The 144,179-nt window shown below is 44.4% G+C and overlaps 1 protein-coding gene across 1 annotated transcript; it reads right to left on the bottom strand.

Moving 5' to 3' along the window:
• Positions 1-47,997: 47,997 nt before the first annotated feature.
• LOC144693250 (cysteine-rich protein 2-like) lies at positions 47,998-124,155 on the bottom strand. Its single transcript, XM_078562919.1, has 8 exons — positions 123,800-124,155; positions 98,195-98,289; positions 74,041-74,098; positions 72,899-73,042; positions 69,513-69,581; positions 69,067-69,161; positions 50,405-50,462; positions 47,998-48,744 (listed from the first exon to the last, which is right to left on the bottom strand). The coding sequence occupies exons 1-8, from the start codon at positions 123,840-123,842 to the stop codon at positions 48,680-48,682; spliced, it is 627 nt and encodes a 208-aa protein (XP_078419045.1). The 5' UTR covers positions 123,843-124,155; the 3' UTR covers positions 47,998-48,679.
• Between the last annotated feature and the right edge of the window lie 20,024 nt (positions 124,156-144,179).

Below are 144,179 nucleotides of genomic sequence, written 5' to 3'. Positions count from 1 at the left end.
TAAACTTTCCATGGTTCTTTGGAATATGGCGCAAGCTGAAGATATGCCAAAAAGTAGACCGGTGTATTTGTACAACCCTTTGTGTATATTAATGGTGTCAAACTTCCGGGGGGCCTTCTCTAATTCCAATTGTTGATAAGCATGACTCATATCAAGCTTCGTGTAGGCAATTCCACCTGCCAGTTTAGCGTCAAGTCTTCAATTTTTGGTATGGGGTGTCTGTCCAGCTTAGCTACTTTATTGACTTAATTTGTAGTCCCCACAAATTCAAATGCTTTGGTCAGGTTTGTGAACAGGAACAATTGGTGCTGCCCATTCTGAAAGCTGCACTGGTTGTATCACACCCAGTTTCTCTAACCTGTCCAGTTCAGCATCTACCTTTTCCCGCATTGCATAAGGTACTGGTCTTGCCTTCATGAATCTTGGTGTTGCCTCTGGATCTACATGAATTTTTGCTTGTAGCCCCTCAATCTTACCAAGATTGTCCTTGAAAACTGAGGCATATTTTTGTAGTAGCTCTGATAGCCCATTAGTTCTCAGTTGGAAGATTTCGGTCCATTCCAATTCAACTTCTTTCAGCCAGTTTTGTCCGAGGAGACTAGGTCCCTCACCTGCTACTACTTTCAAGTGTAATTTCACTGTTTGAACTCCATAGTGTACTGTGACTTTACATATGCCCTTGACTTGTATATCTTCTCCAGTATAAGTTTTCATTTTAGCATCAGTTCCTTCCAAATTTGGTTTACGTTCCCCATGATTCAGCTATTTAAAAGTATGCTCACCTATCACTATAGTGGCTGCTCCAGTATCCACCTCCATTCTGATAAGCCTCTCATGGTTACATAGGCTCTGTTCTTCCTACCTTTAAATTACATAACAAATAAATATCTGAATCTATTCCTTAAGGCTTTTCAATGCTGTTAATCTCATTGGGTTTTTGCTGTTGTCTGAAAGTCTGCCTGATTCTATCTTTACGATGCCTCATGAGGTGTCCATTTTGATGACAGAAAAAACATTTGATCTTTTTGAACTGTGATTCATTACAAGGTTGTCTGCTTCCACCTCTGCTACCATTATGACATGTTTTTGTTGCTAAGTTATCGCTTTTAATTTGCCTGCTAGCAGTGGCTGCTTCCTGCTTCTGCGTAAAGCTTTGCACTTTCACGCTCTTTTCGGTTGAGGCTCCCCACCCAACACCGAGAACACCGTCATTTTGCACTCCCCGTATGGCTTTCAAGTCTCATGCTGCACCTTCCATTACCAGAGCGATTTCCAGTGCCTTCTGAAAATCTAAATTTTTTTCAGACACTAATCTCTTCTGAATTGCATTTTTGTTTATACCACACACCAAACGATCTCTAAGCATATCATTGATAGTTGTACCAAACTCGCAATATTCAATTAATTGTTTCAGGCTTGCCATAACAAGCAACTGTCTCCCCCCATGGCTCTATCCCCTGAGTTAAATTTGAACCTTTGCATCGTCACTGATGGCTTAGGCTGGTAATGATTCTTTACGAGGTTCACTAAGTCATCAAAACTTTTCGAATCGGGGGCATTGGGTGTCAACAAATTTCAAATTAATCCATATGTGTTACTCCCACACGTGGATAAGAGGATTGTGCACTTTTTCTCCTCCCCTGCGATGTCATTCGCCTGGAAGAACATGAGGTGCTCAACATAATGAGACCAGTCGTTCGAGGTTGGATCGAATGGCTCCACCCTTCCAAATTGCGGCATGCTCTGCGGGGATTGCTTTGATGATGAGGAAGGAAATTTTTCTTTACTTACAACTACTGTGCAAGGTACTTCTGATTCCCTTTGTTCTTTCTTGCTTTTTTCCTCGCCCTTTCGTGTCTTTTCTTGCTTTTTACTCTTGTCACCAATTTGTTGGATCTAGTGCCCTGGTTTGTTGGGGCTAAAGAATCCGGGTTGCACACTTGTTTCAGGTGACCGAGTTGGTACCGAGACAGAGAAGATCTGTCGACCGTTCCTAGAAGAAACACAATCTGTTTATTTACGAATGGAACTTAGCAGCTATGCTTGTGTACTTACAACTCAAGACTCTGTCTTTACTCTTCAGACTCAAACTCAAGAATATTGACTAAAGAGGTAGCCCGCACTACTCTGCTATTGGGTATCAAGATCATGTGATCTTACATTACAACATTTGTCTTAAAGGTATATTACACATCAGATAACTACCACAGGCCAATTAATGGCCAAGGGATGCCCTCATCATCAAATTAAGGACAGCGGATGGGCTTTCAAAGCTAGAGGGCCAATAGGAGGCCCTCCTGCATGGAAGAGGCTGCTCACTTGCTGTTGCAGGTATGGGAGAGAGAGGGCTCATCCATCTTGAGGTGCCCTCTCAATTCTTTTAAGATAGAAATTAATAATGGCCATAGCTGCCAGATCACCATTGTGGAAGGGAAATTCCTCAAATGGGCAGCCTGCAGCCACAGCTGTAGCCATGTAGAATAAAAACAGAATTACCTGGAAAAACTCAGCAAGTCTGGCAGCATCGGTGGAGAAGAAATCAGTCAACGTTTCGAGCCCTCATGGCCCTTTTTGTTTGTAGCCATGTAGATACCGTTTCTGCAGGGGAAGAGCCTCAAAGTCATCCTGGAGTGCTGGGTTGCAGTGTCTCAGTTCTGGTATCATTCTTGTAAATTTTTTTTGTGCTTTCTCCGGTACCTCTATATCCTTCTGAAATATGGAAATCAGAGCTGTGCACAGTACACCGCGTGATCTAACATTACCATTCAATAGATTTGCTTGGCAGGGAAAGCCTAAGCACCAGCCTGTTGAAATTAGTGTTACCAACCGTCCAGAATAGTCTGGGAATCTCCAGGAATTGAAGGTTAATTTCCTGGACATTGCAGCAAGCAACTTGGCTGAAACATCACAGAGGCATTGAAAGAAATTGAGTCTTTTAAAAAATTTTCTTCCCACACTTTTGTTTATTCTAAGAATATTGGAGATAGAGAATAAGAACAGCTGTTTGACTGGATGGGGAGGTTGCTTGGAGGTAGGTGTGCTGAAGCCTCCATAAAAACATTCCAACCAGAGTTGACAAATTTAGTCAAAGCGTTATTTTGCCACATTCTAAAGTTAAGGAAATCATGGCTCTGTAATAAAACCTAATTTAATTTGTGTAAATTATGGTGAATAGGGCTCCTGTTTCACCACTGAGCACATTACAAATTTACCTAAATTTCTGGAAGTTTTGGGGACACTGGGAGTGAGGACTCACCTACAGAAGTAGCCTGAGAGACTAAGTCCAAGGGAAAAACAAAAGCTAGGATCAAAAAGAGCAACACTTTCTACTCCATGTAGAGGCAAATCTTGGTCACTGAAAAATTGAAAATCTTCTAATTACAATGCCTTATAGACAGCCTCAGGCACGATTATCCATCTGTGGGTCTAGCCATCAGAACAATCCCAGCATGAACTAAGAAAGCCAGTTTTGTACATTAGAGTACCTCAAGTAATTAGGCCTTACCTGTTGAGTGCCCTGGATGTGTATTTTCTTTTTGTCTATATCGAAATGGTGAACAGTTGACTTTTGACTCACAAGGAGCGCACTCTAGCTGCCCACCATATTGGAAGCTTAGTGTCTAAAATCCAGGTGCAGCATCATCAAATGTCTAGGCACTGTGTTCTGGAGCTGTTATTCATGTTGCTTTAGTGATTGGAGAAGATTAACGAAACAAACATACACACAGGCATACACAGTGCTTTATCATTCCTGTATATTGATGCTGTATTCTACCCTGTTCATTTAATTATATATTAAAATATAATTTTAAGACATTAGTAGGGTTGGGGGCATAGTAATGCATCAAACTTAAAAACTTCATCTGTTTTCTAATCTTTCCTTGGCCTCGCCCATCTCTACCTCCGTATCTTTATCCAAGATACCTGAGCTCATTTAATTCTAGCCTCTTGAGTGCACCTGATTTTAATCAGTTCGCCATTGGTAGCCACACCTTCAGTTGCCTAGGCCTTAAGCTTTGGAATATCCTCCCTACACCTTCCACTTTTCTACCTCACTTTCCTCCTTTAAGATGCTCCTTCAAAACCTACCCCTCTGACCAAGCTTCTGGCCATAGAAGAATGAGAGGGGATCTGATTGAAACATATAAAATTCTAACAGGGCTAGACAGACTAGATGCAGGGAGGATGTTTCCCTTGGTTGGGGAGTCTAGAACCAGGGGCTACAGTCTCAGGATACAGGGCAGGCCATTTAGGACTGAGATGAGGAAACGTTTCTTCACTCAGAGGGTGGTTAGCCTGTGGAATTCTTTACAGGCTGTGGAGGCTGGGTCACTGAGTATATTCAAGAAATAAATTGATAATTTTCTGGATATTAGGGGCATCAAGGGGTATGGAGAGAAAGCGGGAATATGGCGTTGAAATAGAGGATCAGCCATGATCATATTGAATGGCGGAACAGGCTCGAAGGGCCGAATGGCCCACTCCTCCTATATATCCTAATATCCCCTTGTGGCTCGGTATCAATTTTTGTTTGATCCCTGTCTGGGCGCTGCTTACTAGAACTAGAGAATACAGTTTAAAAACAAGGGGTCTCCCATTCAAGATGGAGATGAGAAGAAATTTTTTCTGAGGGTTGTGAATCTTTGGAACTCTTCCCCAGAAATCTATGGATGCAGGGTCAATGAACATTTTTAAAAGCAGAGGTAGATAGGTTCTTAACTAACAAGGGATTCAAAGGTTATTGGGTGTTGGCAGAATGTGGAGTTGATGCCACAACCAGATCAGCAATGATCTTATTGAATGATGGAGCAGGCTCGAGGGGCCAAATGGCCTACTCCTGCTATAACACTCCTGTGAAGTGTCTTGGTACTTTAAAAGCACTATATAAATGCAAATTTTTGCTGTCTCTGTTGTTCAGCTGGATCAGACAAGCATCAAACATTCTGCTGAGGCAGCGTGAAGCATCTACCAAGGTTAGGCCATTGTCAAGTAAAATATTTAGAAAGAAGTAACTTTATAAATATATTTCTGATGAGAAGTGCAGCCTATCCTACAGACCTGACCATACGCACAACAATAAATAGAAGATCAACTGTTCAACCCCTGGAACAGGCTGTGGGCTCAAGTGGTGGACACTGATATATTGAACCCCTTCAAGTGAGAGCTGGATCTTTGTCTTGGACGGAGATCGCCTCTTACTCAAGATAACTGGTAACGCTGATCGGAGCCAGAGTGATCTCCTGGACTAATCTAAGGGGTTCAGAGGGAAATTTCCCAGCACCAATGTTTTCTTTATTTGGTTTTTCAGCTTTCCCAGAAGTTTACCTGGTTTTGGATGGGCCGGAGAGTGTACATACATAAGGATTCACAATTGCATGAGACAGGCTGAATGGAGCAGAGGGTCTTTACCTGTCCATCATTGTTCATACATTCAGATATGAGAAATATTTCCACATATCAGGCTAATTATAACCCACCCAGGGTTTTATTTTGTTGTATGCCAGGGCTCTATTGGGCAACTCCCATCATAAATTTTAATTAAAGACTTTTTCTTCCTTATATGAACATGCAGAGTGCTTAAATTGAAAACAGCCACTCTTCATTATCCACAGAAAGATCAGTGAGGAATGTTCCTTCTTGGCACAGAGACTGAAATCAACTCATCAAAATGGTGTCTAGTCAGTTACAACAATAAGGTTACTTATAAGGAAAGGAAAACTCAGCAGGCAATTTACTTACCACCCAATTTACTCATATTTTCTTTCAGGTGCTCCTGCATTATCAACAAGTCTGCCTTCCTCTTTATTCTATCAGCCATGGTTCAGTGAGTGACTATGGTTGTGGGTTCAATTTCCATTCCAGAGACATGAGCACATAAGCTAGGCTCACACTCCAGTGCAGTTCTGACAGAGACCTGTGCTGGAAAAGGCGCAGCCTTTTGGTTGAGACATTAAACCGACTCCCTCCCTGCCTTCTCTGGTGGCACTATTTTGGACAAAGATCATGAGAGTTTTCCCTGGTTTCCTGGCCAATATTTATATCTCAACCAATATTACTAAAACTGATGATCTGGTCATTATCACATTGCTGTATGTGGGAGCTTGCAGTGCACAAATTGGTTGCCATGTTTCCTACATTACAAAAGTAACCCCACTTCCAAAGAACTTAATTGGCTGTAAAGCACCTTGGAAGGCCCTGAGGGTGTGAGAGGTGCTATAGAATTACAAGTCCTTTCTACTTAACAGTAAGGAGACAGTAAAGACTTAGCTAAAAATGACCCCCACTGTCATTTACCCAAAGGCACCTCATTATCTTACATCTTCAGTCATCTTTCTCCCAGGTTTGGTACCCTTTGAAACAAGTTCTCATGATGACACGATTCAATGCTTAAGCAACAAAATGGAACCTTAAGAGATACATTAGAAGGGTTAAATTGGTTAGCACCTGAAAAGAGGTGCGAGGATCATGATGCACAATTAATGGCTGCCCATTGAGGGAAGTGCAGGCAGCATGCTGTTGCTCAATTCACTACATCCTCATTACTCACCGACCACCAATCTCTATCAATTACAACTCATACTTCATATTCTTATGCTTCACCTCATCCTCATCCATTTAGTGCCTTTGCAAGTCAAAAACCCACATATCAACTGGCATTCAATGGCAGCTAGTTAACCATGACAGCCACATCACTCAAACAGATTGCACAACACTCACTGACACACTTCCCTCTCTCTTGCAGGAGAAGGTGGCCCACAACCAGAGACAACAGGTACTAAAGGGAGGGGGAGTGGTGAACCTTTCGGTTCTAATCGCCTTGGAGAAGGGGTGCCGCACATAATGGGAAAGACCATCAGGGCTGAAGCCAGCAACAAGACTGAGGCCACCGAAGTTGAGGATATCCTCACACGTAATCCACCTTCTCAAATTGCACAACCCCTCATCCCATAATCTCTTCTGATTTACAAGCTGTACATGGCATAAAAATATACTTCTAACCTTCTTCTCTCCCCTTAGCACAACTTTATCTTTGTCCCTTTCTCCTTTCAGGTGTCCAGGCAGTGAAGGAAGAAGAGAAGACAATGAAGATGAAGACACACCATCAATAGACTTCACTGTTGCAACCACCAGCTCAGGTACTGATAATGCATATAATAGTCATAAGGTCATTACAGCATAGAAGGAGGCCATTTGGCCCGTTGAATCCATGCCAGCTCTCTGTAGAGCAATCCAGTCAGTCTCATACACCTGCTTTATCCCTGAAAGTTTATTTTTCTTAAGTGCCTGCCTATTCAATTTCTTTTTGAAATCATTGATTATCTCTGCATCCATCACCTGCATAGGCAGCGAGTTCCAGGTCATTACCACTCACTGTGTAAAAAAGTTCTTCCTCACATTCCCCATGCACCTCTTGCCCAAAACCTTAAATCTGTGTTCCCTTGTCCTTACACCATCAGCTAATGGAAACAGCTTACCTTTGTCTACCTTATCTAAACCTGTCATAATCTTGTACACCTCTATCAAGTCTCCCCTCAACTTCTTTTGCTCCAAAGAGAAAACCCCAGCCTCTCCAACCTGACCTTGTCCCTCATCCCTGGAACCATTCTGGTAAATTTCCTTTGTGCCCTTTCAAGGGCCTTCACAACCTTTCTAAGGTATGTTGACCAGAACTGGACTCAATACTCCACTTAGCCTCACCAGAGCTTTATAAAGGTTTATACTGCTTTTGTACTCAATATCTCTATTTATGAAGCCCAAGATCCTATATGCTTTACTATCTCTTCTCTCTCGATGTCCTACCACCTTCAGAGATCTCCCGCTGTCCCTGTACATTCTGCCATTAAGTTTATATTGCCTCTCCCTATCCCTTCTGCCAAAATGTGTCACCTCACATTTCTCTGTATTGAGTTTCATCTGCCTTTTGTCTGCCCATTCTACTAGCCTATGTTCTGTTGCAGTCAATTGGTATCATCCTCACTGTTTGCCATACCTCCAAGTTTGATATCATTGGCAAATTTTGAAATTCCATTTGTACTTCAATACCTGTATCCAAGTTATTTATACACATATCAAAAAAGACAATGGTCCTAGCACTACGGAACACCACTGTCTACCATCCTCCAGTCTGAGAAACAATTATTTACCACGACTCACTGTTTTCTGTCCTTAAGCCAATTTTTTTCCAAGCTGACGCTGACCTTCCTATTCCATGAGCCTCAATTTTGTTAACCAGCCTTTAAGGTGGCACTTTGTCAAATGCTTTCTTAAAATCCATATAGACAACATCTACCGCATTCCCTTCATCAACTTTCTGTACTACTTCATCAAAATTTCTATTAGATTTGTTAAGTACGATCTTTCTTTTGCAAATTCATTCTGACTCTCCTTATTTAACTCAAACCTCTCCAAGTGCCTGCTGATGGTTCCCCTTATTATTGTTTCTAACACCATATCCACTATTGAGGTTAAACTGATCGGTCTGTACTGCAGTTGATTGGAATGTCCATACATCCTTTCTTGAATAAGGGTGTCTAATTTGTCACTCTCCAATCCCCTGGCACTTCTCCCATATCTAAGGAAGATTGGAAGATTATAGCAAGCTCTTCCGCTATCTCCAATCCCACTTCCTTTAACAACCTGGGAGGTAAGCCATCTGGACCAGGCAATTTAACCACTAAGCCTAGCTAGCCTTTCATATCTCCTGCCTCTCAATTTTCACCCCATCCATTAGGTACCTCTGCCACCTCCCTTTCTACCAATACTTTGTCAGCATCCTTTTCCTTAAACACCGATACAAAGTACTTATGAAGTATTCTAGCCATACCCTGCTCCTCCAAGTATACATCTCCCTCTTTGTCCATAGTAGGCTCCACCCTGTGTCTTACTATTTACTATTTACACACCAGTAGAAGGTTTTTATGTTAACTGCCATTCTTTTCTCATATTCTCTCTTTGCCAGTCTTATTTCCTCTTCATTTCCCCCTTTCAACTTATTATATTTGGCCTGGGTCTTGCTTGAAGAATTCACCATACTCTCTATCACCCTCATCATCCTGATCAAGTTCTGGCTTTGGTTCCCTTACCTTTCCCCTTGTTGGAAAGTACTTAGCATCTCCTTAAAGACCACCCATTGTTCCGATACCATTTTTCCTGCCAGTCTTTGATTCCATATTATCCTGGCTAGATCTCTTATCCCATGTATTTTAGAGACAAGGGTTGTGGTCGGATTGGTACATGGTGTACTCTACTGGGCACAAGTGCGCAGAAGCCAAGGCAGGGGGAAAGGATAGCACAGGTACCAGCTTGCCAGAGGGCAATGTCAGACCCTATTTCTGCTGGGGAGGAGTTAATGACTTCAAAGGCTAGGCTATAAAAGAAAGCTGATGGGTCTACATGCCTGGTGTATTGAAAAGCCTGCCAGAAAGCCTGCACACAATATCAAGGAACATGGAGAAGCCAACTCCGATTTAGCACAAAGCTTTGTGCAGAGGTGGTATTCCATCCTTTCCAACATAGAACCAGTGGTTACCTCCATCACTAAGGTTATGGAATCCAACATCATGCAGTGTCTGATGGCCAATGTCACCGTTTCCATTGCAGCAGTGACAGCTTCACCAAATCTCAAAGTGCAACAGTAGAAGCTCAGGCTGCTGCCATCATGATTCTGGAAACCACAGATAAAGGAGCTTCCAAGGGGTCACAGCAGTTCATCAATCAGTTCTCCAATAAATCAGTAGGATTGCTAAGGCGCCACCTCAGGAGAGTGGAAGTGGCTCCTTGGAGCATGGTCTACAAGTGACACTATTAGTGATCCCACCACTGCCATTCTGCCAGTGCCTTTGCTGCTATGTGTCAGCCAGTCAGCCAACTCAGGCTATTGTGACCCAGGCTAAGATGGTGCAGCCTGAAGCTAGGCTGTCTAGACCCAGAGCTGCGTTCAAGGTTGCCCTCCAAGGCCATCTGTAGTCTCCTCAGTTAAGGTCAGCAGCCTTCCACCATCATGCAGCAGCTGCTGGACAAGCACCTTTAGGACAGGCAAAGGCACACGAAGCAGAAGCTAAGAAAATACATAAGGCTGATCAGTTTATTTTTGTATGCAATATGAAATGATTTAATTCATAAGTTTGGCTTGGAACTTATATTTTGTGCTGGCTTTTATTTTTGCATTGTGGCCAAGAGGACAATGTGATGGTCAATGATGGTGGGAAGTAAAGGAGTGTGGGGCTGTAGGTGAATGGGGAATTGAGGTTGAGGATATTGAATTAGGTCTTCACGTGAAGCCTGATCAGAAAGGGGCTGTGCTCCTTGCACTTCTCTTCATTTGCTTCTTCTTCCTGGTCTTGCTCCTACTCCTCAGCTTTTCGCCTGATTGGTGGTGGAAAGGGCCATTCCTTCGTGATGCAGCATGCAGCAGACCACCACAAATTCTGAGATTCACTCAGCTGCGTCCTGCAAGGCTCTTCCAGAAGGGTCCACACAAACACAAATTGTCTGCTCTATCAGATTTCTTGTGGAAGTGTGGCTCCATTGTATCCCTGTTCTGCATGTGTGCGTGGGTTGTGAACCAGAGTCATGTTGTCAGCGAATAGCCCTTCTCATTGAATAGCCACCCTATGGCTTGCCGTGGTGGTTGAAATACAGAGTACAGATGCAGAATTAACACATGGCCAGGATCCTGAGCAGTGAACTGCATAATGCACTGCCTATGACACACACCAGCTGTAAGAACATAAGAACATAAGGAATAGGAGCAGGAGTAGGTTATTCGAACCTGCTCTGCCATTCAAAATGTTCATGGGTGGTCTGATTGTGGTCTTAGCTCCGCTTTTCTGCTTGCACTCCATAACCCTTGACTCCTTTGACAATCAAAAATCTCTCTAACTCAGCCTTGAATATATTCAATGACCCAGCCTACACTGCTCGCTGGAGAAGTAAATTCCAAACAATAAAGATCTTCAGAGAGAAGAAATTCCTTCTCACCTCTGTCTTAAATGGGAGGCCCCTTATTTTGAAATTCTGCCCCTCGTTCTAGATGTGCCTAGTTCTAGATTCCCCCGAGTGGAAACATCCTATCTGCATCTACCCTGTCAAGCCCCCTCAGAATCTTCAATAAGATCAGCTTTCATTTTTCTAAACTCCAATGAGTATAGGCCCAATCTGTTCAACCTTTCCTCATATGACAAACCCCTTATCTCATGAATCATCCTTGTGAACCTTCCCTGAACTACATCCAAGGGAAGTATGTCCCTGCTTAAGTAAGGTGACCAAAACTGTACATCTAGAGTACTGACTAAAGAAAAGCTGAGGTTACAGGTTGAAAGAGAAGCTAATAGTATTCGGTGTGGTGTTACAATCCCCCAGACTTTTGTTGTAAAGTGACAAAATACGAAATCCCAGTTACCTACTAAGAATAAAATCACAAAATTCCATGGTTTTAAACAAATAGGAGAAATTTTACTATACACGAGTTAACAAAGCAAACAGTCAACACCCTTTTATAATCTAACATCCAGAATTAACATAAGATAAATATGAATTAACAGGCAAACTGTGGTCAATTGTGTTTTCCCCACAAAAATACTCTGCAAGATAAGAGTCCATATGTTCTTTGGCCACTCTTGTTTTATAGCCAATTTTTGAAACGAGATAAAATATTTCTCAACTTGGTCTTCAGTAAATTTAGCACTAGGAAAAGACTCCTTGTTATATCAAAGCTCAGTGTGGGAGTTGACTCATCACCTGAACTATTAGCCTCTTTTTCGCCCTGTAATGTAAGCTTTCCTTTAGCCAGTTCATGCTGCCGGATTTCTTTCTCTCTCTCAAACTCTGTCATTATTTCTTTCCCCCCTTCCTATCTTCTCCATTTGGAATTCAAGTTCAAGCCTTTGCATTTCTCTTTTTTTTTTGCCTCCTTTTCAAGTTCAAGCTTTTTCATTTCTTTTTCGAGTTCAAGTTTTGTTTTTCTCTAACTCTATATCAAGATACTTCATCTGCGGTTGAATTCTAGCCAACTCAAGCTGTGTTCTACCTGGGTCAGGTTTTCCATCTTCCAATTCCAGATGCTGTACTATTACCTCAATTATGTTTGATTTTTTTAGTCCCTGCTTTTAACTCTAACTCCAATTTTCTTCTAATACTATTAACTCAGCCTTGGTTAATTGTTGCAAATCACTCAGGAATAAATCTTCCCTCTCCAGAAAAGTTGTAGCAACTCACAAAGCCATTACACTTTTCAATAAGTATAGTAAAATTCACTGAGAGACCATTTTAGCCTCAACTTTAGCAAGTCCCAGCACCCGCATCCATGTCTAGATTCAAAATCCCACAAATGCCCTAATTTATTACAATTCCTGACCAGAACCCCAAATTTTGTTACGGTCCGGTTAAGGATCAGTAACTTTTGTTGCAATGTAGACAAGATTTGAAACCCTAGTTATCTGCTAAGAGAATAAAGCCACAAAATTCCACGGCTTTAAACAAACAGAAGAAATTTTACCATACACCAGTTAACAAAGCAAACAGTCAACACTATCTACCTTATACTCTAATATCCAGAATTAACAAACATAAATTAACAGGCAAACTGTGGTTGAACATAACACAAACTGCACATTAAATGGCAGACATTACCAAGACAGATCCCATGAATTTTTCAGCAACACACCCAGACAACAGCGACCTCTGAAAGTCACAAAATCCTTTAAAAACACTTGTCTTCCACACAAGGGATTTCAGCTCTTCTCTTTCAAGGGTACAGCTTCTGATTTCCCTCAATACCCACTCCAACTCAGACTGCTCCAGCAAGTGTTCTCTTTCCAGTTGCCCAATCTCTTGTCCTGAGACTGTGTCCTGCTGGATTTCCAAAATTGCATCCCAGCATCTGATTATCGGTATGATTCCAGATCTCTAAACACTTTGAGCAGAACATCACTGCTCTTGTGTTTCCCTTCGCCTCCACAGCCAGATTCACAGGGCTGGCACTGCCCTAGGGTTTATTGATCTCTAATCTCCCTAGCTGCACTGAGCAGATACTGCTCCTGGGCTCTCCTGAGCCACAACGCTCAGCTGCACTAAGCCATCAATGGGTCCCAGGGTTTCTCTGAACCCCACCCCCCTCAGCAGCACAGAGCTAACGGAAGCACTTCAGCTGCATGGAGCCAATTTTCCTCTTGTCTACTCCCTGACTCGCTGTCATGTGGGCTAACTTTCACACTGAACCCCGGTCACGTAGACGTTGTTTTGTGCCACACCAACATGCAGGCGTTCTGCCCGATCCCTGCAGCTGCAGAGGAACACCAGAAGCCTAGCATGCGCAGCCTGTCTAGCATGCCAGGAATTGTAGTCCTCAGCCTCCAACTGAAAATCCACCAAAGCAACATAGGAATACAAATTCCCTCATAGTGGTCTCACCAATGTCCTGTAACTTCCCTACTTTTATACTCCAACCCCCTTGTAATAGAGGCCAACATTCTATTTGCCTTCCTAATTACTTGCTGAATCGGCATCTGATTTATTATGATTCATGTATAAGGACACCCAGAACCCTTTGTATTGCAGAATTCTGCAGTTTCTCTCCATTTAAATAATATTCTGCTTTTTTATTCTTCCTGCCAAAGTGGACAATTTCACATTTTCCCACTTTATATTCCATCTGCCAAATTTTTGCCCACTCACTTATTTATATCCCTTTGTGGACTCTTTCTGTCCTCAGAACTTGCTTTTATATTATCTTTGTATCGTCAGCAAACTTGGCTACAACTTGGTCCTTTCATCGAAGTCATTGAAGAACCAAAGAAGAGTCATATTGGACTTGAAAAGTTAGCTCTATTTCTCTCTCCATAGATGCTGCCAGACCTTCTGAGCATATTCTGATTTTACTTCAAATCTCCAGCATCCTCAATATTTTGCCTTTATTACCATAGAGTGGTGTATCTGTCGGTCAGAGGTCTCTCAGCCATGATTCCTTATTTGAGAGGACCGTAACTCTGGCTCCCATGTCCAATTTGAAGTTGGTGAGGTGAATGTTTACTGAGATGTCCGCATTCAAAAAAGAGCATTTGGTGTGGTACCTCAATCTCGTAGATTGTCTCGGGATCCTCCGCCCACCTAAGTGTCTTAGCTTTGCATAGCTTTCTGAAGGGTCCCAGGCAGTTGCAGTTGAAACACTGCACTGAGATTGCTGGACATTGTGCTCACCTGTGAGGTCATTTGGCTCCACAGCACTGACATGGTCACCCATGCTCTTGTGGTCTGTTTGGGTATTGCCTTCCTTGGCCTGGGGTCCCTCTCTGCCCCTTTGTTGTTTCACTAGTTGGACAGTTGCTGTTGCTCTGTACCATGACTTGCTTTCGCCATGTAAAATGGATCAGCACTGTTGGTGGATTTCAGACTGTCTGACTATTTGGATGACCTTTTCTAAAGACAGATCTTCCTCGGCCTGTATTATGTCAGAAAGGGCATCGTCAGCCCTCCAACAATAATTCTGTCCCTTATAAGTTCTAACTTAAGGTCACTGTAGTCACAGCCTCCTGCAAATCTGTATAATTTGTTGATAAAAGGGTCAACTCAACTGGTTCGCCAGGCTGTCGGACATGTTTGTTGAAGTTAATTCTCTCTAAAATTTTGTTGCTTCTTAAGTTAAAATATGTATCAAATGATTTTAGAACTTCATCAAATTTATCTGAGAATTTGTTTATTCTTTGCCTTGCAATAATATCTGACATGGTATGTCACAGTCTGCTGCCTATTGAGGATCTCGATATAGACCTCGGGGGATCTGTCTCTATGCTATCTGTGCTAAGCAATGTATTGAGACTGATGAGGGTTCTGGTCAAACACAAGTATCTGAAGTTTATTATCGGCAGCTCTACAGCTAGTTCAGCTCTGCCAGGCCTTGATCTGGTCTGGGTCCTAACTGTAACATGGGCTGATTGCTTGACTATGCCTGACTAATAAGATGTACGTAGAGTCTTGCTGATACAGGATCACAGGCAATAGTGAGGATCTGCAATAGAGAACAAAGGCAATAGTGAGCATCTAACATGGAGGCTGTACTTTTATATTCCAGCCTCATACACACATGTCACAGTGATGTCACTATGCAGCTTCTTAAAGGCACCTGTCATTGTCTGCATTGGCATGCATACAATACCATAACAATGTCATCGGCTATTGGACCTACTGAATAAATTAGTGTATTCAACATCTTTCTTTTTATCCAATTCTGAAACTATTATGTATCTTTAGAATCTTTCCCCCCCAAGGTCCCCAATTTTGTGTTTGGCCTGGACCTTGGATCAGTCCAAATTGGTAGTTCAAGTGAGTACAATTTTAAATGCTTTGTAGGTTTTAAAGGTGGCACCGCAGTAAATGCTTGTTGCATTTTGGCGGGCTCCCACAGTGATGGCGGTTCTGACCTCTGTCTTTAGTTTTTGCAGCGATTTACTCAATCAGCTATTCTGGGCCTTCCCTGCAATATCTAAGGATTTTTGGACATTTTATAATTGATTCCCGGCTTTGGCTGAGGTTTTTAAACCTTACAATTCATTTTCGATTTTTTATCTTACAACAAGTTTGGCCACAATGTGGTATTCTGAACCCGGCTGACCATGGTGCTTTCAGAAACGGGCTGCTCTGACTTTTTTTTTTTTAACTGAAGCTTTTTAGATTAGTTTTGGCTTAGAACTGAATTTTATGCTCACCCCTGCTAGGCCCTTGACTCTGCACTCTGTGGACATTCACAATGGACCTCCATGAGATCTTGTGGAGTCCTCAACTGCACGGTGGAGTTTTCTCTTCTGCCTCAATGGAGCTTCTTTCATAGGAGCATAAGAACATAGGAACAGGAGGAGGCCATTCGGCCTGTCGAGCTTGCTCCGCCATTCAATTAGATCATGGCTGATCAGCTACCTCAACACCACTTTCCCACGCTATCTCCATGTCCCTTGATGTCATTACTGTCCAGAAATCCATCAATTTCTGTTTTGAACATGCTCAATGATGAGCTTCCACAGCCCTCCGGGGTAGAGAATTCCAAAGATTCACCATTCTCTAAGTGAAGGAATCCCTCCTCATCTCAGTCTTAAATGGCCTACACCTAATTCTGAGATTATGTCCCCTGGTTTTAGAATCACCAGCAAGGGGAAACACCTTATCTACATCTACCCTGTCACCCTGTAAGAATTTTGTAAGTTTCAATGAGGTCACCGCTCATTCTTCGAAACTCAAGGGAATACAGACCCAGTCTCACTCTCTCCTCATAAGACAATCCTGCCATCCCAGGGATTATTCTGGTGAACCTCCATTGCACCCCCTCTATGGCAAATATACCCTTCCTTAGATAAGAGGATCAAACCTGTACACAATACTCCAGGTGAGTTCTCACCAAGGCAGCACACAACTGCAGCAAGACATCTTTATTCCTGTACTCAAGTCCCCTTGCAATGAAAGCCAACATACCATTCACCTTCCTAATCACTTGCCGCACCTGCAGGCTAACTTTTAGTGACTCATGAACAAGGACACCCTGGTCCCTTTGGACACCTGCACTTCAGAGCCTCTCACCATTTAAGAAATATTCTGCCTTTCCGTTTTCCCTACCAAAGTGAATAACTTCACACTTATTCACATCATATTCCATCTGTCATGTTCTAGCCCATTCACTTAGCCTGTCCAAGTCCTGTTGAACTTCCTTGCATCCTCCTCTCAACTGACATTTGGTGTCATCAGCAAATTTGGAAATATTACAATTGGTCCCCACACCCAAATTTATATAGATTGTGAATAGCTATGGACCGAGCACTGATCCTTGCAGTATCCCACTAGTGGCAGCCTGCCATCCTGAGAATGATCTATTTATTCTTACTCTGTTTTCTGTCTGTTAACCCATTCTCAATCCATAATAGTATATTTCCCCAATCCCATGCATTCTAATTTTATTTACTAACCCCCTGTGTGGGACCTTATCAAAGCCTTCTGAAAATCCAAATACACCAGATCCACTGGTTTTCTTTTATCAGTACTACATGTACTACATCCTCAAAAACAACTCCAACAAGTTTGTCAAACATGATTTCCTTTCATAAATCCATGTTGACTCGATCCAATTTTACCTTTCTTTTCTAAATGTCCAGTTATCACATCCTTTATAATAGATTCTAACATTTCCCCTACTACTGATGTTAAACTAACAGGTCTGTAGTTCTCCATTCTCCCCCTTCCTCCCTTCTTAAATAGTGGGGTTACATTTGCTACTTTCCAGTCCACAGGAACCTTTCCAGAATCTATTGAATTTTGAAAGATAACCACCAATGCATCCGCTGTCTCTCTAGCCACCTCCTTCAACACTCTGGGATAAAGTTCATCTGGTCCAGGAGATTTATCTACCTTCAATCCGGTTTACTTTTCAAGTACTACCTCTTTACTAATATTAATTTATTTTAGCTCATCAGTTTCACAAGTCCATTGGTCACCCTCTATATCTGAGAGATTTTCTGTATCTGCTTCTGTGAAGACGGATGCAAAATAACTGTTTAGTTTCTCTGCCATTTCCCTGTTCTCCACTATAAATTCTCCTATACCCACCTGTAATGGACTCACATTTGTCCTAGCTAATCTTTTTTTCTTTTCACATACCTAAAGAAGCTTTTACAATCTGCCTTTATGTTTCTTACTAGTTTGCATTCAGATTCTCTTTTCCCTATCTTAATTAGGGGAGGTGGTGGCATGGTGGGATTGACACTGTCGTAAAAACCCATCTGGTTCATTAATGTCCTTTAGGGAAGGAAATCTGCTGTCCTTACCTGGTCCGGCCTACATGTGACTCCAGACCCACAGCAATGTGGTTGGCTCTTAAATGCCCTCTGAACAAGGACAGTTAGGAATGGGTAACAAATGATGGCCTAGCCAGCAATGCCCACATCCCGTGAACAAATAAAATAAAAGTTTTTTGGTCTTCCTTTGCTGGGTTCTAAATTACTCCCAAACCTCATGTTTATCACTTTTTCTGGCATTCTTATAAGTCACTTCCTTTGATCTAATGCAATCTTTAACTTCTTTCATTAACCACAGTTGATTTACCTTTCCCTTTGGGTGTTTGTGCCTTAGAGGAATGTATATCCGTTGTAGACTGTGTAGTATTTCTTTAAATACTAGCCATTGCCTGTCTACTGTCAAATCTTTTAGTGCATTTTCTTAATCCACCATAGCCAATTTGTCTCTCATACTTCATAATTTCCTTTCTTCAGATTTAAGACCTTAGTTTCAGAATGAATTATATCATATTCAAACTTAATGCAAAAATTCTGTCACATTATGGTCACTATTTCCCAAAGTTTCCTTTAAGGCAAGGTTATTAATTAGCCCTTTGTCATTACACAACACTAAATCCAAAATAGCCCAATCCTTAGTTTGGTCCTCAATGTACTGCTCCAGAACCCCATATTGTACACACTCCAGGAATTCCTCCACCAGAGCATTAGTGCTGATTTGGTTAATCAGGTCTATGTGTAAATTGAAGTCGCCCATTATTACTGTATTACCCTCATTACATGCATCTCTATTTATCACATGCCCAACATTGCAATTACAGTTTGATGGCCTATAAACAACTCCCACCAACGTTTGCTGCCCCTTGTTGTTTCTTAGCTCCACCCAAACTGACTCTATATCCTGATCCTTCAATCTAAGATCCTCTCTTACTAATGTACTGATCTCATCCCTTATTAAGAGTGCTACCCCACCACCTTTTCATTTTTGCCTAACCCTTCTAAATTCCAAATATCCTTGGATATTCAGTTCCCAACATTCATCACCCTGTAGCCATATCTTCGTTGTGGCAATTAAATCATTCCCATTTACCTCAATTAGTGCATTCAAATCATCAACTTTTTTTGCAAATTCTATGTGCATTCAAATAGAGTGCCTTTAATTCTGCTTTTTTAACATTATTCCCTATTCTGACCCTATTTAATGCTTGCCTGTGCTTCGTCTTTCTTCTACTTTTCTACTTCCTTTTACCAGTTTTGCTTCCCTCAAATCTGAGCTCCCTCCCAGGTTTCCATTCCCCTGCCAATGTAATTTAAACCCTCCCCAACAGCACTAGTGAATCTCCCTGCCAGGAAATCAGTCCTGGTCCTGCTGAGATGCAGCCTGTCCATCTTGTAAAGGTCCCACCTGTCCCAGAACCGTCCCAATGCCTCAGAAATCTGATGCCCTCCCTCCTATACCAGTTCTCCCGCTCAATTGTCTATTTCTACACTTACTAGCATATGGAACTGGAAGTAATCCTGAGATTACTGCTTTAGAGGTTCTAGTTTTCCATCTCCCAGCTCCCTGAAATCTGTTTTCAGGACCTCATCCCCCTTCCTACCTAAATCATTGGTACCGACATGGATCATGGCCTCTGGCTGACCACCACCACCACCACCACCACCACCACCACCACCGCCGCCGCCGCCGCCGCCGCCGCCGCCACCGCCACCACCGCCACCACCGCCACCACCGCCACCACCGCCACCACCACCACCACCACCACCACCACCACCACCACCACCACCACGACGCCCTGCAGCTGCTCAGTGACATCCTCGATCCTGGTACCAGGGAGGCAACTTACCATCCTGGGGTCACGTCTACGGCCACAGAAACACCTGTCTGTTCTTCTAACTAATGAATCTCCTTTCACTATTGCTGTTCCCCTCTTCTTCCTCCCCTACTGTACAGCTGAGCCACTCGTAGTGTCACGAACTTGGCTCTGACTGCACTCCGAGGAACAAACGCCCTCACCAGTATCCAAAATGGAAAACCAGTTAGCGAGCAGGACCTCAGGGGACTCTTGTATTACCTGCCTGGTTCTCTTGAACTGCCTGGCGGTCATCCATTCCCTTTCTCCAAGCTCCTAACCTGCGATGTGACCACCTCTCTGAACATGCTATACACGTAGTTCTCAGCCTCGCAGATGAGCAGTGCCTCGAGTCACTGTGGCGTGAGCTCCAAAACCCGAAGCTCAAGTTTCTGCAGCTGATGACACTTTGCACATGTGTTCCTCTAGGTCACCAATAGCATCCACAACTGCCCACATATTACAGGACATGCATTCCGCGTGACCAAGATGCCCTGCCATGTTTTAACTTTACTTCACTTAACGTTAATTTTATCTTATTTTGGTTTACTTATATTAATTGTATTTGGCTTTAACTTAATAAACCTTACAACTATTGACAAACCTTACTAGTACTGATGAATCTGACCAATCCTTAACACATTTTACGAGGAGCAATAAACTTTACTTAAAGCACCTCATTCCCCCATGCACCAACTTACCACGTGAACCTAATTCGTTACTCACTTGATCTCCATCTCACTCCAGAGTAGTTTCCTTGTACACCCCTTACTAACATGCGGTTTGAAATGCCTGCCTTTATGTAGCCCCTCTGATGAATCACTAGTTTAGCTCCCTGCTACTGTAATTAACATCACTTGAACCAACTACTTTCAGCTGATTGACAGATAACTGCCACTACCATTCAGTTCCCTGATTAACAAGATAGTCCAACTTACTTGAAGATTGTTAGTTCTATGTCAGAGCTTGACTCTTAATCTATCTATAAGCCTGAAAAAAATTTACCAGAACTTACCATGTGAACATAATTCACTACTCACTCGACCTCTGTCTCAATCAGATGTAGTATCCTGTCTCCTCAGGCACCTCTTACTACAGGCAATCTCCCTCTGTGTCTTCACTTCAGGTGCTTTCAGTCAGGTCAGAATGCTGTTCTTTTAATTTTCCTGCTTTTGAATTTTTGCTTGAGCTTCTCTGAAGTTATGGGTTGTTCCGTTTGCTGCTACCATGTTGTTTGATGTGTTCAGTAAGTCTCATGGAGATCTTCTGAGTCTTTTATGGCTGAACATTAAGTGTTTATTGATAACACATAACTAAGTACATATGTACAGGGTATAGCCAGGAGCTATGAGTTAACTCCAGTTTCCCACTTTGTCTCCCTCCTTTCTTGAACAGAGGTGTTACATCTGTGAAATTCCAGTCCACTGGTCTTCCCAGAATCTAGGGAATTTTGGAAGATTACAACCAATACATCCACTATCCCTGCTGTCACTTCTTTTAAGGCCCTATGATGGAGGCCATCAGGTCCAGGTGACTTGTCAGCCTTAAATTCCATTAGTTTTCCCAGTACTTTTTCTCTACTGATGGTGATTGTTTTGAGTTTCTCCCTCCCTTTTGCCTCTTGATGAGGTAAACTAAAGGAGAAGTATCCCTTTTGGTTTGGGTACATGGCAGAGTTGGCAAGAGGCGTGCAGAAAGCAATATGTGTGCAGTCAATGGCATCCTGGACAATGGGAAAGCCTGCAAAGCAAAGCCTTGTGCTCATTCCACCTGCTTCTCTCCATCAAGAGGAAATGAGATGAAGTTGTCTCTTTCTGAATGGAAACCCTTAGTGAACTCTCTTATGTAGCAGCACACTGCAAACTGTGAGGTGTTGCTAATGTCGCCAGCAACAGACTGGAAAGAGCTAGATGAATAGAAGTTCTGAGTCATAGGGCTGAATCTTTAGCTCAGCAAGCGGGGGCGGGGCCCACTTGCCAAGGCATAAAATGATGCGAGGTGACGTCAGGCGTGCGCCCTGACCTCACTGCGCGTTGTTTAGATTTTCAGTTCGGTGGGCTCGGCTGCATGCCCGCTGAGCTGTCAAAGGCCTGTTAAGGCCATTAATTACCTAATTAAGCCTATTAAGAAAGCTGCCCATCGAACCTTAAGGTTGGCGGGCAGGCGAAGAGCCCAGGCGGCCTTCGCATTTTTCATGGGACCTCTTCCACGGGCGGGATGAAGTTTTATGAAGGGTTTATAAATTAAATAAAATTTTTCATTAAAGTTCATTGACATGTCCCAGCTGTCACATGAGGGGACATGTTTTAAATTTCCTTTTCTTTATTAAAATTTTTAAAACCTTATACTTATCTCCCTGAGGCTTCCGGGTGTATGTAACGCTGGGCAGGCCTTAATTGACCCGCCCACATGAAATGGCAGCACGGAGCAGATCGGGGGCACCGATCGGGTTTCTTGCCCAACTGTGCCTGCCCCTGCACAACCACCACCCCCCTCCCCGACAGGGGGAAAATTCTCTCCATAGTTACATTCACAGCCACTGGCAATGAAGATTGTTCTCTGCTCTGAGGATGGAGTTGTGGTTGCAGCAGGTGGCAGATTTCATCCAAAACCTTGGTAAAATGCTGACGTTCATGTATTGGTTGTGGCTGAGGTAAGAAAATTGCTCTCTAAACACCCTCTGCAGATACGGCCTCCTGCTGAGAGCTCTTCCCCCAAAACCGCTACCCCCCTGCAAAACACTGGCCTATTCTAGCTGCTTGTCCTGCTCTGCGTGGCCCCTGCTCACTCTCCCAGTCATGCTCAATACTAAAAAGAAGGCCGACTGGAAAACCCGTGTGTGAAAGCAAATTGTTTGCGCAGAAGTATTAAAGTCAGCAGAAAAGCTCCTTCAATCCCCGCCAGACCATGTAGATTAGTGAAACTTTAAACAATTGTTGCTCTCAAAGCACACAGAATTGCTACAATAGCCAGAAGAAATAAACCAGCAACTAATCTTTAGGTAGCTGATGATCACACTAAATGGAGCTGGTGGCAGGGTGGTCCTTCATGCTGCTTAACATCATGCTCAGCTGTGTGAGGTTAAGAAAGAACGTAGGCTGGCAGCACTGATGTCAAATCAATGGCTCAGTTTGTGGCTCAGCTGGTAGCGTCTTGCGTTGAATCACAAGGTTCCGTGTTCAAATCCCACTCCAGGGCTTGAGGTTTTCCTGTGCTATTTTATTCTATCCCTTTACTGGCATCTGTAGATTTGCCAATGGGAACCTTCTTGGGCTGACATGTTTAGAGGAAAAGGTATCAATCCTATCAAATCATTTAATTATTTTAAACACCTCAATCAGATCATCCCACAACCTTCTAAACTCAAGGATATACAAGTTTAGTCTATGCAGCCTGTCCTCATAGTTTAACCCTTTTATCCAGGTATAATTCTGGTGAATCTGTGCTGCACCCCCTCCAAGGCCAATGAACCCTTCTTGAGCTGCAGTGCCCAGACTGAAAGTAGTTACTCCACATGAGATCTAACCAGAGCATAACATGCATCACTTTGTACACCAGCTCCCTTGGCATAAAGGTTAGCATATCATAAGACTTTCTGAATATGTTTTGTACCAGCGCACTAGCTTTTTCTGATGTGTGTCGTCGACTGTCCCTTGATTTGAGGATGACATCTATTCAGGGCCGTGAGTTTCTGCCATGGATCTTTGTGTGACTGAACAGGATGATTCTCGACCCGCAGATCTTTGAGCACATGGGGCAGGATGAGGTAGTGGGATCCGGAGTGCAAGATTTGCTTCTTTTCCTTTCCTTCTCTGCTGCCACTCTTCCTCATCATTAAGAGTTACCACTCAAAGTGTGATGCATTTTGATGGACAAGTTGTTGCCATTTTGCATGATTAATAGCAAGCTCCTCCCAGTCATTAATGTTAATGCTGCTATACTTCAAGAAGAACTTCAGATTGGACTCAAAAGAGTTAAGAACTTCAGAGTGTTTTGAAGCATTTTCTTTGTCCTCCCCGGAACATTGGCTATTTGAGAATTGAGAAAATGGGACCTGGCGGGGGAGATGCTTTTTGGCCATCTGGACAAAATGTCCTGTCCATCAAAGTTGATTTTGGTGCTGTTTTGCCTGAATGCTTGTGGAGCTGGCTTCAAGAAAGACACTAGCATTTGTTCGACAGTCCTCCCATCAAATCTGGAGGGTGCGGTGGAGGCATTACTGTTGTGTGCACTTGGACAACTATTTCCTTTTGCTCCTCTACAATTCCTAGTCACCAGCCATTGAGAAAATATCCCAATTTGTCTATCTCAGATTGAGAGTGGATGACCTAACATTTCCCTCCATTGAACTCTGTTGGTTTTTTCTCCCTCACTTGATCTGTTTATGTCAATTAATGACTTCCTGCTTTCAATTGCTGGGTCTGAACAAGGTTGATGCCTTTAGAAGATAAAAAAAATTGGAGGAAATTCCGCTCTGTTAGAGGGGCCTTTACTTCAGATATGGTTAGGGCATTGTTAAACAATCTTTGCTCACTCCTGCCACGGTGCGAGGCTGCCTTTATGGAACTTTGTATGCCACATTAGTAAATAAAGCAGAAACAAGATGCCTGAAGGCCCTACTGAAGCTTTAACAACATCTGATCTCCCTGGAAGCACATTACATAATCATATTCAAGAAAAGGGATTTATTATCTATTATTCCAATGCATAACATCAACTCATGCCAATCATGTCAAGCCATTTTCAAACAGACAACCAGCACTTTTCTAGCTGGCGCAGTGTTTGACTTTTCCAACTGTGTGAAGTCTGCACCTTAGCAGGGAAAGGCAGAGATTATATTTAACCAGGCCTCATGCAGACCTTGAATGGACAGTCAACCTTTTTTCAAGGAAACTAGGGTCCATTTTCACCTCCTCCCCTGGCCTGAGGTCAACGGGTTGATCACCTTACCCTCCGCCCTTTTGAAGGCAATAGGCCCTGTTGCCATGGAAACAAGATGTCTGCGTGGTAAATTGGGCCTGAACAGACATGCTGTTTGTGGGTCTTGTGGGAAATAACATCAGATATTTGATAAGGGAGCAAATTGTTTCCTATAAAATGAAGGCCCAATATTCAGTTTCAATTTCTGAACACAAAGGATGTTATTTTGACCATTACTTTCTACCTCATTCCCTTTGGGAAAACAGTTTCCTTTATGCGTATAGAGATTTCTATCTGTAGCTAAAGATTAACAAGCCTGCTGCGTGGCTCAGTTACAAGAGATTGGTTTGTTGATGTGATCAGTAGTGTTGATTTAGAAGCTGACCTTCCTTTCCACATATGCTTTCCAATAGAGGTCTTTCCAATGGAGGAGTGTTTGCCTGGATGAGTCCAGCTGCAGCAATATTCAAGAAACTCAACACCATACAGGACAAAGCAGATTGCTTGATTGGCATAAAAACAGAAAATGCTGCAAAAACTCAGGAGGTCTGACAGCACCTGTGGAGAGAGAAACAGAGTTAACGTTTCGAGTCCGTATGACCTTTCTTCAGTGAAGAAGTTTTTCCAGCATTTTTTGTTTTTATTTCAGATTTCCAGCATCTGCAGTATTTTGCTGTTATTTCAGGGTATGAAGAAAGGATAGCTAAAGTGCGCATTCATCCCTTAGAGGGTGAGACTGAGGAATTAATAATGGGAAACAAAGGAAAGACAGAGACTTTGAACAAACATTTTGTATCTGTCTTCACAGCAAAAGACACATAAAGCATTCCAAGAATAGTAGAAAAGCAGGGGGCACAAGGGAGGGAGGAACTTCAAACAATCATAATCACGAGAGAAAAAGTACTAGGAAAAACAATGGGACTAAAGGCTGGCAAATACCTTGAACCTGATGGCCTCCATCCTCGGGTCTTAAAATAAGTGGCTCCATTATCTTAAAAAGTAGTGGATGCATTGGTTGTAATCTTCCAAAATCCCCCAGATTCTGGAAAGATCCCAGTAAATTGGAAAACTGCAAATGTAACACCACTATTCAAGAAAAGAGGGAGACAGAAAACAGGAAACAATAGGTCAGTTAGTCTAACATCTGTCTTTGGGAAAATTTTCACATCTATTATTATGGAGATAGTAACAGGACATTTGGAAAATCATAATACAATGAGGCAGAGTCAACATGGTTTTGTGAAAGGGAAATTGTGTTTGACAAATTTATTCGGGTTCTTTGAGGATATAACAAGCAGGGTGGATAAAGGAGAATCAGTAGATGTAGTGTGTTTGGATTTCCAAAAACCATTTGATAAGGTGTCACATAAAAAGTTACTGCAGAAGATAAGAACTTATGGTGTTGGGGTGTTATATTAGCATGGATAGAAGATTGGTTAACTAACAGGAAAGAGAGAGTTCCAATAAATGGGCCATTTTCAGGATGGAAAATTGTAACTAGTGGAGTGCCACAGGGATCAGTATTGGGGCCTCATTTTTTTATGATCTATATCAATGACTTGGATGAATGGATTGACTGTGGCCAAATTTGATGACAACATGAAGTTAGGTAGGAAAACAAGTTGTGAGGAGGATACAAAGGGCCATAGGTAGGTTAAGTGAGTGGGGAAAAATTTGGCAGATAGAGTAATGTGGGAAAATGTGAGATTGCCCACTTTGGCAGGAGGAATAAAAAAGCAGAATATTATTTATTTGGAGAGAGGCTGCAGAGTGCTGCGGTACAGAGGGATCTGGGTGTCCTTGTACATGAATCACCAAAAAGTCAGCATGCACGTACAGAAAGTAATTAGGAAAGCAAATGGAATGGTGGCCTTTATTGCAAGGGAAATGGAGTATAAAAGTAGGGAAAGCTTTGCTAGAACTGTACAGAGCATTGGTGAGGCTGCACTTGGAGCACTGTGTACAGTTTTGGCCTCCTTGCTTAAGGAAGGATATACTTTCATTGGAAGCAATTCAGAAAAAGTTCACTAGGCTGATTCCTGGGATGTAGAGGTTGTCTTATGAGGAAAGATTGAGCAGTTTAGGCCTTTACTCATTAGAGTTTAGAAGAATGAGAGGTGATCTTATTGAAACACATAAGATCCTGAGGGGGCTTGACAGGGTGGATGCGGAGACTGCAGCGGTTCAGGAGGGCAGCTCACCACCTCCTTCTCAAGGGCAATTAGGGATGGGCAACAACAATGCTGGCCTAGCCAGCGACACCCGTGTCCCATGAATAAATAAATAAAAGATTCTCATGGGGGAGTCTAAAACCAGGGACATAGTTTCAAAATAAGGGGCCTCCCATTTAAGGTAGAGATGAGGGGGAATTACTTCTCTCAGAGGGTTGTTAGTATTTGGAATTCTCTTCCGCAGAGACCAGTGGAGGCTGGGTCATTGAATGTATTTAAGGCTGAACTGGTTAGATTTTTGCTTGACAAGAGAATCAAGGGTTGGGGGTGGGGGGAGCAGGCAGGAAAGTGGAGTGAAGGCCATAACCAGATCAGGCCTGATCCTATTGAATGGCAGAGCAGGATCGATGGGCTGAATAGCCTACTTCTGTTGCTAGTTTTTATGATCTTCAGATTTTGTGTTGAAATAGTTAAGTCGAGGCATAACAAAGGCATGGATGGAGGCTTCAGCAAAAGATGAACCAAGGCAGAGGTAGAGTCAGTCAGTGTTATGGAGGCACGAATAGATGGTCTTAAAATTGTCTAATTATGGTGGAGCAGCAATCAGCAAAGCAAATAGAATACTGAACCATCGAGCTAAAAAAACAGAATATAAGTCAGAGGAGATCCTGACCAAAGTGTGCAGGCCCCTTCCAGATCATATCTTGAAGTGTGTTTTCAGTATTGGGCACTGAGTCACACGGCAGTTTCCAACATTGGAGACAGTTCAGAGATGGGTAACCAGGCTAATGTCAGAGGACTGGGTTATGAGGAAAGAATGGAGGAAAACTGACTTTTCAGCCTTGAAGAGAGACATCTGGCAACCTTCCCCTATTGAATTAGATGTTGTGTGTGTTGTCCTCTAACCTGAACCAGGTGGTCCGGAGCCTGGTCACAGAGGGCTCGCTGCTGCAGATGGGCATCAGGGTCTCGAGCTCCATGAATATCATCCAGCAACACCTGGTGGGTCAGAGCCCCCCACCTGCTGCCCTGACCCCCAAACCCCGGGGCCGGCCAGGGTGAGAAAGAAGAAGCCGGGTGGGCGGAGGAAGGGAGGTGCTGGCCGGAGGAAAGCCACCAAGGGAAGCAGCTTCCAGAGGCTGGGCAGGGAGCCGCGGAAAGCAGCTAAGGAACTGGCACCTGGCGCTGATCCGGCCGCCAGGCAGGAAGGTGAACAAGAGGTGGGAGCTTGAGAGCATCCCCTAGGGAACCAGGCAAGGAACAAAACGGTGAAAGAGGAAAAAGACAAAAAAAACCCTGAATCTCAGGCCCATTAACATCCCTGGAACATTGTGATAGTGTCTTCCAAGTCTTGTACTCATATGTGCAGAGAGAGAAATTTCACTACCAAGGCAATTTCCACTCAGGTTCCATTCAAAGCTGCTGAGTAAAGATTAGATACTTCATCAGAAGAAGAAAGAAATGGGAGAGGCTCACTGAAGGCTCACAATCCTTCCGGATTGTCCAAAAATCTCCTGAAATTAAAGGTTAATCCCCAGGCACTCCTGCGAGTGAACGCAGAAACATTTCTTTCTCCTGTTTGGACTTGCAAGCATCAGCAGGGCCATGATATACCCAAGACATAGTGAGGCACTGCCTCAAGCTCACTCCAGTAAAACCACTCAACAGGGAGGCTTCTGGAACTGAGAAAATTATGGATATTGGAGTGCCATTGCTGACTGATTGCAGTGTGGGGCAGCCAATGGTAGAAGCATGGTGGTTAGAAATGGGAGATTATGAAATTGTCATGATCAGAAGAAAGGAAGGGAAATATGGCTGCAGCTTACCGCATGATGGTGGTTCTGGAAGTTTCTGAGTAGTTTAAACATGGACAAAGGCTAACTCATCAAACTCCTGGAATGCATCATATAAACATTCCAGCCAAGCCAACACAAAAGGCTAGTGGACGAGGCGTCTGCACCTGCCAGTACAGGAAAAAGGTAGAGCTATTGGGATCCTCATCTCCAACATTGTGCTAATGGTTCTACAGTTATCTGCTCAAAACACAATAGGTTTTAACAAGGGTGCCTCGGTAGCGGAATAGCTTGACCTGAAACTGTCCTGTCACATGACCAAGACTTGAGATGTTTAAATTTTTTTAATTATACAGTTTTCGGATTGTATCTTCAGTTGCGGTTTAACTTCAGAAGAAACCGGACTCCAGCCTAGCAGCCTGCCTCTCTGACCTCCATCTTTCTCAAAGTCCGATCTCCAGAAAGAATCTGGTATTTTGCGCACAGAGTGAAATAATTCCCAGGATACAAAAACACTTTGCTGCATTTTCAATGGACTCAACCTACAACCGAGTTCCTAGGACCAAGATCAGGAATTCTGCCAAACAAAGCCAAGTGAAAGAACCTTTATTGGGCATTGACTTACTGGACTCTGGGCTCACGTGAAGCCATAATTCTTACTTTTATCATGGTCTTTGCCTTGAACCCCTCTCTTTCCCTTATCCCTCTTATTATATGAATACAAAAAGGGGCAGACGTTGTGAAACCCCCTCCCGTGTTTTGTGTGTATGTGTAAAATAAGTTAACCATCTTATTTTACTCCATCTCAAGTTTGTTGTGGGGTTATTAAGAGAGGATTGGATAACTCCAGAACTTAAGGGTTGGGGAAAATACACCACCACTTATAAAGTGGGAAATCAAAAATCAATAACACCTTTCTGTTTATGGACAGGTGGTGAGAGGAGAAATCAGGGCTGTTTAAATCAATCCCCCTTCTGTCCATAACAAAATGATACCTCCCAGAATATGTAATTAACCATAGTCCACAAGGGACCATGGCATCTCTCTCTGTTAGAGAGAGAAACAAGCTTGAGATGCATTATGCATGTGGCAAAGCAAGGAGGCAGGTCTGCATGATCTACCACAGGTGGCATGATGTTTGAGCCCATGCTGTTTCTGACATCCTTCACCACACACTAGCCACCTAACCAACTGAGCTAACAGATCCCCACACTTCCCAGAATACAAACCAAGTAAGAGTTGGCAACCCTCATCCCACTTTCCACTGAAACTGCTCCCATCCCCCAATTCCTTGCTGGGAGCGATGTGTTGGCTGTTGTTACACAGCTAAGGGATAAGGAGAGGAAATAGGCAAGAACCTTCTGGAAATAATCTACTGCCACAGAGTTAAACTTTAGATCCAACAATTAACAAAAACATTTCCAGCTCTCAGGCAAGAGACATTTCTTTTATGTTGTCAAATTTTTAAGGAAACAATTTTGCTACCAGGTGCCAATCTGAAAGCTCATTTCTGCCAAAAGTAATTATACACGATACTCCATCTACTAAAGCAATCTGTGTGTACATTGTAACCTAGGCAACACAGACAAATAAAACTTACTGCTGATTTCCCACAGATTCTATACACTGTGTAACACACACTGTTCAGTACACACAGCTTTCCCTGTGTATCACAATGTTCAGTACACACAGCTCACACTGTATAACACAGTTTGGTACATACAGCTCTTTCTATGTGACACATTGTTTGGTATACACGGTTCTCCCTACATGACATGTAGTTCAGTGCACACAGCTCTTTCTGTACAACGCACCTTAGGGTACATTTAGCTCATCCTGTGTAATGCATTGCTTGGTACACACAGCGCTTCCTGTGTAACACCTTGTTTGGTACACAACTCTCCCTGTGTTCCACACTGTGGAGATGGCGGCACAGTAGTAGTGACACTGGACTAATAATCCAGAGGCCCAGGCTCATGGTCTGGGATCACAGGTTCAAATCCCACCATGGCAATGTGGTTTACTCTTGACTGCCCTCTGAAAAGGCCTAGAAGCTACTCAGTTGTCCCAAGTCATGACAGAAAAGTCAAAAAAGAATAAAACTGAATGGGCCACCTGGCATCGACATAGGCACTGGAAACATCAATGCCACACCCAGCACTATCTACTCTCATAGCCCTCCTTATTAACATCTGAGGACTTGTGCCAAAATTGGGAGAGCAGGACAGACCTACCAGAGGCAATGGCACAGTTGAGAGAGAGTTGCCCAGCAAATACTCAACATTGACTCTGGACCCCCATGAAGTTTCATGGCATTAAGTCAAACATAGGCAAGGAAACCTCCTATTGATTACCACTACCATTCCTCCCTCCCCCAACTGATGAATCATCGCTCCTCCATGTTGAACACCACTTAGAAGAAGCACTAAGGGTAGTGTCACGACTCACTGGGGATGGTACGCTATAATATCAAGCCCCATTGTTCCCTGAGCTGTGCCAAATGTGAAAAGTTTGACCAATCCACCAGATTGCCCCAATTCTACCTAACTGTTTAATTTAGGTCAACAGAATACAAGCACCAGGTTTGTAAACTTAATAAGTAAATAACTGTTTATTGAACAAACTGCTGTTAACTAGTGACAAAAGAAAGAAATATGAACTGCTAATTTCTAACTCTATAACCTAAACTCTACCCCTTCTTAAATCCCTGCACACACACACACACACACACACACACACATATATAAGACACATAAGACACACAAAAACATGGATTTTAAGGGTGAGATAAAACAGTTCAATAGCACCAATTCCAGAGTATAGGATTTGATGGGTTGATTTTGATGTCTTCCAAATTCCTTTCAGTTTTTGTTGATGACATGAGGTGGTCTTCCAGCACTTTCAGTATTTAGTTCATTGGTTGAGCACTTGCCTTGCAATGCCCCTAATGGTGATTCTCCCCTTTTGCCTCTTGACTGGAGTTTTCAGAGAGAGAGAGAGAGAGCAGGTTTTGGTTTTATGAGCAGAAAAAAAACAGCTGGCTATTATTGTGGAATTATTGGAACCTTCCATACACAAGAGAAAGAGGTTTTAGGTCTTGTTCCTTTCAGGCTAGAAGCTATTCAGCTGCACTGCTCTTCACACTAACCCTGGTCACCTGGTCAGGAGCCAATTAAAATGATGTTGTCAGGCCTTGGTCCAGGACTTTTTTCCGGCACCATCCTGTCTTTCATGGCACACTCTGTTCCAGGACTGCAATATTGTGTACATCTCTCATCCTGTTCCAGTGGACATGTCTTTCAACCTACAGCCATTGTAATCTTAATCCACAGTCCGACAGAAAATAAAAAGATATGTTCCTTACATGCTTCCACTCTTAAAAGAGATGAAATGTCATTTCAAAAATACATTTCATCACAAAGTATGTGACACATGGACAACAAAACACGAGACTTACTTTCATTCATCCTTCCTCTAAATATGAGAATACAGTGTCTAACTGTCCCAGTATTTTCGTATTGGTTAGTCGAATGGTAGGAGGTTCGCTTTGGGCACTGGCTACTTCTCCTTCTACCTTGCCCTTACTGTCTCTGTCATCCTCCACTACTCCTACCACCTGGCACACTTGCTCTGTCTTATCATCTTCTCGGCGGTGATATAGCTTCAACATGTTTATGTGACATAACCGTTTTTTCTTCCTGCGCTCAGGAGTGTCTATCAGATAATTCACTTTTACTAACTCTCCTAATAATCTTGTAGGGACCACTGAATTTCACTTTCAGGGGTTCACCCTGCAAAGGTAATAATGCCAACACTTCATCTCCTGCTTGGGATGTTCTAGTTGTAGCATGTTTGTCTGCCCCTTCTTTCATTTTGGTTTGGGAAATTGTTAAGTGCTCTCATGCCACTTGACAGCTCCTGTGAGTCTTTCTAGAAACATGGACACGTAATCCAACATGGAGGATTCATCTTTCTGCTTTAGAACCTTTTCCTTAATCACTTTTAATGGGCCTCTTATTTCATGACCATTGATCAATTCAAATGGACTAAATCTAGTAGATTCATTCAGAGAATCTCTGGGAGCAAATAGTAAGAAATCTAATCCTTTGTTCCAATCCTTTGGGTTTTCATGGCAATAGGTCTTTAACATGGTTTTGAGAGTCTGACGGTATCTCTCTAAAGCTCCCTGTGTCAGTGGGTGATAGGTGGTAGACTTTAGTTATTTGATACCCAAATTGCTGATTATGTCCTGGAAAATCTTAGACATGAAGTTAGAGCCTAGGTAAGATTGTATTTCAACTGGTAGGCCATAACGAGTGAAAAACTGAGTTAACTTTTCCCCTACCTTAGCTGTAATTGTCCTTGAAGGAATAGCTTCTGGAAATCGGGTTGTCATATCCATGATTATAAGGATATACTGAAGTCCTGCTTTCATTTAAGGTAATAGTCCCACACAATCTACTAACACCCGCCAGAATGGTTCTTCAAAACTGGTATGGGTATTAAAAGTGCTGGTTTGAATACATGCAGAGGTTTACCTACTACTTGACATGTATGACACTTTTTACAAAATTGCACTACGTCCTTATGAAGCCTTGGCCAGGTAAAATGCCTGTTTATTGATGCTTGGGTTTTCCATATTCCTACATGTCCTGCCATAGGGAGTCCATGTGCTACTCGCAATATCTCCTTAAGATATTTGGGCAGTACCACTATCTGATGAACAACCATCCATTCCTCATCTGCAGGTCTATGAGGGTGTCTCCACGTCCTCATCAGAACTCCGTTTTTAATGTAATAGCATTCTGGAACTCCTTCCACCTCAGCTTCAGTGTGAGCTGACTGTGCTAACTTGTTTAACTCTGGATCTGCTTTCTGAGCCTCAGTTAATGAAGACATACCAAACACTTCCTTTGAATTATCTTCAGACTTAAAGAAAGCTTTGGCTACTCTAACATCTGCTCGTGGTACTCCTTTGCCCTCTGGTGATGGACTTTGTTTAGCCATTGCTATGGTCACTACACACAATGAAAAAAATACCAGGAACTTGTTCTTGTATCTGCTCCGTCTCATTAGTCTCTCTCCAACTTTCTGTAATTATGGGTGAAGCTATAACCTTCACTCCTGTCAAATCATTCCCGAGGAGTAAATCAACTCCATCCACAGGTAATTTCTGAACCACTCCTACAACCACCGATCCAGATAACAAATCACACTCCAATTGCACTTTGTACAATGGAACCGGGATATACTCTCCACTTATCCCGTTTATCAATACATCAGTTTTCATTCAACTCTCTGGAGGGAAAACTAGGTCCTTCTCCAGCAAAAGAGTTTGAATAGCTCTTGTGTACCTTAATATAGTTATGGGTTTAGTTGCATCATTTGATGAAAAAGGGATTATCTTTCCTTTAGACAAGAATCCTTTATATCTCTCATCTACTTTATTCACTTCACCTGCATTCACAGCAGTGTTTACCTCCAGACCCTTATTTGTAGTTAAAGCTACAATTTGATCTGTGGCATTTTCTTTTTGAGTTCCCTTTTTGGACTCACTCTTACGAACTCCAATAAGTCCCATGGGCTTCCCTCGGAACTCCCAGCATTCTGAATGAATGTGTCCCACTTCATTACAATGGAAACACTTAGGCCTTCGAGTTTCACCTCCACCCTCAGTATCTTTTTGCCTGATCTGGGGAGGAGATCTCAAGGTATTCCCAGCTACCCATTCTTTACCCTGACACACCTCTTGAGGTCCCCTGCATCACAGATGTTAGTCTTGAGCCAATTCAATTTACTCCGTGTGATATCTAGAAACAATTGAAAGCACTGGATACAGCAAAGGCTATGGGCCCTAAAAATATTCCTGCAGTAGTATAGAAGGCCCACTCTAGAATAAGCTGTGCCCCAGCCAAGCTGCTCCAGTACAGCTACAACATTGGCAGCTACCCGACTGATTACTGCCCCATCAGTCTACTCTCAGTCATCAGCAAGGTGATGGAAGTGTCATCGACAGTGCTATCAAGTGGCACTTACTCAGCAATAACCTGCTCACTGGTGTGCAGCTTAGGTTCCATCAGGGCTTCTCAGCTCCTGACTTCATTTCATCCTGGGCCCATACATGGACAACAGAGCCGAACTAAGCCGAACTTAAGAGGGAAGTGAAAGTGACTGCCCTTGACACCAAAGTTGCATTTGACCGAATGTGGCATCAAGGAGCCCTAACAAAACTGGAGTCAATAGGAGTCAGGGAGAAAACTCTCCACTGTTTGGAGTCATACCTAGCACAAAGGAAGATGGTTGTGGTTGTTGGAGGTCAATCATCTCAGCCTCAGGACAATTCTGTGGGAGTTTCTCAGGGTAGTGTCCTAGGCCCAACCATCTTCAGCTGCTTCATCCATGACCTTCTCCCCATCAGAAGGTCAGAAATGGAGATGTTCACTGATGATCACACAATGTTCAGCACCGTTTGTGACTCCTCGGATACTGAACCAGTTTATGTCCATATGTAGAATGACCTGGACAATATTCAAGCTTGAACTGATAAGTCACACTACACAAGCTCCAGGCAATGACCATCTCCACCAAGAGAGAATTTAACCGTCTCCTCTTGACATTCAATGACGTTACCATCACTGAATTGCAACATCAACATCCTGGGAGGTACCATAGGTCAGAGGCTGGGAATTCTGTGGGGAGTAACTCCCCTTCTGACTCCCCAAAGCCTGTCCATTGTTTACAAAGCACAGATCAGGAGTGTGATGGAATACTCTCCACTTACTTGGATGAATGTGGCTCCAACAACACACAAGAAGCACAATACCATCCAAGAAAAAGCAGCCCTCTTGATTGGCACCCCATCTACCACCAGTGCATATTGGCAGCAGTATGTACCATTAACAAGATGCACTACAGCAATTCACCAAGCCTCCTTTGAAAGAACCTTCCAATCCTGCAATCTCTACCACCTAGAAGGACAAAGGCAGCAGATGCATGGGAACACTGCAAGCTGCAAGTTCCCCTCCAAGCCACACGCCCTGCTGTCTTGTAACTATTTTGCCATTCCTCTGCTGTTGCTGGTCAAAGACCTGGAATTCCCTTCACACCAGCTACACACCATGTTCCTACACACATGGACTACAGCAGTCCAAGAAGGCAGCTCATCACCACCTTCTCAAGGGCAATTAGAGATAGGCAACAAATACTGGCCTTATCAGCAACATTCACATTCCATGAAAGATTTAAAAAAAATACACTGCTCTGTGATACAGCCTTCGCTGTTCTCCCATAGCTGGCAAATCATTTTTGTTCAATTCATCATATGGTTGTGAGAATCACTGGCACGTCTTGAGTTCATTTTCCGTCTTTAGTTACCCTGAAATGTTTTTCGTGGCTTTTCTTCTTATTCCTTCAAGTATTTATCCAATTTCTGATTGAAAGTTACTGTTGATCATGCTGACACCAGCATTTCAGTCAGTACATTCAAGATCACTACAACTGGTGAGGTAAACAAATAAAGAACAAAGAGAAAGACATGCATTCACATGGCACTTCTCATGATTACTAGACATCACAAATGCTTTACAACCAATTGAATACTTTTGAAGTGTAGTCACTGTTGTAATTTAGAAACACGACAGCCAATTTGCACACAGCAAGCTCCCACAAACAGCAATATGATTATGACAGGATACTTTGTTTTTGTGATTTGATTGAGGGATAAATATTGACCAGGACATCCAGGAAAGCGCCCCCTGCCCTTCTTCAAATAGTGCCATGGGATCTTTTACATCCTTCTGAGAAGGAAAATGGGACCTCAGTTTAACATCTTATCAAAAAACAGCACCTGCGACAGTGCAGCACACCCTAGGCACTGCACTGCAGTGTCAGCATTGATGTTTGTGTTCAAGTACTGGAGCGGAACTTGAACCTGGAACTTTGACTTAGAGGTGAAAGTGCTACTAGTTGAGTCATGGCTGACTCACCTCCTGACAAATTTCTTGCTCTTTTGTCAATTATCTTTAATCTGGGACCTCTGCTGACCATCCAGTCATTGGAAACAGTTCCTCCTTTTCTACTTTAGCAAAACCCTGTAAAATTTTGAACACCTCTATCAAAATTATGGCTTCTTTAATCTCTCCACATAGCAGAGATTCCACATCACTGATGCCATTTTAGTAAGATCATTGGATAATGTCTTTTCATTGCAATCAACTCAGTTTGTACCTGTACATACTTGCATGCAACAGATAAGTGTCGTGACCAACAGTCTCTGCTGGTTAATGTGGGAGCGTGGCTTGACCCACACTGCCGAAGACCTCAGTGGGATCAGTCCCATAAAATTATAATCGGTCCTCAATGAGTTAAACAGATTTCCGTTTATAAGCTATGAATTGCCTAAGGGATAACAGGAACAGGCATCAACGCAGATGAAGAGAATAATGCAATGTCTGAAAATAAGTGCTCAGAAATGTCTAATGATCTGGAATATGCCTATCATATCACTGGTGCTTATGAGAAATTTTGCTGAGCTAATTAAGGAAACGTAACCATGGTAATGGGATAATTGGAAGGTATTGAGAAGGATAAAATGTACTAGCTGTGAGCATGGATCTTTGTTTCACTTCAATTACTTTGTTGAATTGTCATCTTTGCTTCACCGTGATTTATTGCTAATATGTGTGAAATGCGATGATCTCAAGGAAAAATGGTATTTACATGTCAGGAAATCACCATAGCGGCATTCATACCAGAATCGTGAAGGCTGATGTCTCAATAAATGGGACCAGCTGATTTGCTCTTGTAGACAGCTGGCATAGATACAGTGGGCTGAATGGCCTCCTTCTATGCAGTAATCATTCTATGATTATATGAAGATCTGATTCTGCTTTGTTATAGCTACATGTATGTGTAATCTTGTGTTTACAGTTACAAGAAGGAATAGAAAATGAAGGCAGTCCAACAGTAAACTGTGTGGCTTTAGCAGTAACTGCACACATTTTGTGGTTCTCAAACCCTTGTCACCACCAACTTGTACGTAGTTTCTCGAGTTGGGTATGTGTGCCATGTCTGTGTTGTGGCTGAGTCAGAGTCCATGTTGGACAAATAAATTTCTACGTATAGATGTGGATTTTTCAGGAGCTTAACTTGGTGATGGTTAAACAGAAAGAAGGACTTGCATTTATATAGGGCCTTTCACAACCTCAGGATGTCCCAAAGCGTTTCACAGCCAATGAAGTTTACTCTCGCTTATAATGCAGGAAACAGAGCAGCCAATTTTCACACAGTAAAGTCCGACAAACAGCAATGCAATAATGGTGTCTGAGAAATGTTGTCACTTATTGGGAATGTCAGTTATTTTGGAGTATTGAACTATCAGGAATTTGATTATTTAGCAGTACTTACCAATTGGAACTCTTGTCTACCTGTATTCTGGAATTCATAGTGGTTGGGAGTATTGACTATCCAGGAATACTCACTATTATTTCATGGGGTTAGGAATTCCCCAGCTCACAGGATTAAATCTCAAGAGATAGTAAGAGCATAAATCCAAGATTGGCTAAGGTTCAGAAAACAGGAAGCAGTGGTGAGTGGCCACTTTTCATAAGAACATAGGAGCAGGAGTAGGCCATTTGGCTCTTCAAGCCTGCTCCACCATTCAATTAGATCATGGCTGATCATCTACCTCAATGCCACTTTCTTGCGTTATCCACATATCCCTTGATGTCATTCATAACCAGAAATCTATTGATTTCTGTCTTGAACGTGCTCAACAATTGAGCTTCCCAGGGGGCTGTGTAGTGATGCCTCCAAAAGCCAGTGTTGGGACCATTGCTCTTTCTGACATAACCTGGATTTGGGTATACATGACATAATTTCAAAGTTCGATGGCACGAAACTCAGGAACGTAGTAAAAATGAAGCAAATAGTCACAATCTTCAGGAAGAGATACAGACAGTGAAATGGGTTGACACCTAAGAAGTGAAATGTAACACAAAGGAGTGTGAATTGATACAATTTAGTTCGATGAATGAAAAGAGGAAAAATGAACCAAATGGTACAATTTTAATAGAAGCACAGGAATAGAGGAACTTGCAGGTGTATGTACATAAATCATTGAATGTGGCAGGACGAGTTGAAAAACTCTTGTGAGGGGACTAAGACCTCACCTGTATATATTTTTTAGAAAATAGATATGGATATCCTTATGGCTATTTCTAAAATTTTTAAAACTGGACAAAGACCATTTAACATGGCTGAAGCTATGTCTGTCTGTGACCCTCGAACAAAAGGAGTTTTCATGGCAGTATCAAGAAACTTGCACCTCCTTATCTTTGAATAGACACTAACAACCCTTTTGTGGGCTGCAAAGACCAAATTCAAAGAGAGCTGTACAAAGGCCAACTGCGTTTCTTAGCCCAGCTTGGTCAACCAGAGTCTACTCTTCTAGGACAAAGGACCCCCCAACCTCCCTTTCAATTCTTAATGGTTGGGGCATTTAACAATCTCAGGGATCCAGACAAGGAATACACATCCCTTGTCAAAGACATTGTGGAGAGGTGGGAGTCATGTGACATGGACATCTAACTTGTATAACCAGTAGTATTGCCTTGCTGTGCTGTAATATTTCAGTCTGCCGTTTACCATCCTTCAAGCAACCTCACAGAAAAGAGATGGGGGTGCTACCAGGTAGAGAGAGATTTTCCCTCGCAGCTTCCAGCTGTCTGGTCTCTCTCGCCCTTTGAGTTGCTAATTCCATTTCCAATTTTTGGAGCTGGAATTCTCTTTCCTTTTCCTCTTCCCTTCAACTCTTGGGCACCAGGCCCCCATCTACACTGCTACTGGGAATTCTGTACCATCGCCTACAAGACTGATTCATCTCTGCATGCCTATCTCATCATGTGAAGTCAACATCACCAGAAAATGAATTATACAGCGTAGGTTTTCAACCAGCTGGCCTCCATGAAGGAATACCTCATTGGACTTTGATTCTGAACTCTGGAACCCACATGAAACACTATTTCTTTCCTCTGTGGTCTCTGCACTGTAAATCTTTCTTTTCTCTATGCCTCTTTTACTGTATGACTACAAAGGGGGCAATGTTGCAAACCTCTCCCACTTTTTAATTGTGTGCAAATAAACTAACCCTTTGAGTTCATCCTATCTCGAGTTTGCTGTGGGGTTATCTATAGAAATTGGATCACACCAAAACCGAGGGGTTGGGAAATATGCTACTGCCTGTAAAGGAGAAACAAGACAAAACACCATTCTGTTTATGGACAGGTAGTGAAAGGAGAAATTAGTGCTGTTTAAATTAACCCCTTCCTGTCCGTAACAGAAAATGGGTGCTGAAATTTGGGATCGCCCATTTGAATTTGACCAGAGTCCAAGTAGACAGGAGCCAAATCTGAGATAAAAGAGTCAATTGGCAGCTAACTGGGTTGCTAGAATTAATTTTAAAACACAAGTAACTTACCAGAGCAAATTTCTTTTCTCTAAAGCTAAGAAAAGGGCAACATTTGATGCCAAGATATGGGTCCAGCAAGGAAAGTTGAATGGTGAAACTTCAGCAACCCTTAGCACAGAGTAACTGAAAGCCTTGGCTAGCGAGGTGCAGTTAAAATTGCTCAGTACATTGAAGAGAAGTGAACTGATCCAGTTGTTGGTTGAACATTTAGAACAGATACATGTAAAGCTCAACCATGATTCCAAATCCCCTCCCCTTGCCAAAACCAAGCTGGAAAAGTTCGGATTGCAGCTAGAATTTCAGGAGAGAGAAAGCGAACAAGAGGGGGAGAGAGAGAGTTGAAGGGAAGAGGAAAGGGAAAGAGAATTCCAGCTCTAAAAATTGGAAATGGAATTAGCAGCTCAAAGGGAGAAAGAGACCAGACAGCTGGAAGCTGTGAGGGAAAATCTCTCTCTACCCAGTAGCACCCCCATCTCCCTAAACCAGAACCACCCTCCGAGGCCCTCAAGTATGCCAGATTTATTCCTAAATTCTAAGAGAGTTATGTAGAGTCATTTTTTGCCATTTTTGAGAAAGTAGCCAGACAGCTAAAATGGCCATTTTAAATTCAAGGATAGCTGTCAGAGAAAGCCCGAGAGGTCAACTCCATGCTGACTGTCTATAAACTATGAGCAGACCAAGGCTGCCATCCTAAGTGCCTACGAGTTAGTCCCAGAGGCATATTGTGAACAATTCCAGAAAGTTCGTAAGAAGCCCACACAAACCTACATAGAGTTTGAATGGCTACAGCAAATCGCGTTAGACCGATGGGTAAGGTCCCTAAGAATCTCACACACCTATGAGGGGTTGCATGAGTTAGTATTGTTAGAGGAATTTAAAAATTGCTTACCCTCCAACCTGCAGATGCACTTAGACGAGCAGAGAACCCTGACAGTCAGGGATGCAGCAGTCACAGCAGACAGCTACGATCTCATCCGTAGGCCTGGAAACTCAGGCAGACCCTTTGCAAACCATCCCCATGACCATTGGAAAGATAAGCAGCATGATCTAGATAGTAAAGGCCCCCTACCCAGAAAAGATAACACAAAGGAATGTGCAAGAAGCTCCCCTGCACCCCGAAAGGAGAACCCTCAGAGACTGGCATGTTCTCATTGTAATAAGATAGGCCATTCCAGACCTGAGCACTGCTATTGGTCTAATAGGGCTCCATATGAGTAGCGTCCAAAGGATGCTCCTACGGATAGCATAGCAGAGCAGGCAGAGACTCTCGCTACCGAAAGTTACCCTTGGAAGACATGGCACTAAGTGTGTCTGAGTAGGACAAACTCTAAGAGAGCTTTGTCCTTTCAGGAATAGTGTCCCCATACCCATCCCAGGATGTGAGGAAGTCCGCTTCACTGCTCCAGGACACAGGATCCACTCAGTCCTTGATGTCGGAGGGAAACCTAAACCTACCCCAACCTCTGAGTTCTCCCTGAAGGCCAAAGTGCTGATCAGTGGAGTGGGAGGAGGATCTGTGTTTGCACCCCTCCATAAGGTCCACCTAGAGTGTGACCTTGTTTCAGGTCCTGTCATGGTAGGAACTGTGCCTGAACTGCCAGTAGCATAAAACAACTTTCTCCTTGGGAACGATTTAGCTGGCAGCAAGGTGTTAGGCAGCAAAATAAAAGAGGCCAACGTCAACCAGCAGAAACCTGCAGGAGAGCAGAAAGCTGGGTAAGGTCCAGATGCCCAAAGCGGTGAGATAGCACCCATAAACGTTGAGCGAGGGCTGCTCAAATGTAGAAAGGCCGAAGCTCGGCTGGTAAAGTTACAACAGGTCCAGGAAGGGCCAACAGAATTTAAAATAGACTCTCAGAATATCCCAGAATTAAACAGAGACCAGAGAAGTCCCAGAGCAGGGAAAGAGATAGTGAGGGAGATGCCCCACACAGTCAAAGAGCCTGAAGGAGGCAAGCTTTTAAACCAGGAAAGGAAAAGGTTAAGGAATTGCCTGAAGTAGAGAATTTAGATAAAAATAGATAGAAAGGAGCTGCTAAATAGGTTGGCATCACGCAAAGTTATCAAGCAGCCATTCCAGGTGGGATGTTGAGGGAAGCTAGAGTGGAGATAGCAGAAACTCTGACCACAATCTTTCAATTCCACTTAGATAGTGGAGTGGTGCCAGAGGACTGGAGAGTTGCAAACCTTACATTCCTATTCAAAAAAGGGAAGAGGGATAAACCTGGTAACTATCAAATCAGTCTACTGTTAGTGGTGGGAAGGCTACTAGTGACCATTGTCGAGGACAACATTAATTCTCACATAGAGAAGCACGAGTATAAAGGGGCAGGCAGCATAAATTTAAGGTAAATTGTGTCTGATTAACCTGATTGAGTTCTTTGATAGAACCGAGAGGGTTGTTGAAGGTAGCTATAGATGTTCTATATAGGGACTTGCAAAAGCTATTTGTCAAAGTACCTAATAGATCTGGTCAGAAAATAGAAGCAAATAAAATTATATAACCAGTGGTTGGTACTAGGACCTCTGCTTTACTTGATATATTAATGACCTAGACACAGGTGTTGAGGATACAATTTCAAAATTTGGAGATGACACAAACTTGGAAAGATTGTAAACTGTGAGGAAGACAGTGTTATACTACAAGAGGACATAGACAGGCTGGTGGAATGGGCGGACAAGTGGCAGATGAAATTTAATGAAGCGAAGTATGAAGAAGTTTACATTTTTGTAGGAAAAACAAGGAGAAGCAATATAAAATAAAGGACACAATCCTAGAGGGGGTGCAAGAACAGAAAGACCAGCGGGTATATGTGCACAAATTGTTGAAGATGGCAGGGTAGGTTGAGAAAACATTTATTAAGGCATATCAGTGTAGTATAGGGGTATCTGGCACAGCAAGGGTTAATATGGGACTGGGAATCAGCACCGCCCTGACCAGAATGTGATGTAAAGAGACACATGATTTGAGACTAGGGTCAGTTGTGGACTGTACAGGGACCTGTGCAGAAGCAATCATGCAGTTAACTCATATCTTGGGCTATACCCTGTATATACGTACATAATTATGTGTTATCAATAAACACTTAATGTTCAACCATACAAGGCTCAGAATCTCTTTGTGAGACCTACTGAACATACAGCATAAAACAGTGGGATTTATAATAGAGGCATAATGCACAAAATAAGGAAGTTACGGAGAACCTTTATAAAACACTGGTTTGACAAAAACTGGAGTATTGTGTCCAATCCTGGGTACCACACTTTAGGAAGAATGTGAAGGAATTAAAGTGGGTGCTGAAGATATTTACAAGAATGGTTCCAGGGACTTCGGTAACATGGATAGGTTGGAGAAGCTGTGTTGTTCTCCTTAAAGAAAAGAAGGTTCATAGGGAATTTGATAGAGGTTTTGATAATCATGAAGAGAATTGGATAAACACCTGAGAAAATATTTGAAGGGCTACAAGGAAAAGGCAGAGCAGTGGAACTAGCTGAATTGCTGTTGCAGAGAGCTGACATGGACTCATCAAGCTTTTTTTTCTCATTCATGGGATGTGGGCGTCGCTGGCTAGGCCAGCATTTATTGCCCATCCTTAATTGACCTTGAGAAGGTGGTGGTGGTGAGCTGCCTTCTTCAGCCGCTGCAGTCCATGTGGTGTAGGTACACCCACAGTGCTGTTAGGGATGGAGTTCCAGGATTTTGACCCAGTGACAGTGAAGAAACGGTGATATATTTCCAAGTCAGGATGGTGAGTGGCTTGGAGGGGAACTTCCAGGTGGTGACTCCCATCTATCTGCTGCCCTTGTCCTTCTAGGTGGTAGAGGTCGTGGGTTTGAATGAAGAGCCTTGGTGAATTCCTGCAGTGCATCTTGTAGATGGTACACACTGCCGCGACTGTGGAGGGATTGAATGTTTGTAGATGGGAGTGCCAATCAAGCGGGCTGCTTTGCCCTGGATGGTGTCAAGCTTCTTGAATGTTGTCAGAGCTGCACTCATCCACACAAGGGGAGAGTTGACACTCCTGACTTGCGCTTTGTAGATGGTGGACGGACTTTGGGGAGTCAGGAAGTGAGTTACGTGCTGCAGGATTCCTAGCCTCTGACCTGCTCTTGTAGCCACAGTATTTGTATGGCTAGTCCAGTTCAGTTTCTGGTCAGTGGTAACCCCCAGGATGTTGAAGGTGGGGGATTCAGCAATGCTAATGCCATTGAATGTCGAGGGGCGATGGTTAGATTCTCTCTTGTTGGAGATAGTCATTGCCTGACACTTGTGTGGTGCAAATGTTACTTGCCACTTGTCAGCTCAAGCCTGGATATTGTCCAGGTCTTGCTGCATTTGGACATGGACTGCTTGAATACCTGAGGAGTCGTGAATGGTGCTGATTATTGTGCAATCATCAGTGAACACCTGCACTTCTGACCTTATGATGGAAGGAAGGTCATTGATGAAGCAGCTGAAGATGGTTGGGCATAGGACCTGCTGAGGAACCTGAGATGAATGGCTTTCTCTGTGCTGTAACCATTCTATGATTCTACATATTAAAGGGATGGTTATAACTTGGGTACAAAATTGACTAAGGGATACAAGACAGACAGTAGTAGTGAATGGAGGTTTCTGTGACCTGGAGAGAAGCATGCAGTGTGTTTGTCCAGGGATCAGTATTAGGGCCATTGCTTTTCTTACCTGGGCTTGGGTGTAGGGGCCCAATTTTGAAGTTTACAGATGAGTCACAACTTGGCAAATAGTAAGTAATGAGCAGGTTAGTCGCAGACTCCAGATGGATGTAGGCAGACTGATGAAATGGCAGACACATGTGAAGTGATACACATGAGAAGGCAGTATAATTCAAATTCTGCAGGGGGTGCAAAAACAGAGAGCCCTGGGGGTGAATATTCACAAATCTTTGAGGGTGGCAGGGCAAGTTGAGAAGGTGGTTAAGAAAACTTGCCCTTGTAAATAGAATCATGCTGACCATTGGTTAAGCTCCAGCTGTTGTATTGTATACTGTACAATCAGGGCACCATTCTTTAGCAAGGATGTCAAGGCCTTGGACATGGTACAGAGAAGTTTTACTGGGATAATACTAGATTTGAAGGGCTTCAGTTATGTAGCGAGATTGCAGAAACTGGGATTGCTCCCCTTAAGACAAATGGTTCTGTTTGCAAGTGTCGGCTCTCTCCTGGATAAGTTGTAATATCTCATCTGGGAAATCCTTAGGGTGAGGAGATGTGAAACAGATTCTCATTTCAGGATCGATTCTCGAGACTTGATCTAGTAAGTCAGCAAAACACAATGTATCTGGTATTAAACCCACTGCTCAGATGTGTGGAGGGGAACTTGCAGATGTTGGTGTTTTTGCCATTTGTCTGCTGCCTTTGTCTTTCTAGGTGGTAGAACTTGGAGGTTTGGAAGGTGCTGTCGAAGGAGACGTGGCAAGTTGCTGCAGTGCATCATGTAGATGGCACACACTGCTGCCATGTGCAACAGGGATAGAGGAAGTGAATGTTTAGGGTGATGGATGCAGTGCCAATTAAGTGGGCTTAATTGTGCTAGATGGTGTTGAGCTTCTTGAGTGTTGTGGGAGCTGCATTCATCTAGGCAAGTGGACAGTATTTCATCACACACCTGACTTGTGCCTTGTAGATGGTAGACAGGTTTGGGGAGTCAGGAGGTGAGCTACTCACTGCAGAATTCCCAGCCTTTGACCTGCTCTTGTATCCACAGTATTTAAATGGCTGGTCCAGTTAAATTTCTGATCAATGCTAACCCACAGGATGATGACGGTGGAAGATTCAATGATGGTAAGCCTGTTGAATGTCAAGGTGAGATGGTTAGATTTGTTTTTGTTGGACATGGTCATTACCGTGTACTTGTGTGGTGTGAATATTACTTGCCACTTATCAGCCCAAGCCTGAATGTTGTCTAGCTCTTGTTGCATGCAGGCATGTTCTGCTTCAGCATCTGAGGAGTTGCAAATGGTACTGAACACCGTGCAATCATCAGCAAACATCCACACTTCTGAAGCAGCTGCTGGGCCTAGGATATTACCTTGAGGAACTCCTGCAGCAATGTCCTGTTAGAGCAGACAGCATTTTTCCAGGGCCACAGGCTCTATACCTCATTATAGCATTGGTTCAAACATGGTCAAAACAGCTGAATTCCAAAGGTGAGGTGAGAGTGACTGCCTTTGACTTCAAGGCAGCATTTGACCAAGTATATGGCATCAAGGAGCCCTATCAAAATTGAAGCTATGGGAATCAGGGGAAAATTCTTCACTGGTTGGAGTCATACCTAGCACAAAGGCAGATGATTGTGGTTGTTCATCTCAGCTCCAGGAGCTATGTCCTGCAAATCACAATCCTCCAAGTTTATTTACATACCATCTTGACTTGAAACTATATCTCTATGTCTTCATTCTTGCTGGGTCAAAAATCCTGGAAATTCCTTCCTAACAGCACTGCTACACCACACAGACTGCAGCGGTTCAAGAAGGCAGTGCACAACTCGCTCCTCCAGGGCAATTCAGGATGGAGAACAAATGGTGGTTTTGCCAGGGTCATGCACATCACATGTAATTTAAAAAAAGGTTTAGAGGAGACCTAATAGAGATGAAATTTTGAAATTATTATGCAGGGGCTTGACAGAGCAATTCAGGAGAAACTGTATCCTCTGGAAAGCGGTCACAGAGGAGTTTCTGACCACAAATCTGTTCCATCACTAAGGCATCCTACATCACCTGACTCCACTCCTGCCTCAAACCATCTTCCATATTGTTAGCACCACTGGACATGACCGTTCCAACGATTTCCTGGCCAGTCTCCCATTCTCTATCCTATATAAACTTGAGCTCATCAAACACTCTTGTTCCCCATGTCCTAACTCATATCAAGTGCCATTCACCCAGCACCCCTTTGCTCGCTATATTGGCTCCCAGCCCAGCAACACCTCAATTATAAAATTCTTATCTTTGTTTTCAAATCCCTCCATGATCCTGATCTCTGTAATGTCCTCCAATCCTGTAAACCTCTCAGACATCTGAGCTCATGCAATTCTGACCCCTTGATCACCCCCAAGCCTCCACTGGCGGTTATGCCTTCAGCTACCTGGGTCTAAGCGCTGGAATTCTCTACGTAGATCTTTCTCTCCCTCTTCCTCCTCCTTTAGGATGCTTCTCAAAGCCTACATTTTTGACCAAGCTTCTGGTCACCTGTCCCAATATTTTTTTATGTGGCTCATTACCAAATGTTTGATAATCGCTCCTGTGTTGCTATAAATGCAAATTGTTAAAATAATTGACGAAAGAACAAGAAGAAATTTCTTCATAGTGGGTTGTTTAGATCTGGAACGCACTGTCTAAAAGGGTGATGGAATCAAATTCAATATGAACTTCCAAAAGGCAATTGGATATGTACTTGAACAAGACACACTTTCAGGGTTATTCAGAAAGTGTAGGTGAGTGAGACTAAATTAGACAGCTCTTTCACAAGTGCCAGCAGAGGTACAACAGTCCAAAAGGTCACCTTCAGAGCTGTATGATTCTAATTTAACAATGTTAGGAAAGTGAAGATGTTCTCTTTTTACAATGTAGTTCCACATAATTTGCAGAGACAATCTTTCCAAGGATAGTCTGTGATTTAATTCCCTATCAGTGCTCAAGTAGCTGATCTTTGCCATAGAGGCTGAACATTTAGCTCCATTGTATCTTTGGAGCGTAGGACAGTGTTGATGAATAGAGGAATAGGAAACAGCTAGATTCTCAATCCTTATCACGATGCAGTAAACCCAAATTTAAAAAACATATCTGAACACGAGCGTATAGGATCAGGCTTATCCAGGATGCCCCCTGTAGTTGCAGTCTAGAGGTACCTGGATGAGAGACCAGAGGGGCTTACATCTACATAAGTGGTCTCAGCAAGAGTCAGTGCCCTCAGAAGGGGGGCAGAAGAGAAAATATATATTGACTGTGCGCCCCAACTTAACTTAACAGCTGAAAAGTAAATGAATAAAGCTAAGAGACATCTAGAAATGTTTGGCATAGTTTATTATCAATAAAAGATAACTGAACAGCATTTAACTTTACTTTAATGCATGGTAACAGGAAGCTTCACTTTGCTGATGCTTTTTAGAAAAAGAACAAGATTTTTAGAACAAACTTTGCACAATATAATACTGTAGTTGCAGGACCATCTGTCCCCTTCCAACAGGTGGAAATCACGATGCACAGTGAGAGATGATGGGATAGACAGCTTATTACACAAGATTTAATAAAACAGGAGGGATATTACATAGAGATCAATACATGGTTACTCACCAATTGTTGTTACTGCAGTAGTGTTTGCAAAATATTTCAGCTGGTGCTTGGCTTTTAAAAGGGTTGCTGACTTCGCCCTGACCATCACTCTCTGGTTTGAGATCTGACAATAGCTTTGGCAAATTCATGGTGGTGTTAAGAGCTGTCAACTTTTAGCTATATTAAAATTTGAGAGATAGCGACAGGAGGCCATCAGGTACTGAGAGCTGCCTCCCTGTCCTATGACAGCTCAGATTGCACACTACAGTTCAAACTACATTTAATACTTCTGAACACGTCTAGTTCTAAACTATTATTACTGTGTGTTATGGTGAATACAGCGCCTTGTGCACTTTGCATTAGCGAAGAAACCACGCAATGTTGGACTTGGATTCTCCTGGAGTCTGGTAAACCCCTCACTGGCCCCCAGCAGCGTCACTCTTCTCGTAGATGTAGCTCCCAACAACTCCAGTGTTGACCCCTGTAACCACAGTAAGAAATGAAATGGGCGATAGAAATTGAAGAACCTGTACAGCGGTGCATCTTCTAACTGCAAAAAGAGCCTGCTGTCCTACTTGAAATGGATTGTGCTCAGATCTCTCCATGGCTTTGCCTCCCCCTATCTCTGTAATCTTCTCCAGCCCTACAGGCCTTCAAAATCTCTGAGCTCCTGCAATTCTGGCCTCTTGAGCATCCCCGGTTATCATTGCTCCACTATTGGTGGCCCTGCCTTCAAGACCCCAAGTTCTGGAATTCCCTCCCTAAACCTCTTCAGCTCCTTACCTCTCTCTCCTTCTGCAAGGCAATCCTTGAAACCTGGTGGTGTAGAACATGCTGACAGCAGAAATGGAAATGGCCTTGAGTTTCTGATATTTAGAACAGCAGTTTACAAACACAGACACTGATATCCCTTGTTTATTCACCAGCACATATAGAAGTGATGGAGCCCGATTTATGGAATATGATAAGTGACTCATTGGTGTAGGTACCTATTACTGTAATTAATCTGTTCAATATTCAGTCTGACATATAGTATTGTACTGTCCAAGTGTGTCTCTGTAGAGACCGACAATGAGTAGGGCAAACCAATTAATGATTGAACGATATTTTCAGGAGATTACATAGCTTCAGTCCTGCAGAACAGAGTGCCAAATAGGAAAGCACACCAGCGTGCAGGGATCCCCAGTATGTTTGCCCTTGAGTCAGTGGTGACTCCAGTGGCTGGATCATGTGCAAAAATATGGCTACATTTCCAACGACACGCTCCATGGCAAGCTTGCTATCGGCACAAGACCACAAGTCACCCATGTCTGTGATATATGGATGCCTGCAAGTGAGATCTCAAGTTGGCCGGGATCAGAGTCGATGCATGGGAAGTCCTTGGTGCTAACTGGAGTGTGTGGAAACAAGCAGTTAGGAAGAGCATGGAAAAAGCAGAGGACAAAAGAAAAGATGGCAGAAAAGCAAGCCAGTTGGAAGGAAATTACAAATCAGTTGACCTCAAGCCAATGCTATTCATCTGTGCCAGCTGGGAAGGGACTGCCAATGACAAATTGGCCTCTAGAGCAACAACAGACGATGTTCAATCCAGAAGTGGCGTGTATACACCCTGGGCACAGTCCATCATCTCCTGAGATGGCTGGATGCCTACCACATGGGTTCTGATAGATGGCGCAATGGACAGAATGATGCTTAATTACAACTGGCCTGTATAGATCAACATGATGGATCAGCGCGATGGATCAACTGGTCTTTACCTGGTCACCATTTTCTGTTCTTTGGGGAAAACAGACTAATTTTTTCCCCTGCTCTGGATTCTTGCACCTGAACTCTGCATTAGAACAACAAATATCCAGAGGATATCTACACACAGAGCACCGGATCCCACCCAGTGGATAGAGTGTTCTGCACACAGAGCACTGGGTCCAGTGAGAGAGGGATCAGTTCTACACACAGACCACTGGATCCCAGTGAGAGGAGGATCAGTTCTACACACAGGCAACTGGGAGAGGATCGGTTTTAGATATCAGTGAAGTCAATGGGAAAGGGAATGGGCAGCTGATTCTCCATCACCTATTTTGTGTTAGCATCAAGAACTAATCCCATCTCCATCATATATCTTTTAACTTGAACCATTTTACCTTTTGGTCCAAACAGGATTCCATAGCAGGGCTTGTGGCAGTAAGGCTGTCCATCATGCTGCATAGAGACACAACAGAAAGACCATTTTAGTATGTAGGCAAAAAACTCCGTTCACTGGTTGTACTCAAATACCAGCTGCTCGCAACAAACATCTCTTTAAAAAAATCCCATCATTAGCACATTGTTGTTTGTGGGATCTTGCTTTCCAAACTTCCATGTTTCCTACATTACAACAGTGACCACACTTTAAAAAGTACTTCATTGGCTGTAAAGCACTTTGAGACATCCTGAGGTTGTGAAAAGCGCTATAGAAGCGCTAGTCTTTCTGAACCAAAAACATTACAAGATGCGTTTTGGAAGGGTGAGGTCACTCACGAGTACCGTTCATAAAGTCCACCCTCAATGAGTTAGGTGTGTATGCTGTTAAATAATCTTGTAAAGCAGAGAGCTCCATCCAGTGGCAAAAAGCATAACACTGCTGAGACCTCCTCATGATAAACCCTTCACTTTAATGCGCTAGTGCTTGTAACTCAGAAGATCATGATGGGAAGGCACCAGAGCACTTCAAAGTTGCCCTTTCAATATGTTGCGAGTGTTTAGTTCCCTGCAATGAGGACAGACCAGTGGCTGTAGAGATCACAGCAAGCCTGAGTTCTCATCTCCCACTGGCAAATGTGAACTTGACCTCCTGTTTGCTAGCACAGACTGAAAGATAGCAAATTGGCCTCGAGTACAACATTCCACCCAATAATCTTTTCCCTTTACCCTCCTTTTGCACTTCTGCCCAAGGCCAATTTCACTGACTGGTAGTCAGAACTAGCACTTGACTATAAAGCAGCCCCAACAAAACCCTGAGAACAAGTCACTCATCTAATCCCAACACCAATTTGCTACAGCTCCCTGCAGAGCCCTCATGAGAACAGGCCACTCACCCGCCTTTACAAAGGAGCAGGTATAAGATAGAGAGGGGAGGAGAAGTGGGTCAGAAAATAACCTTTGTCAAAGTATAGATGACTTTTCCTTTTCTTATTTAAGGAGTACATACTTAGTGTAAATTAGCAGGTCACAACTGTGAATCTCCTCTACACACAGCTAGTAAGCTATGAAAACATGGCCCATTGGCTGATGGGGCATTCTTGATCTCCTAGCACAGATGAGAAAAGGTCCTGACATTTTAGAAATATCAGGCAGGAAATGGGCTGTGAGCTGTTGATGACAGCACAGGAAATTACCAGAAAACATCTACATCTACATAATCTCTCCTGGGGCAGGATTTCCAGTTGTGACTAAAGATGTGACATCTTTTGGTTATCTCCACCTATCACTGGCCCTCCATCCAGCTCTACCTGTCCCGCCCCCCCTTAAACCAGCTTATATTTCACCTCTCTTCTATTTTTACTTAGTTCTGTTGAAGAGTCATACAGACTCGAAACGTTAACTGTGTTCCTCTCTGCAGATGCTGTCAGACCTGCTGAGTTTTTCCAGGTATTTTTATTTTTGTTTAGGATTTTTAGTTCAGTGGGCGCCCGCGATCGGCAGGCCAAGGAGAAGCCATGGAGAAGCCGGGGGAATGGACACCCGACTGTGATTTCACACTGGCTGGCCAATTAACGGCCAGCCAGCGTGAAAGGCGTGCTGAAAGGATCAGCGCTGCCGGGGTGATGTCGGGAGCAGCACTGAAGTCAGCGCGGGCGTGGGGGGGGCGCAGAGTGAAAACTCCCTGAAGGCAGAGAGCTGCCTCAGGGAGCTGAAGAATTTAAATGCAATAAAAAAAATGTTTTAAATCCGGAAAAAATGCCCACACTTCAGAATCAGTCACCTGAACATATACAAGATGAAAATTCTGTCCATACTTTTTAAAAAATTTAATAATGGAAACATCATCCCGCCCAAGGATGAGGTTTCCTGAAAAATACAAAGGCCACCTGGCCGATTCGCCACCCACCAACCGTAGCGTTAGACGGGCAAACAAAAAGCCTCCATTAATTGCGGCGTTAATAGGCTTAAGTGCCCTCTTAATTTGTCGGCAGGCACACACCTGAGTTTAGTGCACGCCCGCTGGCTGAAATATCGCGTGGGTGCACATTGACATCGGGACACTTGCCCAACATCAGCATGCGCTGATGTTGCAATGCACAAGCCCGCACACCGAGCGAAAAATTCTACCCTTGGTGTCTGGAAAGGATCTGACATCAGACTCGGCTAATGCACTGAGATGACAGGTTCTACTCCAACTTGCACAGCTAATGAACAAATGTGCCTAAACAGAACCAGAGCTCCACCAGTAAATGTTAATCTTGGAGTGACTGTCTATTTACAGTTACCCTGTCTCATCTTTTCTAATTCTTTAAAAAAATGTCGGTGGCCAATCATTCTCCCCTTCACTGCTAAAGATATTGCTTTCTGTTGTGCTGCTGACAGCAGTCCAGTATCTCTGCCATTTTTCAGCACCTGAGCCAAGAATCAACAGGCAATCCTACTGTGGGGGGCATCACGTACAATCTGATCTGTACAGGTATCAGCCTTGGCTCAGTGGTAGGACTCTCGCTTCTGAATCAGAAGGTTTAAGCCCCACTCCAAAGACTTGAGCACATAATCCAGGCTGGCAATTTCATGCAGTAGGGAGTGCTGCACTGTCAAACCATCTTTTGGTTGAAATGTTAAATCAAGACCCTGTCTGCACTCAGGTGGATGTAAAAGATCTCTCAGCCACTAAATTGGAAACATAGCAGGGCAGCAAGTTCTCCCCAACATCTTGAAAGGAAAAAAAGACTTGCATTTATATAGCACCTTTCATGACTACCAGTTGTCTCAATGTGCTTTGTATAAAATGAAAAATGATAATAAGTGCAGTCTCGTGAGCCTGGCTCTAAATCCAGCTAGGTGCCTACCCAAATCTATCCCTATCTCTGTGATATCTGTAAATGTTTCAGTAGATTTGTAATCACGCATGTCACAAATCCTATCCCTAACATTCCCCAGTGTTGACTACACTGGCCTGTAATGGGTATCCAGGATATAGGCTGTGACAGATCAGTAAAACACAGGTCTCCTGTAACAAGGCTACAGAAGCAATACACAGCTGTGTGTATCCCCAGCAGGGGCATAGTGACAGAGGCAGAGAACGAAGGCCTTTCTTTCTTGACATTAATTGGAGCGAACAGGCATTTGTTTCAGAATCATTCGACTGAGGAACAAATGTGCCTGGGCCCTGCCAATAATTAAAGCAATGTTAACGTGATTTAGATGAATTCTTTTCTTCCCTTAGAACCATGATGGTCAGGTGTCAAAAACCTACAGTGACCTTATTCTGGGAGCTCTTGTTCCATCTCTACAGTATTGCAATTATGAAGGAGCTTGCATTTATATAGCACTTTTCATAACCTTAGGACATCTTGAAGTGCTATACTGCCAGTGAGGTATTTTTGAAGTGTAGTCACTGTTGTAATGTAGGAAATGTAGCAGTTATTTTGCACACAGTAATCTCCCACAAACAGCAATGTGATAATGCCCAGATAATCTGTTGGTTGAGGGATAAATATTGGCCTGGGCACAGTGAATCACTCAAGTAAAAGCAAAATACTGCAGATGCTGGAAATCTGAAATAAAAAGAGGAAGTGCTGGAAAAACCCAACAGGTCTGGCAGTATCTGTGGAGAGAGAAACCGAGTGAATGTTTCAAGTCAGTATGATTCTTCTTCAGAGCTGAAGAGAGGTAGAAATTTGATGGGTTTTATACTGTTGAAGATATAGGGGTGGAGCAGGTGGAGCAAAATAGGTTAGGGAGATCAGGAGAGATTTAATGACAAAGGTGTCATGGACACAAGACAAAGGGAATTGTAATGATAGTGTTAAAGACTAAAGCAGGTGTTAATAGTGGCATAGAAGTCAGATAAGAATGTGTTAATAGCAGAACAAGGGTCAGCACTTTCTGAAAGCAAAACATGAGAACAAGTTGCAGACTGGCCCTTGGTCTCTGGAGTGGCGCTTGAACCCACTATGAGCCACGGCTGCCATCTTAATCAAGAGCCATTGCAAGGTCTCTGTCAAGCTTATACTTTTCTAGAAGCTCAAAGTCCATTTTGATCTTCCCTTCCACCTTTGGACTTCAAAGCCAAGCTTGGTGCCACCCATTACTACATCAAACTTGTCCCCTCACCATCAACCTCTAAAAATTGGATGAGCTTCTAGGTTCACTTTCCAGGAATATCCCACAACATCTGCTGGCTCAACAACAACAGTCTGCATTTATATAGGACCTTTAAAAGTAGTAAAATGCCCCAAGGTGCTTCACAGGACCGATCAAACAAAATTTGACATGAGTGACATAAAGCAATGACCAAAAGTTTGGTCAAGGAGTTAGATTTTAAGTGTCTTGAAGGAGGAACGTGAGGTAGAGGGCAGAGATGTGTAGGGAGGGTATTCCAGAGCTTAGGGCCTAGGCAACTGAAGGAGCAGCCACCAATGGTGGAATGATTAAAATTCAGGATGCTCAAGAGTCCAGAATTAAGGGAGTGCAGATGTCTTAGAGGATTGTGGTGCTTCCAGCAATAGGAAGAAATTTCTGGGAGAATTTTGAAAACAAAGATGAGAATTTTAAAATCAAGATGTCATTTGATTGGTAGCCAATGTAGGTCAGCTGAACTCCATCACCAACGCCACAGTTGGCCTCCAAGAGTGTCAGCGTGAGAAGGGTGTGGGACAGCTGGAACACTCCAGCTTCCCTTTCTCCTCAAGGACTCAGCGAGGGGGCTCGGGCACCCATAGGGAGGAGGACCAGCAGCTCGACATCCCGGGGCCATCCACCCAGGTGACTCCGGGAATGTCTTACTGATCCAAATCCCCTCTTTCTGCGACCCCATCAGCTCCAGCTCCACAAGCCAAGGAGGGTGCACCTGCCTCACAGCAGGAGCCCCACAGCAGATTGCGGTCCTCCAGAGGACACCCGTCAAGGTCATCATAGACAGCAGTCAGCAGGCTACCTCCACCTCCACTGTGGATGTCAGGGGAGCATCAAGACGTAGCAGTAGGGTTAGGAAGCTTAAGAAAATGTAGTTTCACCATGTGGGCATGGGCGTCAATCACTTGTACATAATGTTGACTATTGTAAACAAACTCCAAACAATGTCATCCTGTCTATGGCTCTTTGTTATGATGAGCAGTGCTCGTGTCAGTCTGAACTGAAAGCTTGGTTCCTGCACAAGATAAAGGCAGGTGTCTCAATCCAGGGCCTCCTCCCTGTACTTTGTGCAACCTTCTCAGCACACTGATGGTGCACCTTCACAGTCGCTGGACACATTAGTTATGCATGCTCCTCGGTGGGGCTTATCGTTGCTGCCCGGGCCGGCGGCACAGAGTTCTGTCATTTTCTCTGGTTACCTCTCATGGTTACATGTGTGGCTCTGGCTCCGTCTCAAGGCCCCTTAACGCATGCTGGAGAGTGCTGGCCACCACTTGGATGGCCAGAGTTTAGAGTGCTGCATGGCTGCCCGAAACCCCACTGCCTCCGCCCCACTCCATTTGACCAATTAATGGCAGCTTCGCCCACTGGACTGCATGCTGTGCTCTCAGCTCAGGAGCAGGTATTCTCCTAACCCACACTGCAAGGCTGCACTGTAGCTTGAACCATGGGGTAGACTGGTCCAAACCTGAATGTAGACATTGCAAGGGGCTGTGAGCTCCTCCACCAGTGACTGCTCCATTGCCAACTTTCGCAAGGAGATTGCACAACTTGCCCAGTCATCCAATTGTTCTGCAGCCCCCTAAAATGCTCATTAATTTGCAGTCTGTGCCCAAGGGGTGAAAAGTTCAGGAGCATTCGTTGGCACTTTCAAGCCTCTGCCTTGCTTGAGTGGGCAGATAAGCTAAAGGCCCGACTCCAAGTGTCTGTCACTACATGTCAATGTAGTTTCACCTGAACTGTCTCAGCTGTGGAAGAATGGTCACTTTATACAAGATTTCCTAATGCATGGCCACGTCCCTCCCCCTCCAACATGTACTCGTGCACTACCATCAGACCGTGCTGCCTTGCCCTTCCCCCCCACACCTCGCCACAACTGCAGTGCAGCCTTTGTCCCGACACCGCACTGTCAGCCAGCCGGGAAAAAGCAACTTGTCTATGCCCTCGCCTGATGTGCAGTGTCTTCCTTGAAGTCGAATGGTCGACCCTCGTGAGCACTACGCAATGTTAGTGTGCATTCACCTCCAATTCCCCTCAAAGTTCAACTCGCCAGATGCACGCCTTTTAAATGCTGTTGTAAATCACATCGTTCTGAAGTCACGCCAACATGGGAGGCAAATTCGATGGGAGGGGGGATGATTCTGGCAGGCAGGCAAGATGATGAGATGCAAATGCATTGAAATTAGGTTCCTGACGTTGGATGGCCATTGATGGGCAGAGTGAACGATGGCAAGCTGATTTCACAATGACATGAAACCAATTTTTGGCCTTCCCGCCATATTGTTTCCCTCCCCCCGCCCGCCATGACACCCACTGCCAATGGTGCGGGACAATTCCACCCTGTGACTCTATGATTTGCGTATTTTTCACTTCCTCCTATGATCGGAATGTGGAAACATTTGTTATTAGTTAGTAAAACAACTTTAATAACTGTCATCAGCAAAGCAATCTTCGCATCTCTGACCCTGATTCTGACCTCAGACCACTTCATGTCTGCACAGGAACAGGCCTCGTGCCTGTTCTGCCATTCATTAAGAAAGTGACATAACCATATGCCTTTCCCTCCCTAGCCTGATGGTGTACAGCCAACTCCAGTGTGTCATCACAATTGGCAGCCACATCCTTTAACCATTTATGGCCTGAGTTGGGAAGGGATCCCTCGCAACATCTTCCTGTCCTTGTGTGTTGGTGAGTGAACTGCTAGGCTCTGTGAGTCAGCCTCCCAAATACGGTTAGTGAACTTTACCTCATCTATGCACTGGCTCAGACAGTAGGCATTGGGCAAAAACCATCTTTTCTCCCTCCTGGCTGACTAATGATTATTTGGAAGCCATGGAGATTCTCATCTTTCACCACTCCCAGGGAGGTGCATTGTAATCAGCCTCCTGTTAAAGATATAGTACTCCATGCTATTCACCTCCAAATTGGCAAATTCAAAGTCCCTTGGGTGCTAGTTTTCTCACTGGACCAAAAAAAAACAGGCAAGGGAGTTGGCAGTTTGTTCTACAACTCACCATGAATGTTGTTGAAAGTAAGAACTTGCATTTATGTAGTGCCTTTCACAACCTCAGGGCATCCCAAGTGTTTTACAGCCAGTGAAATATTTTTTGTAACACAGCACCCTGTTGTAATGTAGGAAATGCAGCAGCAAATTTAAACACAGCAAGCTTCCACAAACAGAAATGTGATAATGACCAGCTCATCTGTTTTTTATGGTGTTGATTGAGGGATAAATGTCGACCAGGACACTGGGGAGAACTCCCACACTCTTCTTCAAAATAGTGACTTAGGTTTTCTTTTCTGTCTGGCATTTGGCTTTTAAAAATGTCATGTTCTTTTGCTTTGTTTCGAGTGTTCGTTGGTTACTGCAGATGTTATGTGGTGCTTTAGTGAAATGTGGAAGGGGGATACTGAAAATATCTTTGGAAATGGATTTAAACTAAGTGAAGTTGCCTTGTCACTGGACTGATATGGCCACAGAACACAGCCAGGGAGAACTGTGACAGGGACAAATATTTGAGGCATTTGACTGGGGCAGAGGCTGGGAGCACAGAATGACCTGCACTGTGATACAAAAGGGAAAAACCCAGGTTTCCCACGGCCTTGGGCTTACTCCACGAATTCTGCTCCGGTCACTCTTGGCTAATTCTTAACTTCCATCCCAAAATTAAAGTTTGAACCTCTGACCTTTGGAAGAATTTGCCAAGTGAGTGTGGGCTGGCTGAAATGGAGCTAGGTGGCTTGCTGAATAAGCTGGTCTCACTGCCTGCAAAGGCTTGCGAGGTGATGCAGCTAATCAATAACAACTTGCATTTATACAGTGCCTTTAGTGTTATAAAATGTCCCAAGGTGCTTTTCAGGAGACTTATCAGCCAAAAGTTGACTAAATATGAGCTAAAAAAGGGGAGGGGTGGTGGGGGACTGGGAGGGGATGCTTATGAAGCACTTCAATGTTTTGCCACAGTAAAGGCATTTTATAAATGTAAGTTGTTGTGTTTGTTGATCCAATTCTTTAAATACCTTTTGAAAATTATGCAATGTTCTACTGGATTATAAAACTAGGTCAGCTTCAGCAACAACATCTGCAGCTGTATTAGATGGTAGTTTAATTTCCCACAGTACATCAGCAGCCAGATTCGAATAGCTGAACAAATGAAACAGATTCACAAAAATACTTGGCCTCTGCAAGTATGCAGTGAGAGCATAAGCATCCAAAATGCTTCAAAGCGTTCATAAGGATTGCCTTTACCCACAATTATAACTCAGGCACTAACCTATGGAGCATGGCGGAACAAGGAGCAGCATAGGAATGCGGCTATTATCCCGAGCGCTCATTTTTTACGAAGGATCATTTCAAGGCCTGTATTTTTTGGTAACGCAAATCTAATTACAAAGCTCAAATACTTGGTCAAAGAGATAGGTTTAATGAGCTTCTTAAAAAGAGGAAAGAGAAGTAGAAAGGTGAAGAAGTTTAGGGAGGAAATTCCAAGGTTTAGGGCTTAGGCAGCTTAAGCCATGGGCATCAATGATGGAGCAAAAGGACTGGGCCAAGGGTATTGTCGGAATGGGGAGGGTGGGGTAGTGAGGGCAATGTAGGTCAGCAAGCACAGGGATGATGGTTCATCGGTGAAAATGAGAGAGTTAGAGAATATACAGTGCAGTCAGTGGATTGAGAATTGGCTAACAGAGAACAGAGTTGGGATAAATGGGTCACTTTCGGGTTGGCAAATAGTAACTAGTGGAATGCCACAGAAATTAGTGCTGGGGCCTCAACCATTTAAAATCTAAATCTATAACTTGGATGAAGGGACTGCATGTATTGCAGGCAAATTTGTGGATAGTACAAAGATAGGTGGGAAAGCAAGTTTTGAGGCGGTTACAAAGAGCCTGCAAAGGGATTTAGACAGATTAAGTGAGTGCGCAAAAATTTGGCAGATAGAATATAATGTAGGAAAATGTGAGGTTGTTCACTTTGGTGGGAGGAATGGAAAAATAGAATATTATTTAAATGGAGACTTCAGAATTCTGTCGTACAGAGGGATCTAAGTGTTCTTGTACATGTGTAAAGAACATATCTTTTTATTTCTGTTGCACTGTGGATTGAAATTACAATGGCTAAAGTTTGAAAAACATGTCCACTGGAACAGTGTGAGGGATATATACAATATTGCTGTCCTGGAACAGAGTGTGCCATGAAAGACAGGATGGTGCTGAGGAGCAATCTGGTCTAATGGGGAACTACCTGGCAACAACGCTTTAATTGGCTCCTGACCAGGCGACCAGGGTTTGTGTGAGAGCAGTGCAGCAGAATAGCTCCTAGCCTGAAAGGAAAAAGACCTAAAACCTCTCTCTCCTGTGTGTGTAAGATTGCAGTAATTCCACAATAATAGCTGCTGGCTTTTTCTCCTCATATCTCCTAACCTGCTCTCCCTCTGAAAACCCCTGTCAAGAGGCAAAAGGGGAAAATCATCATTGGAGACATTGAAAGGCAAGTGCTCAACCAGTGAACTAAAGACTGAAACTGCTGGAAGACCACCTCGTGTCATCAGTCCGACAGAAATAAAAAGATATGTTCTTTACATATGTACAAGAACACTTCGATCCCTCTGTACCACAGAATTCTGAAGTCTCCATTGAAAGAAATTTGGAAGACCCCAATCAAAATCAACTCATTGAATCCTGTACTCCGGAATTGGTGCTGTTGAACTGTTTTATCCCACCCTTAAAATCCATGTTTTTGTGTGTTTTATGTGTCTTGTATGTGTGTGTATAGGGATTTAAGAAGGAGTAGAGTTTAAGTTATAGAGTTAGAAGTTAGCAGTTCATATTTCTTTCTTTTGCCACTGGTTAACAAGAGTTTGTTCAATAAACAGTTATTTACTTACTAAGTTTATAAACCTGGTGCTCATATTCCGTTAACCTAAATTAAACAGTTAGGTAGGTTGATCAAACTTTTCAGATGTGTCACAGCTCAGGGAGCAGCGGGACTAGATATTGCAGCACACGATCCCCAGTGAGCCGTGACGAAGTTTGGGGGCTTGGGCCCAGGATATTTTGGAACAAAAGACAATGATGATTTGGTTGTAGATTTAGTAAGTACTAAAAGCTAAAAGGAAACACCAGGTTTGTATTGTCAAAAATAAAATGGCACTGGAAACTGCTAAAAATCTCCTGCAAGTGGAAGAGATGTTCCTGACGATTTTACAAGGGATCCCAAAAGCCAGGTTAATCGAATTGGCAAATATATTAAGGCCAGAATTTTTAGCTTGTTGGGCGAGCGGCACCTGACCCGAGCATGTGTAAAATTAATCGCGGTGACCTCAGGTGAGCGTCCTGATGTCATAATGCACTCGCGCGATATTTCAGTCAGCGGGCACGCATGGGAGTTAGCAGCACACCCAGCAACAATTAATGGCCTATTAAGGCCATTAACGATGTCATTGAATTACATTTTTCACTGCCCATCCAACCCTATGGTTGGCGGGCAGGCGAAACGGCCAAGCGGCCTTTGCATTTTTTGTGAAACCTCATCCACGGGTGGGATGAGGCTTCGGTCCGTCATCAAAAAAAAATTCCTGGACAAATGTCCCTGCTCATGTGACAGAGTTTTGACAGATGCATACGAGCATTAGGAGTTGAAACTACCTATGACGTTCTCAGCGAGACCATTCTCTTGGAGGAATTTAAAAACTCCCTCCCTTCTGTAATAAGAACCCATTCTGAAGACCAAAGGGTTGCCACTGCAAGACAGAGTCACATGAGGGGACATGTTTTTTAACACCTTAAAATGCTTTATTTTAATTTTTTTATATCTTCATCTCCCTGAGGCAGCTCTGTGTCTCGGAGCTTTTCCTGCATGTACCTGCGCGCATGCACAAACTTGCACGCTTGCCTTCCTCCCACTATCTCTCTCCCCCCCCTCCCCCCCACACCCCCCCTGCCACAGGCAGCATTGCAGCATGTGTTTCATGCTGGGCAGGCCTTAACTGGCACCCCCAGCGTGAAATTGTGGTTCAGCCCCAATCGGGGGTGGCAGTTGGCCTCTTAACCACTCCCCCCCGCCCCCTCCAAGCCCGCCTGACGAGAGCAAAATTCTGCCCTAAGAGTAGGATTGCCTGCCAAAGCAAGGAAGGCAGGGATAATCGAAGAGATGGCACAGCATTCGAAACACCGAATTCTCCAAGGGGTGGTTCACTGGAATGGGCTCCAATTCAGTTGCAAATAACAAAACTGGAACTTGAGGCAGAAGAAAAAGAAAAGGAACGAGAAAGGGCATTCCAAAGGGATCAGGCAGCAAGGACAGAGAAAGAAAAAGAATAGGAGAGCGAGCATTTCAAAGGGAGTTAGAAATGGCAAAGTTAGAAAAGGAGGAAAGAGAAAAAGAGAGAGAATTCCAGCTTAGAATGCTGGCAGTTAAAAAGGGACACCAGTAGGTGAGGCAGGGTTTATTTCTAGATCAAACCCAGTGGGGAGATGTTTAAATTTGTGCAGGCTCTTCTGACGTTTGAGGAAAAGGATGTTGACGCATTCTTTATTTCATTTGAGAAGATAGCTAAACAGATGAACTGTCCAAAGGAAAACTGGACATTGCCCATGCAGAACAAATTGACAGGTAGGGCACAGGAAATTTATGCTTTACTGTCAGAGGAGGTTTCTAGGGATTATGATGTGGTGAAAAAGGCCATTTTGAGTGCATATGAGTTGGTCCCTGAAGCATACAGACAAAAGTTTTGAAATTTAAGGAAACAGATGGGGAAGCTTACATTGAATTTGAAAGGATTAAACAAAGTAGTTTTGACAGGTGGATTTGAGCATTAGGAGTTGAAACTACCTATGAAGTTTTCAGAGAGACCATTCTCTTGGAATAATTTAAAAACTCCCTACATTCTGTAATAGGAACCCATGTTGAAGACCAAAGGGTTGCAACTACTAAACAGGCAGCAGTAATGGCTGACGATTATGAGCTGATCCATAAAACTAAACCTTTTTTCCATCAAATTTGAAAAGGATAGAAAGTGGGAGAGTGGAAGGAAGGCAAGTAGCCAGGGTAAAGAATGGATAGCTGGGAATACCTAGAGATCTCCTCCCCAGATCAGGAAGAAAGTACTGAGGGTGGAGGTGAAACTCGAAGGCCTAAGTGTTTCCATTGAAATAAGGTGGGACACATTCATTCAGAATTCTGGGAGTTCTGAGGGAATCCCATGGAAATTATTGGAGTTCGTAAGAGTGAGTCCGAAAAAGGAACTCAAAAAGAAAATGCCACAGATCAAATTGTAGCTTTAACTACAAATAAGGGTCTGGAGGTAAACACTGCTGTGAATGCAGGTGAAGTAAATAAGGTAGATGAGAGATATAAAGGATTCTTGTCGAAAGGAAAGATAACCCCTTTTTCATAAAATGATGCAGATAAACCCATAACTATATTAAGGGGCACAGGAGCTACTCAAACTCTTTTGCTGGAGAAGGACCTAGTTTTCCCTCCAGTGAGTTCAATGAAAGCTAAAGTATTGGTAAATGGGATATGTGGAGAATAGATCCCGGTTCCATTGTACAAAGTGCAATTGGAGTGTGATTTGTTATCTGGATCGGTGGTTGTAGGAGCGGTTAAGAAATTCCCTGTGGGTGGAGTTGATTTACTCCTGGGGAATGATTTGGCAGGAATGAAGGTTATAGCTTTGCCCATGATTACAGAAAATCCAAGAGAGGCTAAAGAGACGGAGCAGTTAAAGAACAAGTTCCTAGTATTTTCGTGTGTGATGACCAGAGCAATGGCTAAACAAAGTCCATCACCAGAGGTCAAAGTAATACCACGAGCAGATGTTAGAGTAGCCAAAGCTTTCTTTAAGGATGAGGATAATTCAAAGGAAGTGTTTGGTGTGTCTTCATTAACTGAGGCTCAGAAAGCAAATCCAGAGTTAAACAAGTTAGCACAGTCAGCTCACACTGAAGCTGAGGCGGAAGGAGTTCCAGAATGCTATTACATTGAAAACCAAGTTCTGATGAGGAAGTGGAGACCCCCTCACGGACCTGCTGATGAGGAATGGACGGTTGTTCATCAGATAGTGGTACTGCCCAAATATCGTAAGGAGACATTGAGAGTAGCACATGAAATCTCTGTGGCAGGACATGTAGGAATACGGAAAACAAGCATCGATAAATAGGCATTTTACCTGGCCATGTCAGGTAGTAGGTAAACCTCAACATGCAACCAAACCAGCACCTTTACTACCCATACCAGTTTTTGAAGAACCATTTAGTCAGTTATTAGTAGATTGTGTAAGACCATTACCCAAAACGAAAGCAGGACATCAGTATATCCTTACAATCATGGATATGACAACCCAATTTCCAGAAGCTATTCCTTTAAGGACAACTACAGCTAAGGCAGTGGAAAAGTTAACTCAGTTTTTCACTCGTTATGGCCTTCCAATTGAAATATAATCTGACCAAGGCTGTAACTTCATGTCAAAGATTTTCCAGGACATAATCAGCAATTTGGATATCAAACAACTAAAATCTACTGCCTATCACCCACAGACACAGGAGAGATACCATCAGACTCTTAAAGCCATGATTAAGATCTATTCCCCAAAGGATTGGGACAAAGGGTTAGGTTTCTTACTATTCGCTACCAGAGATTCTCCAAATGAATCTACTGGATTTAGTCCATTTGAATTGATCTATGGTCATGAAATAAGAGGCCCATTAAAAGTGATTAAGGAAAAGGTTCTAAAGCAGAAGGACAAATCCTCCATGTTGGATTACGTGTCCATGTTTCTAGAAAGACTCACAGGAGCATGTAAAGTAACACGAGAAATCATGGGATTTTTGGGAATGTGTGGGTTTTATCAGAAGTTTGTGCCTAACTTCAGCACAATAGCTGTACCTTCACCAATGTGTTAAGAAAACAGGCAAAAGTCAGCAGAATGCCAAGCAGCCTTTGAAAAGCTGAAGGTAATCTTAATAAATGAACCAGTGTTGGCCGCCCTTGACTTTACCAAATCTTTTAAAATGGCAACTGATGCTAGCGACTTGGGGGTAGGTGCAGACCTATTCCAAAATGATCAATTAGGGATAGAGAAGCTGGTGGGGTACTTTTCCAAGAAATTAAATCAATATCAGAGGAAGTACTCAACAGTAGAAAAAGAAAAAACAAAAATAAAAATACCTGGAAAAACTCAGCAGGTCTGACAGCATCTGCGGAGAGGAACACAGTTAACGTTTCGAGTCCGTATGACTCTTCAACAGAACTAAGGAAAAATAGAAGAGAGGTGAAATATAAGCTGGTTTAAGGGGGGTGGGGTGGGACAAGTAGAGCTGGATAGAGGGCCAGTGATAGGTGGAGACAGTCACTGAGGAAGGAAATATGGCTGTGAAAGCAAGTTTTAGTAAACACCTTGTCAAACACCAGGAGAGAAATGGAAAGCAATGAAGGTGAACAAGGCAAAACTTGTCCCACCCCTCCTTAAACCAGCTTATATTTCACCTCTCTTCTATTTTTCCTTAGTTCTGTTGAAGAGTCATACGGACTCGAAACATTAACTGTGTTCCTCTCCGCAGATGCTGCCAGACCTGCTGAGTTTTTCCAGGTATTTTTATTTTTGTTTTGGATTTTCAGCATTCACAGTTTTTTGCTTTTATCTTAGTAGAAAAAGAAATTCTGGCATTGTTGTCTCTTCAACACTTTGAAGTTTATGTCTGACACGATAACAAAGAAACATTAATCTACACAGGCCACAATCTGCTGGCGCTCATTGAAAAGTTTAAAACTTGAAATGCGAGACTGTTTAGATGGAGTTTATTGTTTCAACCACATTGTCACATTGTCAGCAAAAATAATGTAATCAAGGGTGCATTGCCCTGGCTGTAAAATACTAAAATAAGTTAAAGGGGTAAGAAATGCTGAAGATTGTATAAAGGGGAGGAAGGAAGTAGGTCTCATGTTTTTTTGTTCATGTGTCACATACCTTGTGATGAAACACATTTTTGAAATGGTGTTTCATCTCTTTTAAGGGTGGAGGCATGTAAAGAACATATCTTTTTACTTCTGTTGGACTGTGGATTATAATTACAATGGCTAAAGTTTGAAAGACATGTCCACTGGAACAATGTGAGGGATATATGCAATGTTGCTGTCCTGGAACAGAATGTGCCATGAAAGACAGGATGGTGCTGAGGAACAATCTGGTCTAATGGGGAACTACCTGGCAACAACGCTTTAATTGGCTCCTGACCAAGTGACCAGGGTTTGTGGGAGAGCAGTGCAGTAGAATAGCTCCTAGCCTGAAAGGAAAAAGACCTAAAACCTCTCTCTCCTGTGTGTGTAAGATTCCAATAGTTTCACAATAATAGCTAGCTGGCTTTTTCTCCTCATATCTCTATAACCTGCTCTCTCTCTTAAAACCCCTGTCAAGAGGCAAAGGGGAAAATCACCATTAGAGACATTGAAAGGCAAGTGCTCAACCAATTAAATAAAGACTGAAACTGCTGGAAGACCACCTTGTGTTATCAACAAAGAACTGAAATAAATTTGGAAGACATCGATCAAAATCAACCCATTGAGTCCTGATGCTATTGAACTGTTTTATCCCACCCTTAAAATCCATGTTTTTGTGTGTCTCATATGTCTTATATACGTGTGTATAGGGATTTAAGAAGGGGTGGAGTTTAGGTTATAGAGTTAGAAGTTGGCAGTTCACATTTCTTTCTTTTGCCACTGGTTAAAGACAATTTTTTCAATAAACAGTTATTTACTTATTAATTTACAAACCTGGTGCTCGTATTCTGTTAACCTAAATTAAACAATTAGTTGGGTTGATCAAACTTTTCACATTTGTCGCGGCTCGGAGAGCAGTGGGGCTTGATATGGCAGTGCACTATCCCCAGTGAGTCGTGACACATGAAACACAAAAGGTTAGTATACAGGTACAGCAAGTAAGTAGAAAGAGAAATGGAACGTTAGCCTTTATTGCAAGAGGGATGGAACATAAAAGTAGGAAAGTCTTGCTAGAGTTGTACAGGCTGTTGGTGAGACCACACATATAATACTTTGGGGGGCTATGCTTGCATTGGTGGCAGTTCAGAGAAGGTTCCCTGGTTTGATTCCTGGGATTAATGGGGTTCTCTTATGAGGGAACTTTAAGCAGATTAGGTCTGTACTCATTGGAGTTTGGAAGAATGAGAGGTGATCTTGTTGAAACATATAAGATTCTGAGGGGGCTTGACAAGGTAGATGCTGAGAAGATGTTGCTTTTCATGGGGGAATCTAGAACTAGGGAACATAGTTTCAAAATAAGGGGTCTTCCAATTAAGACAGAAATGGGAAGGAATTTCTTCTCTCAGAGGGTTGTGAATCTTTGAAATTTTCTACCCCAGAGAGCAGAGTAGGCTGGGTCATTGTATATATTCAGGGATGAGTTAGATAGAATTTTAATCGGTGAGGGAGTCAAGGGTTATGGGGGGCAGACAGGAAAGTGGAGTTCAGGCCAAGGTCAGATCATCCATGATCTTATTGAATGGCGAGCAGGTTCGGGGGACTGTGTGACCTTCTGCTGCGCCTATTTCTTATGTTCTTATGCCCCTCTTTCTCCTGTACTTTGCTTGTGTTGGAGCTTGTGGGAATAAATGATTCAGTAAAATAGTGGACAAAAATGGCATCTGCCACATGAACTACAGCGGTTCAAGAAGGTGGCTCACCACTTCTCAAGGGTAATTAAGGATGGGCAGTAAATACTAATCTTGCCAGCAATGTTTACATTCCATGAATGAACCAAAAAATGTTATTCTCTGAATATTCTAGGAGTAATTTACAGTCATAAAGGAAGATATTGACTGCAAGTTCCAACTAGCCATCTTTCTAAAGAGGAATCTGTCACCCAATGATTAGTATCCTGATCCCATAAGCTACCTGTGTAACACCTGACATTTCATTGTTTTGATATTGTCACACATTTCCTTCCAGTTTGGGATTTTTAACTTTTATTTGTTCTTTGCACCAAAGCCAGAATTGTGAAATGAGCTACATCTGCACTAACATCAATCAAACACCATTAAAAACAGAATAATTGGGCAGTCACCTCATTTGCTCTTTAAAGACCTTTCCATTCACAAGATGGCTGCTACATTCACCTACATAACAGCAGCGACAAAGAAAGGGGAGACTTGTATTTCTATAATACTTTTCATGACTCAGGATGCCCCAAAGCACTTCACAGCCAAGCACTAGTGTAATCCTTTCTCTTATCCTGGCTAAGCCCCATATGCCTTTTGGATGGATGCAAGAGATACCATTGCATTATTTGAAGAGCATGGGGTGTTCTTCTTGATGTCCTCGGCAATATTTATCCCTCAACAAACATCACTAAAACTGATTACCTGGTCATTTATCTCATTCCTGTTTATGAGAGTTTGCAGTGCACAAATTGGCTGCCACATGTCCTCCATTGCAACAGTGACTACACGTCAAAGGCACTTGTTTTGAAGTGCTTTGGGATGACCTAAGACCATGAAAGGCACAATAGAAATGCAAGTTCTTTCTTTTTACCATCAAGAGCTAATGCAAGGACTTTGCTTTCACTTGGATTTCGTCCTGCATTATAGGACATTTTCTAGTATATGGCTTGCCTCATTCTAACAAAATTGGGCCATCACGGTGTTGTTGGAATGAGATGTGTCCATTAAAATTCAGGCTAGATTCATTCTGATCATTTCTGCTTTTATGTCAAATCATTATACCGCAGATCATTAGCAATTAAGTTCTCACACAATCTGTTGATGTGAAATGTATTCATTCTTTGCCTAGAAATTTGAACATGCCCATTTTTGAGCATGGAATGGGGTGAGCCCAGTGTCTGAATGGTGAAGGCCAGGACACTCCTGATATTGGGTCTCATTATCAGGAAACACGATTGGAGATCGGAGAGCAGCCTTCAGATAAGGGTGTTGGTGGAGTGAGCGAGGTGGACAAAGGGTGGGGGTGGAAAACTATGAGGCAAATCATGGGGGAAGTCCTTGTTCTTTGAATGCAAGGTTGATGGGTGCGCTCCTGATCCCCTCAATTTCACATTCAGGTAAGTATCTTTGAAAACCTTTTCTTGTTGTTTGTGGTCTGAAAGGTCCCTTTAAGGAATAAAAACAGAAAATGCTGGAAAAACTCAGTACGTCTGGCAGCATCTGTGGAGAGAGAAACAGAGTTAACGTTTCGAGTCCGTATGACTCTTCTTCAGAGTTTAAGGAACTTTATTTGTCCTGTTAGGTAGTATATTGGCTTGGTTTTCCTGAAGGCAAACTATTGGGGGCCTCAAAATGGGGTTAGACCCCTTATTTGCATATGAAACGTGCCAAATACCTGCTTCAAGGGTATGCAAAGGATCTTCCTGCCTGCCTGCCAGATTGGAGCTTTATTAAACCAGGGTCTATCTCATTTTATTGTTGGACTTGACTTTGTCATCATTTGTTTGCTGCGACATAATCCTCTGCTCACCTCTGCATGGCCTCCTGAATTCAGAGTCTTGTTGCAACGTTCACAACGCAGGCAAGGGCGATGCCAATCCTTGCCCAGTGATGTCACCTTCTCAGCTGTGAATAATAGAGAGACTGCAGTTTAGAAAATATATTCCTTCTAATTTCAACCATAATCCCAATCTGACCAAGAAAGCAAAGTCTTATAGTCAAGTGTTGAGGTAATGCAAGCTGTGGGCATCTGCCCACTTGGGGGTGAGTTGAAAGGACATCCCTCTCTGCCATTACAACTCAAAGCATGGTCCATTCTCAAGTTCTAGGGAGATCAGGCCACAACCGTGCAGCCTCGATTCTCCAACTCCATGCTCCTGTCATACTCATCTCTCACTGAGGAACATTGTATCACCTCCAAAGTCTGCACTTGCTTCCTACCAGTGAACGGTTGCTCATATGACGTATTGGACTCACCAAAATAGACCTTCTTCCCACACCTTGGGCACATGTTGGGTTCCCCAGCAAAAGTGGTCATGCTTGATGCTGCAAAAGATTAGAAGAAGCCCATTAAAGGGTTTGCAAAGTATTGAAATTATCATATGCTATCAAACTCAAACTTACACTTATATCGTACCTAGCAAATAGAGCTCCCCAAAACACTCAAACATGACAGCATGAGAAATAGGAGCAGGAGTAGACCATTCAGCCCCTTGAGCCTGCCCCATCATTCAATACGATTGTGGCTGAGCTTCTACCTCAATTCCATTTTCTTGCGAGCTCCCATATCCCTTGATTCCCCGAGAGATCAAAAATCTGTCTATCTCAACCTTAAATATATTCAACAATGGAGCATCCACAACCCTCTGGGGTAGAGAATTCCAAAGATTCACAACTCTTTGAGTGAAGAAATTTCTCATCTCAGTTCTAAATGATCAGCACCTTATCCTGAGGCCATGTCCCCATGTCCTAGATTTCCCAGCCAGGGGAAACAACCTCTCAGTGTCCCCAGTCAGGCCCTTTCAGAAGTTTGTACATTTCGATCACCTTTCATTCTTCTGAACTCCAATCACATGATTGTTTGACATCAAGACACAAAAGGGGGCATTAGGACAGATAACCAAAAGCTCCTTCAAAGGAATGGGTTTTAAGGAGCATCCTAAAGGAAGGAAGATTAGAGACGGAATTCCAGACTTAGGACCAAGGCAGCTGAAGGCACAACTGGCCATTGTCGAGAGATGGAAATAGAAATGTGCAAGAGGCCAAAATTGGAGGAGTGCACTGATTTTGAAGGTTTATAGGCTGGAGAAGGTTACAGAGATAGGGAAGGGGGGAATCCACGGAGGGATTCGAAGACAAGGATGAGAATTTTAATATCAAGGAACCGATGTAGCTCAACGAGGGGAGGGCTGTTGAGTGAATGGAACTTGGTGCAAGTTAGGTTACAGGCAGCAGAGATTTAGCTAAGCTGAAGTTTATGTAGGGTGGGAAATGGACGGCCAGAAGAGTCTAGAGGTAACAATGGCATCGATGAGGATTTCAGCAGCAGAGGGGCTGAGGTGGGGTGGAGCTGGGCGATGTTATAGATTCACCCCATCATGAAAGTGAGCAAATGGGGCAAATTGCCGAATTCATTCATAGTAAACACTTTGGGAAGGCGTTAACTGTACAGTCAAGAACCTGGCCTTTTAGAGTGCAAAGTACTGGTTGAGGGGACTGAGTGATCCAGTTTTTGTTTGTCTACCACTGTTAGTCCCGCTGAGTATATTAATCCACACAGATAAATTGACTTGGTATTTTTATTAATATCAACAGCAAGTACAGGCAAATTATATAAGTATATACTTACTCATAGGCTATCCCTTTTAGCTAGTGTTAAAGCAGCTATTCCCCTATCCCCAAAGATAAATCCCTATATTGATCTGTCCCCACATCTCAGCCAGTTGCTCAAATATCAAAGTGCACTGCCAGAACTCCTGAATCAGTTACACCTCTCTTTCTTCGCCCTTTACCTAGCTCATCTTGTCCCAACAACTCCCCCACCTTAAACCAGCTTATATTTCACCCCTTTCCTATTTTTACTTAGTTCTGTTGAAGGGTCATGAGGACTCGAAACGTCAACTGTGCTCTTCTCCGCCGATGCTGCCAGACCTGCTGAGTTTTTCCAGGTATTTTTGTTTTTGTTTAGGATTTCCAGCATCCGCAGTTCTTTGCTTTTATCTTAGGGAAAGAGATGGTTGGCATACAGGGTGTAATAAGCAGAAGAATGGGTGTGATGGCATTTCCTCAGCCTGAATACATAAGTAATTAAATCAACCATCCTCTCTCTCCCATGTGAACCAATGACAACAAATTGCCTTTTTGAAAAATGAATTCTCAGGATGTGGATATGATGGTGGTCGGCCTGCTTCTTAAAGCTGATGCAGCAGTTTGATACAACGCAGTGACTTCAGAAGGCAGAAGGCAACCACTGTTGGGATTGGCCAAAACTAAAAGGGGGAGTGGCAAATGGGTGAAAGTCAAGAGTACAGACACATCAAGCACATTTACAAAGACAATTCATGGAGTCAACAGAAGAAAGAGCTGTATTAAAAGTTAACTTTAAAGACCTGGAGTCACATATAAACAAGATTGAGTGAGGATGGCAGATTTCCTTCCCCAAAGCACATTAATGAATCTGTTGGGTTTTTACAACACTCAATGATGCCAGTTTTTTAAATTTCAAATTCTCAAGCTACTGTGGGATTTGAACTCCCCTTGGTTACATAGTCAGGGCCTCTGGATTGCTAGTCCAGTAACAACCGCCATACCACCCTACCTGACTGTAATTGCTGACTCCTGTCACAAGCTACTATGTTTTCCCATACAATAAATGTTTAATGTCCATTCTGGGTTTCCATAGCAACTCAAGGATTCAAAACATAAAGCCAATCACACAAATAAATAAAGGAATCTGTCACCGCACAGTGACAATGAGATGCATTCTGTGCCTTTAGCCATGTAACTGGAGTTTTATCATTCATTATTCATCTTACCTTCCATTTCTTTGATGCTCAGAGTGGGGTGACTAGGTTGGAATGAAAGCAAAGCTACTGTGTGGGTTATATGAGAAGCCAGAGATAAGCAGGACAATCATGAATGCTGGAAACGCTTAGCAAGTTGCTGAGAAAGAGAGGAGGATAGAGAGATTGACATTTTAGGCAAAAGCCCTTCATCAGACCAATTACTGCTGGGGGTAGAAACCCACTGAGGGTGCAGACCCAAACTAAATAGGGAATGGCAAATAGTTTGAAGTCCAAACTATAAATTTCTGTAAATACAGACAGTTCATGGGGGCTAATAGAAGAAAGACTTGCCTTTCACTACCTCAGGCTGTCCCAAAGCTTTTTACAGTTAATGAAATACTTATGAAGTGTAGTCACTATTGTGATATAGGAAACACGCCAATCACATGTGCACACAGCAAGCTCCCACAAACAGCAACGTGATAATGACAAGATAATCTGATGTTGATTGACAATTAAATAAATATTGGCCCAGGATACAGGCGAGAACTCATACTCTTCCAAATAGTGCCATGAGATCTTTTATGCCCATTTAAGAGGGCGGACAGGGCCTTGCTTTCATGTCTTATCTGAAAGATGGCACCTTATATAGTGCAACATTCCCTCAGCACTGCACTGGAGTGTCAAGCTGGGTTATATGCTCAAGTCTCTGGAGTGGGTTTTGAACCCATCACTTTCTGGCGAGGGAGAGTGTGCTACCCACTCAGCCATGGCTGACAACGTAATTGCTTGTAAGGATGCAGCAAAGACATTGAGGCTGTAGGCCATGCACTAGAACTGAAGCCCTGGATCTCTTACCTTTGCTAGGGCCCTTAGGAGGGGCTGTGGTTTTCGGCGCCACTGACTTGGGAGTTTGTTCCTCAGGAGCCGTGGCCGGTTGTGCATTGGAGGCTGGCGGAGGCTGGTCATAGATGAAGGAGCCAAATCCTCCAATGTTCACGCCTGAGAACAAGAGACATAAACAAAATGTGAAACAATGTGAGCAAAATCACAATAGTCCCCAACCAGAGCACTAATGTTAATGTCAACTGTGTTATTTTTCACATGGCTGCATAACCTTGGCTTGTATTCCCCTCAGTTTAGGAGACTGGCTGATCTGATTGAGATATTTGATATATGAAACTTTTTGATAGTTTGGATAGAGAGAAATTATTTCCTCTGGTGGGGGAGTCCAGACCAAAAGAGGCACAATCTAAAAATTAGAGATAGGATGTTTAGGGGTGATGTCAGGAAGCACACCTTGGCACAAAGCATAATGGAAATCTAGAACTCTCTCCCACAAAAAGCTCTGAATGTTGGGGGTCAATTGAAGTCATCAAAACTGAAAAAAACAGGGAATTTTTTTTACGCGGCAAGTTGTTCTGATCCGGAACACACTAAAGGATGGTGGAAATGATTCAATCTTCAGCACAGGAGGGGGCTATTCAGCCCATCAAGCCTGAAAGAGCTGTCTAATTTAGTACCACTCCCTTCCTCTTTCCCCACAGCTCTTCAAATTAATTGTCTTCAAGCAGATGTCCAATTTCTTATTAAAAGTTCTGCTAAAATCTGATTCCATCACCCTGTGTGATGATTTTTTTAACATTTTTTATCAGTTCCCCTCTAATTCGTTTCCCAGCTATTTTAAGTGATTAACCCTGGTTACTGATTCAATCGTAACTTCCAAAAGGAAATTGGATAAATACTTGAAGGGGAAAAATTTGCAGGGCTATGGGAAAAGAACAAGGGGTGGGACTCATAGAGCTTTTCCATCAAAGAGCTGGCACTGGCATGATGGGCTGAATGGCCTCCTTCTGTCCTGTAAGATTCTATGATGGATTTCAAATACCAGACAAAGGAATTTTATAAAATTATTAAACAGGAGGCCTACAGTGGATATTTGACACCCTGGTCCCTAGTTAAGTGACACCCTCTTGCTAGGAGGATCCATTCACTCTCACCTTTAGGTCCAAACAATGTTGCGTAGCAAGGCTTGTGGCAATATGGCTTATCATCATGCTGTAGAACAGAAAGAGGGACATATTTAGTGAGAAATAATTTGAACAGCATTACATTTGTTCACAATGCAGCACAGAACAAGAAAATATGCAAAACAAGACACTTGGTGAAAGACAAAATAGAGGGAATAGAACAGGAATGAAACATGTTGTCCTGATTCACCAAATGCACAGCTTAGCAGCATTGCATTAACATCAGCTGGCTTTGCAGCATTACATTGTTTACATCGCCCCGCCTGGCAGTGATGCAGATCCTAAGGCCAGGATATTTCAGATGGTGGGGTTTCCTGTCCCACCATCTGAAGAGTTGGAGGGGACACATCCCTGCCGGTTCTGCCTGCCCCACAGCCATGCATCCGCCTCTCACTCAGGAGAAAGTCCCACTGTAGACAGCTGCCAGCCAATCTGATTGGCCAGCAGTTCTCTAGTCCCTGCAGCGACAGAAGCTGCAATGGACAGAAGAGGAACTGCCTGAAGATATTAGAGCCCGAGTCCTGGGGCTTGATGGAAAGGTAAGTTTTCCGGGTCTCAAGGTGGGGAGGTAGGGAAGGCCTGGAGTGCGGGGTGGAGGCGGGGGTGGGGGAGGTGTTGGATAGTGGGGGGTTTGGGTGTCGGGGGAGAGGCTGTGGGGGGAGGGAGGTCCAGCAGCCACCAGACCTTTAAGGAGGACTTCTGAAAGAGGCATCCGCCCCACCCCCCATCTTCCTGCCTGAGGCCTAAGCCCGGGCATTTTCGGGCTTCCCCCACGCCTGGGAAATTCTCCTGCTAGCCTAAAAATTGAGGCCGGGTGGGAAACGGACCTTAAGTGGCTAATAGTTGACCACTTCAATCGGGGCAAGGGCAGGCAGCCCTCTGAGGCATCGCCCACCCCAGTGTAAAATCGCTGTGGGGTTGGGGTGGGTGGGGACCCAGCAGGGAGTCCATTTGTTCTATTTCACGCTCTCCCTGCCTAAAATCCCGCCAGCGTGGGAGTATGAAATTCAGGCCTAAATGTGTGGGAGTGAGGCTGGAGGGGGTGGGGGAGGGATGAAATAGTCTCTTCAGTGACCTGTATCCCACAGCAAAAACAAAAATAAAAATACCTGGAAAAACTCAGCAGGTCTGACAGCATCTGCGGAGAGGAACACAGTTAACATTTCGAGTCCGAATGACCCTTCAACAGAACTAAGGAAAAATAGAAAGGAGGTGAAATATAAGCTGGTTTAAGGGGGGGGGTGGGACAAGTAGAGCTGAGTAGAGGGTCAGTGATAGGTGGAGATTGCCAAAAGATGTCATAGACAAAAGGACAAAGAGGTGTTGACGGTGGTGATATTAGCTAAGAAATGTGCTAATAGGTGACATTAAGGGTAGAAAGCAGGACAAGCAAGGTACAGGTAGCCCTGGTGGGGTGGGGGGAAGGGATCGAAAAAGGCTAAAAGGTAGAGATAAAACAATGGATGGAAATACATTTAAAAATAATGACAATCTCCCTCTATCCAGCTCTACTTGTCCCACTCCCCCTTAAACCAGCTTATATTTCACCTCTCTTCTATTTTTCCTTAGTTCTGTTGAAGAGTCATACGGACTCGAAACGTTAACTGTGTTCCTCTCCGCAGATGCTGTCAGACCTGCTGAGTTTTTCCAGGTATTTTTATTTTTGTTTTTGTTTTGGATTTCCAGCATCCGCAGTTTTTTGCTTTTATCTTAGTGTATCCCATAGCATTTTGGAACATAAGTTTCTGCAAAGGTTTAAAATATCAATTTCCTTTTGAGGGGATTCCTCTGATCAGCAACCATGACATCAACAGAAAGCCCTGGGGATCTGCACCCCCAGCTTAATGTTTCTAAGCTATATCTGCACTAACATGTTTGGGGATTCTAGGACCTGATCAAAGGAGCCTTGTAGAAAACCAATGCTTCCATTTTGTCGTGCACAGGGGGAGTTGGCTGCTACATGCTGCAGAGATAGTGTGCGGAATCGTCCCAGATTTGCACAGAGTGCAGTAGCGGGTGGACAAAGATTTTTTTTACCCACCGGCTGCAATAGCGGATTTTCACCCCGTATCGCCCCATTCTCGCCTCATTAATTATGCCACAGGAACCACGCTGTCTCACGGCCAGGAGGCCTCCAATTTGTCCTCTACGCCGTTACCTTTCCACTTCCTCATGCCAGGCGCCATATTTAAACTACAGTCACACGCACATTTCTCAATGCTTGCAGCCCAGGACTGCTCCGGTGAAGACATGGCCCCAAAAGCTAAGAACAGTGCAGCATCCCTGGGATGCCTTCTGGATGCCCGCCCCAATGTCCTCTACTCTACTTGGCTGCAGGAGTCTCAAAGTTTCACCACTTGGGCTTGGGAGGTGGTGGCAGTGGTGGTCAGTGCCAATGCTGCACATAAGAGGTCGGCCACCCAATGCAGAAAACAGATGAATGATCTCACCTGTGCTGCTAGGATAAGGCAACTATTTCATCACTCTAAATTCACACACTAACAAGGCTATCACACATTCACTGGCACCTCACTCACAGCCAGCTCAAGGGACACCACCACTCTCTCTCATACACACCCTCACATCTCCATCTGGCCTCATCTCTTCTGGAGATTGCCTCCTCAGCCCTCACCATCTTGAGGTCATTTGCACAGATCAACATATGCCCCCACACGCAATCTGGGATACCCCCCTTCCCCAGTATAGCCCTCGCCCTGCAGCCTCTTCCCTTGCCTGAGGCCACATCTCCCCCTTCCCCAAGCAAGCCCTAGCCATGCAGCTATTGAAAAGCCACCCCACCTTACAGCTGGTCTGGTAGGTAGAGACCTGCCTGTGAATCCCTCTAATAGCGATGTGGTGCAGCCTGCCAAGACTGGCACTGATGATCATAAATACTGCCTGAAGCAAGGTAGGTAACCAAACCTCAAAGTACCAAGTGAAGTGCAGCTCGCCAGGTTCACGTCGCTTATGTACAGTTGTGAAACACGTCGCCGTGCGGTCACACCAACGTGCCCAGATGATCCAGTGTGAGGGGATGATTCTGGCAACCAGGGCTTATAATGAGGTGCTGAAGTATTGAAATTAGGTTCCCGATATGCAGCAGTGGGAAACGCGGCCCGCCACTGACGGGCGAAGCAGACGATCGCAAACTGTTTTCACAATGGCGTGAACCTGATTTTTGGCCTTCCCGCCATATTAAGGCCCCTCCCGTGGCCCGCCATGATGCCCGACACCAACAGGGCCGGAAAATTCCAGCCAGTGTGACTCCATCAGAAATTTGCTCACAGTGAAGACCAACAATAAGAATTTGTAAAATGCATCTCAAATTCCCAGGTACTTCCCCCAGAATCCTTTAAAAGGGAACATAGAATCTCACAGCACAGATGGAGGCCCTTCAGCTCCTCGTGCCTTTGCCGGCTCTTTGCAAGAGCTATCCAATTAGTCCGGCTTCCATGTTCTTTCCCCTTGGTTCTGCAATATTTTTCTTTTTCTACATATTTTTTCAATTCCCTTTTGGAAGTTTTATTATTAAATCAGTTTCCACCCCCCTTTCAGCCCGTGCATTCCATATCATGACTCAATGCATAAAAACATTCTTCTCATCTCTCCTCTATTTCTTTGGCCAATTATTTCAATTCTGTGTTCTCTGGTTACCAAACTTCCTGCCAGTGGAAATAGAGCAAATTAAGGGAAACTATCAAAATCCTTCACAATTTTGAACACCTCCATTCCACCCCGAACCTTCTTCTGCTCTGAGGAAAATGATCTCAGCTTCTCCAGTCTCTCCAGATAACCGACATCCCTCATTACAGCAGTGACAACAATTCAAAGTACTTCATTGGCTGTAAAATGCTTCAAGTCATGAATGGTACTATATAAATGCAAGTCTTTTTCTTATTCCTGGTACCATTCTAGTAAATCTCCTCTGCTTCCTCTCCAAGGCCTTCACATCCTTCCTAAAGTGTAATGCCTTGAATTGGACACCATTGTCCAGCTGGGACCTAACTGGTGATTTATAAACATCTGAAAACTTCCTTGCTTTTGTACTCTCTGCCTCTAATAATGAAGCCATATGGTTTTTTAACAGGATATAACAGATCCATCTGCTCCTTTATACACTGTAACCTTGAAATTGCAGTTGGTGGGATTAATATATAAACTACATTCCTTCATGTGCAGTGTTAACTCACCTAAAATAAACAGTGTAAATGCCTGCGATAAAATCATTGTCCAAGGATAATCACATGACTGAGTTAAGCTTTCATCCACGAGTGGATGCCCACAGTAATTTCTAGACGTACATGCTTGTAAATAGCTACAACACATTTATCCAGAACTCTGCGAACCTATCTAATACTTGTGTTCAAGTATGTTTATTCTCCTTAATCTTCCCCACATTTCATTGTCTGTACCTGTTGAAACTATTCCTTTCACCCATCAGGTTTGATCCCATGTGCTTCAGATGTTACCTTTGCTCTTGAAATCTTCAAGATACCATTTTGTCCTTGTACAAGACCTTGGGTAGGTCTTAGTTTCTCACTGTGTCCAGTTTTGATCTCCTCACATGGTGGATGATATTGAGGCAATAGAAAGGGTGCAGAGCAGGACTACTAGACTAATCTCTACTTTATAGCATCTTGGTTACCTGGATAGGTACCACACTGAAGTGTCATAGAGTCAAAGGGTTGGATTTTCTACTGAGGTGGGTAGCTCAAGTCGGGAAATTTCCCAACTTGCCAGACCTGCCTTGGTAAAAAGTATCACACGATTTTTGCTGAGGGGAGTAGGGGTGATGCGGGATGTAGTTGGACCTGCCGACTCCAGAAGCTTGACTTTTGGCTGATTGTCAAATTTTCCCATCCTACCCACAATGATGCCCGCGGCTGGCAGGGACGGAAAATCCTGGCCAGGACATTTATCAGCCTGACCAACCACCTTATTTCAAAAAGGACTTTGGACTTGTAACATGTCATATGGGTGAGTCAGCCATGTTTGTTACCTGCTTTTAAAACAGCAAGAATCAGCTCTGCAAAGCCAGAGAGACTATAAGAAAGCCATCAAAACAGCTGCAGTCAACTAAGCAGCCAAGGTAATAAACAGCAATACCCTGCAAGTGGGAGAAGGACTCTCCCTAACCTGTCCCGACTTAACGTTCACCTGGAAATTAGTGGAAATTAAACCTCCTGGAAATTAAATTACAAGAAACCTCACAGCTTACTGAGAATCCTCTGCTTATAAGACCTTCACTTCAACTAAAAGCATCAACTCACCTAAGAAACTATAGGCCTGCCATGAAAGAGAGGCTGAGATAATTATATATAGTAATCGTATTGATTTCATCTTCATCTGTATCTAATCCTTGTGTGAATAATATTGTGTATGAATTGAGTAAGTGAAATGTCACCATTTTAAACCTCTGGGGCAAGTGCTTGATAATAAATAACATTTATTTTAAAACTCACAGAAAAACTTCTGTGACTGGGACAATCACACTGAGAGTAAGGAAATAAACACACCTCACCTACAAAAACACATTGATCACGGCCAATAATAAAGCACAAATTCAGTCTGTGACAATTGCTAAAGTGATCAACTGTTTTGTATTAAAGGCTATCGATCCATCAACAAGATAAGAACATGGGAACAAGAGGAGGACATTTAGCGCTCAAGTCTGTTCCACCATTCAATAAGATCATAGCTGAGCTGTGACCTAACTCCATATGCTTGCCTTTACCTCTTTTCCATTAATACCTTTTCTTAACAAAAATAATGAGCCTAAGACTCTTTACTTGATTTTAAAACCTCAGAATTCTAGACCTCATTATATTTTCTAATAGCAGAACAATATTTTCACACAATGCGATGGAGTTAATGACATGAGGCACTACTCTGTCTCTAAGTGGTTAACATCTTTCTATGCTGTTCAGCTTCACTGGTAGGTTTAACATATTGTGGATTAGTCCTGTCAGAAACATTGCAAGCCAGTCCTTAAGAATGCCAAAACTAATATTATAGTTGGGATTGGAAACACATGTCTTCCATTACTAAATACTGCAACAGCCCAGTATTCAAGCGGCTTCTCTTCCTGATATCCTGGGGATTTAGTCCATTTATCATTGGCACAGTGAGATATCTAGGTAACATGATAAGCAAGAAGCTGCAAGTAGACTGGTGAACCACACCAAACCTCTGTTGAGAGAAGTCACTTGACAGTGCTCAGTACAGTCAATCATCTTAATTCAAAGTGACCAGCAGACCACCAAGCCCAAGTTTGGATACACATATTCAAAGCTTCTGCACTTCTGGGAAGACTACCAGCCTCTCTGTACTGACATCAGGAGCTCCAGTTCAGGTTCTGTGTTGGTTCTTGAGGGAGCCAGCCTGCTTCATAATTATGTAGGCCCAGTCAACAGAAACCCTAGGAGATTCAGTTGCCACCCTTTCACCTAGACCACCAATGTCCTCCTTTGTGCCAAGCCCCAAGCCCCCACAACTTCCACTCAGCAGTCATCCAACTTCCTCCAACTCGGAATAACCACCTGCCTTCCTCATATCCACAGAATTCACTCACAGCCCTTTTACAGAGCGGGAAGGCTGAGAAATGGTGATTAAGGGATGGCAAATGAAGTCAATGAGAAAGGTTTTAAAAGGAGGCTTTTGAATGCAGCAAGTGGTTTCCTAATACTTGATCTTATTGATGACACCTTCATAAATACACAGATTTATTTAGCATTTACATCACAGGAGCTGAAATAGAGGGCAGAACATCCTAGATTTGCACTAAGTGTGGTAACGGGCAGGTAAAATTTACACCATCGGCTGCAATGATGGCTTTTCACAGCATATCGTCCCAAACTCACTGCATTAATTATGTATTCCCAGGAAACACGGCGTTCCCATGGCGGGCGGGCTCTCTTTCGCCCGCCACGCCATCACCTCGCCACTTCATCACGCCGGTCACCACATTTAACATCCAGCCACACGCACACCTCTCAGTGCTTCCAGCCCAGGGCTGCTGCACAGAAGACAGGATGGCCCCGAAAGGCAAAATGACTGCAGCCTCCAGGTTTGGTGATGCTTCCCTCGAGCACCTTTTGGGTGCTGTGGTGGCCCGTCGTGTTGTCCTCTACCTCCGCTCTGGCCGCAGGATGGGCAGCTGCATCACCAATCCAGCATGGGAGGTGGTGGCAGCGGTGGTCAGCGCCAATGCCCTGCAAAAGAGGACAGCCACCCAGTGTCGCTACAGGATGAATGGTCTCATCTGTTCTGTCAGGGTAACTCACTCTTCTCATCACTCTCAACTCACACACTCACACACCCATCACACATCCACAGGGATCTCACAGCTCAAGGGACAACACCACTAACTCTCACACACACCCTCACATCTCCATCAGTCTCAAATCCTCTGGAGTTTGCGTCCTCAACCCGTCCATGGCTCCGCTCACCACACAAACATTCCACGCAGTGCCATGCGTCCTGCTCACACTCCATCTGTTTCCATGCAGGAGAAGCCTGATCACATCAGCAAGGAGAGGTCCCAGACCGGGGGGGGGTGGAGTGGCCCACATTAGGCCCCTCACTCACTTTGAGGAGTGTGCCATCGCACTGACTGGTGAGGATGTGGACCATGCCTGCAGCGACAGTGAGGGTGGCGATGAACACCCACCTGAGGACTCTACACCACACCATCCCTCTCTGAATGCAACTATAAGTGCTCTCTCTCCTGCTCTGCTTTGACTCTGACTTTGACTCTGCTGCCACGCACTAATTATCTCTATTTTGGTTCACAGGGAGCTTTGCCAAGTGACCAACACCCTCAGCCAGCCAGTCCCTCAGCTCCATCTACGTCCTCACCTCCAGCCAAAAGGACACCTCCTCCATTGAAGAGCTGGAAATAAGCAGCCTGGAAGACCCATTACAGCCCTTACCCACCCCCTCCACCAGCACAGAAACACACACCTCGATGGGGTCTAGATCTAGAGCAGGCTCATGTTCTCAATCTGCTGGTCACCACACGGACATGTGTCCGCAGCAGGAGGAGGCAAGTTCAGCCAATCTCCCTGGCACTTGGAGGACTGTTGGGGAAGAGGCATCTGTGAGTTTGAGTCAGATGATGAATCTCTGGGTTAGGACTTCTGACTCAATATGGAGAGCCAGCAGAAGGTGGGGAAACATCATGCAGAGCTATTGAAAGACCTCAACAGAGTGGCTCGTGAGTTGGAGGAGTGTGTCCGCCTGCTCTCTGATGAAGTGGTCCCCACATGTGTGTGTATGGAGGTCTCCATGGGGAGGATGGCAGATGCCATGGAGACCCTGGTCCAGCAGAATGCGGAGATGCATGCAGACCTGCACTTCATCACAGGAGCCATGAGAGTTCTTGCAGTGGCAACGTGAGTCGGAAACGCGGCACCTCGATGTCCACCCAGGTGCTCCTTCCCCACAACAAGTCAGGCTGGGGTCCTCAGTTACACGAAGGGAGGAGGAGCGGCAGTAGGACACCCCTTGAAAAGGAGCACGAGAGGAGCCGGGAGTTGAAAAGGAGCGCGAGAGGAGTCCTGAGTTGAAATGGAGCGCGAGAGGAGTCGGGAGTTGAAAAGGAGCGCGAGAGGAGCCGGGAGTTGAAAAGGAGCGCGAGAGGAGCCGGGAGTTGAAAAGGAGCGCGAGAGGAGCCGGGAGTTGAAAAGGAGCGCGAGAGGAGCCGGGAGTTGAAAAGGAGCGCGAGAGGAGCCGGGAGTTGAAAAGGAGCGCGAGAGGAGCCGGGAGTTGAAAAGGAGTGCAAGAGGTGCTGGGAGTCGAAGAGGAGCTGGGAGAGCAAAGGTGACTGAGGGAGTTCGGTGAGGAGGGAACGAGGTGATCCTTTGAGTACCGTGAGTACGGTCGGGCAAGTATTTACTACATTTCTCGCTTATAGTTTTTAAGGTCTTATTTTGTGGTTCATCGTTTGTAAGGGGTATATTCTGTAACAATGAGGAGCAGGGAAGAAAGGCCCTAGAGTAATTGATATTATTTGATATTAAGTATCTTCCAAAAGGTTTAAGTTAATTTAAAGGGGTAAGTCATGGCAGGAGAGCTCAAAGCCGTGATGTGCTCCTCCTGCTCTATGTGGGAAGCCGGGAACATTTCCAGTGCTCGGGGCCAGCATGTGTGTGGGAAGTGTCTCCAGCTGCAGTTCTTGGAAGCCTGAATTTCGGAACTGGAGACGAGGCTGGGGACACTGTGGAGTATCCGTGAGGCGGAATGTACTGTGGATAGCACATATAGAGAGGTGGTCACACCACAGGCTGGAAGGGAATGGGTGACCACCAGGCAGAGCAAGAGGTCCAGGCAGACAGTGCAGGAATCTCCTGTGGCTATTCCCCTGCAAAACAGATATACCGCTTTGGATACTGTTGAGGGGAATGACCTCTTAGGGGAAAGCAGCAACAGCCAAATTCATTGCACCACAGTTGGCTCTGCTGCACAGGGGAGGAGTAAAAAGTGCGGGAATGCAATAGTTATAGGGGATTCAATTGTAAGGGGAATAGATAGGCATTTCTGTGGCCGCAAACGAGACTCCAGGATGGTATGTTGCCTCCCTGGTGCTAGGGTCAAGGATGTCTCAGAGCGGCTAGAGGACATTCTGAAGGGGGAGGGTGAACAGCCAGTGGTCGTGGTACACATTGGTACAAACGACATAGGTAAAAAAAGGGATGAGGTCCTAAAAGCAGAATATAGGGAGTTAGGAATTAAGTTGAAAAGCAGGACCTCAATGGTAGTGATCTCAAGATTACTACCAGTGCCACGTGCTAGTCAGAGTAGAAATAGCAGGATACATCGGATGGATACATGGCTGAAGAGATGGTGTGAGGGGGAGGGTTTCAGATTCCTGGGACGGTTCTGGGGGAGGTTGGAACAATACAAACTGGACGGGTTACACCTGGGCAGGACCGGGACTGATGTACTAGGAGGAATATTTGCTAGAGTGGTTGGGGAGGGTTTAAACTAAACTGGCAGGGGATGGGAACCTATGCAAGGAGTCAGAGGAGGGGGAATCAAGGACAAGAACAAAAGACAGAAAGGGGAATAAAAAAAGTGATAGGCAGAGAAATCAAGGGCAAGAATCAAACAGGGCCTCAGTGAAAAATAGTGGGAACGGGACAAGTAATGTTAAAAAGATAAGCCTTAAGGCTTTGTGCCTTAACGCGAGGAGCATTTACAATAAAGTGGATGAATTAACCGCGCAAATAGATGTAAACAGATATGATATAGTCGGGATTACGGAGACATGGCTGCAGGGCGACCAGGGATGGGAACTGAACATCCAGGGGTATTCAGTATTTAGGAAGGACAGACAAAAAGGAGGAGGTGGTGGAGTTGCATTGCTGGTTAAAGAGGAAATTAACGCAATAGTGAGGTAAGATATTAGCTCTGACGATGTAAAATCTGTATGGGTAGAGCTGAGAAACACTAAGGGGCAAAAAACATTAGTGGAGGTTGTATATCGACCCCCAAACTGTAGTGATGACGTTGGGAATGGCGTTAAACAGGAAATTAAAGACGCATGCAATAAATGAACTTCTGTAATTATGGGTGACTTTAATCTGCATATAGAGTGGTCAAATCAAATTAGTAACAATACCGTAGAGGAGGAATTCCTGGAGTGTATACAGGGTGCTTTTCTGGACCAATACATTAAGGAACCAACTAGAGAACAGGCCATCCTAGACTGAGTATTGTGCAATGAGAAAGGAATAATTGGCAATCTAGTTGTGCGAGGCCCCTTGGGGTTGGGTGACCATAATATGATAGAATTCTTCATCAAGATGGAGAGTGACGTAGTTGATTCTGAGTCTAGGGTCCTGAATCTTAATAAAGGAAACTACGATGGTATGAGCCGCAAGTTGGCTATGATGGATTGAGAAACGTTACTTAAAGGGATGATGGTGGATAGGCAATGGCAAACGTTCAAAGAGCGCATGGGTGAACTGCAACAATTGTTTATTCCTGTCTGGTGCAAAAGTAAAATAGGAAAGGTGGACAAACCATGGCTTACAAGGGAAATTAGAGATAGTATTAAATCCAAGGAAGAGGCATACAAATTGGCCAGAAAAAACAACAGACCTGAGGATTGGGAACACTTTAGAATTCAGCAAAGGAGGACCAAGGGATTGATTAAGAAGGGGAAAATAGAGTACGAGAGTAAGCTTGCGGGGAACATAAAAAATGACTGTAAAAGTTTCTATGTGAAGAGAAAAAGATTAGTGAAGACAAATGTAGGTCCCTTACAGTCTGAAACAGGGGAATTTATAATGGGGAGCAAAGAAGTGGCTGACTAACTAAATACATAAATAAAAGCAAAAAACTACGGATGCTGGAAATCCAAAACAAAAACAAAAATACCTGGAAAAACTCAGCAGGTCTGGCAGCATCTGTGGAGAGGAACACAGTTAACGTTTCGAGTCCGAATGACCCTTCATCAGAACTAAGTAAAAATAGAATAGAGGTGAAGGGGGGGGGGGGGGGGACAAGTAGAGCTGGATAGAGGGCCAGTGATAGGTGGAGATAACCAAAAGATGACACAGACAAAAGGATAAAGAGGTGTTGAAGGTGATGATATCATCTGAGGAATGTGCTAATTAAGGGTAGAAAGCAAGACAAGCAAGGTACAGATAGCCCTAGTGGGGGTGGGGTGGGGTGAAGGAATCAGAAAAGGCTAACAGGTAGAGATAAAACAATGGATGGAAATACATTTAAAAATAATGGAAATAGGTAGGAAAAGAAAAATCTATAAAAATTATTGGGAAAAAAGGGTGGAGGGGAATCGGAAAATGGGTGGGGAAGGAGGAGAGAGTTCATGATCTAAAATTGTTGAACTCAATGTTCAGTCCGGAAGGCTGTAAAGTGCCAAGTCGAAAGATGAGGTGCTGTTCCTCCAGTTTGCGTTGAGCTTCAATGGAACATTGCAGCAGGCCAAGGATGGACATGTGGGCATGAGAGCAGGGTGGAGTGTTGAAATAGCAAGCGACAGGGATGTCTGGGTAATGCTTGCGGACAGACCGAAGGTGTTCTGCAAAGCGGTTACCCAGTCTGCGTTTGGTCTATCCAATGTAGAGGAAACTGCATTGGGAGCAACGAATGCAGTAGACAAAATTGAGGGAAGTGCAAGTGAAATTCTGCTTCACTTGAAAGGAGTGTTTGGGCCCTTGAACGGTGAGGAGAGGGGAAGTAAAGGGGCAGGTGTTGCACCTTCTGCGGTTGCATGGGAAGGTGCTGTGGAAGGGGGTTGAGGTGTAGGGGGTGATGGAGGAGTGGACCAGGGTGTTCCGGAGGGAACGATCCCTGTGGAATGCCGCCAGAGGGGGGTGAAGGGAAGATGTGTTTGGTGGTGGCATCGTGCTGGAGTAGGCGGAAATGGCGGAGGATGATCCTTTGAATGCGGAGGCTGGTGGAGTGATAAGTGAGGACAAGGGGGATCCTATCATGTTTCTGGGAGGTAGAAGAATGTGTGAGGGCGGATGCACGGGAGATGGGCCGGACACGGTTAAGGGCCCTGTCAACCACTTTGGGTGGAAAACCTCGGTTAAGGAAGAAGGAGGACATGTCAGAGGAACTGTTTTTGAAAGTGGCATCATCAGAACAGATGCGACGGAGGCGAAGGAACTGAGAGAATGGGATGGAGTCCTTACAGGAAGCGGGGTGTGAGGAGCTGTAGTCGAGGTAGCTGTGGAAGTCGGTAGGTTGTAATGAATATTGGTGGACAGTCTATCACCAGAAATTGAGACAGAGAGGTCAAGGAAGGGAAGGGAAGTGTCAGAGATGGACCATGTGAAAATGATGGAGGGGTAGAAATTGGAAGCAAAATTAATAAATTTTTCCAGGTCCAGACAAGAGCATGAAGCAGTATGGAAGTAATCATCGATATACCAGAGAAAGAGTTGTGGAAGGGGGCCGGAGTAGGACTGGAACAAGGAATGTTCCACATACCCCATAAATAGACAGGCATAGCTGGGGCCCATGCGGGTACCCATAGCCACACCTTTTATTTGGAGGAAGTGAGAGGAGTTTAAGGAGAAATTTTTCAGTGTGAGAACAAGTTCAGCCAGACGGAGGAGAGTAGTGGTGGATGGGGATTGTTCGGGCCTCTGTTCGAGGAAGAAGCGGAGAGCCATCAGACCATCCCGGTGGGGGATGGAGGTGTAGAGGGATTGGACGTCCATGGTGAAGAGGAAGCGGTTGGGGCCAGGGAACTGGAAATTGTTGATATGATGTAGGGTGTCAGAGGAATCACGGATGTAGGTGGGAAGGGACTGGACAAGGGGAGAGAGAATGGAGTCAAGATAGCAAGACATGAGTTCCGTGGGGCAGGAACAGGCTGACACGATCGGTCTGCTGGGAAGCTGTGGAAAGAAGATCTCCAGAGAAGATGAGGTCAGTAACGGTCCTGGAAACAATGGCTTGATGTTCAGTGGTGGGGTCATGGTCCAGGGGGAGGTAGGAGGAAGTGTCTGCGAGTTGACGCTCAGCCTACATACATACTTTGGTTCTGTCTTCACAAAGGAGAAAACAAATAACATAACAGAAATGTTGGGGAACCCAGGGTTTAGTGAGAGGGAGGAACTGAAAGAAATCAGTATTAGAAGGGAAATGGTATTGGAGAAATTGATGGGATTGAAGGCTGATAAATCCCCAGAGCCTGATAATCTACATCCCAGAGTACTTAAGGAAGTAGCCCTAAAAATAGTGGATGCATTGGTGGTCACCTTCCGAGATTCTATAGACTCTGGAACAGTTCCTACAGATTGGAGGGTAGCTAATGTAACCCCACTATTTAAAAAGGGAGGTAGAGAGAAAACAGGGAATTATAGACCAGTCAGCCTGACGTCGGTAGTGGGGAACATTCTAGAGTACACTATAAAAGATTTAATAGCTGAGCACTTGGAAAACAGTGGCAGAATTGGACAGAGTTAGCATGGATTTACAAAAGGGAAATCATGCTTGACAAATGTACTGGAATTTTTCGAGAATGTAACTAGTAGAGTTGATGAGGGGAAGCCAGTGGATGTGGTGTATTTGGACTTTCAGAAGGCTTTTGACAATGTCCCACATAAGAGATTAGCGTGTAAAATTAAAGCACATGGGACTGGGGGTAGTGTATTGAGATGGATAGAAAACTGGTTGGCAGACAGGAAACAAAGAGTAGGAATAAACGGGTCTTTTTCCGAATGGCAGGCAGTGACTAGTGGGGTACCGCAGGGATCGGTGCTGGGACCCCAGCTGTTCACAATATATATTAATGATTTAGATGAGGGAGCTAAATGGAATATATCCAAATTTGCAGATGACACAAAGCTGGGCGGGAGGGTGAGGAGGATGCAGAGATGCTTCAGGGTGATTTGGACAAGCTGAGTGAGTGGACAAATGCATGGCAGATGCAGTATAATGTGGATAAATGTGAGGTTATCCACTTTGGTAGCAAAAACAGGAAGGCAGATTATTATCTGAATGGCTATAAATTGAGAGAGGGGAATGTGCAACAAGACCTGGGTGCCCTTGTACACCAGTCACTGAAGGTAAACATGCAGGTGCAGCAGGCGGTAAAGAAGGCAAATGGTATGTTGGCCTTCATAGCCAGAGGATTCGAGTACAGGAACAGGGATGTCTTGCTGTAATTATACAAGGCCTTGGTGAGACGACACTTGGAATACTGTGTGCAGTTTTGGTCTCCTTATCTGAGGAAGGATGTTCTTGCTATAGAGGGAGTGCAGCGAAGGTTTACCAGACTGATTCCTGGGATGGTCGGGACTGACATATGAGGAGAGTTGAGTCGGTTCGGATTATATTCGCTGGAGTTCAGAAGAATGAGGGGGGATCTCATAGAAACCTATAAAATTCTAACAGGACTAGACAGGGTAGATGCAGCAAGGATGTTCCCGATGGTGGGGGAGTCCAGAACCAGGGATCACAGTCTGAGGATACGGAGTAGACCATTTAGGACTGAGATGAGGAGAAATTTCTTCACCCAGAGAGTGGTGAGTCTGTGGAATTCACTACCACAGAAAGTAGTTGAGGCCCTAACATTGTATGTTTTCAAGAAGGAGTTAGATATAACTCTTGGGGTGATCAAAGGATATGGGGAGAAAGCGCGAGCAGGCTATTGAGTTGGATGATCAGCCATGATCATAATGAATGGTGGAGCAGGCTCGAAGTGCCAAATGGCCTACTCCCGCACCTAGTTTCTATGTTTCTATGGTCATCTGCTCAGGAATCTCAGAGGCTGTCCTCACCCTCCAGGTCCCCTTTGCCTGTGACCCTCTCAACCATGTCCTCTGTCACCACAGAGGGAACAGCTGGCCCATGAGTGATTCTGGAGGGAGAACCATAAGACCATAAGACATAGGAGCAGAAATTAGGCCATTTGGCCCATCGAGTCTGCTCCGCCATTCAATCATGGCTGATAAGTTTCTCAACCCTATTCTCCCACCTTCTCCCCATTTGAAGTGAGAGTGTGTGGCAGGGCCTTTCAAAGCCTCATTCAAGCATCCTCCCATGCATGCGCATCCTTCCTGTATCACACTCATCTCAATGTCCTGAGCATTTTCAATGCTGTCTGATGGGATTCACTTTCAGTTGTCCATCTGAACTGATCTGCATCTCCACCCACCCACTGATCACACTCCCATGCAGCACCTGATCTTGCCCACCATGACCCTTGTTTCACTTTCAATTTGGACAGCATGGTGCTAATTCAGTTTTACTTTCGTTCCCCCATCCCTTACCCTCCCCCGGTCACCCATTTCCTATCCCCCATCACAGTTGACCCCTCCCAGCATCACCTTTCACCTCCACTCGGTGACCTGCCAGCCACAACCCTTTTCCTTCAGGGATGTCCTAGTGAACATGCACATTCCCTTCCTTCCTGAAATGCCACCCCCTTCTACATTAACCTCCTGACCTCCTCTTTCCCACTCCCAGGATCCGTGTCTGCCTCTGAGTCCCCACCAACCACCCTCGCTGTCCCTTCTACTACTAACATCGAGTCCTCACCCTTCCACCCTACCGCCTCACTCTGCCCTCGGCCATTTTCAGTATTCCCTCATACCACGCCCACCCTCATTTCACTCCCCAGGAGACATTCATGGACCCATCAGACCTCTCCCTTGCACGTTCATCTGGACATTGCCCCCTTCGGACCCCTTCCTCTCGGACCCCCTTCCCCCCTCCAGACCCCTTCCCCTCCCGGAACCCCTTCGCCCCTCCGGACCCCTTCCCCCGTAACCCCTTTCCCCCTCCAGACCCCTTCCCCCCACCCGACCCCTTCCCCCCCTCCCCCAGAACCCCTTCCCCTCTCTGGATCCTCTTCCTCCCCCTGGACTCCTTCCCCCCACCGACCTCCTTCCCTTGCACCTTCCACCCATCCTTACACCTACCTCCCCAGTTGCCATCTTCTCTCCATTTACCTCCCCCTCCCCTGTACTCCCTCCCCCAATCCCAACCTCCCCCCTCCCAACCTCAACCCCCCCAACGCCTTCATTCCCCCCAACCTCAACCCCCCCAATACCTTCACTACCCCCAACCTCAACCCCCCACAACACCTTCATTCCCCCCAACCTCAGCCCCCCAACACCTTCATTCCCCCCAATCTCAATCCCCCCCCAACACCTTCATTCCCACCAACCTCAAACCCCCCAACACCTTCATTCCCCCCAACCTCATCCCCCCAACACCTTTGCTTCCCCCTCCGAACCTCAACCCCCCGACACCTTCATTCCCTCCTCCCAACCTCACCCCCTCAACACCTTCATTCCCTCCCTCCCAACCTCACCTTCTTGACATCTTCATTCCCATCTCCCCATCTCACCCCCCCAACACCTCTTCCTCTCCCAGTTGCCCCTAGACCTTCCTCTCCCAACCGCTCGACTATCATCCGCTGTGAGCATCAACGGTGACTATCCAACTTCCGTGGGCTGCTTCGCAGCAGAGCCATGTCCATGAGAACCCACCCAGCATGCCATAGACGTCCCTCCAATGTGCTGTTGCTGTCAGGCTCCAGCATCTTCTGCTCCTCAGATGTCCGCAATGTAAGCAAGGCCCTGGCGGTAAGTCCCGGCTTCTGCACCGGCATGTTTCCTGCCGATGTGGGCGGACGATCCAGTGGGGGGGGGATGAATCCGGCAGGCTGGCCTTATAATGAAATGTTGATGTATTACAATGAGGTTCCTAATGTCCGATGGCGGGGAACACGGCCTGTCATCAATGGGCTGAGCGGACAATCGCAAACTGGTTTCGCAACATCGTGAAACCAATTTTTGGCCTTCCTGCCATATTGTCCATTCACTCCACCAAACACACCCAACGCCAGCAGGCGCAGACGATTCTGCCCAGGAGATCAGCCATGATCATACTGAATGGCAGAGCAGGCTTAAAAACACTTTTAAGAAGCTGTTTGGCCTGTTCCGTCTTAGATCTTAGAAACAGGTCATTTGGTCCCACATTTATGCTCTACTTGAGCCTCGAACCGCCCCTCTTCAACTCACCCTAACATAACCTTCTATTCCTTTCTTCCTCAAGTGTTTATCTAGCTTCTCCCTAATGCATCTATACTATTCGTCTCAAACACACATTCAAATCATTCTCAGTGTAAAGAAGTTTCTCCTGAATTCACTATTGGATTTATTAGTCCATCTTATATTTATAACCTCTAGTTGTGGACACCTCTCCCACCCCAGTCTTATCAAAATTTTACAAAAGAAGCAAATGTGACGTGAGAAAAAACGTTTTCACGCAGCGAGTGGTTCGAGTCTGGAATGCACTGCCTGGAAATGCGGTGGAGGCAAGTTCAATCGAGGCATTCAAGAGAGCAATATATGATTATTTGAATAGAAACAATGTGCAAGGGTATGGGGAAAAAGCAGGAGAATGGTACTAAGTCATAATGCTCATTTGGAGAGCTGGTGCAGAGACAATGGGCCAAATGGCCTCCTTCTGCACCATAACAATTCTGTGATTCTGTGATTTTCCACGTCCACTCTATAAAACCCTTCATAATTTTAAAGCTGTCTACAGGCCACCCTTCTCCTTTTCTAGAGTAAACAGCCTTTCCTGGTGGTTGTAAAATGACCAGATATTTGCAATGAATGGTCAATAAACACATAACCCATCTTTGTTTACAGACATCTATTCATTGTGTCTACGTTTAATAGTTTTTAATCTCAACATGTAGCTCATTAAATTCCCTCTCACAGGCCAGAGTTCATTCAATTAATTTCTTCAGCTCCCTTTGAACAGGTCAATCTCTCCATCACTGGTCAGCTGGTTCTGAGGTTGATGTCATCCGGCATATTTTGTAATTTTTAACAGAAGCATTTAACTCATTGTTTATCATTAAGGAATGAGAGGTCTGTGATTGGGTGGAGGCTCATCGGAATCAAATTTTCCAGGAGACTCTGTCAACAGACATGACGCCCTAATTGGCATAGGTGAGGGGCCTGATAACTGTTCTCGGCAGCTGCCCGGGGCCCCTGAATAAATGGATCCAACAGCTTTTGCTGTAACTCATACACACACCTTGATTGAGCACAGGCTGTCCCACTGCTAAGTTTGGCATTATCACCCTGAAGAAACAGGCCCAATAGAAACCAATTCCTACCCCCACAATCTCAAGTTTATAATCTCAAATCAGTACCTGAACTACTAAGTCACCAAATTCTGTGCTAACATGAGTCTTCTGTAAAAATTAATCAAATTAATGGCCTTTCATAAAAATAGGAATAGGAGTAGGCTATTCAGCCCTTCAAGCCTGCTCCATCATTCAATAAAATTATGGCTGATCTTCTACCTCTGCTACACCCTCCCTCATATCCCTTAATTCCCTTAGTATCCAAGGGCGGAATATTACGGACTCTCCCGCCAGCAGGATTTTCCGGTCCTGCCGAAGTCAATGGACTTTTGAACAGCTTGCCTGATTTTACTGTGACAGGGTTGTAAAATCCCGGTGCCAGAATCTAGCCACCTGTCTTGAATATACTCAATAGCTAAGCATCTGCGGCAAGAGAATTTCAAAGATTCACCTCCAACACAAACAAGTCAAATAAAAACTATTTTACTACAAGGCAATAACTACAGAAAACAAGAGCTTGTCCTTATTTCATTGAATTTTTCAGAATAATTTTGACAATAATAATGAAGAATGGCCTACTGAGGCAAAAGAACCAGTGGTGAGATAAGTTTTTGTTTTTAGACACTGCAAGCGGTTATGATCTGGAATGCCCTGCCTGACATGGTGGCTGAAGCAGACTCAATAGTAATTTTCAAAAGGGAATTGAATAAGTAATTGAAAGGGAGAAAATTTGCAGGGCTATGGAGAAAGAGCAGGGGAGTGGAACAATCAGTAATTGGATAGCTCGATCATAGCGCTATCACAGGCACCATGGGTGAAATGGTATCCTTCTGTGCTGTCTCATTCTATGATAACTGTTATATATTTATAACTCTAAGCTGGCAGAAATCGACTGTCCCAGTCCTCTGGAGTACAATGGGTGTAACATTTTTGTAGTTTGGACCATGGTGCAATAACATTCATGCTCTGACTCACACACTTGCATCCCGAGAACCAGCTCCCTTACTCTGAAGCCAAAATTCTATCCTCACACTTTAATAGTTCTGCGATTCTACAAATCAAGCCATTTTTAGCAAACCCAAAGAACCAGCATGTTCCAAACTATAGACGCACCATGTTCAAAAGAGCCTCTTAACCCGAGTGGATCGATGTCAATGCATTTCTGGTAATGAACAAGATAAAATGAAGTCTTATCCACTCTACATCACTGAATCATTCGTTTTAGCAGCCTGGTCATTTTCTCCTCAGTGGAATGTGTGAGGCAGCAGGTGCAACACAGACTTGCTGCTTACATCTGGTCTATTTGTCACACATCTGGTACTGTTCAGCCTTCTACAGGCTGTATGGTTCACAGCTTAGTGTGATTCTGAGAGATGCAAAAGGACCCAAGAGATAAGCAGAGCCAACAGATGTTAAACCTGACAGTAAACCATTCTGCCAGTTATCAAGATGCTAAAGACCAGTTAGAGAGAAAACAAGGTACGCAAGAAGTAAGAGACTCAGAATGGTTACAGCATAGAAGGGGGCCATTTGGCCCAACAGACACGTGCCAGCCTTGCAAATTTTCTCTTCAGGTAATTATCCAATTCTTTTTTTGAAGGCCTTGATCTGCCTCCACAACGCTCTCAGGCAGTGCATTCCAGATCCCAACCACTTGCTGTGAAAGCATTTTCCTCATGTCATCATTTGACATCACCTTAAATTAGTGTCCTCTGGTTCTTAATTCTTCCACCATTGGGAACAATGTCACCTCCCCCATCAACTTTGTCCAGATACCTTGTGATTTTGAGAACCTCTATCAAATCCACCATGTAACTGAAGTTCCTCACCCCTGGAACCATTCTTGTAAATCTTTTCTGCACCCTCTCTAATGCCTTCACATTCTTCCTAAAATGTGGTGCCCAGAATTGGGTACAATGCTCCAGTTGAGGCCAAAACAATGTTTTATAAAAGGTTACCATCACTTCCTTGTTTTTGCATTCTATACCTCGATTCTTAAAGCTCAGGATCCCTTATGCCATTTTAACCACTTTCTCAGCCTGCTCTGCCAACTTGTGCATATATACATCCAAGTATCTCTGTTCTAACACCTGCTTTAGAATTGTGACCTTATTTTTATCTTGCCTCTCCTTGTTCTTTTAACCAAGATTTATCACCTCACACTTCTCTGCATTAAATTTAAAAATCTGCCACATGTCAGCCCAATCCACCAGCCTGTCTATATCAGTTTGAATCTATCACTATCCCCCTCACAGTTCACAATACTCCCAAGTTTTATTTCATCTGCAAATTTAGAAATAGTGCCCTGTACACCCAAGTCTAGGTCAGTAATATATATCAAGGAAAGCAGCATTCTTAATACCAACCACTGTGGAACTGCAAAATATGCCATCTTCCAGTCTGAGAAACAACCTTTCACCAATACTCTCTTTTTAAAAAAAATTACATCCTACCTTCAAGATAAGCCAATGGCACACAAGAATTTCGTGGTACCCCAGTCCAGATTTGTTTAAAATTGACCTACAGCAGTCAGCTTTGTGAAGTTGTGCATGAGGTCAGCAGTTTTCCTTGTTGAATTCTGTGGCACAGGGGAGGGTAGCAGGAGAACGACAGCTTGCACGGAGGCTCGGGACCGGCAAGGGTGAGTCAGTGGTTAATGGTGGCTGGGTGTAGAGTGGGGTCAGGGGCATAGAGGAGTGGAAGAGGGAAGGGCCTGGTATCCCAGGAACAGTCAGTCAAAGGTAGAAAATGAGGGGCCCAAGTGGCTGTTAGTGCTGTCTGCATGTGGGTCCATCTCAGGATGTTGGCTGGCAGAGTCCTTACAGGGCTTTGAGTCTACTATCTACAGCGTTTCAATTATCCCCACCGAAGGTGATCTTGTGCAATGTTCTTTACAATGCACAGAAGCGAGGGCCAGCTGAGACTGCAAGTTTAGCCATGTCCCAGAGTGGCAAGTACAACACTGAACACTAACATGAATATTCAATGACGAGTAAATAAAAGAAAACACATCATCATTTCTTCCACAATAAAGAAAATGTCTCTACCTCCTCTGTGACCAACAGTGCACATCAACCATGAGGCATACTAGTACATTTAGCTCTCCAACTAAGCTAGTTTCAACAAATAATGATGTACACACAAATAAAGTGAACATAATCTGAAATATTTACAAGTGAAATTTAAATTTGTAAAACAACCATGGCACCTTTGCGCTGTCAATAAATCTTCTGTTAATGGCAATGGAGTTGGGTATAGTTGTGGCCGTGATGAAGAGCTTCCCTGTTTGACCAGGAGGATCTTTTATAACCCAACAGTACCTGTTGCCTTGTCAGCTGATGATAAGCTTCTCCCGCCATGTGATTGCACGTGTCTCCCATGCACGCCATCGACACTTTAAATTTTAATTAGAAGCGCGTGGGAACCAGGGAAGTACAAGCGAGCGCCACAGATAACATTCTGCCCATTATCAGCAAACTTGGGATGCAGGCAGCGAGACGTAGTGATTTATCACCAACTCAGTCCCAGGACATCGCTGCAGGAGTTCCTCAGGGTAGTGTCCTAGACCCAACCATCTTCAGCTGCTTTATCAATGACTTTCCCTCCATCATAAGGTCAGAAGTGGGGAAGTTTGTTGATTTTGTGCAGTATTCAGTAACATTTGCAACTTCCTAGGTACTGAAGCAGTCCATGCCCATATGCAGCAAGACCTGGACAATATTCAGGCTTGGACTGATAAGTGGCAAGTAATATTTGTGCCACACAAGTGCCAGACAATGGCCACCTCCAACAAGAGAGAATCTAACCATCTCCCCTTGACATTCAATGGCATTAACAGCACTGAATCCCCCCACTAAAATCCTGAGGGTTACCATTGACCAGAAACTGAACTGGCCATATAAATACAGTGGCCACAGAGCAGGTCAGAGGCTGGGAATTCTGCAGAGATTAACTCACCTCCATCTCCCCAAAGCCTGTCCAACATCTACAAGGCACAAGTCAGGAATGTGATGGAATACACTCCACTTGCCTGGATGAGAGCAGCTCCAACAACACTCAAGAAGCTCAACACTATTTAGGACAAAGCAGCCGGCTTGACTAGCATCCATCCGACAACTTAAACATTCACTCCCTCCACCACTAGCGCATGGTAGCAGCAGTGTGTACCATCTACAAAATGCACTGCAGCAACTCAACAAGGTTCCTTCAACAGCACCTTCCAAACCCATGACCTCTACCACCTCAAAGGACAAAGGGCAGCAGATGAATGGGAACACCACCGCATGGAAGTTGTCCTCCAAACCACATACAATCCTGACTTGGAACTATCTCCCCATTCTTTCACTGTCGCTGGGTCAAAATCTTGGAGCTACCCCCCAACAGTGTGTAGGTGTAGCTACACCACATGGATTGCAGAAATTCAAAAGGGCAGCTCACCACCGCCTTCTCATGGGCAATCCTAAATGGTGACACCCACATCCACAGAATCTCAGAATTGTTACAGTGCAGAAGGAGGCCGTTCTGCCCATCATGTCTGCACTGGCTCTCCGAATGAGCAATCCACCTAGCGCCATTCTCCTGCCTTCTCCCCATAACCCTGCACATTCTTCCTCTTCAAATAACAATCTAATTCCCTTTTTGAATGCCTCTATTGAACCTGTCTCCACCACACTCCCAGGCAGTGCATTCCAGACCTTAACCACTCGCTGCATGAAAAGGTTTTTTCTCATATCTCTTTTGCTTCTTTTGCAAATTACTTTAAATCTGTGCCCTCTTGTTCTTGATCTTCTCATGACTGGGAACAGTTTCTCCCTATCTACTCTGTCCAGACTCCACATGATTTTGAATACCTCTATCAAATCTCCTCTCAGCCTTCTTTTCTCCAAGGAAAACAGCCCCAACTTCTCCAATCTATCTTCATACCTGAAGTTCCTCACTCCTGGAACCATTCTTGTGAATCTTTTCTGCATCCTCCCTAATGCATTCACATCCTTCCTAAAGTGCGGCATCCAGAACTGGTGCAATACTCCAGCTGAGGCTGAACTAGTATCTTATACAAGTTCAACATAACTTCCTTGCTTTTGTACTCTAACAAAGTCTAGGATCCTGTATGCTTTATTAACCACTCTCTCAGCCTGTCCTTCCATCTGACCTTACTTATGCACATATACACCAAGGTCCCTCTGTTCCTGCACCCTCTTTAAAACTGTCTCTCTGTGCTCTTCCTACCAAAATGAATCACTTCACATTTCTCTGCATTTAATTTATATATATGTGGTCCGGGCAGTGTCCTGTGTACCATGTCAGGTATATGAAGTGTGTTGTGTTCTGTGTGGGGTATTTATGATGTGTGCTGTATCCTGTGTACCGTATTGGGTATGTGTGGTACATGGTGCCCTGTGTACTGTGACAGGATTACAACATACGAGTGCATTAACTGATAATTTGATGGAGAGGTGATGCCTTTCACAGTTGGCCTTGCTCATTCTCAGCCTAGTTCAGGAATCTCAGTGGAAAGGTACTCACCGAGGCATGACTCCCTGGTGACAGGATCTTGTTGCATCGCTCACATTTTAGACAAAACTTGTGCCAGTCCCTTCCCAGCGAAGTCACTTTCTCAGCTGAAACAATAGCAGTTAGTCAGTCAGTCAGAATCTTTGCTCAATTATTCATTAATTGAGAACAGGCACATTAGCAACACAAATATCAACCTCAGTGCCCTATTAATTTTGTGCATTTAGCTCTTAAGTTCCAAGAAAGAGCCAGGAAACTCAAAGGATGAATGTTAACACCTTAATTTGAATCCCCCTCACTTTTAATCTTCTCTTTAAGCCCTCTCCTATCTCTCAAAGAAGAGGGGGGCAGGAATCCTATCCTCAAGGCATCTATCAGAGATGCTATATGAAAAAGACTTACGTTTATATTGTGCCTTTCACTGCCTCAGAACACCCCAATACATTTTACAACCAATGAAGTACTTTTGAAGTGTAGTCACTATCGTAATGCAGGAAACTCAGCAGTGAATTTGTGCACAGCAAGGTCCCACAAACAGTAACGTGATAATGACCAGATCATCTATTTTGGTGATGTTGATTGAGGGATAAATATTAACCAGGACACCAGGGAGTACTCTCCTGCTCTTCAAATAATGCTGTGGGATCATTTCCATCCATCTGAGAGGGCAGACAGGGCTTCAGTTTAGCGTCTAAACTGAAGGACAGCATCTCCAACAGTGCAGCGCTCCTTCGGAGCTACACTGTAGTGTCTACAAACCTCTGGTGTGGGACCTGAGCCCACGACCTACTGACTCAGAGGCAAGAGTGCTAGCAACTGAGCAGACACTGAGGTAGGTGAAAATGGGTTTGCTTTTGGATTTCTTGCCTTCTCTCTCCATGGGGCAATACCAAGCAACCCCAACTGTCAATATTAGGAGTTCATAGCATCCAGAATCATGGGGAAGGAGAAGCTAACTCAGATTCTTTCTAATCCATGACTGTGATGCTGAGCTACAATTAATATAGTGCACTCATATATTCAAAGTCGCTGAATTCAAATAACTGGTTCATTCAAATTAGTACTAAATAATTTTCTGTGTATTTACATTGTTTAATATTGGATTACTCAATCTTCTAGTATGAAGAAGAACTTTGAATCATTAGGAATACAGTGTTAAACATCTCTGAACTCCAAATACCTAAACAGGAATATAACTGATATATCCAACTGATATATCCACAATTATATATAGACTTCTGGCTTACTACACAGCAGAGGGCACTTCCTCCTGGCAGCCAATCTTTGGTGCTGCAGATTTCAATTATATTCTCCCCAGACTTGTAATGTATCCAATGCCTTGGCGTGGGCCAAAGTGTAGCCCTTTCATTGCTAAGCTTTGATGGTGCAGAAGTTGTCAGGATATACCTTTTCTTTTAAAAAAAAGTGCACAAAATACCCCAAAGCATTATTTCAAAGTAGAGCAGGGGAGTTCTCCCTGGCTAATATTTCTCCCTCGATCAACACGTAAACCAGATTATCTGGTCATTTTCACATTGCTGTTAATGGGAGTTTGCTGTGCACTAATTGGTTGCTGTATTTCCTACATTACAACAGTGATAGCACTTCAAAAGTACTTCATTGGCTGTAAAGAGCTTTGAGACGTCCTGAAGTTGTGAAAGGTGCCATATACATGCAAGACTTTTTTTCCCTAATGTTGCTGCATGTACTGGATTCCCACCTGGGCAAAGATCTCTTTCCAGAGCAAAAAATAAAAACAAAAAACTACTGCGGATGCTGGAAATCCAAAACAAAAACAGAATTACCTGGAAAAACTCAGCAGGTCTGGCAGCATCGGCGGAGAAGAAAAAGAGTTGACGTTTCGAGTCCTCATGACCCTTCAACAGAACTGAGTAATATTAGGAGAGGGGTGAAATATAAGTTGGTTTAAAGGTGGGGGGTGGTGGGGGGAGAGAAGTTGGGGGGGTGGGTGGTTGTAGGGACAAGCAAACAGTGATAGGAGCAGATAGTCAAAAAATGTCACAGACAAAGGAACAAAGGGGTGTTGAAGGTGGTGATGTTATCTAAACAAATGTGCTAATTAAGATTGGATGGCAGGACACTCAAGGTACAGCTCTAGTGGGGATGGGGTGGAGAGACTGACAGGGCATTAAAGGTATAGATTTAAAAATAATGGAAATAGGTGGGAAAAGAAAAATCTATATAAATTAATGGAAAAAACAAAAAGGGAGGGGGAAGAAACAGAAAGGGGGTGGGGATGGAGGAGGGAGTTCAAGATCTAAAGTTGTTGAATTCAATATTCAGTCCGGAAGGCTGTAAAGTGCCTAGTCGGAAGATGAGGTGCTGTTCCTCCAGTTTGCGTTGGGCTTCACTGGAACAATGCAGCAAGCCAAGGACAGACATGTGGGCAAGAGAGCAGGGTGGAGTGTTAAAATGGCAAGCGACAGGGAGGTTTGGGTCTTTCTTGCAGACAGACCGCAGGTGTTCTGCAAAGCGGTCGCCCAGTTTACGTTTGTAGAGGAGACCGCATTGGGAGCAACGAATGCAGTAGACTAAGTTAGGGGAAATGCAAGTGAAATGCTGCTTCACTTGAAAGGAGTGTTTGGGCCCTTGGACGGTGAGGAGAGAGGAAGTGAAGGGGCAGGTGTTGCATCTTCTGCGTGGGCATGGGGAGGTGCCATAGGTGGGGGTTGAGGAGTAGGGGGTGATGGAGGAGTTGGCCAGGGTGTCCCGGAGGGAACGATCCCTATGGAATGCTGCCAGGGGGGGTGAAGGGAAGATGTGTTTGGTGGTGGCATCATGCTGGAGTTGGCGGAAATGGCGGAGGATGATCCTTTGAATGCGGAGGCTGGTGGGGTGATAAGTGAGGACAAGGGGGACCCTATCATGTTTCTGGGAGGGAGGAGAAGGCGTGAGGGTGGATGCGCGGGAGATGGGCCGGACACGGTTGAGGGCCCTGTCAACGACCGTGGGTGGAAAACCTCGGTTAAGGAAGAAGGAGGACATGTCAGAGGAACTGTTTTTGAAGGTAGCATCATCAGAACAGATGCGACAGAGGCGAAGGAACTGAGAGAATGGGATGGAGTCCTTACAGGAAGCTGGGTGTGAGGAGCTGTAGTCGAGGTAGCTGTGGGAGTCGGTAGGCTTGTAATGGATATTGGTGGACAGTTATCACCAGAAATTGAGACAGAGAGGTCAAGGAAGGGAAGGGAACGGAAGTGTCAGAGATGGACCATGTGAAAATGATGGAGGGGTGGAGATTGGAAGCAACATTAATTTTAATTAATTCCGTAGGTATCGTTCCCTCCGGGACACCCTGGTCCACTCCTCCATCACCCCCTACTCCTCAACCCCCACCTATGGCACCTCCCCATGCCCACGCAGAAGATGCAACACCTGCCCCTTCACTTCCTCTCTCCTCATCGCCCAAGGGCCCAAACACTCCTTTCAAGTGAAGCAGCATTTCACTTGCATTTCCCCTAACTTAGTCTACTGCATTCGTTGCTCCCAATGCGGTCTCCTCTACATTGGAGAGACCAAACGCAAACTGGGCAACCGCTTTGCAGAACACCTGCAGTCTGTCCGCAAGAAAGACCCAAACCTCCCTGTCGCTTGCCATTTTAACACTCCACCCTGCTCTCTTGCCCACATGTCTGTCCTTGGCTTGCTGCATTGTTCCAGTGAAGCCCAACGCAAACTGGAGGAACAGCACCTCATCTTCCGACTAGGCACTTTACAGCCTTCCGGACTGAATATTGAATTCAACAACTTTAGATCTTGAACTCCCTCCTCCATCCCCACCCCCTTTCTGTTTCTTCCCCCTCCCTTTTTGTTTTTTCCAATAATTTATATAGATTTTTCTTTTCCCACCTATTTCCATTATTTTTAAATCTATACCTTTAATGCCCTGTCAGTCTCTCCACCCCACCCCCACTAGAGCTGTACCTTGAGTGTCCTGCCATCCATTCTTAATTAGCACATTCGTTTAGATAATATCATCACCTTCAACACCTCTTTGTCCCTTTGTCTGTGACATCTTTTGATTATCTGCTCCTATCACTGCTTGCTTGTCCCTACAACCACACCCCCCGCCCCCCAACTTCTCTCCCCCCACCCCCCCCCCCCACCTTAAACCAGCTTATATTTCACCCCTCTCCTAATATTACTCAGTTCTGTTGAAGGGTCATGAGGACTCGAAACGTCAACTCTTTTCTTCTCCGCCGATGCTGCCAGACCTGCTGAGTTTTTCCAGGTAATTCTGTTTTTGTTTTGTCTTTCCAGAGCAAGATGGGCAGAGAAATTCTCCCAGTATCCTGAACAGCATTCCTAGTTCATCCAAACCAGGATTAACATCACATTCCAGCTTGCAGTGTCCTTCTGTAACCAGACTCATCAATAGTCAAGAATGATTGTTATGAAGGGCTCTGAGTGTATATACAACTGATTAGGCTGGCCCCTTTAGAAAGATCTAAATTAGGCTGCCTGGTATCAGCAGATTAGCTCAAGTATTAATAACAAATATTCCTCACTCAATCATCCCTTTCAAGAAATGTTATAAGGCCGAAGAATTGCACAAACAAGGCCCTGGCAATCATTGTTCTCAACCATAGTTCTGAGACTCACACAGCTCTATCACAGAGGAAGCACCTTTCATTCCCCAGCTCCTAGTTAATTGATCCCAGCGGAATTGCAATCCCACCACATCTGACAGAATCTGCTTACAATGCTGGGACAGGCTTCCCACAGTGCTTGTGTGAACTTGCTATGCAGAAAGACAGACAAAACATTAAACCAAAGCTCCATCAGCTCCCTCAGGAAGATATAAAGGATCCCATAGCACTATTTGGAAGAGCTGGGGAGTTACCCCCAGTGTCCTGGCCAATTCCTCAACCAACATCACAAAAATATATTAGTCATTATCACATTTCTGCTTGTGTGAACTTGCTATGCACTAATTGGCTGTCACATTTCCCACATTACAACATGCAAAAGTACTTCATTGGCAGTAAAGCACTTTGGAACATCCCAAAGTTGTGAAAGGTACTATATAAGTGCAGTAAGTGAGATAAAGTCCTCCAATCCCCAACAGCCCTCTTCTGTCTCCTTCCCAAGATCCACAAACAGGGCTACCTTAGTAGACCCATCATTTCAGCCTGCTCCTGCCCAACTAAACTGGTTTCTTCCGATCGACTTTATTTTTTTCTCTCAGAGTCCAGTCTTTTCCCAACTACATCTGTGATTCTTCTGATGTTCTCTGTAACTTTAATAGTTTCCAGTTTCCTAGCCCTAACCATCTCCCCTTCACTACGGATGCCCAATCTCGCTATACCTCCATCCTCCACCGAGACGATCTAAGAGCACTGCATTTCTTCCTTGAATAGAGGCACAACCAGTCCTTATCCACCACTACCCTCCTCTGCTTCTCACATTGTTCAACGTCTCCTTCAATTTTATTCACTTCCTCCAAGTAAAAGGTATTGCTTTGGGTACCTGGATGGGTCCCTAGTTAAACCTGCCTTTTTATAGGATATGTGGAACATTCCTTGTTCCAGTCCTACTCAGATCCTCTCCCTCACCTCTTCTTCCAGTACATCAATAAGTGCATCAGTGTCGCTTCCAGCTCTCACCCTGAACTGAAAGATTTCCTCAACTTTGCTTCCAATTTCCACCCTCCTCCCACTGTCACATGGTCCATCTCTGACTCTTCCCTTCCTGGGTTTCTTTGTCTCCATTTCAGGAGATAGTGAATATTTATCAATAGCCTAGAAACCCACTAACTCCAACAGCTACCTCCACTAAACTTTCATACATCCACTTCTTATAAGGACTTTATTCCATTCTCCTAGCTTCCACATCTCTGTAGCATTTGTTTGGACAATGCAACCTTCCATACTAGTGTTTCTGATATGTCTTCCTTTTCTGTCAACCAATGATTCTTTTCCACAATAGTTGACAGTGTCATCAACCATGTTGGTTCCATTGCACCCACTTTGGCTCTCACTCTTCTCCTCCCTCCCAGACACATGATAGGGTTCCCCTTGTCCTCACCTTTCACCCACCAGCTTCCGTATTCACTCTCACTCTGACCTCAGCCGCTTGTAGTGTTCCAATGAAGCTCAAAACCAGTTTAAGGAACAGCACCTCATTTTTTGATTAGACACATTACAGCTTCCCAGACTCAAACATTGAATTCAACAATTTTGGATCATAATTTATGCCCACATTTATTCAAGCAACAGCTATTGGTAATTAATCTGCTATTTCTGCTTACATCTCCTTGATCCATCTTTTGTTTCAGGGTGGTGCATGGCTTGGAGGGGAACTTGCAGGTGGAGGTGTTCCCATGCATTTGCTGCCCTTGTCCTTCTAGGTGTAGAGGTCACAGGTTTGGAAGGTGCTATTGAAGGAGGTTTGCTGAGTTGTGTATCTTGTACATAGTCTACACTGCTGCCATTCTGCACTGGTAGTGGAAGAATTGAATCTTTAAGGTGGCGGATACGGTGCCGATCAAGCAGGCTGCTTTGTCTTGGATGGTGTCAAGCTTCTGCAGTGTTGTTGAAGCTGTTAGTCTATTAACCCAACATGTGCTGTGGTGAATTTCCTAGAATATTATAAGGACAGAGTGACTAAACACTTGGGAACTATAAGCTGATCATAAAGAGCCAGCATGGATTTGTAAATGGCAACTCAAATCTAAATGAAATTGATTGAATTTTTTGAGGAGCTAACTAATGTGGTAGATGAGAGGACATTTATGGATGCTATTATTATGGACTTACAGAATGCATTCAATTAGCTTATATAAAAGGAATTTGTTAGGGGGTAAGAGACAGAGAGTGGGGATAATGGGTATATGCTCAAATTGGTAGGTTGGGACTAGTGGCGTACCCCAAGGATCTGAACTGGGGATGTTTTTCCACTAATGATTTAGATGAAGTGATAGCAAGCCATATATTGAAGTTTACTCGTGGCACTAAGTTAGGTGGTACAGTAAATATTGTAGCTGGGAACAGAAAAATTGCAAAGGGACATTGACAGATTAAGAGAGTGGGCAAAAAATTGTGGTAGATGGAGTTCAATATATGACAATGGGAGGTCATTCAATTCAGACCCAAAAAAAATAGATCAGAGTATTTTCTAAATGGGGTGAAACAAGGAATAAATAGAGAGATTTAGAGGTCCAAGTGAAAGTACAGGTACAAAAAATAATTAAAAAGGCTAATGGAATATTGGCCTTTATCTCAGGAAGCCTGGAATCCAAAGGGATGGAAGTTATGTTTACAGCTGCACCAAGCTCTGGTTAGACCCTATCTGGATTCAGTTCTCGGCACCATAACTCAGAAAGGATATATTGACCTTGGAGGGGTGCAACACAAATGATTCACCAAAATGAAACAGTGGCTAAAAGGGTTAAATTATGAGAGCAGGTTGCATAGAGGCTTGAATTCCCATGTGTATAGAAGATTAAGAGGCGATCTAATTGTGGTGCTTAAGGTGATTAAATGGTTTGATAGGCTGGACAAAGAGTAACTACTTTTTCTGGTGGGGGAAATCTCCTTAAAATTAGAGCAAGGCTGTTCAGGGCAGATGTCACAAAGGGGAATGGAAATCTGGGATGCTTTCCTCTGTAAAGTTGTTGAGGCTCGGGTGGTGCGGCTTGAGGAGAGTCAATTGAAAATTTCAAAACTGTGATTGATAGATTTTTGTTAGCGAAGGATATTAATGATTATGGAACCAAGGCGGGTGGATTGAGTTAAGATACAGATCAGCAATGATCTAATTGAATGGCAGACAGGCTCAAGAGTCTGAACGGTCTCCTCCTAATCCAATGTTCCTATAAATGCAAGTTCCTCCTTTCATTCTTTTAAACAGGAACGCGCAGTGACAAGGTTGGGGAAAGCTCAGTTATCAACAGACCACACCTGCTATTAACAGTTCAAGGTTCTTAAAAATCAATGTTTATTTAAAAACTAAAATATCGTGCCAGGATGTAGTCACTCATCTCCTAAAATAGCAGCAGATGAACAGTGTAATGATGGAAAGGCAGTAAAACTATTGGAAATAATGGAAGGAAATAGCCAAGGGAAATCCGGTGCTCCAGACTATTTTTCCTCAAAGGAGCGATAAGCGTGTATGACATTTGAACCATCAGGTTACAGCATGAAAGAAAGGGGCACTCCCTCAGCCTAATCCAAGTACGGGCCTTATGGAGCATCGTTGCTACGGGTGACCAGTACGATGACTGGAAGTCTGAATCCGAAGAGCTCTCTGAACTGGTTGGGTCTTTGGACCTTTCACAGGCCTCAACAATTCTGAAGCAGTGGTGAGATTTAAAAAAAACTGTGCATCACCCAGCCCTTTCAACTTGAAACCCACTTTAAATAAATGAATAATGTGGCCTTTTGTTCTCTAGGCTACACAGAACAACTGGCTTAAGGCAGCTGTCACCCTCCTACGCACACATGAACACAGATGCAGGCAAAACTCCCTGTTCCTGTCTTTATTCTGCATAGATATTTGGGATAGAAAAACAGACTTGCATTTTTGTAGCGCCTTTCACAACCCTCAGGATATCCCAAAGTGCTTTACAGCCAATCAGTTGTATTTTTGAAGTGTAGTCACTGTTGTGATGGGGAAAATGTTTCAGCCAATTTAAAGGCCCCAAAAGCAGCAACGTGATAATCAATTTTTCGAGATGTTGATTGAGGGATAAATATTGGCTACAATACCAGGGAGAACTCACCTGTTCTTCTTCAAATTGTGCCATAGGATCTTTTACCTCCACTCGAGAAGACAGATGAGCTCCTGCATCTCATTTGAAAGACAACACCTCCGACAGTGCAGCGCTCATTCAATACGGCACAGAAATGTCACCCTAAATTGTAGGCAAAAGCCTGGCAGTTTACTTGAACCCACAACCTCCTGACTCAAGAGGAGAGAGTGCCACCCACTGAGCTGCACTGTGGCAGAGTTTAGAGATTAATGTAGCAGTGATTGGCTGAGTCAGAGACTTATGATGGGTTATAAAATAAGTACTAATTCCCCCCTACCCTGCCCACACATAACCTTTGGGCTGCTGCTGGTGGTGAGGCAAGTAGCCTGTACTTTAGAAACATAGAAAATAGGAGCAGGTGTAGGCCATTCGGCCTTTCGAGCTTGCTCTGCCATTCATTATGATCATGGCTGATCATCCAGCTCAATAGCCTGCTCCCGCTTTCTCCCCGTATCCTTTGATCCCTTTCACCCCAAGAGCTATAGCTAACTCCTTCTTGAAAACATACAATGTTTTGGCCTCAACTACTCTAGAAACATAGAAAATGAATGCAGTAGACAGGCAGATTTCCCAGTGGAGACGTGACAGAGGCCAGTGAGCTGTTAAGGTGAGATCTGAGTGCATCGGGTCAACAATGGATTTCTTTCAGGAGAGGAAACAGAAGAACCAGAGGCAATGGTGCAGGCTGGCTTGTTTCAACAAAAAACAAGAACTTGTTGACAAACTGGCAAAGCTAATGGCCCAACTGACATGTCAAGATTCTGCGGTGTAACGTTAGGAATTTGGACCTCAATCAGGCACCACTGAGTGTAAAATCTTGATATCTTCCAAGATCTGTCAACATATCTCAGAGATAAAGGAACTCTGCAACAGGGCATGAATTCCAAATTAGCAAAGTGCATGAACCTGTCACTTTAATTGTTAATGATGCTTGCAGACAGATCGACCTCGAGGGGAAATAACATTAGCAATGTGTGTCTGTGACCTGATAGAGGTCTTTAAAATGATGAAGGGATCGATAGGAGGATAAGTTTTTACTTGTGGGGGTGTCCAAACTTAGGGGGCGATAAACTTAAGATAGTCACCAACAAATTCAGTAGGGAATTCAGAAGAAGTTTCTTTATCCAGAGAGAGGCAAGAATGTGGAACTCGCTAGCACAAGGAGTAATTGAGGTGAATAGCACAGCTGTATTTAAGGAGCAACCAAATAATTACATGAGGAAGAAAGGAACAGAAAGATAGGATTTGAAGAAGTAGGAGGCTTGAATGGGACATAAACACCAGCATGGACCAGATTGTGCAATTGCCTGTTTCTTGCTGTACATTCTATGTAATTCTATCAGCTTTTAATTCCACTTTCCCAAGCAAGAGCCAGCACCTGTAGAATTTTTAGCCATACACACACACACGTCATGTTCCAGACCACAGCTGCATGCCCCACCCATCTTCCTGGGCTGTTACAGTCTCCTCCCAGACATACAGTCTGCTCTTAACTGCAGTTGTCCATGCTCCTTACATAGGCTGCATTCCCACAGTTGAGAATTTCTTCCAAACACCAGGCAGCTCCTGGGCACAACTGGCGGCAACTTAATCCTCTCTGGCGCCAGGGTACCCATTCTGATCTGTGGCATCTGCCCAGTTACAGTGCTGGGGAATGGGGGAGGTACAGGAGAACCGGAACAAATCTAGGGGTTCAAGTGAATCAGACCTTGGGCAATGCTTACAAACTATCAGCAACACTGTTGAATGTAGTGTCCTTTTACACGGGAACAGCTCAGTTTAATGCACCAGGCATCTGGTGCGAGAGAATGCTGACTGGACAGATCAACCAGAGACAGAACACACACTGTGAAACTCCAGCAGCAGTTTGTCTTGTGTTGCTAAAAGTTTCGCATTTTTGTCCATTCATTTTTTCCCCCAAATAAAAATGGTACAAATGTATATGTAGATGGAACATAACCACTCCACCATATGAATAAGGGGATTGTTAATGATTATGATGCTCAGTGTTACACTTTGTCACACTGAGCATCGTAATCATTAACAATCCCCTTATTCATATGGTGGAGTGGTTATGTTCCATCTATATATACATTTGTACCATTTTTATTTGGGGGAAAAAATGAATGGACAAAAATGCGAAACTTTTAGCAACACAAGACAAACTGCTGCTGGAGTTTCACAGTGTGTGTTCTGTCTCTGGTTGATCAATGATTATGATGCTCAGTGTTACAAAGTGTAACACTGAGCATCGTAATCATTAACAATCCCCTTATTCATATGGTGGAGTGGTTATGTTACTAGACCAATAATCCAAAGAAGGTGAGTTTAAATCCTGCCATGGCAGTTGGAGAATCTGAATTTAATTTAATAGAAAAGCTCTGAAAATAACACACTGGTGTCAATAACCACAAATCTGTTGGATTGTTGTACATATCCAGGTCCTACAGTTGAGACCTCTGGTTGTTGTAATTAAGCCAGTTTCTCCTGCGCTGCACCAGGTGTGGTCCAGCTACCCAGTCAGTGCCATTTCACAGTCTCAATCTCTCTAACTCCCTGGAATCCAGTTCCAGGTGATAACTCTTAACTGGGAACCTCAGTCAGAATTGTTCTGTTCTCCCAGTCAAATCCCTGACGCCCAGCCTCTTCATCCCCATTCGCCTGCCAGTGGAAACAATCTATCCCTGTTTACCCACAATAAGCTCCCCAGGCTTCACCCATCCCTTTACTGGCTGCTCACTCAGTGTTGCTCCAACTTCCCCTTTACTGACTATTCCCAGCTCTGCAACACCCACTGCATTCCCCAGTCTCCCACCCACCCTTTTCCCCAGTCTCCCAATCTCAGCCCTGCTTGTATACCAATCTCCCAAGCTTAATCACTCCCTCTCCCCAAGTCTGATCCTTAATCCCTAACTAGCCCCCCACCCCAGGTTTCTCCCTCTCTCTCAATCCCTGACCCCCTGGAGGTTGGGAGGAGAGAAGTGGGGGTGAGGAGCAGTGGGGGTTTGGCAGTGGTCCTGTGGAAAGGCAGGGTCATAGGGTAAACAGGCTTTCGATGCCTCCGACCACTCGCTCTGCTGTCAGCCACATTTTCTATCTTATCTTTACCAACTGACAGCAGCATGCATCCAAAAGTCTGAACATGAAATTGCAACGCCAAAGTGTCATCAGCTTCATGCTGACGTCTTGAAAGTTCTGTAATTTATTATTGGCTCTGCTTTTCCTATCTGCTTGGGTGGAGCAGGGTCCTTGCACCATCTTGTTTCAATCTACTTGTAATCATATCTGCTCTTTTCCACAAACTATTCTTTATTCAGCGATCTGTACTGACTTACAAACAGGAATCTGGCTCTGGTGCTTTTAGTTTTTATGTTTGTTTTATTTCCTGATCCCCAAATGCTGGAGATGAATGAAGATATAGAAATTTCCATGCTTAGGAGTTTATTGTATGTTACAAGTTAACTATAATAAAGGAACAAGTTCAAAACTCAGCAGCGGCTCTGATGGGCTCATTCTGCCCTGAATGGTTAAATTGTGTAATTATGATGCCAGAAATAACCAGCCATCCCTCAGCCCTGCCCACCCAGCCCACTAATCCTTTAATCACAGGGTGCAGTCTCAGGAGATCCACAAATCTCGATTGCTACAGGTTCTTTATCGAGTTAGGTCTTTGATGCTGGCAGTCCTGCCACTGTTTGAGAATTGTTTCCTATCTTGATGGTTTGCTTTTTGCACAGTGCAAACTTTGCTTCAACGTGCAGTGTGCACCCAGCATTCAAAAAATATCTAATGGATACGGAGGGTATTATTGAGGTAACTCTCTTGCTGTCAATAGGAGAACCAAGCAACGCCAGAGAAACAGAAAACCAGGTGAGAGGAAATCCATTGAAACGTGCTACAGTCCAATGATGCTCCATGATCTGAGATGTAGGTGGGGATCTCCCAGGAGATCAATGTTTTTCTTGATCAACTCTATCAAATCCATTTACGATCTTGAACATCTTTCTTAAATTTCACCTTAACATCTTTGCTATAAAGAGAACTAGAATAGTCCAATACACTGTGCAGTCCCAGCCCAGTCCAATACCCTGTGGCATTCTATGTCACTTGTAATTATTTGTTGACAATATCACATGTAACAACTTCAATCAACCCAGAAGCAAACAAATCCAGATATAAAATTTTTACTGTCTCCAGAGGTTTGTAGATGGTAATCCAATCCCATGGTGCAGATGACTAGCAAAGAATTACAGCAAAGCTCTCATGGTTTGTGGCATCATTTGAACTCCTTCATTGTATTACAGCTTTAATGAATCTATTTACTCCCAATCAGTCTGCTTTTGCTGGCTTCATACAGAGCCAGCTTTGGCAAACCATTTTGGCAAGAATCATGGACAAGTCAAAAGTGTGTAAGATAAAAGCAAAATACTACGGATGCTGGAAATCTGGAACAAAAATAAAAATAGCTGGAAAAACTCAGCAGGTCTGACAGCATCTGCAGAGAGGAATACAGTTAACGTTTTGAGTCCGTATGGCTCTTCATCAGATGAAGAGTCATACGGACTCGAAACGTTAACTGTATTCCTCTCTGCAGGTTCTGACAGACCCAGGGTGTATGATAACTCTGTTACCCCATGTAATCACCCAATAACATCAGCTGAAGTAGGATTTCATGTTTTTGTTAAGTTCTTAAGAATAAATTGTGGAAATGGCAGGGGAGGAATGTACAACACCGAATGGACAAATCATGCAATTCAGTCAGGTTCAAAAGAGAAATATCAATGTCTCTTCCCTCGAATTCTAGCGCCCTGAAAATCCCCAATTTTAGGTTTCAGCTGTCTGGGTCCTAAACTCTGGAATTCACTCCCTCCACCTCTCCACTCCTTTCACTCATTAAAACCCATTTTTTTGACCAAGCTTTTAGTCACCTGCCCTAATATCTCCTTATGTGGCTCAATGTCAAATTTTGTTTGATGAAACGCTCCTGTGAAGCGCCTTGGAATGCTTTACCACATTAAATAAAGTGTTGTTGTTTTGTGGATCCATAAGGCCCTAATTATTTTAGCGGCAGTGAAGGGCAGGGGCAATCTAGAAATCCAAGGGGCACAGAGGTCCTCCTGGCATTAACGCTAAGATCTCCATCATTTTTTAAATTTCATTTCTCACTGGGCTACTGGCCAGATTAACCGACTGGCTGCTGGGAAAACCAGTAGCAGGAGGCTGCAGCCTGGTAGCCTTGGGACCAGCTGATTACAGAAAGATTAATATCAACCCAGTGAGTCTGTCAAAGGGCGATGCCTAGATTGTTAACCCAACTCCTTTCCCCACCCACTCCCCTGTCCTGAGAAGCTGACTTCCTGCTGTGTATTTCCAGCACTGCCTGTGGGCTATATTAAAATGCCAACCAGAAGGAAAAAACAGTAAAAACTGGGAAATAAGAGTAATGGTGCAAACTGTTTTTTTCCCTTCTGGGAAATGAAACATACCTCAGGAAAAGAGGAAGAAAATTTCATCTTCAGAAACTACAATGCCAAAACCATCAGGACAGACGGGAGAAGCAGTGAAGTCTCTGTTTTATTAACGTTATAAACGCCCGACACCCTAGCCACGGGATATTAGAAGGTCATCCGTGTTCTGGCACAATGCTGTCTTGTTTATAGTTTCCCTGTTGGAAATTGATATGGAAGCAGAGATTCCCACCGGAAAAATTAAAAGCATGCCAGCTCTAGTCACAAGAAGACCATATGACAGGTGCGTGATAAAAAACCCCTTGTATTCCTCCCTGTCACTCTGTCTAGCTTGTTCCTCACAGGACCCCCGGTGTTGTTCAATCAACTTCCATCCTCTTTAGCTAACACCATTTAATCAAAAACTTTTAATATTTTATTGCATGGAGAACATTGGCAGAATTACTCCTAAAATAAACCATTCCTCACAATGAATAATAGACTGCCAAACCCAAACATTTCCACTCACCTTCCACTGTTACATGACTCTGCTTTGAACCAGTGATTTTGTTTAACTATAGGGCAGTCATTTAAAAATATTTGGACAGGAGTCAGTTTGGTCTTAGCTCAGCTGTTGCATTATGAAAATCCTTGCAGTGCACTAACTGCTAATAGCAATATCATAAATGTAACTTTCCCAAGAGCCCCGCAGTTTTCACTCTCAGTCCTAAAATAACCCTTCATTGTGTCTCCTGCAAATTGAACTATTATTATTAATTTGATATTCTGTTGTCATGACAACTCAGTACAACCCATCAGCTCCATCCCAACTCTGTTTAGCATTCCTCTGAGGTTGGAATCATCTATCTAGTTATAAGTATACCAGATGACAGGATGAACTAAAAATCCAGAGCTTCCAATGGTATTCACAAACCACTCAGTCCTTCATAGCCTGTTTCCTACATTACAATACAAAACTTCAAAAACACTCCATTGTTGGTAAAGCATTTGGGACGTACCGATAAGGGCATGAAAGATTCAGTATAAATGCAAGTTCTCTTTGCTTGGTCAGTAGCCATCTACAGCCTCTACCCTATCATGTTCTGAAAGGGGGTGAAACTGGGCTTGGTGCTTGGGACAGCAGTTTGGTTTACTATCCAGCTATAGACCAGTAACTTCCGGGTTCCAGGGCGTCATAACTGGGGGATACCCCAAACATGCACTGAGGAACCGCTCCCAGAAGTCCCCAGGGAAGGATCGCAAGACAATTGCCCAGAACTTCAAACTTCGGTTGGGCAATTGCCCTGCAATTGGAACCATCCAAAAGTGCGATATAAATCACAAACTTCAGATGGTTCTGACTGTCTTACAGTAATAGTTATCCAGGAAAAGTTAGAACAATGAAAACCACTAACTCCTGGGTAACTATAGTACTGATTCACTCTCCCCACCTGATCCCCCACCCCCAACCAGACACCCCTCAAACCCCACGTTAAGTTGAGATCTATAACTTTTTATTCATTCACTGCAATCTACTGTTCATACTTCCCATATATTCACATCTGTCTCTTTCTATCCAGCAAGCCAAAGAAAATCAAAGTCATTACTGCACAGGAGGCCATTTGGTCCATTGTATCCAAGCTCTATAGAGAAATCCAGTCAGTCCCATTCCCCTGCTCGATTGCCTTAGCCCTGCGAGTTGCCTAAAGACCTGCTTTTATATCGCGACTTCCTTGATCTTAGGACATCCCAAAGCGCTTTACAACCAATGAAGTACTTTTGAAGTGTAGTCACTGTTATAATGTAGGAAACTCGGCAGCCAATTTCCACACAGCAAGATCCCGCAAACAGCAATGGAATAATAACCAGGGAATCTCTTTTAGTGATATTAGTTGAGGGATAAACATTGGCCAGGATACTAGGGATAACCTATTGTTCTTCTACCAATAGTGCGCATAATCTTTTGCATCTGCCCAAGAGAGCAGATGGTGCCTTAGTTGAACATCTCGTCCAAAAGACAGCAGCCATGACAGTGCAGCACTCCCTCAGTACTGTACTGCAGCGTCTGTCTGGATTTTGTGCTCCAGTCTCTGGAGTGGGACTTGAACCCATCACTTTCTGATTCCGGAGCGGAGTGCAACTACTGAGATAAGAAGATCAATAAGATTTTTTTTAAAAACTGACTCACCCATGAGCAAATAAAGGGTTTACATTGATATATCTGTAGTAGAGTAGTTGTGGGCAGCAGTTTAACGGACATTCACAGCCTCCTTCATTCAGGTGCCTCTCCCCTAAGGCAGTATCCAAAGTCCTGTTTTATCCATTATTACTTCCTGTGATTTACTACTGGAACAAATTACTGGGATTTGATTTTATAGACTAGTCACAAGGCTGGCTTACTTTATAGAAAGTGCTGAGATTCTACAACAGTGAAGCTTCAAGCAGTCGTTGGAGTTTTTAAAAAGTTACTCTTAGTGTGATTATGCCCTAAGCTGTAAAAATTTTTGACAATCAGTATTACAGATTTTTAAAAAGTTGAAAGAATGTGTTTCCTCTCACAGTCCGATGTTAAGTGATGCAGCATTTCATTGCGTTGGACAAAATGACTCCAGCTGTGTTTCAATGGTAAGGCTGCACCTTCCTACTGACTGAAGTGGCAAGTGTAAGCAATGTTCAGGAAGATAAAAATCTCTGGTTACACTGTTAAATTAATGGGCTTCCATCTATTCCTTGTAGGGGGACTCCCAGTAAATATTCAAAACTCCTTAAACCTCCAAAAAACAATCCCACACTCCTGGAGCATCCCAGTAAATTTACACACAGTCCTCAGGATCCCCTATATACATTCAAACACACCAAGGAGCTTCTGGAGATCCTGACACACTCCTGGGGAAATCCTGCAAATGCTGGCATATCCCAAAAAAGCTCTCTGAATTGACTTACTCCTCATGATACCCGCCCCCAGCAAAAAGCCTTTGTGTCTCCTCATACCCTTTGAACCCAAAGGAAAACAGTGAACATTATTGCTCTTGAAAGGATGCACAAATAGAGGTCAAAGAGGATCGAATACTCAGCAAATCCCCATCTCTGTGACTTTGCACTCCAGTCAGTGGAGTAGGGCTTGAACCCCCAACCTTCTGCCTCAGGTGGTGAGAGTGCTACTAACTGAACCAGAGCTGATACCTTGGAAAAAAGAAAGCAAACAAATCTGCCATTTCCCTTGGTCTTACTAGCCAAATGTCCAAATTCCATCACTGGGCGGAGACTGGCCATAATGTCCACAATGTGGGTGAGTGCCTGCCCACAGAATCAGCTTCCTAGCAGTATAGGAATTACTGGATAAAGGAAAGCCCCTCTAGTTACACTGAAGTTGTTGGTTTATCATTGTAATCAAACTCTATCAATGAGTCCACAACAGATCCAAACATGAGGTGAGAAAAACTCCAGTGGTGGAACCATAGGTCCAAAGTCACTTGTTCCTCCCAAAAGACTACACTCACCACATCATGTTTCAAATTACTCAGATACTGGATCTGAAAATTACAAAAAAACAAACTGAGCCACCCAAATTTATTGCAGATTTGAACACTCAAATAATGCTGTGTGGACTGGCAAGAGGCAGAGTTTTGCTGACAATTTGAAATGTCTACATTCTCAAGTTGCCCCATTGCTTCCTCCAGTCTGCAGGAGTCAATTTTTCTTTCTTTACTACTTCTGCACTTATGATTTGCTGCAGCTCTTTAAATACTGCTGGATTTTGAACTCACTTCATGGTTCCCCAAGAGCATCATTATTCAGAGGCAAATCGCATTTTGTAAAAATAAATAATGCTCAGCATATTAGACACTGTGACACTGCAAAATTTGCTATCTTGCTGATTTATCCCATCCCAGCAGGGATCGGTATTAGTAAGTGCATGTTTATTGAGCAATGTTTTCATCCTTTGGGTCGTTTGCATTTTGTAAACTAGGCAACAGCAAAAAAAAAAGTGAAGAGCAGGCAATAGGAGCAGCCAATCAAGCCTGTTTTGACAATTAACTAAGGATTGCTTTTAACAGGCCAGCTCGCCTATGGAGTCAGGAGCTACCCAATTTGGGAACAATAGTGTGACAAAGGAAAATGTCACAAGCAGAGTAAATGCATGTTATACACAAGGTTTTTAATATATCTACATATACAAACATATTTTGTATATTGCATTGGCAGCCTTCCATATCATGAGACAATGGTTTGCGCTTTGATGGTCAACTCAGTGTTAAATCTTGCCTGCTGTGGCTCAGGAGCTCCACTCTGGTATGGCAATCTCTCCACATTTGCTGCAGAGAAGACAGTGGACAGAGAAGTTGGAGGATTTCCTGGCCTTTGTTTTCTCTGGACCCTTTTCTTAGCCAGAAGAGCTTTCTGTTTCACCTAGCCTCTTCCAATTTCCCACCAGCCTGTCAGTCTCCAGAGGTCACGGCTGTTGGCAACTGCCCCCAGTTGTCAGTGTCAATGTCTGCCATTTTCATGGCCAGAATTTTACGTCTTGTGGGCGGGCATGCACCTGACCCGAACGGACGTGAAATAGTAAAAGATGATGTCGGGCGAGCGTCCCGACACCATCCCACATGCATGCAATCTTCAGGTTGGCGCGTGGGTGTCGGAGCCGTGCCCACCAACAATTAAAAGGCCACTTAAGGCCATTAAAAAGGCAACTGATCCCCTGTGCAATTTTGCACTCATCACACAGGCAAAATGGGCAGGTGGGCAGCCCACTTTTAACAAAACCTTATCCAAGGGCAGGATAAAAAGGGTCTGCAGCATTGCCATTGAGAGTAGTGAGGAGTTTAGGAGATAGTTTGCTGCTGGTTGCTTATTTGAACTTGACAGCTTGATCTCTGTTCTGAGCTTTGGTCTTAGCATTTCTAAGCTTCGTTTCAGGTCTCACCGGGGCTGTGGCGACACCAGAGGATTTTGACTGTGTGGACCCTCCCAGGCATCAGACAGCTTTCTGTTACTCTGGTAATGGGGATTGTGCTCTCCACTGGTGGTACCTCCTCTGAGGAGGAAGAGAGGGGCAGAAGGGAGAGGAAGCCAGGTGTCCTTATGAAGATTCCAGGGGTGCAACCTGTGAGAGGAGAGACGCAGGCACAAGGCCAACAGGAAGTCCAAGGAGGAAGGGGCCACAGAAGAATCCACTATCCTGCTGCCAGGGTTTACAGGCAGCGATGCAACTACACATGTCCAAGGTGCAATGCTGAAGGAGGCTCTGTCTCTCCAGGGAGACCGTCATCTCCATTTGTCAGATGTTTGGGCCTGAGATCACCTCCAACTGTGTGGGTGGACACCCCATGCCATTGGCTCTGAAGGTCACGGTGGTTCTCAACTTCTATATCTCCGATACTTTCTACGGGTCAGTGGGGGATCTTTGTGGAGTGTCCCAATCAGCTGTCCAGAGTTACACCAAGCTGGTGATTGATGCTCTGTTCAGTCGGGTAATGACAGTTATTCATTTCCGTACAGATGAGGCCAGCCAGACTGAGCGAGCCAGAAGGTTTGCAGTGATTGCTGGGTTTCCTCCGCGTCCAGGGTGCCATCGACTGGACACATGTGGCCATCGAGGCGCCAGCAGGTCATGCGGGTCCCTTCGTCAACAGGAAGGGATTCCACTTGATGAACGTCCCAATAGTGTGTGACCACAAGATGCAGATTCTGCAAGTCTGTGCAAGGTACCCTGGCAGCTCCCATGACCCTTACATCCTCAGACACTCCCAGGTGCTGAGGCTCTTCAGTGCTCCGGCTTGACTGGATAGATGCCTACTGGGTGTCAAGGGCGATCCGTTGAAAAGGTGGCTTATGATGCCACCCAAGAACAGAGGCAGAGCAGCATTATAATAGGAGTCATGCCTCCACAAGGGTGGTGATAGGGAGGACCATAGATCTTCTGAATATGTGCTTCCAATGCCTGGACTGTTCAGAGTGAGCACTACAATACCCTCAAGAGCAGCTGTCACTGATAGTGGTTGCATACTGTGCTCTCCACAATCTGGCTCTGACAAGAGGGGACCCACAGGAGGAGAAGGATCATGAGGCAGCTCCACAGGCCACAGGTGACGAATCCGGTGGTGATTCAGAAGAGGAGCCGGGTGAGGAGCACGGCGAGGATGTAAAGGCAGACCTCTGGATCCTTCAGGGAGGTAGGGACACCAGGGGCATCTTGATCCAATGCTCTTTCAGCAAGGCTGCCAAAGATCTGCTTCCATCTCATGCCACAGCTGCTGCCTCCATCCCAGATGTTTGAAATGACCCTTTCATTTGAACCCAAGTCCATTCATTGCCTGTGCAATAAAGTTGAGTCACTCACATCCTAAAACAAGTCAAGCGCACTCAGGTCATTAAGACAAAAGCAAAAAATATATATCATGTTGGCACTCACATCAAATGAACATAACAATACACGGTATCAGTGGTCACATCAGTGAACATTATAAATAAAACATGGCAGGACAGAAGATCACCTGTGAACAGTCTCTCTTGTGCTCACGATGCCTTAAACTTACATTTGCAAGTGCTGCATCTTATTGCCCCACCCCCTCGCTGGCACCAGTGTTGGAGGCAGCCTGTTGACTCTGCTGTCCTGTTGACCTTGATGACCTTGGCAGTCGTCCTCTGGTCAGTGGAGCCTGTGTTGGCCCTGCCTGGGAGGGCGCGGCCAGTGCCATGGCTGGCCTCTCCCCAGTCATCACAGCCTCATCAGATGCCACAGTCACTGGCAGAGGGGCGGAGGAGCTTCTGACGTCATCCAGGACACCCTGAGAGGAGCCCACAGAGGTGACAAGCAGCTCGTGTGCCAACGTGAGGTCGCTTTGGACCTTCCTGCTCGCCACTGATGGACAGGTACCTAGCTGGGGTACTGGGTGCCTCATCCATTTCCCACACTGACACTAACCGCCTGAGGTTATTGCCTATGTGAGGGCTTACAGGTCCGAGCGCAACCTCAGGAACCCCTCATTCTGTCCCTGGAGTTGCCTCTCCATGAGAGTCACTGCTCTCTCAATGGAGGAGGCAGTGCGCTCGGCGATGAGGGTCAACGCAGGCTCATGCTCTGCATGGAATCCTCCACAACAGAGACCAAGGCACACAGACCCTCACGAATCTCCACCAGATCCTCCTGCACATCCTGCTGGACATCCAGCATCTGCCACCTAATGGACTAATTTAAGGTTCACCATCTGCCTTTGAATCAGCATCATCCTGATCTCCATCAGTCCTCCAGCTGCCAAAGTCCTGGCCATTCTCTGCCTCCGCCTGCTCCTCAAGCGAGTGTGAAGTGCCCTCACCGCTATGCACTGACATTCTAGTCAACAATCTAATGCCCACTGAGGTGCTGGTATCTGAGCTGGTGCTTGGTGCAGGGAGGGCATATGATGCAGGTGCATCTAAAGCTCAGTGGTCCTCTGGCGTCAAGGGTGGCTCCTCAGGGTCATGTATTCGTGGGCAAGCTGGCGATTCTAGAAGAGAACAATGACATGTCATTAGTTTAAGTCACCACACTGTCACTGTGCATGCCAAGTGCCCTGGTGAGACAATGGAGATCTGCATCATGATGCTATCGTCTTTCAATGATTAATGGGGGCTCCAGGTTTGAGGCTCCCATTAATGATGAGACTACACAAGAATGTATGCACAATCCGATACTCTCACCTCTGTGCACTGCACTCTTACCTTTGTCAGGGACCCCTGCCACTCCACAACCAGCTGAACGAGGTGGATGGTGGTTCTCCAGCTCCAAGACATCCATGACGTACCTCATCAGAATGAAGAGGTTTTATGGGCTCTCGTCTGTCTTAGTTCTTTCATTGGTGTTATGGCTTCTCTTCTCCTGGAATGACAGAGGGGCATTGATTTGTCCATTCTCTATCTGCAGCACCATTGCAGCCTGGCAAACTACCCCCCGGGACACCTTGCAGGACACATCCGTGTAGTGGCCTTTGACCCACAAGGCACTCAGGCCAAGCAGCCAGGGGTCACCCCCTTGGCCGGCACTGGTGTCAGTGACAGTCGGCACTCAGACTTTAACACCTCGGAGCTCCATGGGAGACAGCCAGCCCTTAACACTTCTCCACACTGATCCATGCCAACTTGGTACTCACCCTTGCTGGGTGCAGCAGATTGTTGAACCTTTTGCTGCACTGCGCCCATGTGCACCGCACAACGTCATGGCTGCTGACCTTGGCTGCCACCTCCTCCCAGGCTTTTTTGGTCAAGTGCGGTGGCCTCCTACTGCCACCCCTGGGTACCAGAGTGTCCTGCCTGATACTGACCTGCTCCACAAGGACCATGAGGCACTCATCCGAGAAACTGGGGGCCACCCAACTTGCCCTCCTGCCTGACGTCTCCAGTTGCTGGTGAGGCCATTGTTCGAATGAAATGGTTTCCTGGACATACAGATTCTCCCCTGGCAGCCTTCAGAGAGCTGCCTCTGCCAGTTTTAAAGCGCCCGCTGGGTCACCATTGGACCCGGCACCTGACAGGCTCCCGCCCGGCCCTTCCCAACCATTGAGAAGATGCGTTTCATGCTGGGCGGACCTTAGCTGACCATCCAGCGTGAAATCGCATTTGCAACACAACCGCGACCGGAAACAGATTCCAAATCCACTTCCACTCCCAACAACTTGGCGCACATGCCAAGTGTGAAATTCAGGCCCACGAAGGGCCAGTTTCTGTGCTGTATAACTCTATATCTCACTTGCAGGGGCCCAGGTAGTGAAGGTATGGACACCCAGGAGTTTGTGACCCAGTGGCCCATTATCCATATGCAAGCCCTTTGTGTATACAGCCATCATCCATCCAATGAACATGGTGCCAAGCCAATGCAGATGGTATTGGTTTAATAATGACTGTATACTGATGGAATTAGCATGCTCCAGGCCCTCCAAGTTGGTGCCTTTGTCCTATCAAGAGATGCCGAGGATATGTCTGAGACAACGAAGGTGGAAACTGTTCAGCCTTTTCTCCTGCCTAGCAAATGTTGTCCAGGTCTCACAATGGTACAGGAGTGTACTGAGGGCATAGGCTTGGCAGATTCACAGTTTGGTGTTCTCAGTCAGGTTGCTGTTGTTCCACATGCTCTTAAATCAGCTTAGACATAACAGCTGAAGCTTTTGCAATGCGAGTGTTGAGTTCAGCATCAAGTGACAGATTGCTGGTGATTTTGGAGCCTGGATATGTGAAACAATCAACAACCTCCAGCATCACATTGTCAATGCTGATTGATGATGGTATTGTGTATGTTCAAATAGCACAGTATGTTCACACACACACAGGTTCTGCATATGTACATGGTGCAAAAAGTATATTCATAAACAGAAAATCTACCTTTAGGTGAATGACAGTTGCTATTAAGGCACAGATGAAATAAGATTGCTGAGGCAGCCTCAGAACAGACTCCCTAGTTAGCAGCATATATCAGTGCTGATAGGAAGTTCTGCAGAGTGTACAAAATTGCATACAAATTTATTTTAGGTGTCACCATGCAGGTAATTGCTGTCAATGCTTTGTTCCTTCCCACATTTCTCAATCCACTTGATTAATGGCAAAGTCAGAATGGCTGGAGTTTGCAATCCAGCCCGAGGGACTGTCGTGTCAGGGAAAAGTGAGGGCCAATGCTTCTGGGGAGTGTGGAAGGAAGGCAGGCTGCGTTCAGTTTTTCCTGCAATTTTTTTTTTCTTTTTCAAATAGTTATCCCATTCTCCTTTTGAAAGTTACTATTGAATCTGCTTCTGGGCAGCACATTACAGATCGCAACAACTCCTCGCACCAAAAAAGATTCTTACTGAATCCTTTTTTTTTTGCCAATTACATGCAAGTTATACTCATATTAAATTCAACTCACCGTCCTGGGCTGTAGCTCAAACCAAATATTCATGTCCAATACAACCCCCCCCCCCCCCGCCCTGCCCATATATATTCTTAAGAAACTAAGAGGCCCTGTTAGGTGCAGCAATCACCCATCCCCGAACCTTAGCAGAAAATAAGGTTGTAGACTTAAATCAGAATCTATACTATAATTGTTCAATTTTCTGAAAAATGGTTAATTTCTGAGACAGATGAAACCCACCTGCCCAGGAATGTGTTTATGTACATGGTTTGCAGGAGTGGTGGTATGGGGGCAAATCTACCACAAAGAATCTCAGATAAATTCCTCCATTAGCTAACGGGAAGTTAGCATTTTTTTAAAACACATGATTGTTGTGACCTGGAATGCACTGTCTGAAAGGGCGGTGGAAACGGATTGAAAAATAAATTCAAAACAGAATTGGATAAATGGTGAAAAGGGAAGTAACAGTTACAGGGCAATGGCGCAAGAGGATGGGAGTGGGACTAATTGGATAGCTCCTTCAAACAGTCGACACGTGTACAATGGGCCGAATGGACTCTTCCTGTGCCATAAGATTCTAAGCAATTATCATCGTAATTATGAAAAATCCGTGCTTAACAATCGGAAATCGCATGTTTGCACACCACAATTTCATCAGTGGGTCGTTAATTACAGAGAAAAATTGGGGCACTCTCCCATTATTTCATCAAGAGGATTGAATTCCCATCAAATCTCATAATTACATTAGGAGCAAGAACAGGCTGGGGGAACACGCATTGCTTTCATTGGGAGTTTCCCAGACTGGTAACACTGGCTGCTGATGTCCCTCAGTAAATATAAACCATCTTATTAAAGCTTGCAAACAATCACAACCTCGCCCTGCTCCCAGCCACTGATAGTGCTGATCATCCTCCACCGCTGTGCCTTTGGAGGGTCACTCTCCAGAGGAGGTTCTATTGTCGGGATAAGACCCATCCCACCCCTACGCCGGCAATTTAATGAATGGCTTTTTTTTCCCCCATCCAGGTGAAAAGAACCAGGTGTCTGTTTCAGCTGCTCCCTCACACCATTCAAGAAAGCAGTTACAAACTTCAATTACAAAGGCGATTGTGTACATTTACGTGAAGTAACACTTGAGGATATCAGCCATCCCCAATACACACACACACAGGCCAACAGCCACAAAAGACAGTAGCAAAAACACTTGCAGGTTTAGATTTTTTAAAGCATCTCTTTCAATTAAATGGGAATCAAGGCGCATATTACCGCCCATGGTATTTTAATATTGAACCCAGCCTGTTTCCCAGCGCATCGCTCAGTGACTGCGTCCTTCTATCTGAATAATAGTCAGTATTAAAAGGATTCTTTCTGAAATGATCGATTGATAAACGTCTCTCTCACTAAAACTGCATTCAAAGAAGCAAATGTGAACGCTACTGGGAGCCTATCATCCCCAAGACCCTACATCACCAGAGACCACTCTGCATTCTTCAATATAAAGAGTCCTTGCAATTGGGAAGCAAATTAATCTTTCTTACCGAAGTAGACGGTTTTGTCGCATTTCGGACATTTGGATGCCATGCTCAGTGATCCTGATGCCCCTCGCTGCTTTCCCTCCTCCTGTCTCACTGAATGATCCGCGCCCTCTGCGCTTTCAGCGATCTCCAGATACCAAACTCCCACCTCCTTCGCCCTCAGTGGCTCCCTGCAGCTACCGTGCCCTTCATCCTCACTCTGTTTGGCTGCTTGCTCCTGTCAATCACTGCAAACTCCCCACCCACCGCCTCCCACTTGTATTCAGACTGAGGGAGAAAAAATGGTCCATTTTGGGAGGCGCTGGATTAAAGCGGCAGATATCACCCAGAGCGGAGATGTTTACATATCCTCATAGATCACTCATGTCATACAGGGCACTGCCACCTAATGGCTAAATGCCCTGGGTGGTGATGACAGGCAGTGGAGTAAGATGGACTGATCTCGCATCTCACGCCAGACTGTGCAAAGAGGTAGAAATAATTTGCATTACTCTAGCGCCTGTCACATTCTCTGGACATTCCAAATGGCTTCAACGGCCAATGAAGCACGATTGGATTGAGTCACTGTTTTAGTGTAGAAAATGGAGCAGCCAATTTTTTGCACAGCAAGCTCCCACATCAGCAAAGTGATAATGACCAGATAATCAGATTTAGAGACCTGATGTGGACTGAGGGATAAATATTAGGCAGAACACCCTTGCTCTTTTTTGAATAGTGGTGTGGGAACATTTACTTCCGGTTATTGGTTTTATTTCATTAAATACATCTGGAATAAAAGATTAGTCTGAGTAATGGTGACCATGAAATGACCAGGCTGTCTTAAAAGCCCACCTGATTCACTAATGTCCTTTTGGAAAGGAGATTTGCTGGCCTTAGCTCGTTTGGACTATGTGTGACTCCAGACCCCCAGCAATGTGATTGACTCTTAACTGCCCTCTGAAGTGGCCCAGCAAGCCACTCAGTTTTATGAAACTGCTGTAAAAAAGCCTATTAAGAATAAAACTGGATGGGCCACAAGGCATTGTTCAAGGCATCAAATACAACAAAAGCACACCTAGCCCAGTCACCCCTGCAAAGTTCTCCACAGTAACACCTAGGCATCTTGTGACAAAATTGGGAGAACTATCCCTCAGACTAGTCAAGTAACAATAACACAAAGTCCACCTCAAAGGAGTACTGCTAGACGGAATACTTACCTAACTCAGGATGTTTGGTAAGTGAGGGAATTGAGTGCAGGAAGGGAGGAGGCGCTGCTCTGGTCTTTTGCAGAACAAGGAGTGATCCGAGAGAGGAAAGAGACAGTGAGACCTGACAGCTGAAGTCCAGAGGCATTAACTAGGTGAGCAGGCAGGTGAGTTTTAAGGTTTCTTTTTTCCTCTAAACTGGGGCAGTAGCTTAAGCAAGTACCAGGGAAATATTAGTACTGTATTAAATTTAGATCTTAACTAGTTAAACTACTTGTTGTAACTACGAATAATCGGTGAGTGACATTTCTTAGCTTGAAACCCTAATCAATTGAAATGGAGATGGCAGGGGTAAGCGATGTGTTGTAAATGTAGCATATGGGGGCTAATGGACTCCAGTGTGATCCACAGCAACCACATCTGCAGTAAGTATCCACAGCTTGACGAACTTCAGCTTAGAGTTGTTGAGCTGGAGGCTGAGCTTCAGATACTCTGATGCATCAGGATGAGGGAAAGTTAACTGGACACTTGGTTCTAGGAGGCAGCCTTAGGCTAGGTATTTCAAATTTAGTTCAGGGACAGGAGGGTGTGACTATGAGTGAAATGGGTATGTGGGTCCAGAAGGTAGCACTGAAGGAGCTGCAGCCCTTGCACTTGTCCAACAGCTTTGAAGTTCTTGCAGCTTGTGAGAATGAGAGAGGGACTGCAGGGCTGATGAGCAAACTGACCATGGCACCATGATGTAGGTAACCATTCAAGTGGGGGCAGCAAAAAGGAACATAGTAGTAGTAACAGACAGTATAGTTAGAATGTTAGATACTGTTCTCTGCAGCCTAGTGTGTGTGTCTCAAAGGCTGCATCGCCTCCCAGTGCCAGGGTTAAGGACACCTCCTCAGGGCTAGAGAGAAACTTGGAGTTGGAGGGGAAGGATCTAGTTGTTGTGGTCCAATGACATAGGTAGGACTAGGAAAAGAGGTTCTGCTGAGGGAGCATAGCAGCTAGGGGCTAAATTAAAAAGGAGAACCACAAAGGTGGATCATTGTAACCTCTGGATTACTACCTGAGTCATGAGCAAAGTAGCATGATTTAAATAAAATCAGAGAGTTGAATGCATGGCTCAAAGATTGGTGTGGGAGAAATAGGTTTCGATTCATGAAGCACTGACACCGATGCTGGAGAAGAGAGAGCTGTATCATTGGGACGGCCTTCACTTGAACTCCCTGGGACCAGTGTCCTGGAGAATTCTATAACTGGAGTTGTAGTGTGTGTGTGTGTGTGTGTGTGAGTGTGAGTGCGCTCTAACATGACAGGCGATTTAGAAGGTTAACAAGAAACGAAAAGCAACATTGCAGGGTTGCGATACGGCAAATGACAGGAAAGGACAGAACATAGAAACATAAGAGGTCACCAGCATTTTCGGGTCAGCATTGGGAAAAATGGTGAAAATACAGAATTAAAGGCTGTTTATGTGAATGCACACAGCATTTGAAACCAGATGAGTGAATTGATAGCATATCTTGAAATGAGTGGATATGATATGATAGCCATTAGAGACATAGGGCAGGATTTTCCCCCCATCGGGGGGGAAGCTGAAGTGTGGGCGCACCTCTGATCGGCCACCATTTTACGTGGGCGGACCAATTAAGGCCCGTCCAGTGTGACATCCACACAGAAGCGCTGTGCGCTCCCTGTGCAGGTGGGGGCAAATCCCTAAACCCGGGAGTGTGCTCTTTCGTGCACGTGTGAGCTAAGTGTGTGAGCATGTGAGGCTAAGTGTGTGAGCATGTGAGGCTAAGTGCTGCCTCAGGGAGATCGGTTCTACAATAAAAAATATTAAAAATAGAAAGAAAAATCCCTGACATGTCCCCTCATGTGACACTGTCACATGAGTTGGGACATGTCTATAACTTTTTAAAAACTTTAATTAATTTTTTTAAAACCTACATGAAACCTCATCCCACCCATGGATGAGGCTTCATGCTTTTTCTGAAGCCCGTCAGGGCTCCTGGCCTGCCCGCCAACCTTAAGGTTGAACGGGCAGGTCCACTAATTACTTTAATGACTCTGTCAATGGCCTCAATTGGCCATTGACAGGTCGGCGGGCGCGCAGCTGATTTTGCTGCGCCCCTGCCTACCTGAAAATTTAAATGGGGTGGGATGACATCGGGAGTTCCCCCCGACATCACCACACGTCATTTTATGCATCGGCGAGCGGGCTCCGCCCCCCCACTCGCTAACGGGAAAATCCTACCCATAGGTTCAAGGTGACCAAAGCTGCCAAAGCTAGGAACAGAATATTTAAGGATACTTGACATTCTGAAAATATAGAAAGAAAGGAAAAAGAGGTGGGTAACTCTATTAATTAAGGGTGAGATCAGCACAAAAGTGAGAAATGGTCTTGGCTCAGAGAACCAAGAGTTAGAATCAGAATGGGTGGAGATAAGAACTAGCAAGGGAATGAAGTCACTTTTGGGTGTAGTTTATAGGTCCTCTAACAATAGCTATACTGTAGGAGAGAGTATAAATCAAGAAATAATGGGGGCTTATAAGAAAGGTATTGCAATAATCAAGGATAATTTTAATCTTCATATAGATTAGACAACTCAAATTGGCAAAGATAGCTGTGAGGATGAATTCATAGAATGTGTTCAGGGCAATTTCTTAGAATAATACCTTCTGGAACCCAACAGGGAACCAGCTATTTTAGACCTGGTAATATGTAATTAGTCAGGATTAATTAATTATCTCATAGTAAAATATCCACTAGGCAAGAGTGATCATAAGAACATGACAGCAGAAGTAGGCAATTTGGCCCCTCGAGCCTGTTCCACCATTCAATAAGATCATGGCCGATCTGCTTGTGTTTCAAATTCCACATTCCCATCTACCCTTGATAACCTTTTATTATTCCTTTGCCTAACAAAATTCTATCCACCTTCACCTTAAAAACATGCAATGACCTGCCTCTACTGCCTTCTGGACAGAGAGTTCCAAAGTTGCACAACTGTCTGAGAGGAAAAAAATTCTCCACATCTCTGTCCTAAAAGGGTGACCCTTAATTTTAAAACAGTGCCCCCTAGTTCTGGACTCACCCACAAGAAGAAACATCCTTTCCATGTCCACCTTGTCAAGACTGTTCAGGATCTTATATACTTAATCAAATCACCCCTCACTCTTCTAAACTCCAGTGCAAACAAGCCCAGTCTGTCCAATCTTTCCTCATAAGACAACCTGCTCATTCCAGGTATCAATCTAATAAACCTCCTCTGAACCATGTCCAATGCATTAACATCCTTCCTTAAATAAGGAGACCAAAACTGCATAGAGCATTTGAGATGCGGTCTCACCAATGCCCTGTATAACTGAGGGATAACATCCTTACTTTTATGTTCAATTCCTCTCATAATAAAGGATAGCATTCCATTAGTCTTCTTAATTACTTGTAGTACCTGTATACTAACTTCTTGCGATTCTAGAACACCTAGAAACCTCTGCACCTCGGAATTCTGCAGTCATTCTCCATTTAAGTAATACTCTACTTTTTTATTCTTCCTGCCAAAGTGAACAACTTCACACTTTCCCAAATTACACTCCATTTGCCAGCTCTTTGCCCACTCACTCAACTTATCTATATCCATCTGCAAATTCCTTATGTCCTCTTCACAACATACTTTCCTACCTACCTTTGTGTCATCTGCAAATTTAGCTATCATGCCATCGCTCCTCTCATCTAAGTCATTGATGTAAATTGTAAAATGTTGAGGCCCCAGCGCAGACACCTGCGGGACTCCACTTGTCACATCCCACCAATAAGAAAAAGACCCATTCATGTATACTCGTGGCTTTCTGCCAGCCAGCTAGCCAGCCACCCAATCTTCTATCCAAGCTAATATGTTACCCCCTACACCATGAGCTTTTATTTTCTTCAATAACCTTTGCTATGGCACCTTATCAAATGCCTTCTGGAAATCCAAGTACAGTATGTCTACCTTTATCCACAGAGCATGTTACTCCTTCAAAAAACTTCAATAAATTGGTTAAACATGATTTTCCTTTCACAAAACCATGCTGAATCTTCCCAATTACCTTGAGTTTTTCTAAGTGCCCAGCTATAACTTCCTTAGTGATCAATTCTAATAACTTCCCCAGGACACACATCAAGCTAAATGGCCTATAGTTTCTTGTTTTCTGCCTCCCTCCCTTCTTGGATAGAGGAGTTATATTTGCTACTTTCAAGTCTGATAGAACCTTTCCAGAATTTAGCAAATTTTGGAAAATTTACACTAGCGCATCTACTACCTCATTAGCTACCTCTTTTAAGACCCTAGGATGTAGTCCATCGAAACCTGGAGACTTGTTAGCCTGCAGCTCCATCAGTTTCTCAGTACCGCTTTCCTAGTGATCGTGATTTCACCAAGTTCCTCTCTCCCCTTCACCTCCTGATTTACAGCTATTACTGGAATGTTTTTTGTATTCTCTATGGTGAACACAGAAAAAAGAAATTTGATCATTTCATCCGCCACTTCCTTATTATCTACTAATAACTCCCCACTATCACTCTCTAGAGGACCAACATTCACTTTACCTACTCCTTTGCTTTTTAAATACCTGTAGAAACTCATGCTATCCATTTTTACATTTCTAGCTAACATGATAGAGTTTGACATTCAATTTGAGGGTGAGAAACTTGAGTCTGAAACTAGTGTCTTGAACTTAAATAAAAGCAATTACAAAGATATGAAGACAGAATTGACTATTGTGGACTGGGAAAATAGGTTAAAATGTAAGACGGTAGAGAAGCAGTGGCAGATATTTAAGGAGATATTTCATAACTCTCAACAAAAATACATTCCATTGGGAAAGAAAGACCATTATGAGAAGGATGTTCCAACCGTGACTAACAAAGGAAGTTGAGGGTGGTATCAACTTAAAAGTAAAGGTGTACAATGCTGTGAAGATTAGTGATAGGCTAGAAAATCTGGAAAATTTTAAAAAGCAGCAAAGGATGACTAAAAAAAATAAAGAGGGAGAAAAAATTAAAATATGAGTATAAACTAGCAAGAAATATAAAAACTGACGGTAAGAGATTCTACAAGAATATAAAGAGGAAAAAAATAGCTCAAGTGAGCATTGTTCCCTTAAGGGATGAGACTGGGAGTTGATAATAGAAAATAAGAAAATGGCTTTGGACAAGTATTTTCCATCTGTCTTCGGGGTGGAAGACACAAAAAGCATCCCAGTTATAATAGGAGAAAAATCAAGGGAGTAAGAGAGAGAGAGAGAGAGAGGAACTTAGAGAACAAGATAAAAAATACCGCTAGGAAAATAATGGGACTAAAGGCTGACAAGTCCCTGGAACTGATGGCCTGCATCCTAGGGTCTTAAAAAGAAGTGGCTGCAGATATAGTGGATGCACTGGTTGCAATCTTCCAAAATTTCCTACATTCTGAAAAGGCCCCAGTGGATTATAAAACCACAAATACAATACTCCTATTCAAAAAAGGAAAGAGACAGAAAGCAGGAAACTATAGGCCAGTTAGCCTAACATTATGAAAATACTGGAATCCATAACTGAGGAAGGAGTAGTAAAACATTTAGGAAATCATAATACAATCCAGCAGCATCAACATGGTTTTATGAAAGGGAAATCATGTTTGACAAATTTAATACAGTCCTTTAAGGATATAACCAGCAGGATAGTTGAAAAGGAACCAGTAGATGTAGGCCAGAATTTCACGTTAGTTTCAGGTGCCCAGCCGACCTGGAAGAATGATGATGTCAGGCACACGTCCCGATGTCATCACGCACGTGTGCGATCCTGTGGTTGCCAGGCGCTCGTGGGAGTCGGCAACGTGCCTGTCGACAACTAATCAGCCACTTAAGGCAATTAAAAAGGGCAATTGACTGGAAATTTATGCTGCCCGTGCGATTTTTCAGTCAGTGCACGGCCAATACAGGCAGATGGCCATCCTGTTTTTTCGCTTTTCTCATCCAAGAGCAGGATAAAAGGGGACAGGAACATTGGCTGGCAGCCAATTGTCAGGAGTTCAGGTGAGAGATTGCTGTGGCTTTATTGCTGAGATTTCAAATCTTTTCCTCTGGTTTCTTCTGAAGCATTTGCTTTGTTAGCCTTGTTCTGAGGACTCTCGTTTTGTCATCTCTGTTGGAGCATTTCTGCCCAGTGCAGCCTTCAGTACATGGGGCAGTGCCATCTGCATCTCAGTAGATGGGGATTGTGTACTCCACCGACGGCACCTCATTTGAGGAGGAAGGAAGGCAGAAAGGAGAGGAGGTCAGGTGTCCGCAGGCGGTGTCGCAGGGAGAGACCTGTTGGAGGAGAAGCGCAGTGGGTGCTGGGCCAGCAGGGACAGCAAGGTGGACGGGACCAGAGAAGATGTCACTATCCTGCTGCCAGGCAACGATCCAGCCATCTCAACATGCCGCAGGAGGCTCCACCTCTCTAGGGACACTGTAACATCATTATGCCAGAAGATTGGGCTGGAGGTCACCACCAACTGTGTGGGTGGCCAACCAATGTCAGAAGCTCTGAAGGTCACAGCAGCCTTCAATTTTTATGCATCCAGGTCTTTCCAGGGGTTAGAGTGGGGGATCTGTGTGGAGTGTCCCAATCAGCTGTCCACAGGTGTGTCATGCTCATAATTGACACTCTGTTCAGACATTACCGGATGGACCAAGCCAGCCAGGCTGAACAAGCCAGAGGCTTCGCAGCCATTTCTGGGTTCCCCTGCATCCAGGGTGCCATCGACTGCACTCATGTGACCATCAAGGCGCAAGTAGGTGAGCCAGGTGCCTTTGTGAATATAAGGGGTTTCCACTCCATGAACGTGCAGATATTGTGTGGCCACAAGACCCAGGTTCTGTAAGTCTGTGCAAGGTACCCTGGCAGCTCCCATGATGCATACATCCTGCGACACTCCCAGGCGCCAAGGCTGTTCATCTCTCCAGCTCGGCTGGATGGATGGCTGCTGGGTGACAAAGGGTATCCATTGAAAAGGTGGCTCATGATGCCACTCTGGCACCCTAGGACTGGGGCAGAAGAAAGGTACAATCGGAGTCATGCCTCCACAAGGGCGGTGGTTGAAAGGACAACCGGGCTACTGAAGATGAGTTCTGCTGCCTGGACCATTTCGGCGATTCCCCACAATACCCTCCAGAGTGACTGACACTTATTGTCATTGTCTGCTGCGCTCTGCACAATCTGGCACTGGCGAGGGGGACCCACTTGAGGATGAGGATACTGAGGCAGCTCCACACGCCTCAGAGGAAGACTCTACAGATGGATCTGATGAGGAGCCTGGGCTGGTACAGGGTGAGGAAATGGAGGCAGACTTGATGAACCTTCAGGGAGGCAGGGACAGGAGGAAGGCCTTGATTCAACACTCATTCAGCTCGGCAGCCAAGGCTTGGCTTCCATCTCAGCGCAAGGGCTCCGCCTCCGTCACACACATTTCTGAGAAGCCAATGCCACCTCACAGCCTATGTGACAAAGTTTGCTGCCCCTGCCGTCCGTCATAAGGACCTGGTGAGACCTGCACCGATGGAAAACATGAGGGACACTCAGGGCATTGAAGCAAAATCTTGTTTTATATCTTTACCGTAGTTGCAAACAAGGAACAAAACAAAGTATGGTTTCCAAAGTCACACAAAAACAATACATAGCGCTGATGAAATAATGCCTTAAAATTTCGCTTACAAGTGTTGTGTCTTGGTGCCCCCCCTACACACCCACCTCGCTGGCAGCAGCATTGGAGGCAGATTGCTGACTCTGCTGTCCTGTCAGCCCTGATGACCTTGGCGGTTGTCCTCTGGCCAGTGAGGCCTGCGCAGGCTCTGTCTGGGAGGGTGCAACCAGCTACATGGCTGGGCACTCCTTAGTCGTCGCGGCCTCAGAAGATGCCACGGTCACTGGTAGAGGGGCGGAGGAGCTGCTGCCCTCGTCCGGAGCGCTGTGAGAGGAGCCCACAGAGACGACAGGTAGCTCATCCGTCAACATGAGGTATTTCTGAACCCCTAAGGTTACAGCCAGTGTGAAGGCTTGCAGGTCCAAGCGCAGCCCCAGGAACCCCTGATTCTGTTCCTGGAGCTGCCTCCCCATGAGACTTGCCACTCTCTCAATGTGGGTGGCTGTGCGCTTGGCAATGAAGGTCAATGCAGTGCTCAGGCTCTGCCTGGACTCTTCCATAACAGATACCATGGAATGCAGACGCTCAGGGATCACTGCCAGATCTTCCCGCGCATCCCACTGGACATCCAGCATTCTGCCAGCTGATAGACGGCTCCAGAGGCTCGTCAACTGCCTGAGACTCAGCATGGTCCTGGTCTGCAACAGTCCTCCGATTGCCAGTGCACTGGGCACTCTCTGCCTTAGGCAGCTCCTCATGTGACTATGATATGCCCTCACCACAGTGCACTCCTAATGGAGGCGACGTGCTCTAGCGCACCGGCGCGCTCTAGCCCACCGACGCGCTCTAGCCCACCGACGCGCTCTAGCCCACCGACGCGCTCTAGCCCACCGACGCGCTCTAGCCCACCGACGCGCTCTAGCCCACCGACGCGCTCTAGCCCACCGACGTGCTCTAGCCCATCAACATGCCTGCATCTATGCTGGTGCTTTGTGCAGAGAGTGGATGTTGTCAATATGGCGGTCACCTTGTTAAAGACAATTGCTAGTTAAACAAGTGATGGGCATTGATTATCCCATCTAAATAGAATAAAAAGTTACAGCTGGAACACTTTGTGTGGAAGCTGCTTGGAAGTCAGTAGCACTGAGGAGTTGTCTTGAAAATAAACCAGCTTGAACCAAAAAGACCAGCCTGGATTAATTCTTTGACCACAACCTCTTATTGTGAGTAACATGGTAGCAGAGGATGAACTTTAAGCTTTGCTGATTGATCACTGTATATGAAGCTTTCTGTCTCAGTCCTCTCAGGGATAAGAAGTGTACTGTTGCTAACAATTTAAGTTACGGAATGGTGGAAGGACAGTGCAAAATCACAAGCTTTGACCATCCACCAATTGTTTCTGACTCTGAACCTTATCAGCAATGGAAGGCTGAAGTTGAAGTGTGGACCCGGGTTATTGCTATACCCCAGAAGAAGCAAGGTATGGCTTTGGTGTTATCATTACCAGCCAAAAGTAAGATAAGGAGTAAAGTATTTTCAGAGTGGAAAGTAGATGATTTGGATCATGAAGAGGGATTAAACCGTCTGATACAGTTTTTGGATAAGTCCTACAAAAAGGATGAGTTATTGGAAGTGTATGAAGCTTGGATGATCTTTGATAGGTTTAGGAACTCAGATGATCAGTCCATGGATTTTGATAAATGGTACAGGAGACTACAGCGATTTGAACTTGAAATTCCAGAATCGGTATTGGCATTTAAATTGCTGGACTGTGCTCACATTTCCCATGTCGATAGTCTTTTAGTACTAACAAGGGTTCAGTTCCAGGGGACAGAACGTCTCTTAGATCAAATGGCTGCTGCCCTAAAAAAATTTCTGGAGAAACCGTTGTTCTCTGCCACTTTTTTAGCAAATGCGAACAATGATGCTGTAAAACAAAGGATAGAGGATTCAATGGTGACCGAATTTCACGGTCGACCAAATATTAGACGAAGATTCCAGGATTCATCTGAAACTGAAAATGATGATGGTGACTGCCATGATGGAATTGTATTGATCACTGAGAGTTTGAATCCGGTGATGAGTATCTTGATGGTTGATTCCTTCAGCTGTGCAGTTCTGGACAGTGGTTGCACTTCTACGGTGTGTAGCATGGACTGGCTTGACTGCGATCTGGAATCTCTCTATGTGGCAGACCAGCGGAAGGTCAAGGAGTATGAAAGCTCTACCTGCTTCAGGTTCGGAGATGGCAATACATTAACATCCTCCAAATGGGTGGTGCTCCCTTGTAAGATAGCAGGGATCAATCTGTTTATCAGTACTGATGTGGTTTCTAGCGAGATACTGCTATTGTTGAGTCGATTTGCAATGAAAAAAGCTCAGATGACGCTAGATATGAAGAATGATAGAGCAGTCGTGTTTGGAAAAAATGTGGATCTCCATTTTACTCGGTCAGGCCATTACTGCTTGCCACTAAGGAAGCCAGAGATTTCTCATCAAAAAGTTAATGAAGCTTTGTTAACTGCTGAGAATAAGAATTTGTTGGACAGAAAGAAGATCATTTGGAAATTACATAGACAGTTTGCACATTCAGCACCACAGAAACTGAAGACTCTGCTTCGAGATGCGGGAGTGGTCGATAAAGGATATGATGATCTTATTGAACGAGTTACTGCTCAGTGTGAAATCCACCTTAAATGTCACAAGACATCACCGTGACCTGTTGTGAGCTTGCCACTAGCCAGGGAGTTTAACGATGCAGTGGCAATGGGCTTGAAAGTTTGGGACAAGGGTAGGGGTATTTTTTTACTACACTTCATAGATATGGCAACCAGATTTAGCCTATCTACTGTGATACATAGTAAAGACAAAAGGACCATTGTCAATAAGGTCATGGCGAAATGGGTAGGAACACCAACGAAGTTCCTCACAGATAACTGTGGGGAATTCGCCAATGAGGAATTTCGAGATATGTGTGAAAATTTAAACATCATAGTTATGCACACTGCAGCTGAGAGCCTGTTTGGTCATGGTCTTTGTGAAAAAAACCATGCAGTAATAGATGACATGTTACCTAAAATATTAGCTGATCAACCAGGTTGTAAACTGCAAACGGCACTAGCATGGGCGGTGCACACACCAAGAACTCTCTCTGCAAATGGTTGCAGGGTACAGTCCGTATCAGTTGGTGTATGGAAGAAATCCGAAGTTATCTTCGGTGTTGTCAGATGCTCCCCCTGCTCTCGAAGGGACTAGTATTAGCTCCACTTTTTCTACTCATCTGAACGCTTTGCATGTGGGCAGAAAAGCTTTAATTAAAGCTGAGGTTTCGGAGAAAATTCGGCAGGCCCTACGGCGCCGCATAAATTCATCGGGAATGCAGTTTAGACAAGGAGACATGGTATATTATAAAAGGGAAGGCCGGGAAGAGTGGAAAGGACCTGGCAAGTTTATAGGGAGTGATGGGAAAGTAGTGATTGTGCAACACAGTAATCAAACTGTTAGGGTACATTCTTCACAGTTAATTGGTACTGACTATACCTTTACAGGTTCTGAACAGGACATAGAATGTGAGGAGGCACCATGTACTTCACATACACTGGGTATTTATGAGGAGCAGACGACAGCAGGTACAGGGTTGATTGACTATGAACAAAGTAACACTGAGGTACAGGATAAGGCTATTTGTCCAAAAGGGCAATTACCCAAAGTAGGAACAAAGGTAACATACATGCCAGAAGGGGCCAGTGTGTGGAGGGATGCCACCATCCTAGAGAGAGCAGGAAAGGCCACTGGTAAATACAAACATTGGCTAAATGTGCAGGATGCAGGACAGGAGACAAGACCTATCGATTGGCAAACCGAAGTAAAGATGTGGAAACCCAGAAAGTGCAATATGAGTTCTAACAGTGGACCAGAAAGGAGTCGTGGCCCTAGAAAAAGATCACAGACTTGCGAACAGGGTTCTCCTGTGCAAGCAGAAAGATCATATAGTAATAGTCTAGAAAGGGAGACAAATGTGAGTAGAGGCTGTAGCTTAACAAGAATGAGAACTAGAGAGAAAGCTAGGAATCTCAATAGGTGTAAAAGTCCTTATGCCAGAGATTCTAGTAGCTGCTAATAAATTGGAAAATAAGCTGATAAAGGAAGCCAAACGGAAAGAGTTAGAAAGTTGGAAGGAATTTGGGGTATATTCTGAAATACCTGACAGAGAACAGCCAGCTTTATCTCACAGTTGGACCTGTACAGAAAAGGTACTCCCAGATGGCACATATAAGGCCAGAGCGAGATTAGTGACCCGAGGCTTTGAAGAGAGCCAAGGAGATCAGGGTGTCAGAGTGGACTCGCCTACTGCGGGGAAAGTGATTTTGAAGTTTTTTTTAAAGCTATTTTGTCATCCTATTCCTGGGAGTGCAAATCGATTGATATAAAGGCTACATTTTTACAGGGGGAGAAGTTTCAAAGGGAAGTTTTTTTGAAACCACCCAAAGAAGCTGGGGATGTAGAAGGAAAGCTATGGAATTTGAATAAGTGTGTTTATGGGTTGAATGATGCATCAAGAGTTTGGTATTTTTCTGTGAGGTTTGTCCCGTTGAAAATAGGTTGCATTCAGTTAAAGGCAGACCCCGGGATGTTCCACTGGTATCATAAGGAGAAACTAACTGGAATCTTTATCATGCATGTTGATGATTTCCTGTGGGGACGATCTGTAGAATTTGAACAATGGGTAATCGAGACGATAAAGAAGGAATTCCAGGTCGGAAGCCAGGCTTCTGGGACCTTTAAATACATAAGTTTAGACATCAAGAAGAGCAAGTTAGGAGTGACACTGAATCAACAATCTTTCTAGAAAATGTTAATCACATCCCAATAATCTGTGGTAGAACCTCACAAAAAGAGGATCCTGCTACCAAGGACGAAACGGAGCAGTTAAGAAGTTTGACTGGGCAGTTGAACTGGTTGTACACTTAGGCTAGGCCTGACGCTAGTTACAATGTGTTGGAGCTGAGTACCATGATGAAACATGCGACAGATGAGCAAGTTCTGAGAGCAAATAAAACACTTAAAAAATTAAATTCTGAGAAGTGTGTGCTCAAGTTTCCAGTTTTGGGTGATCCAGAAGATATGAGTTTGGTCATTTTTAATGATGCTCCACATGCCAATCTTCCAGATGGGTACGGGTACTCTAGCACAGCAGGGTTTATCATATTCTTGGTGGGAATGATAAATATTGCCCGCTGGCTTGGGAGGCCAAGAAAATAAAAAGGGTAGTGAAAACCACCTTAGCTGCTGAAACACTGGCATTAGTAGAAGCGATAGATATGGGGGTTTACTTATCCAATATACTGACAGAAATATTATATAAGGGGCAATGTGGGAAAAGTTTGCCCATAGAATGTTATATTGATAACCGGTCTCTGGGACAACATTCATTCCACGAAAAGCGTCACTGAAAAAAGGCTAAGAATAGACCTAGGGCAGAAATTGCCCCCCATCAAGGGTTGTGCGGGGGAGGCCACAAACCCGATCGGCACCCCCGATCAAAGCTGCGCCGCCCTTTTCCGTGGGTGGGCCAGTTAAGGCCCGCCCAGCGTGATGCACACCTGGGAGCGCAGCGCGCGCCCTGTGTGGGCAGGAGGGAGGGGGGGGGTTGGATTCCCTGAGCCGGGACCTGCGCTCTTTCGCGCAGAAATGTCCCTGAGGCAGATTACTTTCACTTCTGAAACGTTGGAGAAAGGTAAAAAAAAAATTTAAGGACATGTCCCCTCATGTGAAACTGTCACATGAGCTGGGACATGTCCATTAATTTTTCAAAAGTTTTTATTTAATTAATAAACCCTTCATGAAACCTCATCACGCCCGTGGATGAGGTTCCATGGAAATTGCAAAGGCCGCCTAGACTCTTTGCCTCCCGCCAACCTTAAGATTAGACGGGCAGCATTCTTAACAACCTTAATTACTTTCTTAATGGCCTTAATAGGCCCTTGACAGTTTGGCAGGCGCGCAGCCGACTCAGGTGCGCGCCCGCCAAACTGACAATCTAAATGACGCAAAGTGATGTTGGGACGCCCGCCCAACGTCACCATGCATCATTTTACACATTGGTGAGTGGGCCCCACCCCCGCTCACCGACCCGAAAATTCTTCCCCTAGCCAGCATAAAAGAAATGATAGAGAGAAGAAAGATGTCTAAGATAAAATGGGTTAGCACAAGTCACTAACTATCAGACTGTTTTACGAAAAGAAGTGCCTGTTCTAAGAAATTATTAGATGTATTGGAAGAGGGGTGTCTTATTTTATAATAATACAATGAAAAAAAAACATATATATATATATATATAAAAAAAAATTCTTTCCAGTTATCAACAGTCACAGATTGCAACTCTTTCGAGTACAATCACAGTTCTTGGTTTCCGGGAGTGGGACATGAACCCACAACCCTCTGATTCAAAGGTGAGGGTGCTATGAACTGAGCCACAGCTGACACCTCTCTAAAGACAATTGCTAGGTAAACAGGTGATGGACATTGATTATCCCATCTAAATAGAATAAAAAGATACAGCTGGAACATTTTGGGTGGAAGCTACTTGGAAGTCAGTAGCACTGAGGAGTTGTCTTGAAAATAAACCAAATGAACCAAAAAGACCAGCCTGGATTAATTCTTCCACCACAACCTCTTATTGTGAAGCAGATGCGTTGCTCGGTGGTTCCTCTTCAGGTGTCAAATGGGGGCCCTCGGGGTCAGTCACACATTGTGAGCATGACGCTCCTGAGGGAAAAACAGAATATGTCAGCTAAGAACATCATCACTAAGTGTCTATGCAAAGCACAACAGTTGCATGTCAAAACAGGTAGGGGTGCGTGTGTGCGTGCGTGTGTCCGTGCGTGCGTGTCCATGCAATAGGTGCTCTGGATTCTAACTTCCCTGCCCGTCTTGCACATTCCTACAGTCTCTCATCATCCTCCTAAACCCCTGCCTCTCTGCGACCTGTGTACCATGCTCCTTACTCGCATTCCATGTCCAGGTAGACAGGATCAGGATGTTGGGCACCCGACCACCCATTCATGTGCGCTCTAGCACATTAGGGCTTCTCGTCCCCTGAACCTAAACAAGTGCATTCATTAGTCCATCCTCTACCTGCAACATCATTCCAGCCTCGTGACCCACCACCACCACCCCCGAGTGCCAGCTTGAGGTAGCCGTCAGATTGGCACTCCTCACCCTTCTATATACACAAGGTGAGCGGCAACATTTCCAACTCTTGGCAGGCATAGGGATATGTGCCATTTGGCACTATGCATCTCACACCCCTGAGTGCCATGACTTACGGCCACCCTCCAAGACATCCATACGCAGTTCTAAGCCAAGTTGGTACTCACCCTGGTTGTGGAACAGAGAAGATCATTGAACCATTTCTGGCACTGGATCCATGTGCAGTGCACCACATCATGCCCGATCACCTGGGCAGCCACCTCCAACGAGACCTCCTTTGTCCGGTGGGTAGGCCTCCACTTGCCATCCTGCGGCATGAGTATTTCACGTCGGGCACTCACTGCCTCCACTAGAGTGCACAGGTAATCATCTGAAAATCGTGGGGCAGAGATCCCACTAGCTTTGGCATCCTGCCTGCCGTGTCCTCCGGGTGCTGAGGCCATCACTTATGCCAAATTTTTCAGTCTCTCATCAACAGCTCTGTAAGGCTCCTCCCCAACTCCTGGCAGCCTTTAGGAAGCTGCCTGGGCTGGTTTTATACCCCCGCTCTGAGACATCATTTAACCCGGTGCCCGCTACACTCCTGTCCCTGCTAGCAGTGCACTGCACCAATGTCTGGGCACGTTTTTTTACTGGCTGGCCCTTAATTGGCCAGCTAGCGTAAAATCACATTGTTCCGATGTTCATGGCCGCTTCCAGGCCCACCAATCACATGCCTGATGAGCACGAAATTCAGGCCATTGTGTATTTGGATTTCCAAAAGATAAGGTGCCACGTAAAAGGTTACTGCAGAAGATATGAGTTTATGGTGTTGCTTGTAAGATATTAGCATGGATAGAGGATTGGTTAACGAAGAGAAAACAGAGTTGGGATAAATGCGTCATTTTCAGATTGACAAACTGCAAGTAGTAGAACATTCGAAGGTAGAAAATAGGAGCAGAAGTAGGCAATTTGGTCCCTGGAGCCTGCTCCATCATTCAATTAGATCATGGCTGATCTGTTTGTGTTTCAAGTTCCCATCTACCCCTGATAACCTTTGATTCCCTTGCCTAATAAGAATCTATCTACTGATGCCTTAAAAATATTCAATGACCCCACCTCCACCGCCTTCTGAGGCTGAGAGTTCTCCATTTAAGTGATACTCTGCTCTTTTATTCTTCCTACCAAAGTGAACAACTTCACATTTTCCCACGTTATACTCCATCTGCCAAATCTTTGCTCACTCACTCAATCTATCTATATCCATGCCACAGGGATCAGTGCAGGGGACTACAATCTGTACAAATGATGTGGATGAAGAGCTCGAGTGTATTGTAGCCAAATTTGCTGACAATATAAAGATATCTAAGAAAGCAAGTTGTGAGGAGAACATAAAGATACTGCAAAAATATCTGGATAATTTATAGAAAAGTTGTGAGTGGGAAAAAATTTGTTTCCTTTGCATGTTTCACTTTTTCTCTTATTTTTGCTTTCAGACAACACACATGCTCTAGAACATTTTATGCTTCTTCGTTACTTTTCTTGCCCCTTCACCATTACCTTTGGCCCTGGAAGACTAACACTTCTGTCATTCAATCTCTCCTGTCTTCCACCCTATCACAGACCTTCCTTTGTCCTTGTCCCACACAACCCTTGCTTAGACCCTATTACATCTCTAACTTTTCCCATTTTTGATGAAAGATCTTCGACCTTAAATGTTAACTCTGTTTCTCTCTTGGGAACTTCAATGTCCATCATGCTGTTTGGCACCACCACGAAGTGAGTTGGCCGAGTGCTGAAGACATATCTGCCAGACTGGGCTTGTGGCAGGTGGTGAGAGAGCCAACCAGAGCGGAAAAACCTACTTGACCTCGTCCTCTCCAACTATCTGATATAGACGGAGCTAAGTGATCCCACAACCCAGGGATGAGATCAAAACTCTGCAGTCCTGATACATCCAGTTGTGAATGGTGAGGTATAATTAAACAATCAACTACTGGAGGAGAAGGTTCCATGAATGGTCCCATCCTCAATGGGGAGTCCAGAATGTCAGTGCAGAAGATAAGGCTGAAGCATTTGAAAGCATTTTCAGCCTGAAGTGCCGAATGGATGATCCACCTTGGCCTTCTCCTGAGTTCCCCAGCATCACAGAGGCCAGGCTTCAGCCAATTCAATTCACTCCACATGATATCAAGAAATGGCTGAAGGCACTGGATACTGCAAAGGCTATGGGATCTGATAACAGACAGGCATTCTGTGGTGACTAACTCACCACCTGACTCCCCAAAGCCTGTCCACTATCTACAAGGCACAAGTTAGGAGTGTGATGCCTGGATGAGTGCAAATCCAACAGAGATCAAAAAGCTCAACCATCCAGGAAAAAGCAGCCTGCTTAATTGGTGCCTCATCCACCATCTTAAGCCGTCACTCCTTCAACCACCAACACCCAGTGGCAGTAGTGTGCACCACTTACAAAATGCACTGCATCAACTCACCAAGGCTCCTTCAACAGCACCTTCCAAACACCCGACCTTTACCACCTAGAAGGACAAGGACCCCAGCAAGTCTGCCTCAGTCATAAACAATCATGACTTGCAACTATATCGCTGTTCTTTCATTGTCGCTGAATCAAGGTCCTGGAACTCCCTAACAGCACAGTGCGTGTACCTGCACCAGATGGATTATAGTAGTTCAAGACGCTCACCGCCACCTCCTGAAGGACAGTTAGGGGTGGGAAATAAATGCTGGCCTAGCCAGCGATGCCCACATCCTGTGAACAAATTAAAAAAGAAACATCCACCAGACAGGGCTTTGGTTGAATGCCTCATCTGAAAGACAGCAGCCCAGAGCTTCCAAGACCCGGTTCGGGGAAGGTTGGGATGGGTAGTGGGGGGAGGATGGGATGGGTAGTGGGGTGGGGGGTCGTACCCTGGACCCGAGAAGATGCACTGAGGGACCTCCCTGAAGTCTCCAAGCAAGGACTGCATGGGATTTGCCCGGGAAGTTCAAACTTCCGATGGGCAATTACCCTGCACCTGGAACCATGTGATATTCTGATTTAAATTGGAGACTTTGGGTGGTTCTGACTCTCTTAGCAGAATAGTTACCCAGGAAAAGTTAGAAGAATTAAAACTACTTCTAACTTCTGGGTAACTATAGTACTGACATCCCCGATCCCCACCCCACCTCTAACTACCCCTCAAGCCACCGACTACCCTCCCATCCCTCTGGCTACCCACCCCACCCATGACCCATCCTACCCCCCAGACCCATCCTAACCTCCTCCAATATACAAACTGCACCCCCACCCCCCTCAACATGCTACCCACTTACATCATCCCTGGCTTCTCACAGTGTCTTGGACCTTTAAACTTACCAGCTTTACGACAGCTAGTGATGTAAAAAGTGGTTGTAGCTTCAACCCCTCCCACCCGACCCCCCAACACTGCTGCCCTAGACTGAAGGCCTCAGGAACCCGCTAAGCTGCACTTTTCTCACCAGGCCTGAGTCGGAAGGTCAGGCAAGGAATGTGTAGCTTCATTCCGTGCAAGTAAGAAGGAGCAGAGTGGCACTCCAACTTTGATTGCCACTCCTTGGAAGTTCTGGCTGGCATCTTGGACAGTGTAGTAATCTCTCTGTCCTGAGGGAGTTTTAGCTGGATTGTGGAACTTGAACCATAACCTTCTGACTCAGAGGCAAGAGAGCTACCCATGGAGCCATGACTGACTCAGAAGAGATTACCTATAACTGGTAATTACATGAAAAGACAAAACAGTCTGAGACAAGGAAAGGCTATTTAGCCCATCCAGCTACTCCACCCAGAGTCCTTGGATGATTATTGTAACATGGATCTGCCTCACTTACCTCCTTTTCTTCCCTAAAGTGGGGAATCAATAAGTCCTCTCCCTAATTTATCCTTAATCTTCCCTGCTGGGAATATTTCACTGTGCACTAAGCTGTTTCAGCTGCTCTCCATCCTGCTCTGGAGTCTGCTTCTGGTTGCAGACTGACCTCTGCTTTGCTGTTTTGCAGCTGCTTCCTGTGGCCTTTGAATCCACTAGTCCTTCAGAACTCCTGGGTCACCTTCCACTGGGCATGGTGGGGTAGGCTCCATAAGCTCCACTCCCACACCAAGGGGCTTCTCACATCCCAACTGTTAATTTAAAATTCTCTTCTTTGTGGCTCACACGGGGTCTCCATATCTGAAATGTTCCCATCGTACTTAGAAAAAGATGACAAATGCGTAGAGGCAGAAGACAGGCACTAAATGAACACTTTGCATCTGTCTTTACCAAGGAAGATGATGTGGCCAGAAGCATAGTGAAAGAGGAGCTGTCTGAGATACTGGATGGGCAAAAAATTGAT

This window comes from Cetorhinus maximus, chromosome 18 (assembly GCF_964194155.1).
Source record: "Cetorhinus maximus chromosome 18, sCetMax3.hap1.1, whole genome shotgun sequence".
NCBI classification, from domain to species: domain Eukaryota; kingdom Metazoa; phylum Chordata; class Chondrichthyes; order Lamniformes; family Cetorhinidae; genus Cetorhinus; species Cetorhinus maximus.
Note: the sequence above shows the minus strand (reverse complement) of the source record. Positions and strands in the feature narration are given on the sequence as shown.

Bases quoted from the DNA above. Each gene is read 5' to 3' on its own strand.
- LOC144693250 (XM_078562919.1), bottom strand. From the start codon at position 123,842: ATGGCATCCAAATGTCCGAAATGCGACAAAACCGTCTACTTCG. The intron at 74,099-98,194 runs GTGAGTACCTTT...TCTGTTCTACAG, and splicing joins CACCAGGGAGTCATGCCTCG to CATGATGATAAGCCATATTG. The intron at 50,463-69,066 runs GTGAGCAGAGGA...GTCTCTATGCAG, and splicing joins ATTCAGGAGGCCATGCAGAG to CATGATGGACAGCCTTACTG.